The sequence below is a fragment of the Pinus tabuliformis genome, chromosome 1_2 (genome assembly GCF_031772625.1).
Source record: "Pinus tabuliformis cultivar Carrire ecotype Pingquan chromosome 1_2, CPIR1, whole genome shotgun sequence".
Classification (NCBI taxonomy): Eukaryota; Viridiplantae; Streptophyta; class Pinopsida; order Pinales; family Pinaceae; genus Pinus; species Pinus tabuliformis.
Window position 1 is genome coordinate 1,008,394,871 of NC_142298.1, and position 144,179 is coordinate 1,008,539,049.

At 37.5% G+C, this 144,179-nt stretch overlaps 1 protein-coding gene across 1 annotated transcript; it reads left to right on the forward strand.

The window, feature by feature from the left end:
• The first annotated feature begins 48,852 nt into the window (after positions 1 to 48,852).
• Positions 48,853 to 98,373, forward strand: LOC149209507 (tubby-like F-box protein 6). Its single transcript, XM_089398649.1, has 4 exons — positions 48,853 to 49,074; positions 93,681 to 93,705; positions 96,983 to 97,112; positions 97,234 to 98,373. The coding sequence occupies exons 1-4, from the start codon at positions 48,853 to 48,855 to the stop codon at positions 97,901 to 97,903; spliced, it is 1,047 nt and encodes a 348-aa protein (XP_089254775.1). The 3' UTR covers positions 97,904 to 98,373.
• Positions 98,374 to 144,179: the final 45,806 nt, after the last annotated feature.

Here is a 144,179-nt window from a genome sequence, read left to right on the forward strand (position 1 = left end):
TTACTTTTATTGATGATGCAACTAGAAAAACTTGGATTTATTGTATTAAGAATAAATCTGATGTATTTGATATTTTCAAGAAATGGAAAGCTTTGGTTGAGATTGAGACAGGAAAGAAATTGAAGTGTCTTAGATCAGACAATGGAGGTGAATATTGCAGCAAAGAGTTTGATAGGTACTGTTCAGAGCATGGAATTCGCAGAGAGAAGACAGTTCCAAGAACACCACAAGAAAATGGTGTGTCAGAAAGGATGAACAGAACAATCATGGAGCGTGCAAGGTGCATGAGATTGCATGCAGGATTGCCTTTACAGTTTTGGGCAGATGCTGTAGATACTGCTGTTTATCTAATAAACAGAGGGCCTTCAAGTTCCTTGGATGGTGGTGTTCCAGAGGAAGCATGGACAGGTAAAAAGGTAAACTACTCTATTTTAAAGCCTTTTGGTTGTGAGGCCTTTGTCCATATTGATAAAGAAAATAGAACAAAGCTTGAGGCAAAGTCAAAGAAATGTACCTTTATTGGATATGGTGTTAATGATTTTGGTTATCGCTTATATGATTACGAAAATCACAAAATCATTAGGAGCAGAGATGTAATATTCAATGAAAAGGTCTTGTATAAGAATCAGCTGCAGGAAAAGAAACAGGAAAAGGAAAACAAGGAATACGCAGTCCTTGATGAAATCACTAAAAAAGTAAAGGTGCCTGAAAATAATAATAATCAACAACCACAACAACAACAACCACCACAACAGCAACAGGCACCCCAAACACCTAAAAGTGGTGTTAGAAGATCTACCAGGATAGGTAGACCTCCTGAACGATACTCTCCTTCATTATATTATTTATTGTTGACTGATTCCGGTGAACCTGAATGTTATGAAGAAGCAATGCAGGTTGAAAACAAGAGGAAGTGGGAGGTAGCCATGGAAGAAGAGATGGAATCCTTAATGCATAACCAGACTTGGGATTTAGTCAGGTTTCCTGCAGGAAAAACTACATTGAAGAATAAATGGGTTTACAGGCTGAAGGAAGAAGATGGAGGAAAGCAAAGGTACAAAGCTAGACTTGTGGTGAAGGGGTTTGCACAAAAGAAAGGTATTGATTTTGATGAAATATTTTCTCCTGTTGTTAAAATGACTTCAATCAGAACTATTTTAAGTCTTGTAGCAGCTGAAGATTTGCATCTTGAGCAGTTAGATGTAAAGACAGCCTTTCTCCATGGGGATTTGGAGGAAGAGATATATATGCAGCAACCACAAGGATATGAGGTGAAAGGGAAGGAGAAACTTGTGTGCAGGTTGAAGAAGAGCTTGTATGGTTTAAAACAGGCTCCAAGGCAGTGGTATCTAAAATTTGACAAGTTTATGTCTGAACAAGGTTATACTAGATGTCACTCTGATCATTGTGTTTATCTTAAAAAGCAAAATGATGGCAGCTATATTATATTGTTATTGTATGTAGATGACATGCTTGTTGCAGGATCTAACATGCAGGAAATAAATGTGCTCAAAAGAAAATTGGCAAATTCATTTGCAATGAAGGATTTGGGTGCTGCAAAACAAATCCTTGGTATGAGAATAACTAGAGACAGGAAAAATAGAAAATTAACATTGTCTCAGAATGAGTACATACAAAAGGTGTTGAAAATATTTAACATGCAAAATGCAAAACCAGTTAGTACACCTTTTGCTAGCCATTTCAAACTTAGCAAAGAAATGTGCCCAAAGACCCAAGAAGACATGGATTATATGTCTAAAGTTCCATATGCATTAGCAGTTGGAAGTTTAATGTATGCAATGGTCTGCACAAGGCCTGATATTGCACATGCAGTGGGAGTTGTAAGCAGGTACATGAACAATCCAGGAAAGGAACATTGAATGGCAGTGAAATGGATTCTCAGATATTTGAGAGGTACCACAAATCAGGCATTATGCTTTGGTGGTTCAAACATATCCCTACAAGGATATGTTGATGCAGATATGGCAGGTGACAGAGATAATAGGAGGAACACTACAGGATATGTATTTACTGTCGGAGGAACAGCTGTCAGTTGGGTTTCAAAAATCCAAAGTGTTGTTGCACTCTCAACAACAGAAGCAGAGTATGTTGCTGCTACAGAGGCTAGTAAAGAAATGATTTGGTTACAAAGGTTTATGGGTGAATTGGGTAAGGAGCATGATATGGGCACGTTATACAGCGATAGTCAAAGTGCCATTCATCTTGCAAAGAACTCAACATTTCATTCCAGGACAAAACACATACAGCTCAAGTACCATTTCATACGATCAGTGTTGGAAGATGGAGAGTTGAAGCTGGAAAAGATACACACTAGCCAGAACCCTGCAGATATGCTAACAAAAGTTGTAACCAGGGAGAAACTGAGAATATGCTCAGTTTCAGTTGGTATTCAAGGATGACGATGAAGATGAGAAACAACCAGGTCCAAAGAGGAGTCATTGTCCAGCAAATGGAGCAGCGGTGGAGTTGCTACAATCAGTCTCCAAGTGGGAGATTGTTGGGTGTGGAGCCTGATTATCTTCTATAGTACCGGCATTTTGGACCCCAGTTCAAAATGGGGCGGCAACGCCGCCCGTAAAATGATCGCTGCTCAAAAACTCTATTTTTCGCCTAGTTTTCTTCTAGTTTGACTTTTCCTCTCTTATGGTAAAATTAATGATGTGAAATGATGTAAATTGATGTACTATGATGTAAAAATGATAAAAGTTGACTTGATAAGGTAGATACATCAGTTGTAGGTGGTTTAGAGTTGAATGAATTAGTTTCCTAGGTTTTAGAGGCAAGCTGTTCCATTGCCTATTTTTGCGTTCTTAGTTTAGATATGGTTGAAACCACCCCTGTTCTCATGGATTCGACCCCTGATGGATAGCATATGTGGTTTGGAGGTCTATATCATGTGTTTTTTCAGTCATTTGTAAAGGTTGGACTCTTGTGGATGCATTGAGCATTATTGTACATCACTTCTGCAGTTTGCCAAGGAAATAAACCAGGGTTTTGCAGCATTTTGTGGGATTCTTGTGGTAATGTGAATTAGCATAGTTTCCTTCTCAATTATTTAGTGATCTTATGTTTATGTGTGCCATCATCTCTTTTATTTCTTCATAGCTAAATGAATCAAGTGTAAAAGGTAGAATCCATTGATGTTTCAATACTCTACCTGTTGGGTGTGGAGCCTGATTATCTTCTATAGTACCGGCATTTTGGACCCCAGTTCAAAATGGGGCGGCAACGCCGCCCGTAAAATGATCGCTGTCGTGGGGGGTCCAGGAGGGGGCGGCAGCGACTTTATGGAGCCCCCCCCCTGGCGGGGGGTTTCGGGGGCAGCGCCCCCGAAGCTAAAAACAACTGTAAAATTGCCTTGTAAAAGTATAGTAATTTCTAGTCAATCTGGGCCGTTCATTAGGCGGATGATCTGACGGTAGAACTTATGTTTAGTTTAGGGTTTTTTGCCCTAGAAGGAAACCCCTCTCTTTATATGAGGGCATTGTATTTGAGGCTGATAGATGTGTATTCGGTGAGCGAGAAACATAGAGGTGAGACTGTGAGAGAAAACAGAGGATATTACAGCGGTTTTGCTGTAGGTTGTATCTCTTCATTTCGCTGGATAATAGAAAGGAAGGACTGGCTGTTCGGGGTGGACGTAGCCCAAACTGGGTGAACCACGTATATCTGTGTCTCTCTTGTTTTGTGCGTTTTCTGTGTTTATATTTCTGCAATATTTTATGTGTTCCATTGCTCCGTAATATATAATTTTCTAACACTACCTTGGGGTGTATTTAGTTCTACATGTTTTCTACTATTTGAAGAGGACTCATGACACTTGAATGCCCTCTCCAGCTCCTCACCAGTCTTTAGACTCACCATTACATGCATTTCAAAGTGCTAAAACACTTTCCTACCTCACCCCACAAAAACCTCTGCAAATCTGTGTTCATTTCCTGGACTCAAAGCTGCCTCCCCCATCTGATCCAACAACTAATCAATAAAATCAAACAAATTCCTTTGAGCAAGAATACCTAGCCTAAAATTAGTTTTTATATCAGTCATCTCAAGCCTTATTTGCTAAATTTTCATTGAGATTGACAAGGAGAGAGCCCTCTCCCGACCTGGTAGAGCTAGCTACCAGGTTAAGGATGGTTTGATATTACCCTAGACCTACCTTTCTCAGCCTCAGGTAGATTTAGGCACTAGCACACCCTTTGATTTTTCTTTTAGGGTATACCCTTTTTACATTTTTTAAATTTTTTGACTTTTTACAAATATGGAAAACCTTTGCAACAAGTATAGGTGTGAACATATTTCAAAGCTAAACAAGTCAATCATGATATATGACACCTATTGGTATAGGGGCATAATAGTGGCTCCACTTGGGGATGGCTTTCCCTGGTCAAAAGTCGAGAATAGTAGATCAGTGGCCTATTAATGATTTTGACTGTGCTCCGTAATCTTATTTTGCTTACTGCTTTATTGTATGTATGACAATGATACTTCTGAAGCTTAGGGCCTTCTCTTCGGGCTTCAACTCCAAAATCTTACTGTCCAATCAACACTATGACATTACAAAGGATATAATATGTACTATGAAGAACATGGTAACATTAGTAAGTAGGATCAAAGTAATGCTTTAACATCTGACCATTGATTGGTCCTTCTTCAGCTTCTGTACCATCTAACTCTTTAAGAAAATATGCATTGTTTCCTTTGAAAGCATAGATGATGTATGGTCCTTTCCATAGGAAGTCAAACTTCCCATGTTTCCCCTTATCCTCTCTTCTGGAATCCCATCTTAACACTTTATCTCCAAGGTAGAAATCTTCTGCCTTGGTTCTTCTATCAAATATCTTCTTAAGTTTCTCCTGCAACACTTGGGATCTTTGGTACACCTCCTCCCGGGTCTGCTGTAAATTGATAGTCTGGTTTATCCTTCTTTGAATATCATTAGGTTCCACTTGAGCTTCTTGGAGTATTTTCATGATAGGAACTCCTAATGTTGAAGGAAAGACAACCTCCATGCCATATACTAACTCATAAGGACCGGTTCCATTGGATTTTTTGGTTGTAATCCTGTCTGCCCACAAATCATTTATCAGTTTTTTGTTCCAAGTTTTCTTGTCTTCTTCCAAGAGTTTTTTGGTGATATTAATCAGACTCTTGTTGTAAGATTCAGCTAGTCCATTCCCTTGAGGGTAGTAGGCTGTGGAATGGCCCAGTGTAATGTGATACTTGTTACAGAAACTAATCATTTTCTTTGACTTGAAAACTGCAGCATTATTAGAAATAATTTTAGTGGGGCAACCAAACGTGGACAATATATTGGTCTCTAGGAAACCTATGTTCACAGTGTCATTAGCTTGTCTGGAAGGAATGGCCTCTATCCATTTAGTAAAATAGTCAGTGGCAGTGAGTATCCATTTGTGTTGGCTTGAAGAGGGAGGATGGATTTCTCCAATGAAGTCAAGACCCCATTGTTGAAAAGGTTTCTTGGTGGAAATGGGTTTTTGGGGTAAAGGTAACAACTTTCTTTGCCTTCCAAGATTTGACATTTATGGCAAGAAGTTACAAATCTTTTCACATCTACAAACAAGGTTGGCCAATAGAATCCAGCCCTTGGGATCTTATCTGCAATTTACTTCCAATAGAGATGTCCACCACAACCTCCTGCATGAAATTCTTGGAGAGCCTTGTCATCTTCATCTTTTAATAAACAATTTAATAAAATCCCTTCATGATTTTTCCGAAAAAGAGTATTATCTAAGATACAAAACTTTGAAGCTTTCCTTTTTAAAAACCTATTCTTGGTTTTGAATAACCTTGGAGGAGCCTGCAGGTTTTGTAAAACATAAATTACATCAGCATACCAAGGTGAGTCTGAAAAGGCCTGGCTGATTTGTGGAGTTCCCATCTCCTACTCATTATCTAGTTCATTTATGTCTAGGCCTTGACAATTAGTTTCTGCCATAAGTTTAGCTAATCCCTGACATTTTATTAGTTTTGTAGGTTTTATCTCTATATCATATTCTAAGATGGTAGCTATCCATTTACCTCTTTTACCATCAATTCCATCCTGAGTTAGGATGTCTTTGAAAACTGCATTAGGAACATAAGCTATCACATGAGAGTATAATATGCAGACTCTAAATTCTTTAATGGCTTTTACTAGTGCAAAAGCTTGTTTGTCCATTATTTTGTATTTTAATGATGCATCTCTGAGTGCTTTACTCAAAAAGGCTATAGGTTTTTTACATCCTTGATCATCCTTTTGTAATAAAACTGCAGCTACGGTGTGTTCTGATGCAAAAGAAAAAATGATGAAGTCTCTATCAAATTGTGGACTTGTGAGGACTGGTGTTCTGGTTGAGGCCATTTTAATTTCTTCAAATTATTTCTTGGCCTCTACTATCCATTTGATACTTGAATCCTTTTTTAGCATGTTATTTAGTAATCTAATGAGTTTAGCTAAGTTAGAAATGAATCTTCTTACAAAATTTATCTTCCATAGGAAAGCTTGAAGTTCTTTAATACTTCTTGGATGAAGAATCTGTAGAATGGCTTCGATCCTGGAAGGGTCAATTCGAATACCATTTTTGGAAATGATGTGACCTAGAGGTTTACCCTCCTCCAGACTGAACAAGGACTTCTTTGGATTTAAAGAAATGCCATATTTTCTGCATTTTAAAAAGACTTGCCTGAGATGGTCCAAGTGCTGTTGATCTAATTTAGAAAAAATAGTTAGATCATCCAGATATATAACAAGAAAATCATGAATTTCTTTGGCAAAGGTAATGTCCATTGCCCTTTGGAAGGTTGCTCTACGTTTTTTAGTCCAAATGGCATTTTGATGTACATAAAAGTGCCCCATGGTGTTGTAAAAGTAGTTTTCTCTTGGTCATCACGATGAACCAAGATTTGGTTATATCCTAAAAACCCATCTAAAAGTGAAATTCTAGAAGAACCCACTATCCTTTGCAAAATATGATCCATTTTGGGTAAATGATAGTTACCTTTAAGAGAGACCTTATTTACATTTCTCAGATCAACACTAGTGATCTGATCTATTAGGTCCCTATAATACTAGTGATTACCCCATTACTATTGTAGTTGTATCCCTTATTAATATTGTTGTGCCCCTATTGTCCCCATATTGTTATTACTGTGCTCCATAGAATTCGTCTATTGTTATTTTTGTGCCTTTATATTATTATTGTTAGGTCAGCTAGGTTATATTGTGACTCCTTAGACTCCTATATATAGAAAGAAGGTTTTTTCATTTGAATCATCAAAGAATCATTCATTTGTGTAATGTAAAGGAGGTTGCCCCCTCGAAGAGGCTGAATTCTAAGGCATTGATCTATCTTTTCTATCTTTTTGTGAGCTGGCTTCATAACATTTGGTATCAGAGCTTTGGATTCTAGGGTTTTGCTGCTCCAAATAGGTCATCGTGGCATTTTTGCTATAAATTTCTTTCTGCAACATTTCAGATGCGAAAAAAAAATCCATTTTAGATGAAATCGCACTGAACCTTGGGTCCGAATTTCAGAGCTTTTTGCGCTATATTTGCAGAGATATGCTCTGAGGAAGTTGGTCTTTTTGCAGACTCCTGAATTACATTCCAAACAGGTGACCTGGGGAAAATCATAATAACTTTCTCTATGAGCATCGGATTGAAATTTCATAAGAAGGTACAGAAAAAGGTTGGACCGTAGTTTCCTGTATATATTTTTCGGAGCCAAAGGTCAAAACTGGGACACGTGGCACTTTGTACAAGTTCGCTCTACTGAACTAGTCTATAATCATGTCACTGTGGGAGATTTGGCATAACTCTTCCTTGGAGAATCCAATTGGGATTAGATTGGTGGCATTGGAAAGAGGACATAGAGGGATACTATAGGTCACAATTTCAGAACTAGATGATTCCAAATTACAGAGATACATCAGAGGCAATATCGAGCTCCTACAAAGTAAAAAAAGGTGTGTAGATTTTTTAAAACTTTTGCTTAAGCTTGGTTTGAAAAATTATTTGGAAGGAATTCAAAGGGCATAGTAGAGCATTATTATTGGTAATCGATGCCCCGAGGAATGAAAATACAAACACCTAGTAAGCAACCTGAAAGCTCTAGCATGACTCATGAAGAAGAGGAAGAAATGCTACATGATATATCAAAATTACAAGACCAAGTGCAACAAATTTCACTTTCATAAAATCTAACAGAAGCTAAGATAAATGGCATGGAATCTAAGATAAAGGGCATGGAAGCTAAGATGAATGGTGTGGAAGCTAAGATTGATGATTTGAAAATAGATTTGAAAAAATTTCTACAAGAAATACTTACTAATGGTGAAAGAGTAGTAAAGGAAACTTAGGATGCGAACAAAAGAAATGTTAATCATGATTTTATAGACTCTAATGTTGGATGGAAGACCCACCATATTCCAAAAATCAATATGAGGAAGTTTGATGGCAAGGATCCCGCAACATGGATATTACAGATGGAGCAATTTTTCGATCTCAACAATGTGCAAAACACACAAAAGGTATGTATTGCAACTTTATATTTGGAACCAAATCAGTTTGTATAGTATCAATGGATTTTCTCTTGTAAACAAATTATCACTTGGGAAATTTTTACGGAAGAATTGACAGCACATTATGAGGATACCAAAAGCGACACTTTTTTTAGCCAATTGATAAGTCTCAAACAAAAGGTTTCAATAATGGAGCACATTGAGGAGTTCCAAAAATTGAACATAAGGGTAAAAAATATTCTAGAGGAGCATAGGATTGTTGGCATTATAACACAGGTTTGGCACTATGGCATAGGTGTTGTCCTTAATGGCAACTCACTTAATTGGAAGATCTCACTTCAGGCTCTCAGAATGAAAGAAAATGAGGTATACGCAGGGTCCTCTTAACAAAGTCGCGTATACACGCGGGATCTCCGATCAAAAGGCGCATATGCGTATGCACGCACCTTCATGCAAAGAAAAGCGTGTACATGTGGGAAACGTTATGTTTGGTCCATGGTATTTAGTCCGACATATTTGAACCTATGGTTTTGGTCCTTGGTATTGCATCCAAAAGTATTGAACCCAGGTATTGAGTCCCTAGTATTGGTTCTCGATGGTTTTGGACCATGGTTTGGACCATGATATATGTACTAGTTTTTTTAGTTTAATAAAAAGTATCAATTTTTTTTTTTTTTTTTTAAATGCATTACATTTTAGAGCAATAAGATTGAGAAGATTCTCACTTCTTGTTTTGTGATTTTTGATGCTGTATTAGTGTGAAGTTTGAACAAATTATTATCTAGTATTTACGGTTTTGATTAGAAAAAATTGGAAAAAAAATTTCTCGCACCATTAAAAAAAACCGTGTTAAGAATTGATATCTCTTTTAATTATCAGATTCCAAAATATTTTCAAAATTCCGTATAAATATTTTCATTTTCATTTTCAGGAACAAAAATATCAATTTTCTTTGTTCCGTGGCTGGTGGTACGTTTGTCTTGAGTTGGCTGGACTTCAAATAACGTAATGTTGCGGACCACATATAAGGGAACTACTTAGAGAAGGAACATGTGGAGCCTCGTGCTAGAAGAAGAGTCGAGTTACCAAATTTTCATGTAAGTTTGGAATTTAAAAGAAATTGGTATTTTGTAAAATTTGATCTAAGAAATTCGTATTTTGGAAGATTTGATTTTTTTTGGGTGGTGTTTAATAAATTTTAATTTTTAATTAGTTTAAAAAGATTTAATTTCTTTATATAATGAATTGAATGGTTTACTTTATTGAATATAGATGTAATTATTTAAATTATTATTAATATTGAATATTTTATTTTTTCTACTAATGGTTAATTGATTAATTATTATTGTTTAACATTAATTATCTATAACTAATTTGCATTTATTTTATCATTACTCAATAATTATTTTTTTCTATGTTCAATAACTATTTCCTATTCTACTACAACATTAAGATGTGCGACAAGTTTATTCCAACATTCTCTCACTTGTAATATATATTGTAAGAGTACAAGGGAGACTAAATCAAACAACAAGCTAATTTCTATATGTCATAAGGCCCATAAACCCATAACACAACTTACATTTATTTACATTTAGTGATTCCATCAATGCATCTACAACATTTAAAGAAATCTTAACTTTCTTTGATACTACTTCCTTCTTTACAAAATTATATCAATATTAACACAATTCATAATCATCATGACATTGACATACAAAAAAATATTTATCACATCACAAAGAGACTATGAAAGAAAAAATAAAATAATATGACACGCAAACTATATTGCTAAAAGGACCTCCGTTTTGACATTAATATTGTAATGCTAATATTCTAATATTCAATCCTTATTATTAATAATTATTTATTTTTACGCCGTAAAGCTTTCCCATTTGAGAATAACTTCCCTCCTTCCCACCGGTCATCATTCTACCCTTTTTGATCATATGTTAGATCATTGGAGGATGTTTAACCATTTTATCATCCCAAGTGTAGGCATATGGTTTATTAAAAATTTTCTTTTCCTTTTTGTTATTTGTTCTTTCAGAAAGTCAGACCTTTATAGGAATTTTGCTTGTAGTTTAATGCATTGTTGGTTGTATTCATTGAACAATAAACCTGTCAGAGGCACAAGCAAAGTTTTTCTCTTCTCTGCTGTAAATTTGTTTCTTGAAATTATTGATCATATGTTAGATGATTGGAGGATGTTTAACCACTTGATCATCCCAAGTGTAGGCATATGGTTTATTAAAATTTTTGTTTTCGTTTTTATTATTTGTTGGATGAAAGAAAAGTTGAGGTTCTTGAAGCTGTTTTCTTTCAGAAAGTTAGACCTTTATAGGAATTTTGCTTGTAGTTTAATGCATTGTTGGTTGTTTTCATTGAATAATATACCTGCTGGAGCCATAATCAAAGTTTTTCTCTTCTCTTCTGTAAATTTGTTTCTTGAAATTCAAATATGCTATCTTTTTGTTGCTGAAATTGACATACTTATACTATTTTTTAAAAAGAAGGAAAGATGTGTAGTCAATTTTGTTGAATGTAGCATATTATGTTCCATATTGGATGAGTGAAGAGTTGAGGTTGTTGAAGTGTAAATTGATGGGCCGGAAGTGATTGGATCTGCAAGTAATTTTAGAGGTTGGGTAGGCATGACACCTGCGAGCAAGGTAGACATGAAGGCGACCCTTGATGTGGAAACATAGATGTTCAATGTCAACATATTTATACAAAGGTCTCATGGATTGATATGGTTTCACTTTTGGTTAGTCACTATTTAATTTGATCAAATTGAAGCATTTCTAATTTCAGAGTTTATTGCTATTTATTCTATGGTTAGATGATTGTTTGGTTTTTTACCTGTTTTTTGTACAAAGAATTAGGCTCAAAACCTTTTATTTTATGCTAAATTTTGATACTTATACATATATGTGCCAAAGAGAGGGACTTTTAGTGATTTGCATTTATTTCTATTCTAGGTCACAACACTACTCATAATTTGGGGGAGTGGGAAGAATATGTGTTAGATGGGTGAATTCTCTGATCTATGAAGTGGAGTTCTTGTTTTCTTTCTATGCAACTACTACGTCGACATGCTTACATTTTGGAATGACCATACTGATGAGAGTTATTCTTCGTTGTATGGGTTATATTCAACCCTTCCCATTTACTTTTTTTGAGCTTGCAAAATTTGTGATCTCTGCCAATTTCTCCATTGTTGGCATGAATGTCAGTCTCATGTGAAATTCTGTTGGTTTTTACTGTGAGATTGATACATTTTTTTTCTCTATTTTGCAAACAAGTATCCAATTCCTTTGTAGGATTTCAATCAATACACTCACTTTCTCACATTTTTCTATTCATTTGTATTTAAATAAACAAGTTAGTTGTTAGTTACTGAGAATTGTTGTATTTTTTTATATGGAACCTAATACATCCTAAAAATATCACATCCAATAAAAGTGCTAAAAGTATGGAAAATTGTAGGAATATAGATGCATTGATGAAATCAATAAATGTAAATAAATTTAATTTGTGTTATGGGTCTATGGGCCTTATCACATATAGTGATTAGATTGATGTTTGATTTACTCTCCCTTATATTCTTGCAAGATATATTACAAGTGAGAGAATGTTGGGATAAAATTGTCACACATGTTAAGATGTTGTAGTAGAATAAGAAATAATTTTTGAACATGGCACGAAATAATGATTGAGTAATGATGGAATAAATGAAAATTAGTTGTAGATAATTAATGTTAAACAATAATAGTTGATCAAGTAATTATTAGTGGAAGAAATAAAGTATTTAATATTAATAATAATTTAAATAATTACGTCTATATTCAGTAAACCATTCAATTTAATTAGATTACCACTAAACTTGATGTCGAAAGAATTATATGGCTGACATCTCACTCATACGAGAATGATACCCTCACCACAATAATACATAAAAATTTAATGAAGAATATGTGTTAGACAATTGAATTCTCTGATCTCGGAAGTGGAGTTCTTGTTTTCTTTCTATGAAACTACTACATTGATATGCTTACATTTTGGAATAATCATACCGATGACAATTATTCTTCGATGAGGCTAGTGGTGATGACCATGCCACACAATATTGTCAATTATACCACTTGACCACTTAGGAACTTGACAAATGAAACTTGGTTACTGGATTGACCAAGACAAGATCTAAACAATTTTTTCTTTAATATGGCAATGATACTTAGATTCCTCTTCTTGCATGGATGTATTAGTAAAGGGATAAAGCATATTGACGACCCTGCTTTGTATATAATTGGCCTCTGAGTATGGATGAGGACCCTGTAATTTTGTACACAATAGATATGGCATTTTAATTTTCTTGTTTAGTTGTTTCTGAGTCATAGGTGGCATCTTCTAGATTCTGCAACATTATTCAACGTTTTTCACCTTAGATCTCCTCTCTTCTCTTTGTTATTTTCCTTTTCTCTTTAATATTGGGCATTTTCCTCTTTGTGTCCTCTTCTTATCTTGGTTTTATGAAGGCAATTAGATTGTAATGCAGTCAGAGTTTCATGGTATTCTTCATATTAAGGAATACTTATTCATTTTATGTATTGCCATATATTTCTATTTTGTTCGGATTTGAGTTGTTAAGACTGCCACTGGTTTTTATTTGAAAAATATATTAATTCATTAGGGGTTATGCCAAAAGAAGCAATCTTATAGTACAATACAAACACATGGCTAGGCTTAGCAGAAGTGTGAAGTTGGTATGCTAAAACAATAGAAATATCCATGATGGTTTCTTTTCAAGTTGTTTTTTATGTGGTATTGATAATTGAATAAATATGAAAAACTAGTAAAGAAAATATCCTCAGTAAATGATTTTACATGGACTTTATCTTTCAAAATTGTAGAATTCCACCTATGAGTATGATGTATAATTGGGTTTCACATACTCTTGTTCTAAATGATCATGCATGCTCATGTTAAATTTTGACAACTATGCCAAATAATTCTTGGCCTTATCATAGGTAACCAAGCCTACTCATTAAAGGAAAATTACACAAAACTCACATGAGCAATATTATGTGCCTGAGCTATCAATCAACATTCCTTGTCACAAGAAAGAGTTTCACATTTGATTAACTAAGTACAAGTGTAATCACATCACATAAAATGGAATAAGCTTTTTAATTTTTTCCTTTTAATTAAAATGAAATAGAAAACTAATAGTTCTTTAGTTGGTTTTGTACTATGGCAGGAGGAAATATAAAGGAAGTTGAAAATAAACGTAGTTTAACTAAACTCAACAAGATATAGATTTGGAATAGTTATCAGTCTCATTTCTCTTATAACTAGGATGAGGGACACACAACTTCATATTTTTTATTTTTTTAGTTGCACTTATGCATAGAGAAGAAGTAACTAGTGCACTCACAACAACCTGTAAACTAGGCATAATGTTCTCTCATGGAATTGACTCGAAGGCTCTAGAAGATATACTAACTGAGAGACAAAGATACTAATTTTTATGATACACAACTCATATTATCACCGGTGACTGTCTTTTTATACTAATATCACACAAAATTGGATCAAGTAAGCATGATCTCATTCTTTTAAGAATAGTTTAGATGTGCCTATAAAAGAAACCATACTATTATTTCCACCTACATGGGCAGTGGGGGTATTTAATTTTTGCCACTAAAGCTCCCAAATATTCTTTGGGCTCAACCCTTAATAAAATTTCCTGTAACTTCCTGTTAGGTTTAACGCAAGTTTTCTTCAATTCTTCCATGTCCATCTTGATGGTTGTTTGCTATTGAATATGGTGAAGCATTACACTGTCTAGATTTGTCCCCAGCCCATGATGGGATGCTTGCCTGATCTCATATTGTCATAATTTGGGGCTAGAAGTTGAAATTGGCATAGAAAACATGGGTTTGTTAACAAATCAAGAATGAAATAACATTTTATGCATGGTATTGATTTTTACCTGTTGGCTTTTCACCCATGCCAGATGTGATATTATGATGTATTATTTGTAGATGGATATGTGGCCTCATTCACATCAAGGTCTTGTTTAAGGATCTATCCATATCCATGAAGTGTTTGAATCAATTCATCAATCTTGTCTCCATGAATCTGGAAATTGTGCTCTCTTAATATTTCCTATAAATAGATCTTAGATGGTCCACCCATCTGTAAATTATGCTTTGTAATTGCAGACTGGAAAATTGTTTATTTTCCATTGGTTGTTTTATTTTCCATTAGTTGTTTGGGGATATACAGGGACAAGGAAGAGGGAATCGTCTGGTTCCAGGTCACTTGAATTGTCTCTTTCTTCTTTTCCCAATGACCCCAATTTGAGAGACAAATTTCTGAATCCTAGGACACTGTTGTTCAACATATGTTTTAGTCAATTCTTGTATTCTGCCATAGTATTGTAAACCTACAGAGTTGGAATTCTGAGTAATTTAACACTTAATTTTGAATCTAGGGATATGCCAATAGTATTTATGTTCTATGGAATAATGGCGCAGAAAAGAATAGGTTTGTCTCTCCTTTCCACATGTGGAAGGCATGTGACAACATTTGGATGATCATTATTAGGGTCACTGGAGTTCTTCAATTTTACAGATCACACTGTTTTTTTTTAGGTTGACTAGACATGATGAATTGAATGAGAAATGAGAGGCTTAGTAAAAATTTATTACCTGATTGGGTTCTGAATTTTTTCTCTTATGGAGCTAATCCTGATGATGAACCATAGAGGTTGGTTTGAAACTTCGATTACAACAATTATGAATGCAATGACTCCGGAAGATAACACCTCACAAAATATAAAACTAAAGACTAAATAAACCTAACAAGATAATATCATCAATAATAATTTGATGATATACCTATATTAATGATGAATTTGATGATGTCATTATTAATATTAATTATTATTATATTGTATATTTATTGTATGTTATTTTTAATATTACAAGTGAATAACTAAATGAGTATAAGTTAGGGTTATAGAATTATCTGAGATGTTGACCCTAAGAGGAGTCTATGTAGGTTTTAACCCCGTACATAAATTACCTACATACGAATTCTAAAACACAGAAAATAAAGAATGCGAGAGCATAACACATAAAACACATATACACAGAGATTTCCCCTGGATCGCAAAACCGGGACTACCAGCGTGATTTTTCATTATGTTCCTTTCAATGTTATAATACATATTTATACATGTCGAAGCATCCAATACCATGGACCGAAAACCATTGCGTCCAAAAAAGACATGTGCGAAAATCATGCACAAAACCATAGGTGGGTCTACCCAACCTAACATAGGGTCCAAAACCAAAATTTTCTGGGGCGTTGCCCCAGACCCCATAAAGGGGCGTTACTGGTATGCCTCAAACCCCGTGTGACCCCTCCCCACTACACAATCGGTGCAACGAAGGGGGGGGCTCCGCCCCCCCTCTAACCCCCCGGTTAACTATGTGGGCTAGTCATGAAAAGAATATAACACAACCCAACAGTATACAGAACTAATATGTCTGATTAGTGGAAACCAACTTTTGTTGATCTCAATGCTACCATCTTGTTGACATTCTGCGAATGCTTCATTATTTCCAACACCTCCCTGATCTTCCTTCCCTGATAGTGATCCTCCCTTGCAATCATCCTGGCATCTTCCAAGAAAATATGGTGCTTAGTTTTCAAGGAGTGTTCAACAAGGGATGAAGTGCGTGATATTTCATTTTTAATGTCATCTTTGTGTTCTTTCAGTCTTCTTTGCAAAGAACCACCCATTTCTCCAATATAACTTTTTCCACAAGAATCACAAGAACAATCAATTTTGAAAACAACTATGGATATATAAATATTTAAAAACCTTTAATTGAATGACTCATATTGGTTTCTCTATGCATTTTTCTTGGCAGATATATTATTTTTTATTTTGGTAAAAAAAACAGATTTTATGAAGTTTATTAAAATTTTGAAAAAAATAAAATATTAAACTCAATATTTTGAAAATTTAAAATAAATTTTAATTTTTTAAATTGTAAATTCTTTTTTTTTTAATGGTTGATGGCTATTTTATGTGGTTTCAAATTGAATTATGGGATAAAAAAAATAAAAAATCTAAAAGAAAATTCTCCATATCATTTTTTATGCATAAAACATTTGCAAGATTAGAAATTTCAAGTAGAAAAAACAATTGAAACTTTCAGTGGAAAAAAACAATTGATTTTTTATTAATTGAAAATTTCAAGTAGAAAAAACAATTGATTTTTTTTTTTTAATTGAAATTTTCAAGTAGAGAAAAACAATTGGTTTATTTTTTCTTTCTCCTTAGTCATAAGTCTTTTCTCTTGCTTTTTCTATTTCAATTTATTGTCTTCTCATTTTAAATTATCTAATTTTGAAAGAATTCTAATTATGTCGTAACGCATTTCCCTTTGAAAAGAACTCCCTCTCAATACCACCTGTCTCATTGTACATTGTCGATATTATATGTTAGACGATTAAAAAAAATTCCACAGTTCGCGATAAAATTCTGAAAACTATTTGTAACTACCCAAACATGAATATTTATTGTTCAAAACATTAGTGCTACTCGGCTCTATGCAATTTTGTGGTTACGCCATTGGTTTTTCTGCCAGCTAAAAAAATTTCTACCGTTCGGTCTTGATAAGCCATAGAAATCCAAAACTATTTGTAGCTACCCAAACGTGAATATTTATTGTTCAAAACATTAGCGCTACTCAGCTCCATGCCACTGTGTGGTTACGCCATTGGTTTTTCTCGCAGTAAAGAAAATTTCTACCATTTGATCTTTATAGGAAATAGAAATCCGAAAACTGTTTGTAACTACCAAAACATGAACATTTATTGTTCAAAACAGTAGCGCTACTCGGCTCCGTGCCACTATGTGGTTATGCCATTGGTTTTTCTGGTAGCTAGGTTACGCTACTTCACTCTGTGTCACTATGTATGGTTGTGCATCATCCGATCATTTTGTTAGATGATCAGGTTAATATGATCCATTGGATTATTATATGAATGGCCAAGTGACATATCTATATTCTTCATTTTTTATGTTCTAATAAGTGAATGGTTTGCGAAAAATTCAGAGTTGCAGCCATATCGTCAAAAAGGATTTTGAAGGAGCTCAAGAATTTGCAGTGGTATCCCCAAACATCTTGTAGCGCAGTTATTTTTACACCCATTTTAGATTTTCCCCTTAAATTGATTTTTGGGTTTTCAAGCAAATGTGTGTTTAGCTTTATGCAACTTTCTGGCACAAAGAATATGTAACTGTTCCAACCTTTCGTATGTATGATGTTCTAGCTTTTTGTTTGTGTGTTGTGTTTTTTTAAGGGTTCGAAAGTTACCTGCATCTATAGGTTGGATGCTTCTCCCTATTTAACCAAAATTTCAGTTTATGCGTTTTATTTTTGTGCTTCTTTCTTTTTTATGGGTGTCAAAAAAAGATTCCGAAGGAGCTCAAGGATTCGCAAAAGTATCCCCTGACATCTTGCAGTGCTAGTATTTTTATACTGATTTTAGATTTTCCCCTTCAAATGATTCCTAGATTTTCAAGCTAATGTGTGTTTTGTTTTATGCAATTTTTTGGCACAAAGAATCTGTAAGTGTTCCAACTATGTATGTTGTTCTAGCTTTTCTATAGAAAGTGTGGTTGGATAAACTTTCATAGCTACGTCTATGATGTCTTTGTATTTGTATTTAAACAGACTTAGGCTTTTGCTGGTTTTGGTTGCCCACTTCTAACCATGAAATTCCGGATGCCATATTATTTTCTCTATGTCACAATATAGGCCACCATAATCCATGTAGTTTTTGTAATTCTTGTCGAAGAGGTGAATGCAGTATCGATCCTCACACCTTCTGACCACCAACCCTTCTGGATGTCTCCCACTGGGTTCCTACCATGCTCGACGTTGATTTGCGCATTCCCTTCAGCCTGCAAGTTGACCCTTCCCACCCTGCAACTTACAACAGGAAAAATGCGGCTACAACATCCAGGGTTCTGATAGTAGGCACTCTTCTTTTATCTTTAATTTTTGCATAATTTTCTATTTTCTCTTAATTTTCTATTTGGATTTATTAAAAAAATATGTATTTGAACCATGGATATCTAATGGCAGTTATTTTTCCTCGAGAACTCACTATCGTTGCAGGGTGGGCCAAGAAGAGATTGCATGTCTGGACCAAGAAGAGATTGCATGTCTACGTGATTTTATTTTTTATTATGTACAAGAAGAGATTACATGTCTAAGTGATTTTATTTTTTATTATGTACAATCAGCTTAGACTATTCATTGAAGTAATTAGTGTAATTCTTGCCATAAGGAATATTACAGATCAAAAATGAAGTCACTACACACAACTCAAATGGTGGACCAAGAAGAGATTGCATGGTTGGACCAAGAAGAGATTGCATGTCTAAGTGATTTTATTTTTTATTATGTACAATCAACTTAAACTATTCATCAAAGTAATTAGTGTAGTTCTTGCCATAAAGAATATTACAGATAAAAAATGAAGTCACTACACACAACTCAAATGGTGGACCAAGAAGAGATTGCATGGTTGGACCAAGAAGAGATTGCATGTCTAAGTGATTTTATTTTTTATTATGTACAATCAGCTTAGAATATTCATCGAAGTAATTAGTGTAGTTCTTGCCATAAGGAATATTACAGATAAAAAATGAAATCACTACACACAACTCAAATGTAAGTTGGATTTACGGAAAAACTGGAGTAATTCTAAAATTGGTAATATATATATATATATATATATATATATATATATATATATATATATATATATATATATATATATCTATCTATATCTATCTATCTATCTATATATATATATATATATATATATATATAGATATATATATATATCTATATATATATCTATATATATATATATATATATATATCTATCTATATATATATATATATATCTATATATATATATATATATATATATATATATATATCTATATATAATTTTATTCATGCATATTATTTTTTATTAAATTTTTAATACAAAATTGGTAAAATATATATATTTTTTTGTTCATGTACATTAACTTTTATTAAATATTTAATACAATGCTAGATGGATAAATTTCTCACTAATTTTTTTTGACAGTGATATGTGAATACAATTGAATTATTCCTATCATAATTTTTATTTTTAAATATTTATACAATGATTTTTAATTCAAAACTATATCCAGTCCGGGTGGAACTACCCATCAAAATGCCACAGGGTCTCCACCAAAACCGCACCCTAACTACCTTTACTCTGTCGACCACTAACCAGTTAATCAAGCAAAATTAATGAAGCTAGTTGGTGAAAGAGAGAACAGAGACTAGGATCAATCGTCTTCTTTTTTTTGCCAATTGAAGAAATCACTCGTAAAGCAGTTATTAGAATAAAAATGGACCGTGGAACTTGTAGAACCAAATTTCCAGAAGTATCAAAATTAAGATCGGGTAATCTGTTGTAACACCTCATTTGAAAGTATTGGGAAATTTCTCTCTAGTTTTTTTTTTTTTATAATTAAAAATATCACACCTAAAACAATTATGAAAAGCACATAATCTCACTTAAAAATAAACCGTGAAACCTGTGAGAACCAAATCTCCAGAAGTATCAAAACTAAGACCAGCTAATCCGTTGTAACACCCTGTTTGAGAGCATTGAAAAGTTTCCCTCCAGCTTTTCTTGACAATGCTAGAGTCACTTTTAAGGTTCCAACTTTTCCTGACAATGCCAGAGTCACTTCTAAGGTTTCCAACGGCAAATTACAGTGGAACTTTTATCCAAGGTTTTGGGGCTATCCTTAAGTCGACTGCAGATTCTCTGAATATTTGGGAATTTGATGGACATGGGCATAGTCAATTTTTTTACTGTGCCCATGTCCATCAGATTCTTGAATATTCCAAAAATCTATAATCGAATTAAGCTCACCGGGATTTTGGAAGGTGCTTTAGGGATACCGTACTTTAGTCTAGTCAAAGATACACGAAAGATAAAAGTTCTGTGGAACCTTCACTTTTTCATCCTGCTTGTTTTTCATTTTTTCATTGTCAATTAACCATCAATTCATCCACATGCACGAGTACAAAGACTTTCAATACCATTCCTAGGGAAAATGTTTTTTGAGCCAAGAGTGTCGATAATGCCGCACTTTCGCAGCCATTATAATGTTTTCACGCCAGTTTCTTGTTTTCCCTTGTTTCTCTGGAGCTTGGAGTCCCCGATACTTGGGGTCCCCGATGAAGGATACCGCCAATGACTCGAACAATAATGGCATTTCTGGAACTAAGCTGCCATGCAACATTTATCCTTGTAAAGTTGGCACAATTAATAACACTTCAATATCCCATTTCATAATATATAATCCTATAGTTGTGCTAAGTCCAGCGTGAATTCCTACTTAAATTATTTGTGATTTTAACAGATTTTCTTTTTACACTTAAATTAAAATTTTATCATTAAAAAATATTGTGAAAGTTGTTTTGTTACACAGGGGCCGTTGCACAATGAAAGTCAAGTTCATAGAGTAAGAATAGGATATGATTGGCACAACGATCAGTTATTGATTCCTCTTAGACCAAAGCATACATAACACACAGCGGTTTTATACTCAGAGACTTAAATGGCAATACAAATGGAGAAACAACAAGATTACTTAGTCAAAAACAATGGAATAGATAAAACAATCACTGGAGAATAGAAATCACTTTGCATTACATAACAGGCTTGGGCCTTGGCTTGCTTTCCTTGGCCAGAGAAATTACAAATTTATAGAGGCAGAAGAAGGATCTAGAATCCTGTGTGTGATTCAGATGGAGATCTGGAATGATCTAGAAACCACTGGCGGTGTAGGAGGATCTAGAATCCTGGAGATCTAGAAAAATCTAATCTAGAAGGATCTAGAATACTGCGTGAATTTGGCTTCACACTTAACATTCTCCCACTTGAAGCCAAATAAGAGTCATCAAGTCACACTGAGTCCTACCATGCCTCTACATAACTCATGTTTATTTCATGGTAGAATCTTAGTGAGCATATCAGCAGGGTTCCTATCTGTATGGATCTTTTCCAAGGATAACTATTCTTCCTCCAACACATGCCGGATATAATGGTACCTTAAGTCAATGTGCTTGGTTCTTGAATGAAATGTTGGGTTTTTCGCCAAGTGAATGGCACTCTGACTATCACAATATAACACATACTTGTCCTGCTTTATTCCTATCTCTCCTAGGAATCGCTACATCCACAACATCTCTTTACAAGCTTATGTTGTAGCTATGTACTCTGCTTCTATTGTAGAGAGGGCTACTATTCTTTGTAGCCTTAACACCCAAGATACTACTGCACCTGCAAATGTATACAAATGACTTGTAGTGGACTTTCTGGTATCCATATCTCTAGTGATATCCGCATCTGTAAATCCTTCAAGCACAGTCTCATCATGACCAAAACATAAACAATAATGACTAGTACCCTTGAGATACCTTAAAATCCATTTTACTGCTTGCCAATGTTGTTTGCCTAGATTGGTAAGGAACCTGCTCACTACTCCCACTGAATATGCAATGTCTGGTCGTGTGCATACCATGGCATACATTAAGCTGCCAACTACTGAAGCATAAGGAATCTTGCTCATCTCTTCTTTCTCCTTGTCATTACTAGGACATAATTCAGTACTCAGCCTGAAGTGGGCTGCAAGTGGTGTACCAACTAGCTTGGAATCCTTCATATTAAACCTGTCAAGCACCTTCTTGATATATTTTTCTTGTGACATCCACAACCTTTTGTTTTTCCTGTCACGCATAATCCGCATGCCCAATATTTGTTGTGCTGGTCCTAAATCCTTCATTGCGAATTTGCTACCCAAATCTTTCTTCAACCTATTGATCTTATTCTTATCATGCCCAACAATCAACATGTCATCCACATATAACAATAATATGATATAATTTCCTTGATCATACCTCTTGATATAGACACAATGGTCAGCTTCCAACCTTTGAAAACCATGTTCCAACATGAATGAATCAAATTTCTTGTACCATTGTCGAGGTGCTTGTTTCAACCCAAAGAGACTCTTCTTCAACCTACAAACAAGGCCTTCTTTGCCTTCTTCTATGAAGCCTTCTGGATGCTCCATATAAATTTCTTCCACCAATTCACCATGAAGGAAAGCAATTTTTACATTTAACTATTCACATTCTAGGTCTAAAGCAACAACTAGACCAAGAATGACTCTAATGGATGACATTTTAACAACAGGTGAAAACATTTCAGTGAAGTCAATACCTTCTTTTTGGGCAAAACCTTTCACCACTAGTCTTGCTTTATACCTCTCTTTCTTTTCGTCACCTTCATGCTTAATCTTGTACACCCATTTGTTTTGTAGAGCCTTTCTACCTTTTGGGAGGTTTACCAACTCCCAAGTTTTATTTTCTAGCAAAGAGTTCATTCTTCTTCCATTGTTTTCTTCCATTCTTTATTGTGCTCAACTTTACAAGCTTCTTGAAAACAATTAGGTTCACCTTCATCAGTCAAGAAAATATAGTTTGAAGGAGGATTCCTTTGTGACAGCTTATGAGGCCTAGAAGATCTGCGAACCAACTGTGGTGGTGCATTATCAGGTTGAATCTCTTGTAAAGGTTCCTGCAAGATTCCTTCTTCTTGTTGTTCATTATTTTCCAGTTGTTGTTCTTCATGCTCTTGAATTTACTGTTCATTTTCTTGTATTGGTGGTATGTTTTCCTGCTGCTCTTTAAACCTGTCAATAACCTTCTTAACCTCCAACTCACCTACAGTCCTCTTGAACATTTCTAACTCATTAAATATAACATCCCTGCTTCTAATAATTTTATGTTTGACTGGATCCCATAAACGATAACCAAGATCTTCATCCGCATATCCTAAAAAAATGCATTTCATAGATTTATCATCTAGCTTAGTTCTATTTTCTTTGGGAATATGTACGAATGCTTCACATCCAAATACTTTCAAATGAGAATAATTTAAATTCTTACCAGTCCAAACTTCTTCAGGGATACCGCAATCCAAGGCTGTAGTTGGAGATCTATTTATGAGGTAGCAAGCGGTCATGACTGCTTCAGCCCAAAAATTCTTCTCCAAACTGGAATTGGACATCATACTTCACACCGTTTCCATAATGGTGTGATTCATCCTTTCTGTGACACCATTTTGTTGAGGAGTACCAGGCACAGTCTTCTCATGCTTTATGCCAAACCTATTACAATATTCCTTAAATGCATTTAAGTAATATTCTCCACCATTATCTGTTCTTAAACACTTAAGCAATTTGTTAGTCTCTCTTTCAATAGCTACATGGAATTTTTGAAATATTCCAAACACTTCACTTTTATTTTTCATAGGATATGCCCAAACTTTCTTGGATGCATCATCTATAAATATTACAAAATATGATGCTCCTCCTAATGATTTGATGTTAACAGGCCCAAACGCATCCGAGTGTACCAATTCTAACACATTTTTCTTTCTGCCATGGCCACCTATAAGGAATGAAACCCTTCTTTGTCTACCATATATACAATGCTCACAAAGATCAAGATTGTAGGATTTCAAACTTGGCAATAAATTTTTACCAGCAAGGATTTTTAGGCCCTTCTCGCTCATGTGACCCAAACGCTTATGCCACAGATCTATTGAATTTCCTTCTTTTGTGATAGCAACCAAATCTGATTTTCCTATCAGTGCCTTCAATGTGTATAGTGTTCTTGTCTTGGGTCCTTTGGCCACGACCAGTGCACCTTTGCTAATTTTCCAGCCTCCTTTTCCAAAGCTTGTCGAATAGCCTTCATCATCCAGTCGTCCCATAGAGATTAAACTCATGGGCATTTCTGGTACATGCCTAACCTGTTTCAACAATATATCTTTTCCATCTTTCATCTTGATCTGGACATCTCCCACTCCAACAATACTGCAAAAATTATTATTCCCCAAATGCACTCTACCATAATCACCGGGATTATATGAAACAAAACTATCTTTGCATGGGTTACATGGTGACATGCCCCAGAGTCAAGGATCTAATCAAAGCTACTGCTATATGTATATACACATGCATCCTCTACTAAAACTGTAAACAACACATCACCATTTGTGGCTACAGCAGTAGTCTCACCTTCATTTGTGCTAGATGACTTGTGATTTGTACTAGACGGTCTTTGATCCTTTTGTCCTTTCTTCCAGAATCAAAATTCTTTCTTCATGTGCTCGGGTTTGCCACAGTGAAAGCAGATGATCCTTCCTCTCCTTGATTTTGATCGGCCTGTCAATCTTGGTCACCCTTGCCAGCCTCGATCCATTCTCCTACCACGATCAGCTAGAGCTAGAGCCTCTCCTCCCCGGTTTTCCGCAATTGAATTGTGTCGCAGCTCCTCGTTCATTAAACTACTACTGACATCATCAAACTTTAGGGTCCCTATAGTTTTTGATGTGCTCATAGTTACAATTAAATTTTCCCAGCTGTCTGGCATAGAACACATTAGAAAAATAGCTCTAATTTCATCATCTAAAATGATTTTAACAAAGACAAGTTGATTAGTAATAATATTAAATGCATTCAAGTGCTCAACAACTGAAGCACCCTCCTTCACTTTGAAATTATAAAGCTTCTTTATCAAGAACACTTTGTTTGATGCTGTGTTCTTCTCATATAGATCATGGAGCTTCTTCCATAATCCTTCAGCCGTCTTTTCTTCGAACACATTGAATTAAACATTTTTTGCTAAATATTGGTGGATTGTTGCAATCACCTTTCTATCTAGCTTATTCCACTCTTCATTTTTCATCGATGAGGGTTTCTTTGTTTTGCCCTCAATCGACAAATACTGATCTTTTAAAATCAGCATATCCTCCATCTGTGATTTCCATAGGGCAAAATTAGCCCTACTCAACTTCTCCATATCTGTAACTGTTGTCTCCATTTTCAATCAAATTCACGCCCCAAAATACAAAAAACTCCACTTAAAAATAAAACTTTAATTATTACTCTTTAAGATTTAGTAATAATGACCTTCCTCCTTTTAAAATACCCTTTTCAAAATTCCTTCTCCTTTTTAAAATACACTTTAAAAATTCCAACATATAATTATGTATGTTTCATAATAAATATAAAAACATATATAATGTTTTAACCTTTTTACATTTCACACATACATATATTGGTTTGAGAAAAAAAACTTGACGTATAGGTGCAAGCTTGATGTAAAGAAAAACTTACAAACACCAAGTTTCAAGTCCAATCTCCACGGATCTACACTTTCCAAACTCCAGCAACACATTTCAACATAGATCCATGACCTTGATTTTCTTGCAGCAACTGTCTTTTAGTTCCAGTGTTCCAAAGCTATTTCCTTGACAGATCCTTCAACAGCTCTAGGGGTAACAACCAATGTACGCTGCAAGAGCAAGGCGATGGCACTAAGCAGCTTGCATGGTGGATATTCGAACCTAACTTTGATACTAGTTGTTAGATCAGAGCATACATAACACACAATGGATTTATACTCAGAGACTTAGACGACAATACAAATGGAGAAACAACAAGATTACTTAGTCAAAAACAACGGAATCCAATCACTAGAGAATAGAAATCACTTTGCATTACATAACAGGCTTGGGCCTTGGCTTGCTTTTCTTGGCCAGAGAAATTACAAATTTATAGAGGCAGAAGAAGGATCTAGAATCCTGTGTGTGATTCAGATGGAGATCTGGAATGATCTAGAAACCATTGGCGGTGTAGGAGGATCTAGAATCCTGGAGATCTAGAAAAATTTAATCTAGAAGGATCTAGAATACTTCGTAAATTTGGCTTCACACTTAACAATTCCAAAGATCTGCATGACCCTCCATTCGAAAGCATAAAAATGAAATGCATGATGACACCAATGTTTGGCCAGCTATATACATTTGATATTTATGACATACGATACACGTGTATATATATGATATATAAATTAATTAATGTGTATGTTTTAGTTTTTATTAAGACATTATATGTGCAAGTGGTATAAATGTATATATACGATATATAAATTAATTAATTCATGTGCTTTAGGTTTTTTAAGACATTATATGTGGAAGTAGTATAGATTAATTAATTCGTGTGTTTTAGTTTTTATTAAGATATTATATGTGGAATAATTGTTGGAGATTAAAACTATTTTAAAGAATATCTTGATTTGATTTGATTTATTTTGACACAATTTTAATGATAATATGTTATAATTTCGTAGATCATTTTTCTATCCAACATTACACATCATGAAACATGAAAGAAACTAGGACTACAAATTATAAGCTGATCCTTCATTCTTGGAAGAAGCTACTCCTATGTGAGTACGTTTTGACAGAAAGTTATAGTAGAATGATGTTTAATATTCTGTAGATCTGGCAAGTTCCTTTTGATTCACTCATTTTTTCTGGAGTCTGAAACTTGCCTTTAATAAGATTTTGTAGCTATTAAGTGGTGAAGGTTTCTGAAGAGGTGAAATATATGGAGAGCCTCCTCACTTATTTTGATCACAGTTTCGATAATCTCTCTCAAACTTGACCGGTTAGATGAGTAAAGAAATCGCGCACGCAGTTAGTTATTTCTTTTACGTTAAAGATATTATAGCCTTTAATTAAGGCCTGGTTATTTATTTTAGGTTGAAGATAGATAATCTGTAAAGAAATGATGCATGCAGTTAGTTATTTCTTTTACGTTGAAGATATTATAGCCTTTAATTAAGGCCTTTACGTCATCAGTCAAAGCCGACACAATTTAAATGTAGTTCACGCTTAAGGATTTCTTGAATTCACTAAAATACCATGGATATCTTCTCTTATTGGAGGAGACGAAAAAGCATGAAGAATTGATTGTGGAGAATCATTTCTCAAAGCTTAAACAATTGATTGCGCTTCTTTTACCCATGGGCTTGGAATTGTTCAGACAATTAAAAAGAAAGAGAATAAAAAGGTGCTTACACTATTTTTGTTTTGTGAGTGTATGCAGTTTCTTTATTTTTTTATTTGCATATAAATAGTCTTATTTGTAGCCTTTCCATTAAAATTCATATGGAAGCACATAACTATTTATTATTTATATCTTCTTTTTTATTTTGAATTTTCTCTTACTTTTGATGTCATAGTTTTTCATCTTTTATGTAGAAAACATTGTCTATATTTATCCCTTGCTAATATAATAAAAATATAATTGGATTTCATTTTCACACTCAATCAAGCAAGCAAAGATAGACTAGTGGAACTTTTCATATTTTAAATGATTTAATAATAGCTACATTTGGTTCCTCCCCTAGCCACACAATTTCTCAATGGCCCCATAGATTCATGTTCAATAATGCATTAGGGTTATTTGTGCATTTAAGGAGAAGAGAAAGTAGGCACAATTCGCCACCCCAACCTATACAACTATAGGATAAGTTTCTAAATTTTGCTCCTACCCATTGAGTCTAATAGTGATGATGGAGACTTAATTTTCATTGAGATGTAGCCTCTTAACATTGGATATGGACCAATCTCTAATAATGAGATGATCCATTCCTTGATGGCGTTCTGTTGGAAATAATACTGAGAGGGGGGGGGGGGTGAATCAGTGTTATCACATCAATAAAACTTTTTCATTTCCATATTCAGATTCATATATGCTACTTCCACAACTTCTTATGATTCAGTTAGTTGATCCTTAATGGGTGCATTAGAACATTATCAACCATATTAACAGTAAACAGGTGCAGTAAAATAGAACAGATCATCACACATAAGCCACACACATGAACACCATGATATAAGGTGGAAACCCAATGTGGGAGAAAACCACTTGCTTCAAGTCATCTCAATCTTCTTCTTAATAAGAAAATCCTTTTACAATATTTTTGTACTGGTGCAGTGTTATACCAGTATGCAGGCTTCTACCTACAGAGAGCTACAACCCCCATAGTTCTTGTACTAGCTGATCCATTTACTAGTACGCAGGCTGCTACCTGCTACAATGCTCCAAAGTTTTCCCTTAGCTCTTGTACTAGCTTAGATACTAGTACGTAGGCGCTGACCTACAATCATCTCTCCTCTAGATACCACGTTTCATACATTTTCATACTGGATACTCCTGAAGCACAACACATAATGTGAAAGGCCACGTTTCATCCAATTTTCATACTGGACCCATTAATATCATTGAAGCACATAATCAATCAATCTTCTAAATCACCCAAACCCTAGATCAATACATATACAAGGATAATATGTGAGTTATCAACCAGATCTAGTCCATCAGATCACATTAAGAACTTGATCCATTCAATACTGAAGCTAAACATAATCATGCTACAATCAGAACTCAATACCAGTAACCAGACATCACTTCAAACCCAGAACAATGCAAAAACATATTTAATGACAGGTACGCAACTTAACCTTTCTGCAGGTATCCGCATCTGTTCTTTCTGCAGATCTACGGGTATCCGCACCTGCACGCTCTGTTGATCTGCAGGTGTCCGCAACTTCTGAGTATCCTGATATGCGGGTATCTGCACTGCTCCTGTGGCTCAATTGCGAACCTCCGCACTGTGCCTATCTCTGGCGTGCACACCTCCACAACTGGGTCTGCGGCTTTTCTGCGTGCCTCTGCACCTGCGGCGCTTTTGGGCTTGCGCACCTCCGCGCTTTCTCCTTCACTGGCCTGCGGATCTCCGCGTTTTCTCCTTCACTGGCCTGCGGATCTCCGCACCTGAGATATGTCGCACCTGCGTTCCAGACTTCAAATATGCGACAGTCTTTCAGATCTACAGATTTGATCATGCGCAAAGGAGATCTCGACCCATCAGTAGGTTTTCCTTATAAAGCTCAGGTTTCTCCTTGATGTAAATCTAGACATCACTCACCAACCAGAATTTCAGATTTTTCTCTCCTTAAGATATTCAACCCATAAGCATTCTTTAGCCAAATGATCTCCTTCCTCTTTTATAGCCTTAGGCCTTTCACAATACCACGGTCCAAAACCATAATAACACAATACCACGGACCCAACAATCATAAGATTCCCACACGTGCGCTTTTCTCTGCATGAAAGTGTGTGAACTTTTAGGAACGCACCTTTTGTTCTGTGATCATGCGAAGATGTCTGCACCTTCTGAATGGAGTACTTGCAGACCCAGCCTATGACCGCACCTATTGCACGGTGCAGCTGCGAACTTCTTATTTTCTTCATTCTTTGTGGGCTGATCATCAATCTCTGCTACTGACTTGTTGTACTGTGATTTATCACCTGTATGAGTTGCCATCAAGGACAACACTTTAGCCATAATGCCAACAATCTCCCCCTTTGGACTTGATGGCAAAGCTTACTTGTCATACTAAGGACTTGTCATTTGATTCCTTTGAGCTGTCCTGCATCCCATGTATTATGTCACATCTGATATCTCTTCTGTGGATTCACTTGATTGTATATAAGTGAGATGTTCTTCTATGAGTGGGTTGCCATCAAGTACAACACATGCATCATAATGCCAACAATCTCCCCCTTTGGACTTGATGGCAACAACACCAAATCACTCTCCCCCTTTGACATCAAGGGCAAAGGGCGGACCAAGATATTCTCTTCCTTTGCTGACCATACTCCCCCTGAGAACTAGTTGAAGCCTCTGAATGAGCTCCCCCTTTGTATATGCCATGGTGCACCAATCTGTCCATGCTCTTTCTGAGAACATGCTGAAATCTCTGCTCTGCTGAAATATGCTTGTTCATGCTCCCCCTGACTGTAAGCAAGGTCTGCAAAAAGATGTTCTATAAGAAGAACTTGACTTTATACATCATAAATGACCTTCCTATCACCAAAGACACATACATACATCTATCTCCCATCACAATGGTGATATACCAAAAGTTTACATATGATAACATAAGAGAATAACATCATTCATCCCAGGCATAGTGGGGAAACCAACATAGGCCATTACATGACCTGAAGAGATCTCATCAAATGACTACAATAGATAGAGACACACTATTACATCATGAGTCTTGATATGACCTTTACATTGAATGATATACATGACATTTATAACAAAAATCATGATAAACATCAGCAACAACATTGAATGATCTGCTCCATAGCTGATCTAGGTGGATGTTGGTGGCCACCCACCTATCCCATTTGGACCCCCACATCTGTCTCTTTCAGTCTTTTCAGTTTCCTAAATTGTAGCACAATTTACTATTTTTAGTAGTTTTTTGGGTCCTGAACTTCCGGAGCCGTTTTGAGGCCCTAAACGATGTTTTTTTTGGGAATCTGGGGCAACATGGGTCCATGGACTGATGTTGCCTCCCAAAGTGGTAGTGCTCGGATAGATCTTTCTAACGAGCTATTGTACGCGTCAAATGAAGATCGTATGCCAAAGTTACGACCCCGGGAAATTGATGTACCAATTTACCCAAACGGGGCCCACAATTTGGCGTTTCATCTTCTAGGGTTAGATTTCAGAATGTTAAGGGTTTTCGATTGTTTATCAAAAATAAATAGGCCTTCGAGCCTCATTGTAACACAATTCAGAACAGTTCAGAGGCATGTAGCCGCACATCTCTTCTCAGAGATAAGCTACCATCGCCCCAGCTGGTTTATTTCCATTTCTAGTTGTAAGCATATTTCAATATTTTAGAGTAATGGAATGAAGTATTATTTCCGCTGCATCTTTGTGTTTATGGTTATCTCTGTATTTTATTGTGTTCCTGTTTAAATCCGGATCAGTGGTATCAGAGAGGTCTGCTTTTTCTCTGTTTTTTCTTTGCATGTCCCCAACGAGGTCGGGATATAAGGAGTTAGGGCTTGAACTGGTCGAACCTTTGCAAGACCAGCCTCGCAAATCCCGACGTCCTCCCATGGCGGATGAGAAGAAAGACGAGGGAGCACGATATCTTATCAAAATCTTGCTCGAAGAAGCCCTCGAGCGGCAAAGGAACGCGATGATGGATAGCTTTGCGCAGATCCTTCAGTGGCTACCCAGAGGCGACGCATCAGCTTCCAACAACGACTCTGGAAACACCACATCGTTTAAGGTACAAGTTAATTTTGAAATCCCCATCTTTGAGGGTCAAATAGACGCAGATGCTGTAGATAAATGGTTAAATATGCTAGATGGGTATTTTTCTGTTCACGAATTTTCAAGTCGGGAAAAGATTGTTTTCGCTCTTCTCAAAGCAGCCCCCCACGTCAAGGACTGGTGGGAAACCTACTGTGAGCACAAGGATAAAATTACAGGCTCACTATTTTCAGCCGCACCCACTTGGAATAACTTCCGGGATGCCATCAAGGAGCAGTACTACCCTGTCGGAAGCTATGAGGACAAATACATCAAATGGACCACACTGCGGCAGGGACAAGACCAAGATGTGCCAGAGTTCACAAACATTTTTCATACCCTTCGCACACAGTTGGGTATCAAAGATTCTGAGCTGCATCTAGTACTCAAATACTGCGGTTGCCTACACAGATACATCCAGGAAGAGATGGGGTTCTTGAACATCTCCTCACTCGGCACAGCATACCGATACGCTGTCAAAATCGAGCAAAAGTTCAAACAGAAGAAGCGAGAGTTTGGATCTACAAATCCGAAACCCAAGGGACAAAGCCAAGGCGGGGTGACCCAAGACAACCCATCGAAGCCGTAGGAAAAGAACAATACCACGAAGCCAAAGAAGGACATAGGAAAGTGGTGTGAGTTCCACAAGAGGCCCACTCATAACACAAGTGAGTGTCGGACCAAGCAGTCGCTGGTGGCTGAGTTGAAGGCTTTCGAATCAGATGCATGTTCCGACCCTGAGCCAGAACCCAACAAGGGTAATGGCAAAGGGAAGCAGATCATTGATGCAGATCCCAGTGCCACTGTTGCCACTGCCAAGATCCAAAAGAATGAACCTACAGATCCAGAAGAGGGGGAGCGTCTTTTCCACTCACAGATGTGGGTGAAGGGTTCGCCGCTACAATTCATTGTCGACAGTGGAAGCCAAAAGAACCTCATTTCAGCAGAGGTCGTGAAGTGGTTGGGCCTACCGACTACACCGCACCCGCAGCCATACAATAGGGTGGCTTCACGAAGGACGAGATCTGAAAGTTCGCCAGCAGTGTCGCCTTCCCTACAACATCAAACCCTTCACAGACGAGGTATTGTGTGATGTTACACCTCTGGATGTTTGCGATGTATTATTAGGTCAGCCATACTTGTGGAGGCGACATGTTGTGTATGAGTCCAGGCCTTGTGTTGTCATTATTTCTTTGAATAATTCATTATACAGGATACCAGAGGTAGCCCCACCTACCGGCACATCTTTGATCACTACTAAGAAAGGCAACAAGCTCATCTCCCAAACTAGGAAATTCATCTGTCTGGTTCACTCCCAAAGTAAGGGGAAGATCGTTGCTACATCCATGACCCCCGCAAAGGGTTCCTCCATGCAACAGCAACAACAAAGGGATACGGTCATGGCAGAACACAGGAACAACTTCTCCTCACCCACAGGGGTACCACATAAGTTGCAGGTGGGCAACAAAGTCTGGTTGCATCGACAGAGAGAACGCCTTACCAGACCCCATTAGAAACTCAGACCACTCCGACATGGTCCTTACACCAGTACCAAGGCTATGGGAAACAATGCTTTGAAGCACAACATTCCTCCATTCCTTCACCTGCACCAAGTGTTCAATATGGACCATCGTCGCCCATGCTTCTCACCAGTACTAGACACATCAGAGATTGCACGACAACTTCAACAGATGGAGGAACTCAACACAATGGGGACCATTTCTTCCTAAGGGGGGAGGAATGATCCAGGTGGATGTTGGTGGCCACCCACCTATCCCGTTTGGACCCCCACATCTGTCTCTTTCATTCTTTTCAGTTTCCTAAATTGTAGCATAGTTTACTATTTCTAGCAGTTTTTCGGGTCTTGAACTTCCAGAGCCGTTTTGAGGCCCTAAACGACGTTTTTTTGGGAATCTGGGGCAACATGGGTCCATGGAACGATGTTGCCTCCCAAAGTGGTAGTGCTCGGATAGATATTTCTAACGAGCTATTGTACGCGTCAAATGGAGATCGTATGCCAAAGTTACGACCCCGGGAAATTGATGTACCAATTTACCCAAACGGGGCCCACAATTTGGCGTTTCATCTTCTAGGGTTAGATTTCGGAATGTTAAGGGTTTTTGATTGTTTATCAACAATAAATAGGCCTTCGAGCCTCATTGTAACACAGTTCAGAGGCATGTAGCCGCACATCTCTTCTCAGAGATAAGCTACCATCGCCCCAGCTGGTTTATTTCCATTTCTGGTTGTAAGCATATTTCAGTATTTTACAGTAATGAAATGAAGTATTATTTCCGCTGCATCTTTGTGTTTATGGTTATCTCTGTATTTTATTGTGTTCCTGTTTAAATCCGGATCAATAGCATTTGTCAACAGCAACTAGACCAGCAGCTTGTATTAGTGCAAGAATCATCAAGGTATGTCTGCATCAATTCATCCTTTTGAATAAAATTTTGTATATACAGAATCATTCTATCATATGTGAGCAACACCATAGCCATCCAGATCTGCATGGACCAAGTATCATCAATTTGGAATATCTGCATCAATCAACATATGTATGAAACAACCTATCATCATATAGGTAAGACTCATCATCATCATGTATCTAACAATGTAACTTTGAATAATCATCCATGTATCCAGCCAACAATCCTCATCCATATATGTGCCAAGAACAATAGGAATCCTGCATCATAATTCTTCTTATCCTTATGAAGATCACCATATAAGCACCATTAGAGAATCTACCACAAATCTGATCTATGTAACCCCAAGAATCATCTGAACAACTCATAACCATATCATAGCAAGATGAATCATTTATCCATATAAGCATCATCACCAAGGACTATTAACCATAATGCCAACAATGCATTAAAAGCATATGCTCCCCCTAAACCTGTGCCATCTTGGTTACTGTTAGATCTGATCATGCATATCAGCAAGGAGTATCAAGACATCATCATTATCAAGTTAGAAACAAAACACTTCTAACCATCAGGTCATTTCCACACATCATCAAAAAATCAACCAGAGCAAATAATAAACTGAATCATATCAGACCCTGCTAACATATACGCGACTGTGCAGTGACTAACCTGCGTATATACGCGACTTCCCTTTATGAAACTTGCATATGCGATTTAGGACACTGAAGTTTTACACTTCCAGCTCCCTCTGATTCTGTTATGTCTGTATGCTGTGTTGTGCTGCCTCTTTTGACTGTACTTCTTTCTTCTTCCACATCTTCAAGTGTGATGATGATGTTTTCTCCTTTTGGTATGGTGCCCATACTTTGTTCTTGCATTCCTTAGCTATATGTCCAAGCTTGTTACATGTGTAACATCTTACATGTCTCATATTTCTTCTATAGCAATCAACAACTCTGTGACCAAACATATTGCAAGCAAAGTAATATCCATTAAAGTACCTTGAATGTGATGATCTTTCTGCATGATGGTCTTGAACACTTCTTCTTCTACATCTGGCTGCAACATGTCCAAGATTATGACATACATGACATTCAACTTTATTCATAGGAGGAGTAAAAGATTTTCTTTGAAGAATTTCTTTCCTTAGTTGATGATGAGATTTACCTTTCATCTCTTTATCGAACATTTCGGATTTTGCAGTAGAGTCCCTTGTCTTACTTTGTGAACTAGATTCACCTTCAATAGATTCATGAAAACCAAGACCAGTTTTGATAGCAGGAGACCTTTGACTATTAATAATATCATCCAAGACTTTATTATTATCTTGAAATCGTAAAAGCTTATCCTTTTCTTCTAATTTACCTTTCAAGATATTTACCTCAACCTGAAGTTGTTCTTCCTTTTCCAGACATTTCTTCTTCAATTTTTTTTCAGATTTTCTTCCTTCTTCCATTTGGCGTTTTAGTTCAAGAACTTCATTTTCATGAGCTTGGAGTAGTTCTTTATTCTGCTTCTTTGATTCTTCAAGATCTTCTTTTAGCGAGCGGATTGTGGCTTCAAGACTTTCATAGTATCTGGATCTATCTCTGAGTTTCTTGATGGTTGTGCTTCTTTCATTGACTTCATCTCTTAGTGATGTTACTTCATCCTGCAACTTTTGATATTTGTCCTTGAATAACTTCCTTACCTTGTTTCCTTCCTCTAGTTGAGCTTTTAGTTTGGCAGCTTCTTCTTTGAAGGCACATTCCCTTTTGTTCAATAGATCTTGTTGATCTCTGATTTTGTCTGAAAGCCTTTTAAATTCTGCCTCTATTTGATATCTTTCTTGTTCACCCATAAGAGAAAATTCAGTTGTTTCACTATCACTTTCATCTTTTCCAAATGGATAGATAGCTGGAACATCAGAGGATAGCAAATTCATACCTGATAGTTCATATTCATTCTGAAATGATTCTGAATCTGATTCTGAATCTGAAGAGCTTCTTACACCTAATCCCCAATCGATTCTCCCACTATCATAGTTCTTCTGAGATGTCTTCTTCTGCTTATGTGCTTTCTTCTTAAGCTTATTTCCCATTGTTCCACGGATCTCCTTTAAGCGATCAAGCCTCTATCAAAGGACCTGCTCTGATACCAATTGTAGAAAATAATACTGAGAGGGGGGGGGGGGGTGAATCAGTATTATCACATCAATAAAACTTTTTCATTTCCATATTCAGATTCATATATGCTACTTCCACAACTTCTTATGATTCAGTTAGTTGATCCTTAATGAGTGCATTAGAAAATTATCAACCATATTAACAGTAAACAGGTGCAGTAAAATAGAACAGATCGTCACACATAAGCCACACACATGAACACCATGATATAAGGTGGAAACCCAATGTGGGAGAAAACCACCTACTGCAAGTCATCTCAATCTTCTTCTTAATAAGAAAATCCTTTTAAAATATTTTTGTACCGGTGCATTCTTATACCAGTACGCAGGCTTCTACCTACAGAGAGCTACAACCCCCATAGTTCTTGTACTAGCCGATCCATTTACTAGTACGCAGGATGCTACCTGCTACAATGATCCAAATTTTTCCCTTAGCTCTTGTACTAGCTTAGATACTAGTACGTAGGCGCCGACCTACATTCATCTCTCCTCTAGGTACCACATTTCATACATTTTCATACTGGATACTCCTAAAGCACAACACATAATCTGAAAAGGCCACGTTTCATCCAATTTTCATACTGGACCTATTAATATCATTGAATCACATAATTAATCAATCTTCTAAATCACCCAAACACCAGATCAATACATATACAAGGATAATATGTGAGTTATCAAACAGATCTAGTCCATCAGATCACCTTAAGGACTTGATCCATTCAATACTGAAGCTAAACATAATCATGCTACAATCAGAACTCAATACCAGTAACCAGACATCACTTCAAACCCAGAACAATGCACAAACATATTTAATGACAAGTACGCAAATTAACCAACAGAAAGCTGCGAGTATCCGCGTCTGTTCTTTCTGCAGATCTGCAGGTATCCGCACCTGCACGCTCTATTGATCTGCGGGTGTCCGCAACTTCTTAGTCTCCTGATATGCGGGTATCCGCACTGCTCCTGTGGCTCAACTGCGAACCTCTGCACTGCGCCTATCTCTGGCCTGCACACCTCCGCAACTGGGTCTGTGGCTTTTTTGCGCGCCTCCGCACCTGCGGCGCTTCTGGGCCTGCGCACCTCCGCACTTTCTCCTTCACTGGCCTGGGGATCTCCGCGTTTTCTCCTTCATTGGCCTGCGGATCTCCGCACCTGAGACGTGTCGCACCTGCGGTCCAGAATTCAAATATGCCACAGACTTTCAGATCTACAGATCTGATCATGTGCAAAGGAGATCTCGACCCATCAATAGGTTTTCCTTATAAAGCTCAGGTTTCTCCTTGATGTAAATCTAGACATCACTCACCAACCAGAATTTCAGATCTTGCTCTCCTTAAGATATTCAACCCATAATAATGCTTTAGCCAAATGATATCCTTCATCTTTTATAGCCTTAGGCCTTTCACAATACCATGGTCCAAAACCATAATAACACAATACCACGGACCCGACAATCATAAGATTCCCACACGTGCGCTTTTCTCTGCATGAAAGTGTGTTAACTTTTAGGAACGCACCTTTTGTTCTGTGACCCTGCGAAGGTGTCCACACCTTCTGAAAGGAGTACCTGCGGACCCAGCCTATGACCACACCTATTGCACGGCGCACCTGCGAACTTCTTATTTTCTTCATTCTTTGTGGGCTGATCATCAATCTCTGCTACTGACCTGTTGTACTATGATTTGTTACCTGTATGAGTTGCCATCAAGGACAACACTTTAGCCATAATGCCAACATGTTCTCCTACTCAAAGCCATGATGTTTATGTGTCATTGTTAAGCATAAGTGATGTATTTATGCCTATTTATGTAATGTATTATATGTTAAGGTATTTAAGATCTTTGACTTTTCCTACAAGGAACAAGAATCTTTATATTGAACTTTTCCCTTACTTTTGATGTGTTTTCTATCTTTTTGATGCAACATTGTCCATATTTATACCTTTCTAATTAATAAAAATATAATTTGGTTTCATTTTCACACTCAATCAAGCAAGAAAAGATAGACTAATAGAATTTTGTCATTATTACTCTTTTGAGAAATGAACTTTACCATTTTATTTTAGGTTTGATAGAGGGTCCAAATTATAAAAAGTTTTGAGAAGGGATAAATATCATGCACTGAGAAATAAATTAATAATGTTATATAGTACATAAATCTAATGGAATATATCTCAACCTATATAGCATATATTACTTTATGGTTAGATGCACATTGATAATTGTGGTGAAAATATACACCCTCCTTGTAAACACGAGACTCACTTAGTAATTTAGAAACCTTAATGTCATAAATGGGAGCAACTTAGTAATGTAGAAACCTTAGTGTCATAAATGGGAGCAACTGTGAGTACTCAATAGTTTTCTAATTGTTCCCCTTGTCAAGTTTACTTCTAGATAGGATAAATCCCTTTTTAGTGAACATGTCCTTACATCCACATCCTAGAGAGTTCTCTTGAGAGATAATATTAAGATTCCAAGGATTGTATAATTTTGGATCAATGTTAATTTATTCATGTATATCTTTTTTTTTTATGGAACAAGTGGAATGAGGTGTTATTTGATATTATGGAACTTTTCATATTTTTCATGATTTAATAATAGCTTGATTCTTGTTAACTTTTCCCTACAACTATGAATGATAGAGATGCAAATGACACAATTCTCCTTAACCTCAACTTCGGTGCATCAGACAACTTCAACTCAATATCCTTGACATTGGACAATTCTTTCTTCAACAATTGAACCTCTTCATTAGCCTAACTTGTCATGGCAGATACTTATTTGGCTTCAGATTCCCATTTTGTAGCGATAGCAACCTTTTCATCCTCAACCACTGAACGTAATACATATGCCAAATCAAGAGCCTCTTTTAGAGAACATATCTCTACAGACAATTCCTTTGATTTTTTTGCATTGATCTTTGAAGCATTGACTGCATCCATGCCCTGTTTAGTTGCTGTGTCCTTAGAATCCATCGCAATGGAGAGGTTTTTCTTGACCCTTTGAATCTCTTGATGTGTAGATTACAAGGAAATTGCATCAAAAACATGTCGTATCTACACAACTTCAAGTTAATAATGTCAACCTTGATCCCTCTTGTGAGTACCCTCAATGGTGTCCTGCTCAAGTTCATTAGTCGACAACTCACTGTTGAAGATTGATCTGTAATTTTCCTACTCTTCTAGAGATCTGAATTCAACGCATTTAACTTCTGAATGGCTTCCTTTTCTTTGATATTAGCATGCTCCACCTGGGAAAGGACCTTCTCTATTATTTTCTTGGATTTTCTTCAACCTCTTGTTCTTTCTTGTATAGAAAATCATACTCTTCTTTTGCAATTGACACAAAATTGTCATCTGATTTCTTAGATTAAGCTCATTTTCTTTGTCTAGAAGAGGATCTTTGATAATAGAAATTTCTATATTAGCACTTTGTGCATCTTCTTTTGCTACAACGATCTCAGCTTCAGGTTCTTCAAAGGAATCTAATAATTTAGTTTCATTTTCTTTGGATATGTTAACCTCAACTTCAGTGCATCAGACAACTTCAAATCAATATCCTTAGCATTTGTCAATTCTTTCTTCAACAATTAAACCTCTTCATTAGCCTTACTTTCCAGTGTAGATGCTTATTTGGATTCAGATTCCGATTTTGCAGCAATAGCAACCTTTTCATCCTCAACCATTGAACGTGATGCATATGCTGAATCGGAAGCCTATTTCAGAGAACATATCTCTCCACACAATTCCTGTGCCTTTTTGGCATTGGTCTTTGAAGCATTGATTGCATCCAAACCTTGTTTAGCTAAGATGTCCTTAGAATCCATCACAATGGAGAGGTTTTTCTTGATCCGTTGAAGATCTTGATATGTAGATTTCAGTGAAACCACATCAAAAGCATGTTGTCTCTACACATCTTCATGTTCAAACTGTCAACCTTGATCCCTCTTGTGAGCAGCCTCAATGGTGTCCTCCTCAATCTCATCAATTGACAAATTCTCACTCTTATATTTCTCTAGTTCTCTCTTCTTATGAACCACACGAGACTCACCCAATATCACATTGGATTCATCTAATGCCCTCTTATAAAGAAGTCGATCAGAATTATTTTGAATTTTATGAGATTTAGATGCAATATTAATTCAATAATTAATAAAAAAATATAGTCTTAGGCACCCTAAATCAACTTCAGTTTATACAACGTTAGATTGTTCCTCAATTTATATGTGTTTCCTTTGCAACATTTGGTGCAAATACTAGTTAAATAATTACGGCATAAGGCATTCCCTCTGAAACAAACCCTCCTCCCATCCCACCTTGCCACCTGTGACTTTGTCAACCTTTGATTCAAAAGTTAGATGATGGAAAGAGAGACTTTTTCAGCATTTGATTCACAAGTTAGATGATGGAAAGGGTGACTGCCATCAGATTGAAAAAACCCATCCCACTTTGCCACCTATAAATTTGTCAACCTTTGATTCACAAGTTAGATGATGTAAAGAGCAACTTTGTCCGCCTTTGATTCACAAGTTAGATGATGAAAGAGCGACTGCCATCAAATTGAAAAAATCGGTATGAATTGGTTACAATTCGTTGAAAGAGTGACTGCCATCAAATTGAAAATACTGGAATGAATCCGTTACCATTTGTTAATGGTCTGTTGTCCACACTATTTCATGCTGGAATATCCCCTTTTCGGCTACTTTTCTTCCTCGAATACTTGTGGATGCCATGGGCTCGCCATGGAGCATTGAAAAACAGGGATTCAAAGGCCTTACCCCACGATTTATGATCGGCAATTGGATATTATGAGCAAGATACAAAAGGAGCTGCGCACAGACACCTTTGTACATCAAGATTTCAGAAATAGAGCTTTCCCTTATATGGTTGAGTGGTCCAGGAAATGTGGTACTATCACAATTCAGCGGCTGATTCTTCTGTATCTGTTATATTTTCTCGCGATTTGGTATGGGCTGGGGTGGTGATGGTGACGGATTAATATGTGCAACTTATCATGAAATGATTTACATTGGACAGTATGCAAAAAAATTGCCATGTAAACTATACTACTTAATGGTTTTATCATCAATTCTCATGCCCATACCCGCTTTGCAGATAACAATGTCGGTAACCACAGTTAGATGTATTGGCATTATCGCATATAAATGGCTTCATAATAGCAAAATTTACTGTGTTAATAAGACTTTATTTAGGCATCTATGATTTCAATTGTCATTGAGATGTTCACTATATGGAACCTGCAACAAATAGAAAGTCTCACTAATTGGTCCCATCTCTCAATACAATGTTTATTTTAAATCTCTCCATTCGTGCATAAATGCCCAAACATCCATGCAACCTTACATAAAATGGGTCATTTAAGGTTTTCCATATCTCGATTGTGTAATCAAGTTGTAAATCTTGTTAACAATGTCCTTTTTGTTGGGCAAAATAAAGTTTTACACTAAAACTCTATCTTCACGCTCATCCGCATCCATTTACACAAAAGCTCTATGTTGCTAATGATGAATGGAATGTGCATCCAAAACGTTGAACGAAATCTCGATCAACGATAATATCCCTATCAAAATATTAATTAATATTTTTTTATTTTTCACTTTTTAAAATTCCAAAAAAATATAATAATAATAATAATAATAATAATCTCCATTTTTAAGGTCATAGCCAAGCCAGCCACCAAATTGGTGTATGACACCCCCTTGTTTGTGGGACAAAGGACCCACCTCCACGCAGCGATTTGATTGTTAAGTCTACTAATTGGTCCCATCTCTCAATACAACGTTTATTTTAAATCTCTCCATCCATGCATAAATGCCCAAATATCCATGAAACCTTACATAAAACGAGTCATTTAATGTTTTCCATATCTCAATTGTGTAATCAAGCTGTAAATCTTGTTAAAAATGTCCTTTTTGTTGGGAAAAATAAAGTTTTACACTAAAACTCTATGTTCACGCTCATCCACATCCATTTACACAAAAGCTTCATGTTGTTAATGATGAATGGAATGTGCATCCAAAACGTTGAACGAAATCTCGATCAACGATAATATCCCTATCAAAATATTAATTAATATTTTTTATTTTTTACTTTTAAAATTCAAAAAAAATATAATAATAATAATAATAATAATAATAATCTCCATTTTTAAGGTCACAGCTAAGCCAAACACCAAATTGGTGTATGAGACCCCCTTATTTTTGGGACAAGGGACCCACCTCTGCGTAGCGATTTGACTTCCAAGTCTACGAAGCCATACATACTCTAACCCCCTTTGGTTTTGAACCTGTGACATTTTAGGAAGAAACACATGCTCTTAACCATTAGGCCCACTCTTAACCATTATATTTATATCATTTTAAATATTTTATCTATATAAAATATATTATTAATATTAAAATATATTCCATAATAATATATTAAATTTACTTTAATAAAATTTCTTATAACAACGAATGTTTAACTTTATGATTCCTTTAAAATAACCAGAATATTTTTTCCTTTACCTTGTGAGCAAGAATTTTAGTATTTACTATCTTTATCTTTTTGCATTTTATCACAAGATGCTCTCATATTTGAGGATCAAAGTTTTATCTTAATTTTACTTTTATATGTGAAGTGTTTTTTTTTTTTTGTTTTGTTTTTTTTTAAATTAAGGTTTTTAATAAGGTTGTTATTCTTATTTTTGCATTTTTAGAAGAAGCTCACAACCCAAAGTGAATATAGAAAGTAAAGATGGTAAAAATAACTTCAGATTAATTTTATTGAAGAAATTTAATGGTTATGAGTATTTCTCTTCTATTTTATATATTTTTCTATCATCATGTTTGTTTTTTTCAATAGCCACACATAAATAGCTTTTTATTCTCACGATTTATTTTCCTCCTATTTTATTCGACGAATCTCAATGATACCATAACATCGATGCCCTTATAACAATCTACAAGTTAATAATTTGAGTGAAGGTTTTTATATTTGTAAACCTCCACAGGCTAACAATCTATAGTTTGAGTGAAGGTTTTTATATTTCCAAACCTCCACAGGCATCTGTTGCAAATGTCTAAATGTATCAAAGAATTGGTAGATGAATGGGGCGAGATTATAGCTTGTTCAAGGGGGCCCTTGTGAAATTGAGATCACCAAATATATGGACAAAATGACTGCCAAAGTTATTCCGAGGGCCGAGTTTGAAATGAGCCATGGAAAACTGGGAAAAAACTTACTATTTGAAGATCTGATCATACCAATTATTGTCTCTGATCATACCAATTATCATCGAGCGGGTTGATTCAAGCTGAAAAGTTGATTGCTTACTTTACATGGAAGAGATAAGCTGTTGTTGAAAATCTTGTCATATGACTTAGTCAGAGAGTTACACTGGTCTTAGATTTATAAATTCATATCATTACAAATAGCAAAAAAATATTTTGAGAGTTACAATTATTCAACAATTTGGATGTGCCTATAAAAATTCAATAATTTGAAAAATGCATAATATGTGTGCTTTGAGTGGCTTATTTTCATCCATTGGAATGAATTTTGTTACTAGAATAGGATTGCAAGGATGTGTAAAATATTTTCATTTCTAGATGCTATAATTCTCTCTCACAATGTGGAAACTTACACAATCAAATCTTTTATGGTAAAAACATTGCCTAAAGTTATAGACATATAGCTTTATAGTGACAACCAAATATCTACTATCTCTCTTGAAGATTCTTGAAGAAAGATACCATAATCAAATCTTTTATGGTAAAAGCATTGCCTAAAGTTATAAAAAGATATTTTTATAGTGACAACCAAATCTCTACTGTGTGTCTCTTGAAGACTCTTGAAGAAAGATACTTGGTAAGCTTACTAAGAACCACACTTCATTTTCTTAAAAAACCCTAGCATACAAAATAGGTGTCTTCTAATAAATGTTGGGTAAACCATGATGCATATAGGTAATCCCATTCTTAATAATATATGCATAATAATTGCATAGATGGAAAGAGCCTCAAAGCTTCATCAAAATTCCCCCTTGTATACTCTGCAATCATTGAATTCCATTTGCAATCATTAAATTCCATGATATCACCTTTCGTTCAGGAATTTCATCAAAGAGCTTCCTAAGATTAAATTGCACTCTTAATAATATATGCATCAACCTTATCACCATGTTGTGAAAGTGGAAAATGGCAACAAGTTGGTAGAATATTCATGAAGGTGATGGGGTTTGGCTTCACTGCTCGTAATTGCATAGATTGTAAGAGCCTCAAAGCTTCATCAAAATGCCCCCTGTGTATATTCTGCAATCATTGAATTCCATGATATCACCTTTTGTTCAAGAATTTCATCAAAGAGCTTATGGTCTTCTCTAAAATGTCGATGTTGAGCATACCTTGCAATCAATGAATTCTATGAATGTGGGATTTTTTTAGGCATATGCAAAAATATTTCCATAGCCTTATCAAGATACCCCTTATGCGCATATCCATCAAGTATTGCAGTCCATTAAACTATTTGAAGAAAAACTTTCATGGCCTCGTCTACGTTCGCATCCTCTACATACCCTAATATCGTAACATTCCAAGATACTACATTTCGTTCATCCATTTTGTGAAATACTTGTGCATTCTCTATGTAACCACATTTAGTATACATATTTACAAGAGAACTCCCCACAATGGCATTACACTATAGTCCACCAGAAATTATGTCATGGTGGACTCCTTCGCCATGTTCTTGATCTACCAAATTAGCACATGTGGAGAGAACAATGGTGAATGTGAAATGGTTAGGTACATGTGGAGAGAACAATGGTGAATGTGAATGGTTAGGTTTGGTACCTGTTTTTTTGCAGATGATGACACCACATTTGGTTTAGAAACTTACTTAGGTAGGTAGGATGCCCCTATCTCCCATCTCCTTATAAAGTACTCTCGTTGCATCTTCTATAATACTATGCAATTTCCTTACGGCGTTTCCTTTGCAACATCTGGTGCAATTGCTAGTTACTTTTATTTTCACCATATATTTACTAGTTGCAAAGAAATTTCAAAATATGTTAAAACTATCACATAGTAAAATGTTAATAACTATAAACTTGCTATATTTATATAATTTTAAAAAAATCCATTCATTGCTTTATTGCTTTAGAGCTAGTAGTTTTAATTTTCTTTTTTATTATATATATATATATATATATATATACATATAACTATGCAAATATTTAGATAGATAAGCACTATACTTTCATGGCTGAATAATTAGAGCAACTAATATGGATAACTTCTACTATCAATAATTGTAGTTGTTAATTACTTTTTACTTTTTGCATAGATACTCAACAAAAATATACATATTAAACTTATTTTAATAATATTTTTATGATTATAATACATAAAGTAAAAAAAAATCATGATAATAATCTGTACTGATGATAATAATTATGAAATATGATTAAACATAGTAGAAAAATCAATTCTGATAATTTTAAATAATTAAAAATTATATTTAATGAAATGACTCACTCCAATATTACATTTGTCCATTAAATTTAACACTCCCCCTTAATGTAGAAATGGTTCACTAGCACTCCTAACATCTCCCTAAATAACTCAAACTTAATTCTTCCAAGAGGCTTAGTAAAACTATCTACAGCATTGTCAAAAGTATTACAATATTCAATATGGATTTCCTTTGACTGAACCTTATCCCTAACAAAGTGAAACTTTGTATCAATATGCTTTGTGTTTTTATGAAACACTGTATTATTTGCAAGTTTGATTGAGCTCTGATTATCACATCCGATAACAATTGCATCTTTTTGTTCTTCTCTGACATCCCAGAGAAGTCTCGTCAACCAAACTGCCTCACATGTTGCTCCCCACATTGCTTGCTACTCTGCTTCTACTAAAGACAAGGATACAATATTCTTCTTCTTGTTGCTACATGCAATGACCCCATACCCAATGCTGAATGCATAACCTGTTTTGGATCGTCGATCATCTAGATTTCCAGCCCAATCTGATTTTAAGAAACCTGTCAATCTAACATCAAACGAATCAATATATTTAATACCAAAGTCTAAGGTTTGTTGAAGATATCTTAAGACGCCTTTCGCTACAACCCAATCATTCTCAAGACGATTTTACATGAATTGGCTCAATACACTAACTGCAAAAGCCAAATCTAACCTAGTTGTAGTCAAGTAAATTAGACTTCCAACCAACTATCTATACAATGTTTCATCAACCTCCTTTGAACCATCATTATTATGAAGTTTGGTATTCTACTATAAAGGCATTGATGCTACTTTGCAATGATCCATTTTGAACTTATTCAATAGGCTCCTGACATACTTTACCTATGACAGAAAATTCTGATCAGAATCCCTCCACATTTCTAGACCCAAACAATAGTGTGACTCTCTGAGACTTTTCATCTCAAAAACCTGTGACATCTGTTCTTCGATTTATTTAATGAGTTCATCAACATTTCCTATAATCATAAGATCATCTACATATATAGAAATCAAAACAATTTTCCCCTTTTCATCAAACACAATATACAAATTAGGGTTATCCTTGCTTCTTATATAACTATGTTGTAGGAAAAATGAATTATTTTTATCATACCATGACCTGGGTGCCTATTTTAGTCTATGCAATGATTTATTCAATCTACATGCTAAATGTTCCTCCCCCTCTTTAACAAACCCTTCAGGTTGCATTAAATACTATTCTTCTTTTAGTTCTCCATTTAAGAATGCAGATTTCATGTCTAGTTGGTGTATCATGCAATGATGTTTGGTAGCTAAGGCAATTGACATTATGATTGTGTTTAATTTAGCTACAGGGGCAAAGGTTCCCTCATAGTTTATGCCTTATTTTTGCAAGAATCCCTTTGCAACTAGCCTAGCTTTATATTTGTATATGCTCCCATCTGCATTAAATTTAGGATTGTATAACCATTTGCAACCTATGTTTTGTTTGCCTTTAGGTAGCTCAACTAGATCCCATGCTTTTTTTTTTGAAGTATTGGCTCATATTCCTCTTCCATGAATACCCTCCATTCACTATATTGACTTGATTCTTTATAATTATAGGGTTCAATAACATTTAACATACTAGTTATAAGAGCATGATCCCTATATCTTGTTGGCAACTGAATTTTCCTACTTGATCTCGGAGTTGTGGACTAGTTTCAAATCTGTTCTGATCATCCCTTGGTAGACTTGGCCTACTACCTGCATCTGTACCATCCACATCATCATTTTTCTACTACTGTTATTGTTGCTCATGGTTGTCCCTATCATCACTTCCATCTTCCATTAGCAAAGGTATGTGAAAATATTCATTTCTTTTTTCATGTTTTCCATCATCAACCTACTCATGGAATACCACATCTTTACTTGCAAACACTTTATGAGTAGATGGATTAAACAATTTATAAGTTTTAAACTCTGTGTAGTACCCAACAAAGATGCATTTAATGGCCTTTGAATCTAGTTTCTTCCTGTTATCACCCCAAGAAACTCCACTAGGTTGTATCTCGGAGATGCTCGGGAACATTACAAACTCAACAAAAAGTTGGATAAATGGTGGATGAATGAAAGAAATGTTGCATATTCAAGCCAGATAACCACTTCTACTATGCTTAACCCCATACATGGGTGAACACCCTCAGACTACAAGGCTTTAGACCACCAATTACTCATAGTTTGAGATAAAATGTGATGATGGAGAATACTGACCACACCAGCAGATGCACAGGACCCTGTGATGGCCGGCTACAAACAATTAAAAGGTCTGTAAATCTATTTTTAATACACACACAGGATGACAGCTCTATGGAATTAAAACAACAAAAACCTGCATACATTCAATAATACTAACTAGATTCTAACACAGAGGTGGGATGACAGCCCCTCTAATGCTAAACATCAAAGCAGATTAAAAATGCATAACAGGCATAGCCTGGAACAAAGAAGCAGAAGTGAAAGTGAGAAATTGACAGCAAAAGAAGCTTGCATTAGCTAAAAGTGAAGACCAAAAGCTGCAGGTGTCACAGTAGTTACAGTCTCTAGAAGTTGAAGCTTACAACAAAATAACACTCATCAACCTCATTACATCTTTTTCCTAAGTATATATGGAGGTTGACTACAAAATTTCTCTGCAAACTCATGCGTGGAGAGGTCACAATTGACCACCAACCGCATTTACAATTAGATATGGTCTTTGATACATATTGATTATTTTTAATGAACAAAATGGATCTTTGTGTACTTTGATGTCCTTCCTGAACAGGTGAAATATTAACTGAATAAATTTCCATAACTGCTGTAGTCATTGAGTTGCTCGAGGATCGTCCTTCTCATCCTTGACCATGCTGTTCTTTAAATGTGGTAGCTGAGGAATTCATGTGTATATTTCTGGATCATATCTTCCTTCTTTGTGTGCATGGGACAAGCCAAAAACTTTGAAGAATGCATTGAAAATGGTTGAAGAGCTGAGAAAGAACGCTGGCCGTTGGATGGCTCAAATGGACGACAGAGATCGGACTACGCGGGCCATCGGAAGACATATGTGGATGGAGGAGTCTGGGCCATTGGATGATGTGAATGAACGGTGGAGATTCGATCTGAGAGGCTATCATGATCGGGGAGATCCGACGGCTGATGGGCAGCCAAGATGCGAGAACGTAATGAGCGGGGAAAGGGTACATTGGTGGTAAGCGGTTTCTCCTCACCGCTTTTCGGGAGAGGTGGTTTACGTACGTGGAGGAGCGATCCTGTTAAATTATGACACGTGGCTGGCAGGAAACCACTTTCCTCCAAGTTATCAGTTGTGTAGGTTCGCGGAGTGGGGGAAGCGTCAATCGTTGGATCTTCACGGGATGATCGGACGGTGGAGAATTAACATGCGTTTTGGTTCATATGAGAGGTGATGTGATAGGTAAGGGGCCTGCCTATAGGTTATGTTTTAATTATATGCATGCGTTATATGATTAAGACTTTATAGCCAGGGTTAAAATAAAAATAGGTTAATGCGGGGTTTTAAAGGGTTATCGGGATTTATAAAGGTTTTCGGGGGTTTATAGGTTTTAAACGAAAAGAAGCTCGGGAGCTCGAAAAAGGGTTTAGGCAGGGTTTACAAAAGACTATAGAGAGACATGAAAATAATGGGTTAGGGGCGAAATAGGAGAATGGAAGAGGAGGTGGAAACGGAGGTGTGGGAGTTATAAGGAGAAAAGGGAAAATGAAGGAGAAAGCATGAAAAACTGCTGCCAACCTTATACAACCAAACCAGCACTGCTCAACACCTATTTTGATCCATCAAGTATAAAAAAACATAGCAAAGCTAACACTAGCTCCTTCTGGGGATGAGATCCTCCCTATGAGGTCTCAAGAACCTGCAAATCAATGCCTTCCTAGGTGAAAACCAATTAACAAAATTCCTAGTGTTCCATTGGGCATGGAGTCTACTGCATCTATACTAAAATTGATAAAAACACAATATTTACAATGTTTAAGTCCAAAGGCCTTAAATCACATAAACTTTCAAAAACCCTCCATTAACTGGGTCATCAAAAACTGCTTCTCCCCCCATACTTTTCAGTATGAAGGTGTTGTTCCCTTGAACCTGTGAAATGATGAAAGGCCCTATCCAGAAAGCATCAAATTTCCCATGGTTGCCTTTCTTTTCCTTCAATGCATCCCACTTCACAACCAAGTCACCAATCTGAAAATTATTTGTTTTTGCCTTTTTGTCAAAGGCTTCCTTGATCTTTTTCTGATGTGTTGTAGCCTGTTCAACCAGCTGTTCTCTAATCTGATGTACCTCTGCTAAATCAATGATCCTTTCTGCCATGTCTTCTTCCTCATCCTGTTCTTCTTGAAGGAATTTTGCCACAGGGAGAGTTAACTGAATTGGGAATACAACATCAGTGCCATATACTAGCTTGAAAGGAGAATTGCCTGTGGATTTTTAATGGTCACTCTGTCAGCCCACAGTGCATACTTGAGCTTTGAATCCCAATTCTTTTTATTGTCCTCTAACAACTTTTTAATTATCCTGATCAGACTTTTATTAGAGGATTCTGGTAGACCATTTCCCTGTGGATAATATGAGGTGGAATGAACAAGCTTGATACCCATTGAATCATACATTTACACCAATTCTTTTGCTCTGAAGGCTACTGCATTATCTGTTATTAATTTATGTGGACAACCAAATCTGCTGAAGATATTTTCTGTCAAAAATTTCATGAACACATTATGATCAGCTTTCCTAGTAGGGACTGCCTCAATCCACTTGGTAAAATAGTCAGTGGCTACTAATATCCATCTGTGCTAGCCATTAGAATGTGGATTGATTTCTCCAATGAAATCCAAACCCCACTGTTGAAAAGGTCATTTTGCCTGAATTGGTTTCAAGGGCAGGGATTTCAACTACTGTTTTCCTTCAAATATTTAGCACCTTTCGCAAGATTTAACAAAAACAAATACATCAGAAAATAAAGTGGGCCAATAGTACCCAGCTCTGAGAATTTTATGGGCTGTAGTTTTCCAATAATGGTGCCCTCCACACATGCTGTTATGAAACTGCTGCATAACTTCTCTTGACTGTTCTTTGTCCAGACACCTTAAAAATATTCCAGATGGATCCCTCCAGTAGAGTAGATTTTCATTGATGCAATATTTTGCTGCTCTAAGTTTTAAAGTTCTGGCCTGACTTTGAGTAAATCCTGAAGGGATCTCTAGCTTCAGCAAGAAATTAATTATTTCAGCATACCAGTTACATGAAGCTAGATTTTTGGCCACTGACTGCTTTCTCTCTGTTTCAGCTGCTTCCTCTTCTTTATCTGTCTGACCATTTTCTGCAATAGCGCACATGAAATCAATATCTAAAGACCTGCAATTTTCTTCAGCTAATAATTTGGCAAGACCCTGACCTCTGACTAGTTTAGTGGGCTTCATCTCTATGTTAAATTCTATCATCTTTTCAATCCATTTTTCCCTTCTTCCATCAGCATCAGTTTGAGTAAAGACATCTTTTATTGCAACAGAAGGCACATATGCAATTATTTTTGAATGCAAGATATAAACTCTGAAAGCCTTTAAGAATTTAATAAGAGCATATGCCTGTTTTTGTATAATATCATACCTTATTTCAGCATCCCTCAAGTTTTTGCTAAAAAATGCTACTGGATGTTCTAAACCTTTTTCATCTTGCTGCAATAAAACTGCTACAATGGTGTCTTCAGAGGAAAATGAGAAAATATGGAACTCCTTGCTGTAATATGGGTTGCTTAGTGTGGGAGCTTCCATAATGGATTTCTTGATGGAATCAAATGATTTTCTTGCTATATCAGTCCACTTTATTTCTGCCCCTTTCTTCAACATGGAGGTGACATGCTTTACTAATTCTGCAAAATTTGGAATAAACCTCCTGACAAAATTAATTTTTCCCAGAAAAGACTGAATATCCTTCTTTGATCTAAGGACAAAGAAAGTCTGTATGGCTTTGACTCTTTCTGGGTCAATTCGGACACCTGCAGCAGACACAACATGTCCTAACAGCTTGCCTTCTTCTAAAGCAAATTGAGATTTTTTGGGATTGACTGAAATTCCAAACCTTCTGCACTTCAAAAACACTTTTTTCAAATGTTTTAAATGATTTTGATGGCTGCCGGAGTAAACTGTTATATCATCAAGGTAGATGAGGACAAATTTATCCTTCTCCCTCGCAAATGCTATATCCATAGCTCTCTGAAAGGTTGCTCCAGCATTCATCAACCCAAAAGGCATTTTGGCATACATAAAAGTGCCCCAAGGAGTGGTGAATGCAGTGTTCTCTTAGTCATCTGGGTGCACAACAATCTGATTGAAACCTGAAAAACCATCCAAGAAAGACATAACTTTGGCTCCTGAGACCTTTTGCAGCAAATGCTCCATATTTGGCAGAGGATAGTTGTCTTTCTTTGAGCGTTTTTTTAAATTTCTAAAATCAACACACAGTCTGATTTCTCCACTCTTCTTCCTTACCACCACCAAATTGGCTACCCATTTTGAATACTTGAGAGGGACTATGATCTTGGCAGCCAACAATTTTTTAATTTCTTTTTCAATTAGTGGAAGAAGCATAGGATTTATTGGTCTCAACTTCTGTTTGAAAGGAACAATGTCTTTTTCCAGAGGGATTTTATGTTGAATTATATTCTTATCATACTTTTTCAGATCACTATACTCCCAGGCAAACACATTAGCAAATTTCCTCATTAAATTGCAATATTTAGCACTTTGATCAACATACAAATGAGTGGACAAATTTATATATTTAGGCTGACCTGGACTTCCTCTATCATGCTTACAGACTGCAGATTGGTCTTCTTTTTGGGCAGCTTTGTAAGGCACATTGTGGTCAAACAATCTTTCAAGAGGAATTAGACCCTTAGGAATATGGTTACTAGGAAGCTGGACAATGCTGTCTTTATCAATTTTATTTCTAAGCTGGGATTGGGGGATTTTTTGCAAGGCATCATTCTCTTGGTCAATTTGCAATTCAGAAAACTCTTCAATGACTTGAAGGAACCTTTTTATCTCATCATCATCTTCAAAAACTTTCCAATGGTGAACATTATCAGGTAAGGAAGGTCTGTATTTCATTTGCACTTCATCAATTAGTCTGGGAGGCAAAGGAGGTATAAATAGACTAGCAGACACAACAAGGGAATCAACAAGATGATTTTGGGCTCTAGGAATATATGAAATACAAATATAATCAAAAGAATCTCTGATTCTCCATACCTCATTTCTGTATGCTTTTAGCCTTGGGTGCTTTGCTTGAAAGGCTTTATTTACTTGCTGAATGATCAAATCAGAATCTCCAAACACTTTCATATTCTTGATTCCTCTGTCTTTTGCTACATTAAGGCCCAACAACAAAGCCTCATACTCTGCTATATTGTTCGTGACTTGAAAAACCAGCTTAAAAAAACAGCTGAATACTTTCTTTCTTTGGAGATACTAACACCACCCTTGCTCCTGTAGTTTCCCTGGAACATGCTCCATCAAAAAACATATCCCAGACTTGACTTCCTTGATCTTCTTCGGCTTGAACTGTCGGTTTCCTGATCTGCATTGAGGCCTTTTGAGATTCTTGTATTTGGAGAATACATGCTCCAAAATCAATGTCCACTGCATATATTGGATGATTTGTAGGATTATTCTCATCACTGATGATATATGCCAGTTGTGCCTCTCTATACAATCTCCTACTTTCCTCTCCAAAAACTGGGACAGTTGCATAAGATAGATCATTCTGTAAGGTCCCACCTAGTCTCTTAATCCACCCTCTGGACAACAACATGCCAAACTGAGGAGGGACATCTGCTACCACAATATCCATCATCATACTCTTCATGGGCAGCTGAGTTAAAGTAATGGCCAGATCTTTAATCAATCCAAGACATTTCACCTTCCTTGAATCAAAAGAAAATAAATCATGATAGTGTATAGTGATCTCAACGCCTAACTCTTCCATGACAGCTTTAGGCATTAAATTGTGGCTGGCCCCTGTGTCTAGCAGGAAATTGTGGAGGATTTTGTCATGAATGGTCAATGAGACATAAAAATATGGAGAATTATTATCAGTAGGTTCAATCATAGGGCTAAGCACAATGGCAGGCTTATCATCTTGCAAATTGACAGAGTCAGTGGAGGTTTGTTTGGTTTCTAGCTCAAGGGCTTCAAGGACAAGCTTTCTAAATACTTCACTCTTCACCAACTCTACCAAAGGCACAGATATTTTCAATTTCTGAACTTCTGACTCAAAGCTGAAAGAAGAAGATGATTTATCAGAACCTTTTACCTCTTGAACTGGAGCTTTGAGGATGACTGGATCAACTGTTGGTCTTCTCTGCGTGATATTTTGTGGTTCTGTTTGGACAGCAGCTCTTTGGGTAGGATTTTCTTTAACATTTTTTGCATTTGATCTCAAGTTATACCTCAGCTTGTAGGAAAACTTCTCTATCCCATTCTTGACTGTCTTGTTCCTGCAACAAAGACTCTTCATAAGCGGCCAAAGTCAAAAATGCAGCGCTGCCTTTATCTTCCATGCAGTGAATTTCATCCTCATTCTCTTCAAATTGTTCCTCCTCCATGAATACGTTTTGGAAGGGAGATTTAACTTTTTGTTCTTCCTTTGTTTCTTCACCCCTCTGAATTATTTGTAACTGCTCATTTGCTCTTCTGAAAGGATTTGGATTTCTTTGAGCAAATGCGTTTTGCTGCCTTTTTTTCCCTGAATTCTATTCAACTTTCAGCTTAGAAATTTCAGAAGATAATGATTCTATCATCTTAGTCATCTTGTCTAATTTAGGCTCTGAAGATGATGCTGAAGAAGTAGAAGCCTGCTTTATCTGTCTTCTCCTGTTAGCTTGACTTTTGAGCTTTTATTCTGCCATGATATTAGACTCTACTTCTAGGGCTGCATCCTGCATGTCTGCCAGTGTAGCACATCTTCTTTCTCTCAACAACAGGCAAAAATTAGAGTCAAAAGCATTGGCATAAGTTAGTTTGGTAGAGGTAGGAGTAGGCTTTACCTCAGCTGGTATCTTACTATACATTCGATTGAATCTTTTATTAAAATCAGCTAAATATTCACCATTTTCCCTCCTCATATTACCAAACTCAGTATGATAATACAAGTAGTCTTTTTTATCTCCCCATTGCTTCAAAAACGCATCATCTAATGCTTCAATATGAGTTATAGATCTCTGGGGTAATTCTCTAAACCACTTCCTAGCCTCTCCATCAAGGCTCTAGACAAAAACTCTCATCCACACATCATTTTCACTTATATCTAAATTATCAGCATAACTGTAAAAAGCTTCAAGATGTTCTTCTGCTATCACTCCCTCTGTTCCAGTGAATTTAGGCATATATTTCTGATATTCTCCCACAGACATAGGGTTTAAAGGAACAGACAAGACTAAAGGTACATATCTTGCAGCAACAATTCTCTCAATCTTCGTAGGTGCTTGCTGTCCTGCCAAGATTGGAATATGTGAAAGAATACTAGCAGTTTGAATGGTAGGGAGTAATGTGATGGATGGCGGAGACAAATGGATGATTTGGACTGAATTGGAAGTTTTCTTTGGACTGAGATTCAAAGGGGAACTAACTGTACAAGGGACTGAATTAATCTCTGAAGGAATTTCCTTATTAACAATACTGGGCTCTAAGTCTTCAAACTGTAATTCTTCAGCTATAAATTTATCTTTCAGAGATGAATGACCTTTATTGGGCTTACCTGATCCTGATGCCCCTTTCTGTGATGCTTTCTTCTATTTGACAATCCTCTCAAGGTTAGGCAATGGTTCAGCTGGAGATTTTTGAGGATTTCTTCGAGTATGTCTCACAAACTGAGCCAGAACTTCAATGTGGAGTCACCAAAGGATGGTCTTCTTCCAGTGGAGTCACCAAATAGATTATTGCAACCAGATCATGTGTCCAAACCTTGTCTATCATCAAAGCTTGGAACTGTGTCATTCTCCTAGGGAAGTTGAGCTTCAATTCTCCTCTCCCCGGCAACAGCGCCAATTAATGTTATCACCCCAAGAAACTCTCCTAGTTTGTATCTCGGAGATGTTCGGGAACATTACAAATTCAACAAAAAATTGGATAAATGGTGGATGAATGAAAGAAATGCTGCATATTCAAGACAGATAACCACTTCTACTATGCTTAACCCGAGACATGGGTGAACACCCCCAGACTACAAGGCTTTAGACCACCAATTACTCACAGTTTGAGATAAAATGTGATGATGGAGAATACTGACCACACCAGCAGATGCACAGGACCCTGTGATGGCCGGCTGCAACCAGTTAAAAGGTCTGTAAATCTATTTCTTAATACAAAGACAGGATGACAACTCTCTGGCATTAAAACAACAGAAACCTGCATACATTCAATAATACTAACTAGATTATAACACAGAGGTGGGATGACAGCCCCTCTAATGCTAAACATCAAAGCAGATTAAAAATGCATAACAGGCATAGCATGGAACAAAGAAGCAGAAGTGAAAGTGATCAATTGACAGCAAAAGAAGCTTGCATTAGTTGAAAGTGAAGACCAGAAGCTGCAGGTGTCACAGTAGTTACAGTCTCCAGAAGTTGAAGCTTACAAAAAAATAACACTCGTCAACCTGATTACATCTTTTTCCTGAGTATATATGGAGGTTGACTACAAAATTGCTCGGCAAACTCATGCGTGGAGAGGTCATAATTGACCACCAACTGCATTTACAAATAGATATGGTCTTTGATACATATTGATTGTTTTTAATGAACAAAATGGCTCTTTCTGTACTTTGATGTCCTTCCTGAACAAGTGAAATATTAACTGAATAATTTTCCATAACTGCTGCAATCATTGAGCTGCTCGAGGATCGTCCTTCTCGTCCTTGACCATGTTGTTCTTTAAATGTTGTAGCTGAGGAATTCATGTGCAGATTTCCGGATCATCTCTTCCTTCTTTGTGTGCATGGGACAAGCCAAAAACTTTGAAAAATGCATTGAAAATGGTCGAAAAGCCGAGAAAGAACGCTGGCCGTTGGATGGCTCAAATGGATGGTGGAGATCGGACTGCGCGGGCCATCGGAAGACATATGTGGATGGAGGAGTCTGGGTCGTCAAATGATGTGAAAGAACAATGGAGATTCGATCTGAGAGGCTATCGGGCGGGTAGGCGAAAAGGAGGATCATGGACCGTCGGATCGTGATCGGGGAGATCCGACGGCTCACGGGTGGCCAAGATGCGAGAGCGTTAATGAGTGGGGAAAGGGTACGTTGGCAGTAAGCGGTTTCCCCGCACCGCTTTTCGAGAGAGGTGGTTTACGTACGGGGAGGAGCGATCCTATTAAATTATGACACGTGGCTGGCGAGAAACCTCTTTCCCGTGGGTTATCAGTCGTGCAGGTTCGTGGAGCGGGGGAAGCGCCAATCGTTGGATCTCCGCGAGATGATCAGATGGTGGAGAATTAACATGCATTTTGGTTGATATGATAGGTGATATGATAGGTAAGGGGCCCACCGATAGGTTATGTTTTTAATTATATGCGCGCGTTATATGATTAAGACTTTATAGCCAGGGTTAAAATAAAAATAGGTTAATGCGGGGTTTTAAAGGGTTATCGGGATTTATAAAGGTTTTCGGGGGTTTATAGGTTTTAAACCAAAAGAAGCCTGGGAGCCCGAAAAAGGGTTTAGGCGGGGTTTACAAAAGACTATAGAGAGACATGAAAATAATGGGTTAGGGGAGAAATAGGAGAATGGAAGAGGAGGTGGAAACGAAGGTGTGGGAGTTATAAGGAGAAAAGGGAAAATGAAGGAGAAAGCATGAAAAACCGCTGCCAGCCTTATACAACCAAACCAGCACTGCTCAACACCTATTTTGATCCATCAAGTATCAAAGAACATAGCAGAGCTAACACTTCCTACCCTGTTTTGAAACATGAGAAAAATCTTTGGAGCCAAAAAATCTTAAATAATTAACTACAGGCTTAAAACTCAATAAAGCTTTGACTAGAGTTTTAAAATCAAGGCTCTTTGTTGGACTCCTATTCTTCAAATATATTGCAATATTTATTGCTCTTGCCCAAAAGCCATTACACAGATTCTTACCTTTTAACATGCTTCGAGCGCACTCCACAAGGGTTCTCTTCTTCCTCTCTACAACCCTGTTATGTTGAGGAGTGTGGGGTACTATGAACTGCTAAACTATCCCATGGTCCTTGCAATATTTTATGAAACCACCCTTCTTGTATTCTCCCCCTTGATCCGATTGGAGAATTTTGATGAATTTTGCTGTCTGTTTTTTAATCATGCTTCTAAACTCTTTAAAATATTCAAAAGTATGAATCTTCCTTATGAGAAAATATACCTAAGTAAATATTGTGCAATCATCAACAAACAATAGAAAATAATAGGCACCTCCTAATGACCTCGTTTGGATCAGACCACACAAATCAGTGTGCACAAGCTCTAGTATATTTATCTTCTTTCTATCTACATTTGTAGGAAACTCATCCCTATGCATCTTCCCAGGAGCACATGCTTCACAATCAACATGAACATTCTTTAAAATAGGAAAACCATTGACCATACCTTGTTTTTGAAGTAGCAGCAGGTCATTGAAGTTGATAGGACCAAATATTTGATGCCATAAGTCTTCCGCAGTCATAACCGATGAGGTCAAGGCTTGGTGTGGTGCGCTTCTTACATTTATCTTATAAAATCCTCCCACTCGAATACATGTGGCAGTTGGCTTCATACGATCTAATAGATCTTTAATAACACAATAAGACTTAAAAAACTCTACCTTAAGTTTTTGATCTGTTAGCATAGAAACATAGATCACGTTCTTTTTTGTTCCTGGTACATACCTTATATTTTGAATATGTCTAATATTTCCATTAGGCAAAATGATAGAAAGATTACCATACCCTTTGATTTGGTACCCTCTATCATCACCAAGGTAGATATTTGCACCACTACTACTTTCTTTAAAATTCTCAAACCAATGTCTGTTACCTGTCATGTGAGTGGAAGCTCTTGAGTCCACAAACAAAGTTTCTAGTTCATCATCCTTAACAGAGAACGCAAAATCATATATAAACAATCTGAGATTCTGATTCTGAGCTTCATCAGAAAAATGTCCAGCATGCTTCTTATGTCTATGGTGACCTTCATCAAACTTCTTCTTCTGACAATTTTTAGCTATGTGACCAACTCTACCACAATAAAAACATTTGGGTCCTGAATCACTTATGTTTGAGGACATACCTTGAGGTGGTTTTCTCTGTGGTGTACTTCCGCCTTTCTGTCCTACATTTACTTTCCCTATGATGGGATTCTTCTTTGCCATTAGAGAAAGATCTGAACTCTTGGGTTTTAGAGTCATCCGCTTATCGTCCTCTTGCATCAGGATTCTTGTCAATCTGGCTACTTACTTTTGTCATCTCCTATCATGATACTACTTCGTAGAATTATGTTTACATTCGGCTCCTCTTTGCGTGGCTCAGACCTCCTCATTCGCAGGTTCTGAGTTGGGGGAGGCTGGAGTATTCCTTTATCGCGCAACCTCACTATTAGTGTGGCGCAATCCTCCATCTCATGATCAAATTGGGTACAATATAAACATGATGTTCTCATCAGATTTGTACAATCACAGGCATAATGCCCTGGCCCTCCGCAATTGTAACAAATCAACTGTCCACGACTCCTTCTTGGTCCCATTCCACCTCGACCTCATCCACGTCCCTGAAATCCAGTGTGCACCATACCCGCATTTTGATCAAGGGTTCGTGCTTTGGTATGAACTCTGTAAGTAGGAGTCTGATCCATCATTAGTTCATAAATTCTACAGGTATGCTCATCATGGCCTACTGACCTACAGAAATTATAGAACAGTTGCTGGGATGTCTGCATATACTTCTGTAATAGGTGGCAGTTATTTGTAGCATGCTTCCCTCCTATCTGACAAATCACGCACCATAATGCAGGCACTACGCTCGGCCCTGCTTATGCCTTTGGTCTCAATGGCATTGGCCCTCTTCCCGCTAGGTATTTCACGAAGACTGGACAATGGTCCTTGTCATGTCCCTGGCCTTTGAACTTTATGCACCATACCTACTCATGTGCTTCTCGGTGAGCTGTCCTGTCTTGTTTCAGGCTCTGCATCTTAAGACACAAGTTTTTCAACTGCGCGTGGAATTTTTGCAATCCTATGCTAGGATATTGTATTGGGGTGCAGCCTCATTACAAACTCCAAGGTTTCGACCTGAGTAGATAGCTTTTGCTATGACAACGTGGTCCTTGGACGCAGCGTTAGTGACGCTACAAAACATGTGCGGTGTTGCCCATCCGTCAAGGTCATGTTGGCTTCACGACTCATACCCTTTAGTCTCTGATCCAGCTCCTAGGGGGTCTCGCCTAGAAGCATCATGATTTCCTTAAACCTGATAATCAACTGTGTCTCTGATTTTGGCCTACTAAATTCCTTGTTTGGCGCATCTTGGATATCTGCGATCCTTGTATTTGGATTGTCATTAGAATGCTTAATGTACCACATCAGTGCGCGATCCTGCAACGTGCTTACCAGCGTCACCTTCTTTATGTTGTCATCCGTGACTCCTTGTGCTTCCCATATAGCCTTTACCATGAACCAAAATTGGTCTGGATCTTCATTCCCTACTCCTTTGAATACTAGTAACTTTATTGCACTCGCCATATTGAACTATGGTGGTGGTGGAGGTGGTGTGGGTGAAGATGGGGGTGAAGATGGTGAAACTAGTGGTGGTGTAGGTGGAGGTGGTATGCGCAGAATTCGCTGTCTACCAGACTAATCGTACTCCTTGGTGAAACCTTTGCAAGCTCTTCCTCACTTTCTCGTCAAGGTGAAATCAAGGGGCTAGTTTCTATCTCTGCGCTACCTTCATTTTTATAGATCCTCCAAATTTGTGTAGCCCCAAACATCAATTTATTCACATAACCCGCTTTTCACACAGTAGCATTTTAATCCAAGTCTTCAAATATTTAATGTACTTACCTCGCAGTCCTTTGAGGAAGCGTCGTTCCACCTCGCTGTAGCTGACTGACATATCTACCACAAATTCGGTGATAAACCCTCCTATAATTCGATCAAGCCAATGGTCCACAACATGCGTGATCTTATCTTCCGATGCTTCTATTCTGTGCACCAACTCTAGAGTCCACACAATAGGTTTGTCGAGCCTACACCTTCACTGACTGTCTGCTAGGTTCACAATCCACTCATACAACTCAGAAGGGAAGGATGCAAAGAAATTTTTGTGGATTTTCGTATATCAATAGCACTCTAACCACTTTTCCTTTGATACTCGTGGATTTCTTGTTGGGTATACGACCAAAGTCCCACATTGACTAGAGGTGGGGAGGATCATGGGTATATAAGGATGGACAAATATCTCCATTGGTATGAGGCCTTTTGGGTAAGTCCAAAAACAAATCCATGAGGGCTTAGGCCCAAAGTGGACAATATCATACCATTGTGGAGATATGTGGTATCCAGAGAATCCTTACAAGTGGTATCGGAGCCATGCCCCGAAGTTAGCCAAGTGGACGAGTCCTTGGAATATTGAACAAAGGTGGTGGGCCCCTGTAATATCATGATGGGATCCGTGGATGAGCTCGGTTAGACAGGCGGCGTGCTCCGGATTCTTCATGGACGTGTCCTGGTCCCAACACGGTGAAGAGGAGTTGACCCGGGATAGAGCAAGCTAAGGTGCGTGCTTCCAATGCATTGGAGCGGAGAATCCTAGGTGGTAGAGAGTGGACGGATGGATAATCGTTTGAGGGGAGGCTCGATGGTCCTTTGTTCGAGGGGAGGATTGTTGGGTATACGACCAAAGTCCCAAATTAACTAGAGGTGGGGAGGATCATGGGTATATAAGGATGGGCAAATATCTCTAGACACCACATATCTCCACAATGGTATGATATTGTCCACTTTGGGCCTAAGCCCTCATGGATTTGTTTTTGGACTTACCCCAAAAGGCCTCATACCAATGGAGATATTTGTCCATCGTTATATACCCATGATCCTCCCCACCTCTAGTCAATGTGGGACTTTGGTCGTATACCCAACAATCCTCCCCTCGAACAAAGGACCATCGAGCCTCCCTTCAAACAATTATCCATCCGTCCACTCTCTACCACCGAGGATTCTCCGCTCCAATGCATTGGAAGCACGTGCCTTAGCTTTCTCTATCCCAGGTCAACTCCTCTTCACCGTGTTGGGACCAGGACACGTCCATGAAGAATCTGGAGCACACTGCCTGTCTAACCGAGCTCATCCACGGATCCCATTGTGATATTACAGGGGCCCACCACCTTTGTTCGGTATTCCAAGGACTCGTCCACTTGGCTAACTTCGAGGATTCATCCACTTGGCTAACTTCGGGGCATGACTATGATACCACTTGTAAGGATTCTCTGGACACCACATATCTCTATAATGGTATGATATTGTCCACTTTGGGCCTAAGCCCTCATGGATTTGTTTTTGGGCTTTACCCAAAAAGGCCTCATACCAATGGAGATATTTGTCCAGCCTTATATACCCATTATCTTCCCCACTTCTAGTCAATGTGGGACTTTGGTCGTATACCCAACAATCCTCCCCTCGAACAAAGGACCATCGAGCCTCCCCTCAAATGATTATCCATCTGTCCACTCTCTACCAACCAGGATTCTCCACTCCAATGCGTTGGAAGCACACACCTTACATGGAAGCACCACCTGCCTCGAGAGCTTTCTCTAACCGAGCTCATCCACGGATCCCATTGTGATATTACCAGGGCTCACCACCTTCGTTCGGCATTCCGAGGATTCATCCACTTGGCTAACTTTGAATCTGGCTCTGATACCACTTGTAAGGATTCTCTGGACACCACATATCTCCACAATGGTATGATATTGTCCACTTTGGGCCTAAGCCCTCATGGATTTGTTTTTGGGATTTACCCCAAAAGGCCTCATACCAATGGAGATATTTGTCCATCCTTATATACCCATGATCTTCCCCACTTCTAGTCAATGTGGGACTTTGGTCGTATACCCAACATTCCTATTTTCCTGTGCCACAAACTCGTGAATCTTTCTATCCAATCACCTTTCAATTTCTTCCTTTGTCGGATTCCAGTGACACGACATTAGACATCTCTTATGCAGATCCCAGTCTTGGCAAAGGAACCATTTGTTGGCTTATTGGGGCCTGACCCAGGTTCGAAGGTGATTTAGCCAAACAAATCCCAGTACTATTGGCCCTTTCGGAAACAGTCTGTGGAGCGCGGACTGAGGTCTCACCCGAAGTAGTATGGGAGGGTTCTAGAACTAGGTTTCCACACCTTGGAGATGCCTGATCAGTTCAAGTGGTCCGCGGTTAAAACCTGCGTGCACATCACTATGCGCACTATCCTGTAACTCGCAACCAAAACTAATTATTTTGCGGAGCTCTACTCAGGGGTCGAGCGCTGTTGGTACCCAAGTCCTTACTAGTATTCCACTGTTAGTTGATTAAGTTAGCTTATTTGTATGCATTAAGTTACATTTAGCAATATAAATCATTCATACATGTGTGCCCAATAAACAAACAATATATTTGCAATTTACATCAACCATGCATTAATCCAAGAATAGATACACAAATTGGTAACAAAACCTTTCTTTAATAACCTCTTCTTTGGTTACAAGCTTGACTCTACCCTGCACACTCAGCGACAGGGGTCCGCACACTCAGCTACAGGCTACTAGGCCTTTGCGCACTTAGTTGTAGAGCCTTTTCCTATCTTACGACCCAAGACACACTTAGTCACTTAGACTTTCCTTCTATTCCTCTCTTCTTACTTTGTTACCTTTTACACTTAGAGCCTTGCTCTATTTATACACTCCCATGGTCCGTGGACCATGGGTAGGCTGACATTACATCCAAACCTAGGGCAGACAACCTTGTGACTCTAACATACTTTCGCGCCTGCAATTCACGGGGCTTTACAACATCATTCGGTCAAAACATGGGCTTTGAACCGCAAAACATGCCTCGGATGGATTCCATGCCCAACAGGCACTGAAATGCCACCCTGATGTCATGCACACTGCCAAGGCTGCAACATCCCCATTCTCATTGGGGCATTGGAGAGGAAGGAATTGGGAAATAGATCAATGCTAGTGTTGAGGGGGAATTGTGACCATGTTCTTATTTCTAATAGTGCGTGGATTTTGGTTATGTATTAAAGATGAATAAGGCTTTTCAAGATCGTACCTTCTAGAGAAGGCAAAGGACCAAGATCCATGGTGAAAATTTTCTTGAACATTTGTGTGGATTACTGAACATATAGATATGTGAGCATTCACTCTGTGCATTTGGTTAGATCATCTATTTCGTATACCTCATTTACATTCTTTGGGTATTTGAAATCACTATTGTCCTTATAATGGCCTTCTCCACCAATGAGCATAATTGTCTCTCCTAGAAGCAGAGTTATTCCCTGTACAGAAAACTGGATTTCAGCCATGTATTTGGAGTGGTAGTGATCTGATTTTATGTCAAACTGATTAATATTTGAAATATCATAGGAATGATATAGAAAAGGGTCGAAATTTGTAAAGAGGTTCAATAATAGGGTTTTAAACTATTTAAACAACCTCAAACTCGAGACCCCATATACTAATTGTATTAAGAGAAGTGGGTGCTATATCTTGGGGAGGGAAAGTAAATTAAGTGTAACATAGATGATAAAGTGGGAGAGGCTAGAAGTGTAATTACTGTGTCTCCTCTTGCTGCGAGGAGGTCAGGTTGTGATTTCCAGTTTGCAGAAGTGGGGTTGTAGGACTCCATTTTCTTTGAAAATGAATTATTCACATTAAATCCACCCTGCCGATGCTTGTTACATAAGTCACCATTGGCACAAGACTGGCAAAGACTTTTGTTCAAACCTAATTGTTAATAACTAATGACAATCCATTTTATGAAATTTAGGAGTTTAAACAACTAAACATTGATGTAGAAATGTATGAAGAAAATCAGTTGTCATTGTTTTTATATAGGAATATTAATGATTATATAGCATTTTAAAAGAAAACTAGATCAAGCTGTCTGGAAGTTTACTCACATCATAATATCCTCCAAGTACATATATCTCCCCTGCAACTGTGACTCACAAGAGATCCCCTCTGGTAGTTGGCATATTAGGAAGTTGACTCCACTGGTCTCTTACAGGGTCATAAACTTCAACTATGTCCAAGTACGAGTAATTTGCACCATACACTCCCACCATGTAAATATATTGATAAGATAAAGACAAGTTTTTATCCAATAATATAAACACTAAGGGTGAATGAAATCATAGCTACACATGCATAATATATCGTTTTCTTGTAAGACCAAGCATCAAATAGTTTTGAGGGATCGGGGATTGTCACATGGAATATAAATTGGTCAACAGAGAACCAAAGTGATCCAGAGGATTAATCAACCTCCAAATTGTTCCGGTTTATTCCATTATCTGTTCTTACTAGTGGAATCATAAACTGAAGTGTCAGGGTGTACTGATGGCAGTTTCCTGATAGGAAGCAAAGAACACAACCAACTTTGAGATGCAACCCTCTCACTTTTAAGAGATCTTTCTCTCCCAAATATAGTAAGGCTATTCGATTATAGAAAAATTTCAGGATCATTGGTAAAGATGGGTAGCTAAAAATACTAATACGCAATAAATCATTTCCAAAATATATCAACTTCATTTTTGAAAGAATTTTTGTATGGTATTTACACGATTGGAAATGTTAATATATTTTCATGTGGGTGTAATGGTGCATTGGGTCCACTAAATATGGATTTCAGTAAGAGTTGTTCCAAATACTAATATGCAATAAATCATTTCCAAAATATATCAACTTAATTTTTGAAAGAACTTTTGTATGATATTTACACTACAGGAAATTTTAATACATTGTCATGTGGGTGGAATGGTCCATTGGATCCAATGAATATGGATTTCAGTAAGAGTTGTTCCAAATACTAATATGCAATAAATCATTTACAAAATATAACAACTTAATTTTTGAAAGAACTTTTGTATGGTATTTACACTATAGGAAATTTTAATATATTGGCATGTGGGTGGAATGGTGTATTGGATCCAATGAATATGGATTTCAGTAAGAGTTGTTCCAAATACTAATATGCAATAAATCATTTCCAAAATATATCAACTTCATTTTTGAAAGAATTTTTGTATGGTATTTACACTACATGAAATGTTAATATACTGTCATGTGGGTGTAATGGTGCGTTGGATCCACTAAATGTGGATTTCAGTAAGAGTTGTTCCAAATACTACCATGTGAGTGTAGCATTGGATGCTTAGTAGACTTATTTCAAACCTAGTCTCAGGTTTACCTCTAGGTTGGAAAGTTGAATACTGCATATCTATATTTGATACTATTTGTGTCAATGAGATATGCAATTTCAGTTTGGCAACCTATAAGAACTTTGAAGAGTAAAAGGTTACATATCTATATTTGATATTATATTGTCAACCATATATTCAATTTCAGTTTGGTAACCTGTAATAAGTTTGAAGAGTAAGAGGTTACATATCTGTATTTGATAATATTTGTGTCAATCAGATTTGCAATTTCAGTTTGGCAACTTAGAAGAACTTTGAAAAGTAAGGGTTTAGATGATGGACTCGACGCATTTAATATGGATGTTAGCACATACCAATCCATCGCAAGGTTGAGCGTACCTCAAAATTCTAAGCTCTGAGTTTCACATTTATAATTGATACCCAACAATTTGTGTAAACTCAAGATTTCATTTTGCAACTTTGTAGTTTGGAAACCTTTAAGTGACAAGGTTTATATGATGGGTTGAATGCATTGAATATGAACATTAGCAACCATACAAACACTTATTCAATTTACACCTTGAAATTGGGAATTGCAAACTCCAGGTTGCATATCTATAATTAATACCTTGCAATTTGTATAAACTCATATAGATTCTACAACTTTTTAGTTTAGCAGCCTCGAAGTGTGAAGGTTCATCTCTGCACCATCAAGGTGAATTATCAAACCAGGTTTAGATGGGTCTGAGCCCGTGTACAGTTTCTTTAACCAGTGCATGTTGGAGAAAGGGACTTAAATTCACATTTTAAAACAACGACATCTCTGCCAAATGACATAATTATGAAGTAATATGGACTTTACAAAGAAGATACAAATTTCATTGATCCCTAGACATGGAGATTAGCTAGCATACCTTTCCATTCGGGGAAGTTGCACATGTATTACTGCGATACTTAAGTGAACTTTTTCCTTTTGACCATCTATCTTTCTGGATATCGTAGATGAATGTAGATTTCACCATAGCTTCATTTGGTTGTCGTCTATTAGATAAAGTCAAAAAAGTGACAGTAATATTACCTCCACTTTTGAGCTAGAGGATCCTCATAAAACTTTAGTGAACTGCAGAATACTACTGGTGGATTTTTGTCACAATTATGTTGTTGTGAAGGGAATTAGTAAGAAAGGTTGACTTATTCAAAATAGGGGAATAGGGGATGGATCACTAAGACAATTTATTGCTATAGATTTGAGAATGCAGGCATGTTGGAGAAAGCTCACCATATTCAATAGGCATGCCATGTGAGAAGAATTTTCTTTCCATCATATTTATTTTATTAATTAGATAATCAAAATCTTTATTTTATTAACTAGACAATCTCTATTGCTAATAATATAAAAGATAGTCAATCCTCTCATTCTAAAATCAAAAAAGTTTAGATATCAGAGCATACATACAATTAGCCTTGTTTTCCAAAATAGAAATTAATCTTGAAGATTTCCACACTTGGGTCTCTCACAATCAAATTCTCACTCTCATCTCCCAGAGGCAAATCCCCTCTGATTATGGGGGAATTGATATTCCCAACAAGTACCACAATCAGCCCAATTTCAAGTAATCAGCTAAGTCTTGGTAATGTGGTATTAAGGGCTTGTCACAACTTCAATGGCAGAACCATTAGTGCCATTTTTGCAACAGAAGAAAAGATGGATATTGCTTTCAAGAGGAAAAATGATCACTATGCTCTTTTGGGTGTCTCTTGTCATGCCTCCTACAATGATATCAGGGTTTCATATAGAAGACTGGCACTGAAATACCACTGTTGAACCTCAAAATTACCCTCTCCTTGACAACTTTTCTCACCTCTTTCCCTTGCTTTTCCATAAGATTACAGATCCCAATCGATGATAAATCATAGGTTTTGTATTAAGGAAGGCATTAAATGATTGACATGTTATATTTTTATATTTTTGCTATTTGAATAAATTTTTTCAAATTAGTTACAGAACGCAACCTATTCTACAGCTAACTGTGTATTCCATAGCTACTTCCATGGTCTGGCAGGTTCCAAATGTCAAATGAAGAATCCAGCCACATGGGCATCTCTAGAATCGTCTCCACATGGATTCTATCCTATTCACTCAGCCCAGATCAACAAGAAAGCAAGCTCAAGATCGTATTCAAAGGTGGAGTCAAACATATGATACCTGGAAGCAATAGGACTCTTCATCTACTCTTTCGTGGTTAATCAATAAATCTAACAATTTTGTTGCTAGAATTAACTCGGATCAGCCACCTGTGTTAATGGTTCTGTTGCAAACATCTCGCTCGAATTTAAGTCACATGTAGTGTTGGTCGCTTTAATTGTTTTCACAATTCAAGCTCCACATAAATTGTCAACCCGAGGAGGTCTTTTTATTTCAAAGATAATCACGCACTGGATATGCTCAATTTCAAAAGCAGAAACAATGTTGTAGTAAAAGAAGGACAGACAATTATTAATCTCACCAATCTACTGATTCACACTCTACTTAATCAAAGCTGAAGTCAATTAAGTTATAGCAGAAATGATTTCTCTGTTGCAGTTACAATCCAAACAAAGGAAGATCAATCTGTTGGCATTATGATGCATGTGTTGTACTTGATGGCAACCCTCTCATAGAAGATCATCTCACTTATATACATTCAGATGAATCTAGAGAAGAGATATCAAATGTGACATAATACAGGATAGCTCAAAGGAATCAAATGGCAAGTTCTTAGTAAGCAGAGGTTCAAATATTGAAGAAAATAAGGGGTACGTAGGTACACCTTACAGAAAGTGCGTACCCGCAGGTAAACCAAGCAGCAACCGCGTCCAGGGACGCAGCCCAGCTGTTCAGGAGGTGCGTCCACCCAGTGCACACTTTTCAAGGCAGAGAAAAGCCCACGTGGGGGTTTCTTATGTTTTAATCTTGGTATTTAGCCGACGGTTTTGGGTTATTATGGTGTCGGCTCGTGGTATTGTCCCATGATTTTAGGAGGAGCTTGCCTATATAAAGCAAAGGAGATCATTTGGCTTGAGCATGGTTTTGGGTTGAAGATCTTATGAGGGCTAGATCTGGTCTAGATCTAATCAAGGCGAATCTATTAATGGACCGAGATCTCTTGGCGCATGTTCAGATCTGTGGATCTGATTATCTGGGTTACTTCTGAAGTCTTGAAATCATCTATGCCCAGAGGGACGCAGGTGCAGTAAGGGTTCAGGTGCGTTCGGGACGCAGGAGCGAAGCGTTTCAGGTGCGCCGGGACGCAGGCGCAGAAGGGTTCAGGTGCGCCGGGACGCAGGCAGTTCAATAGACTCAGTGCGAGGGACGCAGGCTAGCAGTTGAGCAGGGTGCATCCGGGACGCAGGCTAGCAGTTGAGCAGGGTGCGTCCAGGGACTCAGGCCAGCAGTTGAGCAGGGTGAGTCCGGGACTCAGGCTAGCAGTTGAGCAGGGTGAGTCCGGACTCAGGCTAGCAGTTGAGCAGGGTGCTTCCTTCTCTTAAAATCTTTGTTTATCACTGTTGTGTTCTGGGTTTGGTCCTATTATTGTTGATCTGGTTACTACAGTTGATTGGATTATGGGTTGTGCTTCAGTGTATCCAGTATGAAAATAGATGAAACGTGGTACTTGGAGGAGAGAAGATTGTAGGCCGGCGCCTACGTACTAGTATCTAAGCTAGTACAAGAGCTAAAGGAAATCTTTGGAGCATTGTAGCAGGTAGTAGCCTGCGTACTAGTAAATGGATCGGCTAGTACAAGAGAAAAGGGGGTTGTAGCTCCCGTACTGGTATGAGGCTGCACCAGTACAAATATTGTAAAAGGATTTTCTTATTAAGAAGAAGATTGAGATGACTTGCAGCAGGTGGTTTTCTCCCGCATTGGGTTTCCACCTTATATCATTGTGTTCATGTGTGTGCCTTATGTGTGATGATCTACTTTATGTTACTGCATCTGTTAACTGATAATATGGTTGATAATGTCCTAATGCACTCATTGAAGATCGATTAACTTAATCTTAAGAAGTTGTGGAAGTAGCATATATGAATCTGATTATGGAATTGAAAAAGTTTTATTAATGTGATAATACTGATTCACCCCCCCCCCCCCCTCTCAGTATTATTTCCAACACAATCTACAAGGAAAGAAATCAATCAACCACAGCAGGAACAGGACCCTATTCCTTAGTGAGGAACTTCAGCACCTGATGCCTGACACTTAATCACACTGTAGGAAAGGTAACTTCAAGAGATCAAGACCCTATTCCCATGAACAGGAACCTTCAACACTTGTTCTCTTGTTCCTAATCACACTGCAGGCAAAGGAAAACAATCAATGGGAGCAAGACCCTATTCCTTTATGCAGGAATCTTTAGCACCTGCTTCCCAACATCATTCATTCATACCATCAAGAGTGAATGCATTCAATACATGTAGTGCTAAAGAAACAGAGTATTACTAAACTGTGTAACTAGTGTCCAACAACAGAATTAAGGTGAAGTGCAAACACACAAAGAATTAAACAAATTACAGGAACCAAAAGGGTGAATCTTGTGAGGAAGGCGGGCCCTTTCCTTCTCACAAGATTCCCCAGGAGAAAGAATTAAATTGGAACGCTCAAAGGAAGAATTTATTCATCTGTCAAAGTAATTGATACATTACAGATGGAGACTAGCTCCAGTTCTCACACAATACTCTCCTGTAGCTTACAATAACTGACCCCTTCTAATGATGATGTCTCCTCTTTTTAAAGAGGAGACATCTTTTTACAATTTACATGAGAGTGAATCTACATTATCTCAATTCTGTTCTCTTTCCCAAAACAAGACTATTCTGTTCTTCCAAAAAAAAGATATTGTTACAACAGAGACAATAAGAATGCTATCTTCAGGATAATCCAGGTAACCGTGTCTTCATGCTGCTGCTACTATTCCACAAAAAGTTCTTCCAGAATCGCAAATTACGCATGACGGGATTTGCGTGCTTGACGGCTGTTTCAGCAACTGAGTCAGCTGTTTCAGCAACTGAGTCAGCTGTTTCAGCAACGGCCGCTTGTTCCTAACAACGCATATAACTTATCTGCGATCTTTGGACTTGTGTTAGCAACAATACACTTCAATTAATGATAAAATATAAGAGTATTATGGAATTAAATGTAAAACAGATTAAACATATAATAAAGAAGAGGTTTTTATATACCTTGGGATAAAGTAGATGAAAATGATAATGGAGTTCATGGTTATAAGAGTAGAATGGTGTCAAAGTATATAGCAAAAATGATACATAGTGGAGTCCTAACATCCCCCCCAGCTAAAAATGTTGCATGTCCTCAGGCAACCCCTAGTCTGAATCAGAGTCTGAGTACTGGGACTGAGCATGCAAATTACTCAAGCAGTAGCTGGAGAAGGTGGCATCTGTAGGAAGTCTGAATCCTCTGTTGTTCTGCAAATGTTGCCATGCCAAGGCTTCATCTCTGTCAGTCAACTGGTAATGACATTGATATTTGTCTGAAGGCAGCCATAAAATTGGAAAACGGAAATGATACCCGATCCAGTTTACTCCACAATGTTGAATGCAACCAATGTAATTAGGGACCCTGGATAATGCAGCTTGAAGATTGTGAGGGTTAAAAGGGTGATAATCCTGTCTTTCTTTACATGACTGCTGCCAAAACATATCATTGGCCTTCAATGCAGCAGTACCCTTTACTCTAATGTGTTGTTGACACTTAGAAAGTGTTGAAGCCTGTAATTGCTGCATATACTTGTGCATTCCTGGCTTCTGTAAGAATTCATGATATTGTGCTATGAACATGGCTGGGCCTAAAGGCTCTGGTCTAATCCACAGGAGTTTATTCTCCTCATTATGACTGCTTGCAGTGAACGTAGTTTGCCAAGTGAGCTGGTTAGACAAAAATGAAACAAATGCCCTTATTTGTATATCTCCTGCAATTGGAATAAGATTAACTCTTCTATTGTCGGGAATAGCCTCATTATGAAGATAGAGTTCGCACAGCAGATGCTGGTCACTCTCGGGGGCCTCATTAAAGGTCTCAACAAATTTCTCTGAAGTCATTAATTCATATGGTCTGCCATTTTTTATTGCTTTTAATTGAAAATAAACTAATCGTTCAGAAAGAAAGAGAGAGTAGTTTACAGAGGGTTTGCGCGTAGCCATCAACTTCTGGACTAATGAAAACATCAAGGCTATCTTTGCCTTAGATTCCTTGGCTTCCTTTTTGGAGTCCTTGTGCTGTTGCATCATTTGATCCCAACTATCCCAGTTGGCATATACATGGTTCTGCCATTGTAACTTATGTTGGCGTAATATTATATCTTGTTCTTCAGCATATTGCTTCTTCCATTTGTTTATCTGTTCCAATTGATTCCATGGCAAGGTCTGTGTTGTGGCATCAGAAGTAGTGGGTTGGGACGTTGTTTCCTCTGTCTGAATGGATGCATTAACCTGCAAAGGACAAGATATCTGAGGTTCGACTTCTTTTTCTTGCTTTATAGAGAGCCCTACTGGTTCTTGTGGAGCAGTAGGGCATTCCTTTTTTATTCCAGCTGACGTAGATGCCTCAGATAATTGAATTTTAACTAGTTTGTAGCCTGCATCCTGGTAAATGCTGCCACACTCCTGGCACATGTATTCCTTGCATGGCTCCTTATTTTGCATTGAGGCTGCGTGTGCTAACGTATGGAGATTCAGTTCTCTTTCAAAAGCCTCTCGAGCCATGGTTAGTTCATTCTTGTAAGCTTCTAATTCAGACTTCAGGAATTCATTCTCCTCCAATAGAGATGTCATAGTATGTAAACCTTGTGCGCTGGTTGACTCTGTTGGGGTAGTTTGTTGATGCACAGTCGTAGCTGGTTCTTGTGGGACAGCTACTGCTGATTTCCCACTATCGTCATGCTTGGTGTATTCTTGTACCACAGTGGCTGGTTCTTGTGTTTCAGCCACTAGGTAAGTGACTGGTTCTTGTGTGACAGTCACTTCTTGAGCCCTAAACAATGTCGTATTATCCCGGGGCACTGGTTCTTGTGTGGCAGTGCCTCCGGACGAGACGGGTTGGGGGGTTTGGGATGGGGATAAAGGTTTTAATAGAACAGTGGCAGGGTCAGGGGAAATGGAGGTGAGTCCTGTCTCAACAGTCATTTTCATTTTTCTTTTTGGTAGGAAGGCAGCAAAATCACTGCCTTTCCTTTTCTTTGAAGGGGAGGGTTCTTTTCTGGGGAAAGGGCTTTCCGAAGAAGTAAGAATTCGGGATGTAGACCTTGTCCGTCGTCTGGAGACTGAGACTGTTGGGGTTCTCTTCTTTTTATAAGTGGGTGGGGAAGGGGGTGTTAGAGAGTCGTCACTAGGGACAGAAATAGTGGGGACAGTTGACTCTGCTAAATGGGGCGATCTCGGGGTTGGGTCAACTGGGGAATGTGGAATATCGTCCTGCTGTCCTTCATAAGGAATTTCCGGAGTATCATGAGAACTTTCGGGTTGTTGGGACGTTTGAGCCTGCTGAGGAATTTCAGGCAGCTGGGGAACAGGGAGTGGGACATGCAGAGGGGGATTTTGCTGAGCAGAACCCCTCTGTATCAACAACTGGCATAAACGGTGGTGGGTAAGGGATAACATTGGGAATTTATCACGTCTACAATAATAAGACATGTTTCTAATACAGCCAAGCAGATAATAGGGGATATTAATCAGTCGTCCATTTCTCAAATGATTCATCAAGACAAAGTCATGATTGTACACTACCTGGTAACGCCCTTCACACGTTAAGTAGTGTTTGATGAACTCTGCCACCGATGGCCATGGTTGAGGAAGTGAGTGCAGACTAACCCCGCGGCCTCTGGGTTCCACTTGCTCATCTGGGTGAAGAAATTCTTGCTGCGCATTGAGAACAACCTGCTTTCTGCTGAACCAGCGAGTACCAATAGCTGGCAACCCTGATACCTGAACTATGTCCTCCTCTGTTACTGAAATGTGAACCCCTTGGACCACTGAAAAATCGCCTTGAAGGTTTTTTGCAAACTCTAAGACTTGTTCCTGGTCAAATTCACCCAATCTTTCAAAATATACTGTCCATCCCGCTTGTTGGAAAATCTGATAGACTTCGGGAAACAATTGAAGAAGATTTATGGAGTCGGGCTCATGTCTAACGGCCGACCCTCCCATGGCTGTAGCTTTGAGTTATACGCAAAGGCACAGACACAGTAAACACAGACCCTGATCGCGCTAGTTGTTGCAACAGAGGCTGCATGGTCTAAATGACGGCGGAAATAGATATGACAAGGGACGAAAGCTTGGTTAATGCGAAGTGATTGTTCAATTTTTGGAATTCCCCCCCCTACGTATGGTGTAATAATGATTGGGCGTGTGAAGATCTGTAATCATTATGAATGAAATCCTCTCTTTAATATAATTTAACTGAATTACATTAAAACCTCATACCTTACATTTTTACCTTTGGTCTAATAATTCGAAGTGTCGATTGCTTCAAAATAGCTTAATGTACATGGAAGAATCTGTAGATTTCTCTGAAGTTTAGAACAGGAGTGTAATTGGATCTGGTCAGTGCTGAATAATTTTTCACCAAAAGGATCTGAAGTATAATCGTGGAGAACCAAAAAGCTTATATAACAGCGAAGAGAAATACTGTTTTGATGATAACAAGTTGCTGACACTGGTGTTTCAGCAACGGAAAAATGAACGATACGTTGCTGAAACAGGTGTTTCAGCAACGGAAAAAAAATCAACGATACGTTGCTGAAACAGGTGTTTCAGCAACAGGAAAAATCAGAGAAATGGGGTAAATGACTTAGCTCTGTAAATGGGGAAAATATTTGATAGGGGATAATTTCAGCAGTAAGGGGTGGGAAATACTGACTGAAAGAGGATATTTCAGGGATGGTAGGAGTGGGAATAATGGAAAAAATGGAAATAATGTGGGTATGGAGGGATATTGCTAGGAAAAAGGGGTAAAATGATGGGAACAAGCTTATGTGATTAAAGCTTCAGATCTTCTCATGATGAATCTGTCCTCCTTACTGAGCTTTTTCCAGAATCTGCAAAATTCAATTGTAATATGCCAATTCTTGACAGGGATTATTAGTGCTAAATCTAATCTAATACTAAAAATATAGTGAAGAAAATTAAATGCTGTGAGGAGCAGAAGACTCCCCTAGAAAAAGATAATGAATATCAGTCATGCAAGCAGTCTTGAAATCCTCTTTAGAAACAGGGCACCGATATAGACGGAGCCTATGGCCATTGACTAGTAGAGGTGTTTTAGCATCATCAATTGTTACAAGTCTTACCGTTCCATTTGGAAAAACAACATCCACTTCATATGGTCCAAGCCAGCGTGTACGTAACTTACCCTGAAAATTTTCAAACCGAGAGTCATACAACAAGGCCCAATTACCTTTTTGAAACTGCTTGTGTTTGATAATTTTGTCATGCCACTTCATCCTTTGTTGCTGTATCATGGTTGTTTGATGGATGGCATCTAATCTCTTTTCATCCAACTCCAGAAGCTGCTGCAACCTAACTGTCTACACATCAGTCAAATCAAGATGAACAACTAAAGCAGTTCTTAAAGTTTTAATCTCAAATTCCACAGGAAAAACAGCATTTTTACCGTAAACCAATTCATAGGGAGAAAAACCTGTAGTGTTTCTCCAAGTAGTTCTGTAAGCCCATAATGCTTCAGGGAGCCTTTGGGACCAATCCTTCCGGTTGTCCTTCACTGTTTTAGTTAGAATGGCTTCTAAAACTTTGTTTGTGCTTTCCACCTGCCCATTGGCCTGGGGGTGGTATGGTGTAGTCATTCTATGTTGAATATGATATTTGTGAAGGGTAGATTTAAAACCATGAGAATTGAATGGAGGTCCTCCATCAGTAACTAGCTCTCTAGGAATTCCAAATCTAGTGAAGATTTCTTCAAATAAGAAAGCTAGGACAACCTCTTCATTGGCTCTAATAAGTGCTTTGGCCTCCACCCACTTAGTCATATAGTCTGCACAGACTAATATATAGGTTCTTTGATTGGATGGAGGGTTAATGGGTCCTATGAAGTCCAAGGCCCATCTTTCAAATGGTTCAGAAACTACCTGGGGGTTTAATGGCATTTGGTCTCTATGATTGGGTTGACCCATTCTTTGGCAGCTGTCACAAGCCCTTACATATTTCTTTGCATCCTTGAATAATGAGGGCCAATAGTAACCCATCCTCAGAATTTTGTGTGTTGTTCTCTTATCAGCGAAATGCCCTCCACAAGGGCCATCATGACAAGCTTTCAATATGTCATACACTTCATCTTCTCTAATGCATCTTCGGATCTCCTGATCAAGCCCAGTATAGAAAAGACACCCGCTTATCCAGCTATACCTGGCACTTTGTTGAACAATTCTTCTCTTTTCTCTATATGACAGGTGTGCTGGTAGTTTTCCTGCAACCAAATAATTAGCAATATCTGCATACCATGGAGAGTGAACAGAAACTGCAAACAAATACTCATCAGGAAAAGAATCATCTACTGGAATATGATTGTCAGTTTTTAACCGTGAAAGGAAATCAGCCACCACATTTTCTTTACCAGGCCGATCTACAATTGTGATATCAAATTCCTGCAATAATAATAGCCATCTGGTAACTCTAGCATTTGTGACAGATTTGTTCATTAAATATTTAATAGCTGAATGATCAGTGTGCACAAAAGTAGAATAACCAGTGATATAGTGTCGGAATTTATTAATGGCATAGACTACTGCAAGAAATTCTTTCTCGGTAACTGTATAGTTAAGCTCAGCCGGGGTCATATTCTTGCTGATAAAGTATATAGCATAGGGAAGATGATTTTCCTCTTGTCCCAAAACAGCTCCAATTGCAATGTCTGAAGCATCAGAAGGTATGTGAAAAGGAAGATTCCAATCAGGCCCCCTCAAAATAGGAGTAGTAGACAACTGATGCTTGAGTTCTTCAAAAGCTTTCTGACAAGAATTAGTCCACTTAAATTCAACATTTTTCATAAGCAACACAAATAATGGAGAAGCTATTTTAGAGAAATCTTTAATAAATCTGCTGTAATATCCAGCATGTCCTAGAAAACTTCTCACATCAGTTTGAGTTTTAGGAACAGAAAGATTCTGAATGACCAATATTTTAGATGGATCTACCTGAATACCTTGAGATGAAATAAAATGTCCAAGCACTATTCCTTCACTCATCATCATATGGCATTTTTCAGTACTTAAGGAGAGGTGAGCTTGTATACATCTTTTAAGTACTTTCTCAAGGTTTTGTAATGCCTCTTCGAAAGACACACCATAAGGGGTAAAATCATCCATAAATATTTCCATAGAATCATTCAGCATATCAGAACAAATTCCTATAACGGCTCTTTGAAAAGTTGCTGGTGCATTACATAACCCGAATGGAAGAACTCTATAGGCAAAAGTTCCCCAGGGGCTGGTGAAAGTGGTCTTGTCTTGGTCTTGGGGTGAAATTCTTATCTGATTATACCCACTGAATCCATCCAGAAAAGAAAAGAATTTCTTCCCTGCCAGACTGTCCAACACCTGATCAATGAAGGGTAAAGGAAAGTGATCCTTTTGAGTAGCTTTGTTTAAAGCTCTGTAGTCAACACATACTCTCCATTTCCCGTTTTTCTTAGGGACAATTACTAATGGGGAAACCCATTCACTGTCAGATATGGGGTATATAAATCCTGCATTAAGAAATTTTTGAAGTTCTTCCTTAACAATTTCTCGTAAATTAGGATTCATTCGTCTTTGGGGTTGACAAACAGGTCGGCATCCCTCTTTAATGTAAATTCGATGAGTACATAATTCAGAAGAAATACCTTTCATATCTGTGTAATCCCATGCAAATGCCTCCTTATATTCATGCAATAACTTCATTAATTGTTGTGTTTCCACATCTGTTAGATCAGGATTTATGTTTAATGTCTTGCCGGGTTCAATTTCAACTGTTATGCTTTTGGATGAGATCGTGGTTAAAGTCTGAGATGAATCTTCAGATTCAATCTTTTCTTGTGCATCAGTTTCAAAAATTGCAGTTAATTGATTGTGTGTTTCAGCAATGACAGAAGAAGGTTCACAAATAAAATTATTGATTATCTCATCCTCTGTATTGTCTTTAAGAGTTAAAGCTTGTCCTATAGTTAGAATAGGCTGAACAGCATTATCATCATAATCCATCCATATAGAATCTTCATTATTAACTACCAGTGTAGCATGAGGATAAAGAGTAAGCTGTTTTGTTTCATAACCATTAGAAATTGTCATTGAACCAGATCTGCAACTAATAAAAGCATCGGCTGTGGCCAGCCATGGCCTTCCTAGAATTAAGGGATGTCCCCCCAGATTTGTTTTAGTCTGCAATACAACAAAATCAGCTGGGTATTTCCAGGATTCAACTGAAATAAGTAGATCTTCAACAATTCCTTCAGGTTTAATTGTAGAACGGTCAGCCAACTCTAAAATGGTGGGTGTATCTCTGATTGTGTTATTCAGCTGTAACAATTGTGAAGTTTCAAGAGTCATTATATTAATTGCAGCACCTAAATCTACCAGAACTCGGGGAATCATTGTTTTACCAATCTGAACTGTGACTGTAGGATGGCCGGGATCACCATATTTTACAAGAGGGGCTTTTCCGGACATTAATGCAGACAAGTCTCCCATCACATGTACTGTAAGGGGGTCCTTGGTTTTCCTACCAGGTTTCTTAACACAAATATCCCTTAATGTTCTGGCATAAATTGGTACATATCTTAATGCTTGTAAAAGTGGAATTTTAATATACAAATTTTGCAATTCCCCTAGAAAATTAAAAGCAGGTGTTTCAGCTGTTCTGGTTAAAACCAAACGCTCGGGGAATGGTGGTTCTGTTATTTCAACATTCTTGTTAGGAGGTGGTTGTGCTTCTTTATGTTTCTCGGTTTCGTTTTTATCTAAATCAGAAGAAGTTATGTCATCAATAATAGGCTCTACTATTTTTTCCAGATCTCAAACGAATATCATTACATTGCATAGTAGGAAATATAGACTGATTCTGAATATCAATGACTTGCACAACTTTATTATTGGGGTTAGGATTTGGTTGCACAGGTAGCTGGGGTCTCATTTGGTTATTTGGCGGAGCATTTGATGGCAGAGGGAGTGGTTGTTGGAATTGAGGCAATTGATTTGGATACGGGAGTGGTTGACTATTCCAATTTGGATTCCAAGGATTGAAAGGAGATGGCTGCTGTGGAGGCCAAGGAGTCCACATTGAAGGATCGACAAAGGGAGGGTTTTGCATTTGCATGGGTGGGAAATTCATTTGATTGAAGGGTGGGTATTGCATTTGGTTGAAGGGAGGGTAATTTTTTTGGCCAAAAGCAGAATAATTGTTCCAATGATTAAATGGCATACTAGAGTTCATACCTTGTCCTTTTGGTTGCCATTGTCTTCTTTGAGTTAGCAGGTAAACTGCTTCAGCTTCTTCTTCCGTTGGCTGCAATGTTGCTTTTATTCCTGGTAGAGATGGACATTGTTCCGTCTCATGATCTTTCTCACAAAGGGTGCAAATTGGTATTTTGTCCCTTGGGCATTCCCTTAGTGGATGTTTGTCTCTGCACTTCGGGCAAAAGACAGCCAGAGTTGCTTCTGCTTCGGCCTGCTTCTTTTTAACCTGCAAAGTGTCAATTTGTGAAGCAAAAGAACTTAACATCTCAGTTTTAAATTCTTCAAGTAAATTACCTATTTCAGCTCTTGTTGCTCCTCCATTGGCTAATTTCTGCACTCTTGAATAGGTGGAATCTCTTATTCTGTTTCTTGCAGCTCCCCTAGAGCACCTCTTAGCAAGTTCACAAATCTCATCATATGATTCCTTAGATATATCTCCCTTAGCAAGCATATTTAACATATTTAAACAATCATCCCTTAAACCTCTAAGTAATATTTTTTTACGAATTTCCTTACTTATATCCGGATGATCAAATCTCTGTATGTTGTACTGCAGCCTTTCTATGTAGTCCTCCAGACTCTCATCCGGCTTTTGTGCCATATTGAATAGTTCATCCTTCTTTTCTTTCGTCCGACAGTAGTCTTGATATTTAAGCAGAAATTTTTGTTTCATCTACTCCCATGTTGTGATTACCTGACTTCCAAGGCTCATGAACCATCTTAAGGCATTCCCTTTTAAGGTGGCTGGAAACAGTTTCAACTTTTGAGCATTAGTAACATAATCGTAACTTCTGCATAATATATCAAATTCAAAAAGAAATTCATCCGGATCCTCAGAGGATAAACCATGAAAGTTAGGTAAAGCAGACAATGGAATATTTTTCATTGTTCCTGCAGGGAGATCATTGATAGGAAATCCCAAGGTAGAGAGGGAATTTTCATCCCTTCTTTCTTCTTCAGGACCTGCACGTCCTCCACCAAAGAAAGCATCATTGTTATCTTCCATTGTTGGCCCTCCTACTGCACTTCCTTGATCGTCAAGATCTTCTATTGGCTCTTCAATGTTCTCTACCGGTCGTCCAACGCTTTCTATTATTTCCTCAATGTGCTCTGCTGATCTACTAACACTTTCCTCTGACTCTTCAGTACTGACTGCTGGTTCTTCTATATTTTCAGGACCCACAACTTCCTCTGTTTTGTAATCTGACTGAGGGGAGTGCTAAAGTTCTGATTTTCGAGAACTCAATCTCTGTGATGATTCAGCCTTTGATACAATCTCGTCAATAAAAGTTTTTCGTCCTCCCCAGCCTTTGCCACCTGTGCGGTTAGTTTTCTTCTGGTTTCCGCGTCCTCTCATACAATCTACACATTAAAAAAAAAAAAAAAAAAAAAAAAAAAAAAAAAAAAAGATGAATGCTTTTGAAATCTATAATTACCTTCCCCGGAAAGGGCGCCAAAATGTTGGTCGCTTTAATTGTTTTCACAATTCAAGCTCCACATAAATTGTCAACCCGAGGAGGTCTTTTTATTTCAAAGATAATCACGCACTGGATATGCTCAATTTCAAAAGCAGAAACAATGTTGTAGTAAAAGAATGACACACAATTATTAATCTCACCAATCTACTGATTCACACTCTACTTAATCAAAGCTGAAGTCAATTAAGTTATAGTAGAAATGATTTCTCTGTTGCAGTTACAATCCAAACAAAGGAAGATCAATCTACAAGGAAAGAAATCAATCAACCAAAGCAGGAACAGGACCCTATTCCTTAGTGAGGAACTTCAACACCTGATGCCTGACACTTAATCACACTGTAGGAAAGGTAACTTCAAGAGATCAAGACCCTATTCCCATGAACAGGAACCTTCCGCACTTGTTCTCTTGTTCCTAATCACACTGCAGGCAAAGGAAAACAATCAATGGGAGCAAGACCCTATTCCTTTATGCAGGAATCTTCAGCACCTGCTTCCCAACATCATTCATTCATACCATCAAGAGTGAATGCATTCAATACATGTAGTGCTAAAGAAACAGAGTATTACTAAACTGTGTAACTAGTGTCCAACAACAGAATTAAGGTGAAGTGCAAACACACAAAGAATTAAACAAATTACAGGAACCAAAAGGGTGAATCTTGTGAGGAAGGCGGGCCCTTTCCTTCTCACAAGATTCCCCAGGAGAAAGAATTAAATTGGAATGCTCAAAGGAAGAATTTATTCATCTGTCAAAGTAATTGATACATTACAAATGGAGACTAGCTCCAGTTCTCACACAATACTCTCCTGTAGCTTACAATAACTGACCCCTTCTAATGATGATGTCTCCTATTTTTAAAGAGGAGACATCTTTTTACAATTTACATGAGAGCGAATCTACATTATCTCAATTCTGTTCTCTTTCCCAAAACAGGACTATTCTGTTCTTCCAAAAAAAAGATACTGTTACAACAGAGACAATAAGAATGCTATCTTCAGGATAATCCAGGTAACCGTGTCTTCATGCTGCTGCTACTATTCCACAAAAAGTTCTTCCAGAATTGCAAATTACGCATGACGGGATTTGCGTGCTTGACGGTTGTTTCAGCAACTGAGTCAGCTGTTTCAGCAACGGCCGCTTGTTCCTAACAACGCATATAACTTATCTGCGATCTTTGGACTTGTGTTAGCAACAATACACTTCAATTAATGATAAAATATAAGAGTATTATGGAATTAAATGTAAAACAGATTAAACATATAATAAAGAAGAGGTTTTTATATACCTTGGGATAAAGTAGATGAAAATGATAATGGAGTTCATGGTTATAAGAGTAGAATGGTGTCAAAGTATATAGAAAAAATGATACATAGTGGAGTCCTAACATGTAGTTGATTAGATGTTTACACAGTTCTGTTGTAATACATATGAGCCACCTGTAGCTAGTTTTCCTCAAAGACAGCTATGATTATTTCCTTTTAAATATTGGTTGTATAGAACCGAAGGGGGTTTGGAAAATTTTATGTATTAAGTTCAGACTTCCAACTCTGTATTTTGGGACTTTGTTCTTTTCTATAATATAAGTCATGTGTTGACCAATGATCGTTTAAGAGAGCATTTTCAATTAGTTAGCAGCTCAACTCAGTGAGTTTCAGAGGGCCCCTGCACTAAAGGAGGTTTTCTTTCCATTCGTTTTTTGTTTAGTTCTAATTTCATTATTTTGTTTTTGCAGTATTTCTAACTTAGGTTGATTTATTTTAGTTTTGATCAATAACATAATGTTAAAACTCAATTGTGCATTCTTTTTCTTCCAACACATTTCATGAAAGGAAACGATTTTTTCTCTAAGCAGAGTAAGGTCGAAGTAATGAGAATGCACTATTGTCTAGCTTACTCACTATTTTGTTATTTATTTTCTAGGAAAAATTTGTCAATCCACTACGTTAATGAATGTTTTTGATCACCATTTCAAGTTGATACTCATCCTAAACTAAATGATTAAACATTCACTTCACACAATGGTTGAAATCAATCAATTACCTTTTGCATGTTTCATTTAGTTCTCTAGATCATAAAGTACAGAAAGTTGCTTGTATCCCGTCTCAAGAAGGTTATCTTTCAAAATTGAAGGTTAGAGTAACTAGAAGTACTTCAGTTGATTTCATTCTCTGTATTTATTTCAATATTCATTACAACTTCACCCTTAATTTTAAGAATTAGATTCATGACTTAGGATTAATGATGAGATAGGACAGATGCTTTGTTTTTCCTTTCTTTAAATTAGATTTTGACTAGTTTCAGCTCTTGGTTCACCTTTAGGAAGTTTAGATTCAGTTTCTCATAGTTTAGATTGTGCATCATTAGGAATCAAAGAACAAAAACCCCAAAAACAATATAAAAATACAAAACAACGAAGTAAGAAGGGTTAACTAAGCACATATAGTGCACTACACTTCATCAACTTACAAACCTCGGTTGATAATTTATGCAAGAAATTTAGGACTCTAGGGGTAGATTTATAGTTAGGGGTAGGAGTTCCATTCCTGCAACACCACCTACTCCACCAAGACTAAGAAGAGATACACCTCCATCTCAAGCTCATACTCCTAGCCATAGAACTCCTGAAGTTCTAAGGTCAGAAATTCAATCAAGAGGATCTCCTACTTCATCTACTGAGGCAGTCCTAGAGGAGGAAAATCTTGGATCTCCAACAGAAGGAGTAGCCTTTTTCACCTCCACAGGGGAGCATATTTTAGTTGAAGAATTAAGAATACCTAGTGAGGAAGAAGAAGTAGAACCTCTCTCCCACATACCATTAATAGAGGAACTAGAAGAAGAGAAATTAACCTTGCAGGTTGAATCTTATACTGATTGTGAAGAAACTATAATGGCAGAAGAAGGAGAGGATGGAGAATTCACACTGTTTGGAGGAGGAAGAGGCAGAGGAAATAATGGAGAAGGTAGAGGAAATAACGGAGGAGGTAGAGGAAATAGGCAAATTGATAATTCTTTTGGATTCCCTATAGTTGATGAAGAAACAATTGCCACAGTGAAAAATATCTCACCTTCTGTCCTCCCAAATTTCCATGGGTTAAAGAGTGAAGATCTCGAAACATTTTTATTCGAATTTGAAGTCTTGTACAGAACCCATGATTATTTAGAAGACTCTAAAAAACTTAAGCTGTTTCCTTCAACGTTGAAAGGAGCTTCTTTGAAGTGGTTCATGGGGTTGGTCACTCAGTCCATTAGAACATGGAATGACATGAAGAAAGTGGTTTTGGATAGGTATTTGGATTATTGAATGCCTACCAATCACAAGGATGAATTGTTCAAAATGATGCAAAGAGAGGATGAAAATTTAGAGGATTTAATTGAAAGATTCAACTATAACTTGAAAAGAGCAAAGATGGATAACTTAGATGAAGATACCTTAAAATCTCTTCTATTAAAATCCATTAGAGATGAGTGGATAGATATCCTTAACATGATGGGGAAGGGAGATATTTGTCAACTCCCATTAAGTGACATAGAAGAATTATGTGTTTATCTCTCAAGAGGAAAATCCAAAACTGGGAAAGGTCTAAGAGATCCTTCTCTTGTTAGAGTGAATAAATCTACAACTGGATCAGTGAGTAGGGAAAAAATTGGGAATATGCTTGATGAATTCAAAATAGATATTCTAGGGAGCCTTAGTGAGCAAATAGACACCCTTAAGTTACAAAACAAGTAGAAAACCGAGGCTGATGCTTTAACTATTTTTTGTCCCAAATGCAGAAAAAACACGCTTTAAGAGAATGCCCTTTGGATGCAAAAATCATAGATACTTGTGTGATTTGTTCAGAAAACCATGAGACCAAGTGTTGTTCTTCAATTCCAGGTCTTAAGGTTGTTTTTCAAGAAGAAACAATTCCAAATTCAGCATAATATCTTTGCTTTGTCTCTAGAAGACCTTGGCAAGGGCCACAAATCAAGGATTTAACAATCAAATGTATCTTCAACCCCCACCAAATTGGAATTCTTGGCAGCAACCTTGGCCTCAACCTCAACCTCAATCTCAATCTCAATCTCAATCTCAACCTTGGGCTCAAGGAATACAAAATCCTTATGGAATATTTTCTCAATATTATCAATATCCTCCATCATATCAGAATTATCCTCCCCCACAAATTCCACAACAAAATCAACAACCACAACTTCAAAATCAGAATCCTCAACTTTCACTACCATTCCCACAACAAATTCCACAACAAAACCAACAATCTCAACTTCAAAATCAAAATCCTCAACTCTTAGTACCATTTTAGCAGAGACCATATTAGCTACTTGCCCAACCATTACCAAAACCCAAAAATAAAAATCCTCAGAATACATACATGGTGGAAGGACGAAATTTCCAACTTACATGATTACTCATCTTGATCTTAATGATGTTCAACTAAGATCTGGTAGGACATTAGAAAAGGAAAAGTCTTATGTAGTTATTCAGGAACAAGACCATTCTGAGGATGATTCTCTATAGCCCAATAAAAGTTTTGAAAGAACATCTCTCCAAAACCAAAATGATAAAAATGAAAAATAGAAAGAACCAATGAACTCAAATCCTATCATTGAGCAACCACTATCTACTTTTGCACCTCCTTTTCCTGAAAGATCACAAGTTGATAGAGGGGTAGAAAAGCAAATTATGTTGCCTAATTATGATTTTCTAGATGAATTGAAAAATATATGTATCAAAATCCTTTTGTCACAAGCCATTAAGAAGATTCCAATCCTAGCTAATACAATAAAGGAGTTAAGCATAAAGAAACGAGGATGAAAAGCAAAAGAAACAAAAAGAATTCATCTGGTAGGAAAAATAGTAGACATAATGATGGGAAAATTTGCCATACAAAAAGATGTAGATCCAAGAAGTCCAATTGTGAAAACACATATCAATGGAGTTAAAATTCCAAATACATTGATTGATTTACGAGCAGCAATAAACATCATGAGTAAACAAACCATGGAACAACTCAAGCTTCCTAATCTTTTTTACACACCTACGTTACCGCAATTAGTAGATAGATCTATAATCAAACTAGATGGTGTGTTAGAAGATATTTCAGTGTCAGATTCTTGGGAATACCTTGTTGATTTTATGATATTAACCCCCAAGAACAATCTAGGAGGACGTCCACTTATATTAGGAAGACCTTGGCTGGCCACAGCTGATCCTTTCATTCGTTGTAGATCTGGTAACATGTATATTTCTGATGGGAATTCAACTAAGAAATTCACTCTATATCCTCCAGCAAGAACAATCATAGAAACAGATGACAAAGAATGGATTGATGATGAAAATGACATTCAACCTCTCTTTGCTATTTCAGACATTAGTGAAGATAGTCAAATCTTGAATACAATGGAAAATTTTGAATCATCTCTAGAATATGAACATGATCAATTCTAAGAAAAATCCAATATTGAATATTCTTCATCTAGGCAGATGTCTCTTTATTCTATGGAAGAAATTGGTAGCTATACAATTGAAATCTTTCCAGGGAGAACATTGAACATAAACAATAACTTGGAGAAATTACAACGGGAGAAGCTAATCAAAACATTACAACAACATTCTGCTACATATGCATGGGAATATACTGACATGAAAGGAAGTAGTCCTAAGACTTGTATACATCACATCTATATTGAGGAAAATTGTAAACCTATCAGACAACCTCAAAGAAGGATGAATCCAAATCTTAGGGAAATTGTGAAAGAAGAGCTGCAAAATTTGCTAAATGTAAACTTCATTTACCCAATTTCAGACATCCAATGGGTTTCCCCTTTAGTGATTGTGCCTAAAAAGAATGGTAAATGGAGGGCATGCATTGATTACCAAGAATTGAATAAATCTATCCTTAAAGATCATTTTCTTTTGCCCTTTACAGATAAAGTGTTAGATTCATTATCAGGTAAGAAGTATTTCTCATTCTTGTATGGTTTTAGTGGTTATAATCAAATTCGGGTGGCACCTGAAGATCAAGATAAAACCACATTTACTTGTCCATGGGGAACCTATGCCTACCGAGTACTTCCTTTTGGATTATGTAATGCACCTGCAACATTCCAAAGAGCAGTATTAGGAATTTTTTCTGATCTAATACATGATTGTGTAGAGGTATGTATGGATGAATTTACAGTCTATGGGGATACATTTGAAGAAGCTTTAGAAAATTTAGAAAAAGTTCTTAAAATATGTAAGGAAGCAAACATTTCACTAAGGCATGAAAAATGTTTTATGATGTTTATAGAAGGGATTGTTTTAGGACATCACATTTCAGGAGATGGAATTAAAGTTGATAAATCTAAAGTTGAAGTCATCTCTAAATTATCAATTCCAAATTGTCAAAAGGATGTTAGAAGTTTTCTAGGATTTACAAGATACTATAGAAGATTTATAGAAGATTTATAGAAAATTTCACTAAAATAGCATCCCCACTCTTCAAATTACTCACCAAGGATTGTGAATTCAATTGGAATCATGATTGACAGTTAGCATTTGAGACTTTAAAAGCAATAATTTCTAAAGCACCCACCTTGAGAGGTCCAAATTGGAAACCACATTTTCACATTTCAACAGATGCTTCAGATACAGCTCTGGGAATTGTATTAGGACAAAAATATTTGGTTCCCTATGCCATCTTCTATACAAGTAAGAATTTGACTCCCACTGAGTTAAATTATACTATAACTGAAAAGGAATTTTTAGCTGTTGTTCATGCTATCAATAAGTTCAGACATTATATAATAGGCTATGAAACCTTTGTTCATACAGACCACTATGCAATTAGATACTTAATGAATAAACCTATTACTAATGGCAGAGTTACAAGATGGCTATTACTCTTGCAAGAGTTCAATATTACTGTGCTAGATAGACCTGGAAAACAAAACACAGTTGTTGTTTTTTTGTCCAGAATTCAAAATATCAAAGATGACACTCTGATTGAAGATAAGTTTCCTGATGAATATATTTTTACAGTGACTACTCAGACCCCTTGGTTTGCATATGTTGGCAATTACTTAGTCACAGGGAAATTGCCTTCACATTTGTTTCCTAGAGAGAAAAGAAAAATCATTCAAATAAGTGAAAGATAATCATGGATCACTAATGAATTGTATAAAACAGGTCTAGATCTCATGATCAGAAGATGTGTTAGGGAAGATGAAATGCCTGAGATTCTTAAGGCATGTCATGATAAATCGTGTGGTGGACACTTTGCTGACAAGAGGACAACTTATAAAATCCTTTCTTTAGGATATTATTGGCCATCCATCTTCAAAGATGCCAAAGAATATGTCAAGAGGTGTGACAACTACCAAAGGGTAGGAAAACCTGCTTCTTCAAATGAAATGCCACTACAAATTCAGGTACTCATTGAACCTTTTGAAAAATGGGCCTTGGATTTTGTTGGACCAATTAATCCCCCATCTAAGCAAAAGAAGTATATATTGGTGTGCATTGATTATGTCACTAAATGGGTAGAGGCTAAAGCATTACCTTTTGCTAATGAAAAATCTGTAGTTAATTTTCTTTTTGAGGACATCTTCACTCGTTTTGGTGTTCCAAGAGAAATTGTGACAGATTAGGGATCTCAATTTACATCTAAAATGATGAAGAGTCTCGTGGAAGATTACAAGATCAAACATAGGAAATCTACCCCCTATCATCCATAAACAAATGGTCAAGTTGAATCTATAAATAACTTGATTGTAGGAATTCTCACTAAGACTGTGCATCTACATAGAAGAGATTGGGCAGAAAGGCTTCCTGAAGCCTTATAGATTTATAGAACTACATGGAGGAACATAACGAGACATACACCCTATGAACTTTTTTATGGGAAACAAGTCCTATTCCCGATAGAGTTTCAAATCAAAACCTTAAAGATGGAAGTCCAATTGGGACTGGATTTATCAAAGGCACAAAAACATATATTGGAGAAACTCAATGAGCTTGATGAAATTAGGCAAGATGCAGTTCAAAGAACCAGTATAGTCCAATAAAAAAGGGCTAAATGGCATGATAAATATATCAAGGAGAAGAAGTTTCAAGCAGGAGATTGGGCACTTTTGTTTGATTCAAAATTCAAATATTTTCAAGGGAAGTTTCAAACTCATTGGCTTGGGCCATATGAGATTGAAGAAGTCTTTAATATCGGAGTAGTAAGGATAAGGATAATAGATGAAAGTAAAATACCTCTTGTTGTGAATGGCCATCGGTTGAAGATATATCAGAAGCTAATTTCAAGAGACGAGTTCATTAAGATTGTTTAGAATAACTTTGAAATGAAGCTAGTGAAGAAGAATTCTTCTTCTCCACTAACTTAGCCTTTATTTTTCCTAATATATATATATATAATAATAATAATAATAAATTGTATGAGTTTGAAACCAATCATTGATTGGCATACTTATACATAAAATACAGGGTGAAAATCAGAGATTTTTGACATCCTATATCTTCCATTTCCTTTTTGTAATAAGTAGTGACAAAAAGCTACATACATTTGCAGTTCAGAGTCTGCAAATTCATAGTCTCATTCCATCTCACTGTCATAACCCATTTCCATTTCATTTTTATACTCATATTCCATAGCCATACTTCAGTTTTCCTTCTTTTCACATTTTGTAGCTGATTCCATTCTGTAGATAATTTGATTTTGCAGCTACAACTTACTTATCAGCTCTGGCATAATTGTACAACTCACAAATAAATCATGAATGCGGGAAATTGAAGAATCCAGTTTTGAAGACCAAACATGCTAAAAGGTACCTAGGGATCAACACCAATTGCCTGAATTGTTAAGAATATTTCAAGTGCCTACCGAGTACGATGCAGGCTCCTGCATTGCTACACACCATGCAATCGTCACCCTCTGGATAAAAATCACAACAACAATCTACCATTCATTTTCACTGTAACAGTTGATATAACACTCTAGATGGTCTGAGTTGAATTGTTTTCTGTCAAGTAGAAAGTTCTAGTGTCCTAGAAAATAGCTCATGTATGTAACTCAAAAACCAAGAACACTTACGCGATAATCCCTTATTTCTTGTCCTTGTTATCATCACAGAAATCAATTCTACATGCGACAAAATAGAAACAATAGAGTTTTTGAAGATATCCACTTGAATCATTGATTTGATTCCAAATAGTTAGACACACAACTAGATCTATAGTTATAAAATGGCAATTTATGAACACAAAATCAGAAAATTTAAGCAACGTAACACATAACGGATGTGACATGAATAATAATCTCATGAAGAGTTAAAGGTAAAAACCATACCACTCAAAGCATAATTGTCAAGAATCATATCATGAACATAGTCGTAGTACGACACTTGTCCACTAAGACCACATAAATTAAATTCATCATGTGTATAATCTTCATCAATTTCACAGAAGAACTCATCTCCTTTTAATCCACAAAACCAGGAAATGCAAGATGTGTCATCTTCCTTGGAACAACTAAGATCTGTCATGCTCACGGGTTTCATTTTTGGGGATTCGAATCCCAAAATCTGGACATGTTGTGTCCTAACGGGACACATATGGGATTCATATGTGTCCTGTTAGGACACGACGTGTCCCCTTTTGGGATTCGACTCCCCAACGAATTGTGTCCGATTCACGGGATTCAGACACGTGGCCCCTTTTCAGTGAATCTAGTTTCTTAGATGGCAACTGATATTTTTCTTGGATCTCTCTATTGAGAGGTGTAGGATTGATATAAATATCATCCGATTCCGATAAATATTCATGGAGTTAGGAATTTATTTCTGTTATAAGACAATTCGTCAAAGTCGGCCAACATCCAAATAACCCACACATGTGCTCAACGTTTTAGTATAAAAGGAGGTGACTTGATAGTCATTTATACACACACTTCACTCTTGATTTCTCTCCACTTGTTCTGGGTTTTAGTGGCAAGAGAAATCTAGATGATGAATCCCTAGATGCAGGAGGAAAGGAGACTAAGGGAGCTGCCCTAGAGATGATGCCCTAGCAAGGAAAACACCCTAGGATGCAGCCACAGTCCTAAGGAGGATGCCCTAGCTGCGGTCCTAAGGAGGATGACCTAGCCACAATCCTAAGGATGTGATGTCTAGCTGCAGTTTGCCCTAATCCAAGAAGACACAGTAATGTTGTTAAGGAGATAGCCCTAAGTTGGAGGCAAGGAAACTCTGTCTTAGCCGTAGTAAAGGAGAGCTGAACAACATGGTTATAGAGGCCTGTTTCATGATCTTTTGGAGGGCCAAGTTTGTTGTAAGGGAGGCCGAGATTACTCCCTAAAGGGCCGAGACAAGGAAAGGTTGTTGCAGCCTACGTGGAGGAGTTCTTAGGTGTCTAATTCATGGTGGCGAGTTGTTTAGGTTGCTGTGGGTAAGCTGCAAGTACTATGAACAGTTTAGAGGGCAACGTAAGGTGCATTGAATGGGCTATATGTGGCAGCAGAGGTCTGTGGTAGGCCACAGGCCTAGTCACTGCAAAACAGGCCAGCGTGGAAGTGTTAGGGGCTGCCATATACCCAGAACATCACCATGTGAAGGCAACAATCTACCTTGACTAGGCCGCAATCATTTGTAGGCTGTTTGTATGAGTTGATAAGGATTGTTGCTACGTATACATGCCCTAACCAGGGACATTGGAACCACAGACTTGGAGCAGAAAGTGTGGTGTGTTTGGGTCAATGTTGTGACTAGATTTAGATGAATTCATGGTGCAACAATATTCATGTGCAGCAACGGTACTTGGTGTAGTGAGTGCAAGTGTGGCAACAAGGTACATCAGTGCTAAACATTGGGGCAACATGTTTGGAAGCAAGGTACAACAGTGCTAAACATTGGGACAACGTGTGTGGCAGCAAAGTACAACAATGCTAAACATTAGGACCGCACGTGTGGCAGTAGGGTACAACAATGCTAAACATTGGGACAAGCAGTGTGACATCATAGTGTTGCAATGGCACATGGGGCAACAATGTTACTTGGTGCAGCAAGTACATGGTGCAACATGGTGTAGCACATTGAGGTGCAACATGATGATGAGGAGAAACACAATGAGAAGTGCAACAAGGCGATGGAGTCACCTTGGAAATTCAATTGAAGCAATATGTCTTCAACTGAGTTTAGCTACCTCATATATCATCTTCTTAGAGATGATCTATGCTCTTATTTAGATAAGTCAAAGTGTTGACTTCTATTGTATATGTACTATCTCTCTCTCTCTCTCTGCTGAACTATTAAAGAACATCTAAGAATAATTGATCAAGGGTTTCCCCACATTGGGGCTTGTCCCTGGTTAGCGCCACATCTTGTGTCCTCTTGTCTTGGCTTGTCCTTTGCAATATATGATTATGTTCTACCTGCAATTTAATTTAATGTTGATGTGATTGCTAATATGGAAAAGAAATTGAGCTAACTGTGAAAATTGAAATAAATTGCTCTAAGCATAGAACATACCTAAAATTAACATGGTATGAGAGCTGAGGTGAAGACAAATCCCAAGCAAGAGTGAAAGAGAAATCATCGAAGACAATGGGGAAAGGACAAAAGGCTCAATGGGTTTCTCATCCCTCTTCAAATTCTCCAAGGGTGAAGTTGAAGTAGAGAATATTATCAGAGTGGCGCAATGGAAGCTTTTGATGGCCTACCTAAGGATCACTTCAATGGGAAGTCTAGATCAAGGGTTGAAGGAAAGGAGATGCCTTGTTTGTAATAAGTTTGGCCATTATGCTGAGGAGTGCCCGAATGGTAGGGACACATCACTTGACGATGATAACAATCATTCAAGGGACATCTTCAATGATCGAAGGAATGTAGGTCATCAAGGAAATCGCTGACTCTTCAAAGAAAGCAAGGAACCCTAGGTATGAACAATCAAATGGTAAGATAAAGTGGCATTATCTTATATTGGCCCTCTCCTCCAGACTCTTTGGAAATCTGGCTTATTGATTGTAGTTCTTCAAGGCACTTCAATGGATAGAAGGGTGATCTCTCTAATTTGGTAGAGATGGAAATAATCGTGGGATTATACTTGGAGTCAATGCCACCTATCCCGGAAAGGGTGTAGGGAATGTTACCCCTCAATTGAATGAGGGTAACTCGATTCATTTATGAGAATCTCTTTATGTACTTGATTGCAAGAAGAACTTGGTGTCCATTTCAGCAATGGAAATCAAAGGTTTCAAGGTGGCATTCATTGATGGAAAGGTACATGTTTGAAAATAGAATTTTCAATGATGCTTTTACTCATGGATTCAGGGTTGGCAATTTGTATCAAGTTGCAGGATAGTCCATTGGGGACCATGTCAGTTGACACATCTCATCTATATCACCGAAGGTCTACTTATGGGGCCTTACTCAATGTGAGTTAGATGATGACAGGGATGCTTGAATTCAAGAAGAGCATGAAGGTACATGTCTGAGATGTACCGAAGGAAAATCTTACAAGGGGACCATTCCCCTCATGTAGTAGGTCCACAGGTTTGGAACAACCCAAGGGGTTTGAGATTCATGATCGAGAATCTCATGTATGCAGGTGGAAGAAATCCCTCTATGGCTTGAAGTTAAACACCCTAGGCTCAATATGAGAGGATTGATAATTGTCTGATGAAGATGAGATTCACTAGGAGTGAAGCCGATCCAAACCATTACTTGAAGGTTGTGGATGATAGACCTCTCATATCGACACCTTCTGAAGACAACCTCTTTCTGACAGGTGTAGACCCTCTCATTTTCATATGTAAGAGGGAGTTGGATTCCGGATTTGGAATGGTGAACTGCAAGCCTGCGACTACCTCGATGCATCTTAACTTTAATAAGTTATGTGGCAGGGAGACCAGACCTGATTTGGGAAATGCCTTGGAGTTTCATGAACTCGTTCTAGCATGGATGTTCTTGGTGATATCTCGTTTGGATATATATGTTTTGCAGTTAGCATGTTGGGATCATATTTGGTTGAGCCTCACTGGATTGATGCCAAGAATCATTTGAGATATCTTTAGGACACAATCTCTCATGGATTGAGATACACTACCGGAAATTTGAAGCTGCATGATTATTCGGATGTTGACTGGGCAGGCAATGTGGAGGATCGCAAGAGCACTTTTGGGTGCTGACTCTCTTTAGGTTCTGCTTGATATCCTGGATGAGTAGGAAGAAAAAGACAGTTTCTTTGAGCACTGCTGAGACCGAATACATAGCTACGAGTATGATCTCGTGTGAAGCTACCTGGTTGTGGAAGCTCTTCAGTGAGTTGTGTGTACACATGATGGATACCACCGTGATCTTCTCTATCAACCAGGAGGGGATTCGATTGTTGAGGAATCCCGTATTCTATGATTGCTCCAGCATATAGACATCAGATACTACCTTATCTAGGATATGGTACATTGATGAGCGAGAAGGATCCATCGCATTGAGACTGATGTACAAGTCGCAGATATTCTGTCAAAGCCCTAGGGGATGGTCAAATTTGTGACTTTCCTGAATGACTTGGAGTTGTTGAGAGACCCTCTTATGAGGGCCTTGCATGATGCATGCATTGAGCTCTGGGAGCTTCGGGGGGCTTGGGGTACTTCTTGGAGCAATTCTTCTTCTTCATGGTTCAACAAAGCAAGAGCAGAGTAGAGAAGTGCAGGGCACCGTTGGCAGAGATAGTATAGTCTGGCAGATGGATTAGCAGATGGAGTTCGCGCTAGTTGAGAGGGAGAGTTAAAATTGGAAACTAGGGACAAACTCCATGTGGGTCATCTTATTTATGGTAGCTGATATTTTTTTTGGATCCCTCTCATCAAGAGGTGTAGGATTGATCTAAAGATCATCTGATTCCGATAAGTATTCATGGAGTTATGAATTTGTTTGTGTTATAATACAATTCGTCAAGGTCGGCTAGCAACCAAATAACCCACACATGTGCTCAACATTTTAGTATAAAAGGAGGTGACTTGATAGTCATTTCTACACACACTTCACTCTTGATTTCTCTCCACTTGTTTTGGGTTTTAGTGGCAAGAGAAATCTAGATGATGAAGCCCTAGATGCAGGAGTAAAGGAGACTAAGGGAGCTGCCCTAGAGATGATGCCTTACCAAGGAAAACACCCTAGAATGCAGCCACAGTCCTAAGGAGGATGCCCTAGCCACAGTCTTAAGGAGGATGACCTAGCAACAGTCCTAAGGATGTGATGTCTAGCCGCAGTTTGCCCTAATCCAAGAAGACGCAATAATGTTGTTAAGGAGATAGGCCTAAGTTGGAGGCAAGGAAACTCTGTTTTAGACGTAGCAAAGGAGAGCTGAACAACATGGTTATAGAGGCCTGTTTCATGATCTTTTGGAGGCAAAGTTTGTTGTAAGGAAGGCCGAGATTACTCCCTAAAGGGCCGAGACAAGGAAAGGCTGTTGCAACCTGTGTAGAGGAGTTCTCAAGTGTCTAACTCTTGGTGATGAGCTGCCTAGGTTGCTGTGGGTAATCCGCAAGCACCACGAGCAGTTTAGAGGGCAACGTAAGGTGCGTTGAATGGTAGGCCACAGGCCTAGCCACTCCAAAACAGGCCAGCATGGAAGTGTTAGGGGCTGCCATATGCCCATAACATCAGCATGTGAAGGAAACAATCTACCTTGACTAGGCCGCAGTCATTTGGAGGATGTTTGTATGAATTGATAAGGATTGTTGTTGCGTATACATGCCCTAACCAGGGACCATTGAACAACAGACTTGTAGTAGCAAGTGTGGTGTGTTTGGGTCAATGTTGTGACTAGATTTATATCAGTTCATGATGCAACAATATTCATGTGCAACAATGGTACTTGGTGCAGCAAGTGCAAGTGTGGCAGCGAGGTACAACAGTGCTAAACATTGGGACAGCATGTGTGGCAGTGAGGTACAGCAGTGCTAAACATTGGGACAAGTGGTGTGACAACATGGTGCAAGTTGCAACAATGGCACATGGGGCAGCAATGATACTTGGTGCAGCATGGTGCAGCGCATTGAGGTGCAGCATGATGATGAGCAGCACAATGACAGGTGCAGCAAGGTGATGGAGTCACCTTGGAAATTCAGTTGAAGCAGCATGTTTTCGATTGAGTTCAGCTACCTCATGTATCATCTTCTTAGAGATGGTCTATGCTCTTATTTAGATAAGTCAAAGTGTTGACTTCTATTGTATATGTACTATCTCGCTCTCTCTTTCTCTGCTGAACTATTGAAGAACATATAAGAAGAATTGATCAAGGGTTTCCCACATTGGGGTTTGTACCTAGCTAGCGCCACATCTTGTCTCCTCTTGTCTTGGCTTGTCTTCTGCGATCTATATGGTTATGTTCTCTCTGCAATTTACTTTAATGCTAATGTGATTGCTAACCTGGAAAAGAAATTGAGCTAACTGTGAAAATTGAAATAAATTACTTTAAGCATAGAACATACCTAAAATTAACAAGGGATGTTAAGTCTGTGACATACTATTTTTATTTGATTTACTTGTAGGAAATGAGTAGTCAATTTCTCTCCCCTTAAATTTTTGTCGCGGAAGTGTTGGGTGAAATGGATAGTAGCCTCGTGTATACAACTTTTAAAAATAAATATGCAAATTCTGAAGATGCAGGATAAACAATGGAGACTTGACCTTTGAGAACTATCTTTGCAGCACTTTCTGAAAATGGAAAATTTCTTCTTGCGGCTCGGAAATTCAGGCGGGCTACAACTACAGAGTATATTATTTCTCTTAATGCAGACGATATGTCATGGAGGAGCAATACATATGTTGGAAAATTGAGGTCAGATGCTTCTAATTTCTGTTGTAATCGCAATGGTTCCGTGGTGATATATCTTGGAAGCTTCTAAAAGTGCAATGGTTCCAGGTTATATGATATTTTTCAACCTCCCCTGTTTTTGCAGGTCAAACTTTCTTGGTACTAAGTTTACAATATATGATATCCAACCTCCTCACAGTGGGGCAATTGCATCAACAAGCCGTGCAGGTCGACGGGTAGGAGCAAAGCAAGTTTCTCCAAGAGTTCCGGCTGGTAGCTATAATATTGCTCACATTGGCTATGAATTGAATGTCTTGGGAACTAGGGGTCCAAGACGGATGCAATGCATCATGCATTCTATTCCAGCTTCTGCTGTGCAGCCAGGAGGCAGTGCTCCAACTCCTGTTGAACCTTCGGTCACCAGTCTAGACCAGTCTCTTGCATCTTGTCCTACTTTTGGCTCCAAGTCGTGCATTTTAGAAAGTTCATCTATCTCTGAGCCACTTACCGGTAGCAACTTGAAAGACGAACCATTGGTTTTAAAAAATAAAGCGCCAAGGTGGCATGAGCAACTTCAATGTTGGTGTTTGAATTTCAAGGGGCGTGTGACTGTGGCTGCTGTTAAGAATTTTCAGCTTGTTGCAGCACCTGAGCCTAATCCATCGGTTTCTCAGAATGATTGTGATAAGGTCATACTCCAATTTGGAAAGGTTGGAAAGGACATGTTCACAATGGATTATCGCTACCCGCTCTCAGCTTTTCAAGCTTTTGCCATATGCCTTAGTAGTTTTGACACAAAACTTGCTTGTGAATAGGGGAAGATCAGTCAGTTTGTTGACAGATAGGCTCAGGTTGATGCAATATAGTTACTTCAAAGTCTGAAGGTTGGGTCGTATTTTGTATAATCATCAGTGTTTCATGGTGTTTAGCTACTAGTTACCACAATATATAACGCTCATGAGCTTGGTGATTTAGAAATAAGGTAGGCAGGCATCTGCTACCCCTAGTTGATGCCTTTATGCTACCAGTAGCAACTGAAGGTAGCATATACTGTTGATGTATGAGGAGCCACCAGTCAGTTTCATGTGGAGGTGTTTGGCATATTCTGTATTATTGTACATAGTTGGTTTTGTACATTTCCAGGAATGCAAGGTCTATTTATTTATTGAAAGATACATCGTTGGTTCAAGCTCAGAAGATATTATGATTAATGCTGGCATCTCTAGAATATGTTTTATGCTGGCTTTTCTAATAATATGTTTTATTAGATTACAGATTTGGCATCTCTAGAACGTGTTTTATTATAATTTCAGATTGCAGATAGCACTGTCAGGCAAAACGTTTGTAACCTTTCATACTTTTAAATTTGTGGGTGAGGGTGGTGGAGGGGTCATTTTGGGATGACAGAAAATATCAAAATTTACCAGGGGATCAAGTTTGGGGCTAAACCATTTTATTTTCTGCAGTGGCTGAAAAGGGGGACTCTGTGTTTCTAGCACAACTGGAAACCTCGTCACACAACCAACATATTGATTTTAATTTGAAGGTGATTTGCAAAGTCACCCAGGAGCACCATTGTATGGTTTGAAGTTCGTTCTTTAGTTAATGAATTCCTTCCCAACTACCATGGCATTCTTAATGAATTTGAAGTTCGTTCTTAATGAATTCTTGAGTTAAATATTCGCCATCGCACTCATGGCCAAGGTTAGGACATATTGGTTTGGATCATACTCCCAGGCACTGGGAACTGTTGTTACCGATGTGGACTTCTCCTTGATGTGAACAACTCAAACCATGGAGAAGATGTAGGTATAGGATAAACTAGTTTTACATTTTTTTTTTCAAGGTGAAATGGGAAAATAAATAAATAGAAATGGAAAAAATATTTAACAAATATAAGTTAAAAAAATTGAAATGGAAATATAAAACAAAAACACTCTTAAGATACAAGACAGATTCAACAAATATGCAAGTCTTTTCATTGGAAAAATTTATTGGGATTTCTTAGACTTCATTCTAAACGTCTTGGAAAATTTCATTGGGATTGGTCAGACTTTATTCTAAACCTATGAGATTAGGAATTGGTTAATTTATAAGTAATTTCATGGAATTGGTTAATTTAAAAGTAATTATCATATAATTTTTTGATACAGATTTAGGATGGTCATATGTATGAGAAAATATTTTTTTAATATATGTTTAAGTTGGCCATAAGAAGACATTTTTTTAATATATGTTTCAGAATTTTGATACAGATTTAGGTTGGTCATATATATATTTACGAAAATATTTTTTTATATTTTTTTAACACATGTTTATGTTTAGGTTTAGGTATGTACGAAAATATTTTTTTATATTTTTTTAACACATGTTTATGTTTAGGTTTAGGTTGGGTTGGCGATAAGAAAACATTTTTTTAATATATGTTTAGGTTGGTTATATATATAAAAGAAGACTATTTTTTTAATACATGTTTATGTTTAGGTTTAGGTTGGCCATAAGAAGACTTTTTTTTTAATATATGTTATTTATGTTTGAGAAGATAGGAAGTTTTCTTAATTAATAATTTAGTTTCTATCATTTATATATATATATTTATATATATATTTATTTATTTGTATTTTTTACTTTAAGATTTACAAAATTTTAATTATTAATTTAAGAATTTTTTATTATTATATTATGTTGGTTTGTTTATTTTTTTTAAGTTTGGTAGGATTACATTTCTATTATATCTAACTTCTCATTTTGATCGGGGGATAGTACAAGATTTGAACCCAAGGCTTCTGGTTTGGTGAGACTTCATTTCCACCACAGTTGCCAATTGAGCTACTCCAAGTGGACATTATTTTAAAAAAAAAGCTTGGCAGGACAATATATCTTCATCATGTCTAATATATCACCGTGATCGGGGCATGGAATTAAACTGATGACTTCACATCAAGGGTGCCTTAACAGAGCACCAATCAGGGTCTATCCAAGACCTTGTAAATTATTTCTTATTTTTATTAATTGAAAATTTTCAATATGATTTCCGTACAGCTATTATAAGATTGTTAACAAACTTTCTAATATAGTATTAGACTTTGATTTGCGTAAAGCTATTTCACGATTGTGAACAAACATTCTAATATAGTATTTGAGACTTTTTGATTTGCACAGTTATTTAGTTTAAAGCAATTTAATAAGTTGAACTTTTTTATAATAATTGTGAACTTTGTTAGATTTTAATATTTTAAGTAAAAGTATATAAACTTTTTTAAAACTTGATTATAGGATATTGAAAATAGTTTTCCTTTATTACCAAAATTATAAAAAAACATTCCAAACTTTTTTAGAATTTGACACAAATCGATGAACTATTGGTGCCTCTTACTATGAGAAAAATGATTTGTTATAAAATTTTAAATTTGAAAAATTGTTATAACTATTAATAAATTTTAAAGAGTTTACAGAATAAGATTATTAAGTATTTGTTAATTTGGTTTTAACTTGCTTTCCAACTCAAGAAGATTGCTTTGACAGGGGATTGTTGGTAAGGGCTTAATCATTAAGGGTTGTGGTTCATGAAGAGTGATGAGGCTGAAATGGATTTATATTATATAATTTATTATTATAATTTATGTAAAGGTAATGATATTGAATGTTTTATTTTAGTTTCAAAATACGAAAGTTGTTTATTACAAAGATTCTGTAATTATATTTTTTCCTATTTAGTGACAATTTTTATTTTTAATCAAAACAAGGTGTAATTTCTTTAAAGGTATCATTTCTCCATTGATAATTTCATGGTGGTAGGGGATTAAGCTATGTTACACTTGGTTTTGGTATATGAGGATCCATGCCTAATGTGTTTAGAGAGGCTCCCCAAAACTTCAAGGATATAGTGCAACTTTATGGTTTGTTGGCGGTAGGCGATGGAAACCCTCTTGTGAAAGAGGTATGGGCTATCGATTCCACCCTTGTTATTTTCAAGTTTTGGACACCACTATTCAATCCTAGCGGGGAACACCTCGATGTGGTGCTGGTTTGGGTTCAATTTCCTAGCTTGCCATCCCATATGTGGAACCCTCAAAGCTTTGAAAATCTAGGGAAATAGCTTGGGGAGTTTCTTGGATGCAGATTACTCCTTTAAAGAAACAAAATACATGTCAGTGGCTCAGGTTTGTAGGAATTTACAGGGTAAGTTCCTCAGAAAGAACACCAAAAGGACACCGCTCACAACCAGATCTCAAAACAATACACCAGTATTTTTGACGTGGTTAAAACCCTCAAAGTGCAAGGAGGGAAACAGTCCACGGCCTGTCCCAATGTGGGTACTACAGGGAATTTATTAATCAAAGAATGAAAATTTACATAAGCTTCTCTCATGCACGGATTGCCCGAACAATGACCCTCCATGCGCTTTAAATAGAACTCATGGACCAATCGGGTGTCAAGCCACGGATCAAGTGTCGGTAATACCGAGGTGAGAGTGAACCGTCGGATCACTACATATCGTGACCGTCGGATTGTAAGTTACAAAATGTACAACGGTAAAGAAAGACACTTTACCTAACTCTATACCTAACTCTATACTAGACCAAGTTGAACTTAACTATATCCTATGTGTCGGAATATCCTAACATCCCCCCTTAAGAACAACTTGGGATAGGATTGAAGGATTTACAAATATGACACAATAGGAGAAGGAAGGAGGCACTAGAGCCTATCCCCCCTTAGTGACAACTTCCTGAACTCCAAGCATATATCGAAGTTTAGTGAACTTCGCCTCTGTGAGAGCCTTTGTGAAGATGTCTGCAACCTGATCATCTGTTGGACAATATTGCACTTCAAGAACATGGTCATGAATGAGCTTTCTGATGAAGTGCATGTGTAGTTCGATGTGTTTGCTGCGCTGATGCTGGACTGGATCTTTGCATAGCTGAATGGCACTTTGATTATCACACCAAAGTGTGGTTGGATGCTGCTGCTCAAAGCCAAACTCTGATAGGATCTGACGAAGCCACAAGGCTTCCTTACTAGCTTCCACGACACCACGATACTCTGCTTCTGCTGACGAAAGAGAAATGGCAGCCTGTTTCTTACAAGCCCATGTAATAGGTCCTGAACCAAGAGTGAAGACATAACCGGCAGTAGACTTCCGATCATCAGGGTCACCAGCCCAATCAGAATCAGTGAAACCAACTAACAGAGGAGCTTCTTTGGCACTGTAATGAATCCCAAACTGTTCTGTACCTCGAACATAACGAAGTATTCTTTTAGCTGCTTTCCAATGACTTTCACGGGGGTTTTGCATGAAACGAGCAACAAGGCCAACAACAAAGGAAAGATCAGGACGAGTATGGGTTAAATACAAGAGTTTTCCTACAAGTTGACGGTATAAGGTAGCATCAACTTCAGGAGAAGTACAAGAGACTGAAAGTTTGACTCCAGACTGAAAGGGAGAAGGGGCTGGATTACAGTCTTCCATGTGAAAATGACGAAGAATATCACAAGCATACTTGGACTGGGAAAGGAAAATACCCTCCTTGGATTGCAAGACTTGAAGACCGAGAAAATAATGTAAGTGTCCTAAGTCTGTCATTTCAAATTTCTTTTTAAGGCTGGACTTCACATGGTTTATAAGGTTGGGATCACTACCAGTAAGAATAAGATCATCAACATAAAGAACAAGGATGATAAGGGAGTTGCCCACTTTCTTGGTGTAGACAGTATTGTCAGAATGACACCTAGAAAAGCCAGATTCTAAAAGAAAGCTATCCATTTTGGCATACCAAGCCCGAGGAGCTTGCTTGAGGCCATAAAGGGATTTCTTAAGTCGACAAACAAGGCTGGAGTCTGTTTGTATGAAGCCAATGGGTTGTTCCATATAGATTTCTTCCTGCAAGTCCCCATGCAAGAAGGCAGATTTAACATCCATCTGATGGACTTCCGATTTTAAAGAGGCAGCAAGGGAAAGAACAAGGCGGATAGAGTTCATTTTGGCAACAGGGGAGAAGGTTTCAGTGTAGTCAATGCCTTCAACCTGTGAAAAGCCCTTAGCAACAAGACGAGCTTTATGTTTATCAACTTTCCCATCTGGTCCATACTTGGTTCTGTAAACCCATTTACATCTAACAATTTTGCGTCCCTTTGGTAGAGGAACAAGATCCCATGTATCATTTGTCATCAATGAATGATATTCTTCATTCATAGCTGCTTCCCAATGTGGATGGCCTGAAGCTTCTGCAAAAGTGTCAGGATCATGATTTACTGGAGCTTGAGCCAGTAAAGAAGAGGCTCTTTCAAACTGAGAACGTGTACGTCGCTGATCTGTAGGATCACCGGCAAGATCACTTGCTGCATCCCGAGTAGCACGGACCCATCTTGGAAGTTGAGGATCCTGAGAAGGTGGGGGAGGATTATCATCCTCGCTTTCATCATCTGAAGAAGAAATGTTTTCAAAAGTAGAAGAGATAGGAAGAGGTGGCACATCCGCCGGACTAGGCTCGCAGGCCGATTTATTTTCATCAAATTTTACATCTCTTCTAATGATAACATTTTTGGACTTAAATGGAATAAGTCTATAACCTTTTACATCTTCAGAATATCCAACAAAAGTACATTTCTCACTCTTAGGTTCTAAAGCTTTATGCTTTTCATCTGGAATATGGGCCCATGCTTCACTTCCAAACACACGAAAGTGACTTACATCTGGTTTAATGGAACTCCAAGCTTCTTCTGGAGTGATATTCTCTAGAACCTTAGTAGGAGTGCGATTGATTATATAATTTGCACAATTAATTGCTTCGGCCCAAAAACTAAGACTGAGTCCTTTAGATTGCAGCATACAATTAGCCATTTCCTTTAAGGTGCGATTTTTCCTTTCAGCTACACCATTTTGTTGTGGAGTGTATGGAACAGTATGTTGCATTTGAATTCCATTTTCGGTGCAAAAGTTGATGAATGTGTTTTTAACATATTCTCCACCATTATCAGTTCTTAGCTTAAGAATTTGATGTCCAGATTGTTTTTCAACAAAGGCTTTGAAGGCCAAAAATGTGTTAAATACTTCGCTCTTGAGTTTTAAGAAGTATACCCAAGTGCGTCTGGAGAAATCATCAATGAAAGTTAAGAAGTACTTGCAGCCAGAGAATGAAGCAACAGGAAGAGGACCACATAAATCACTGTGCACAAGCTGTAAAGGGGCTGAGGCGTGCCAAGAGGCACGTTTGTCAAAACTGTCCCGATGATGTTTTCCGAGTACACATCCGGAACAAACACCATCTCTGCAAGATACCATAGGAAGACCTGTCACCATATTTTCTTTACATAGATGCTGAAGGGAGCGATAGTTTAAGTGACCAAATCGCTCATGCCAAAGTTTGCTCACTTCATCATTATGAGCAACAAATACTGAGGGAAGATTTGATGACCCAAAGTTGTGAAACTTATACAACCTTGTGGAATCATCAGCAAGACCAGTAGCTAGAATCTGTTTAGGATCTTTTAGATCCTTGATTACAACATCATGAGGTGAAAATTCAACAATTTTACCTTCACCTGAATGAGTTATCTGATAGACAGATAGAAGGTTGCAGGATAAGGTTGGAACACATAATACATCATTAAACTAACCATTGTCTAGATGAACAGTTCCAGTCCCTACAACATTAAGAGATCTATCATCACCAACATATATATTTTTGGTGTTACAATCATTTAAAGAAGAAAACATGGCTTGGTTTTTGGCCATGTGATAAGAGGCTCCAGAATCAATGAGCCACTCATGAGAATGAGAAGAAGAAGAAGATACATTTAATGCATAACCAGACTGAGATGATTGACAACGACATGCAGAAAGTGCCATTCCGGAAGTTGAAGTTGAAGTAGGCTCCACATGGATGTTATGTTTCTTCATTGCGGCTTCCAAGGCTTCCATCTTCTTAAAGCATTTAGATTCTAAGTGGCCATCTCGATTACAAAAGTTACAATGTCTATCAGTCTTCTTCCATTTGTTTTTATTGGTCTTATCATTTTGCTGAAATGATCTTTCATTTTGAGGCTGAGTTGGTTTAGGACCATTCTTTTGAGGATATGACTTCTTAGGATTCTTTGAGTTTGGTTGCTGCTGGGCGGCTAACTCTTTCGTGGAAGAGTTTCCAAGATTAAGAAGACCAAGGTGTAAGAGTTTTTCTTGTTCTCTTATTAAGGAATCACAAAAGGAGTCAAAGGAAGGGGCCTTGTAGTCTTTTCCTTGACAAATGAAAGCTTCCCTTGTAGAATGGAAAGTGGAAACAAATACAGAGTAGGCTGGTCCCAACTTAGTAAGGATGGAATAAATAAGGTTACCATCTTCTTTCTTAACTTTAACACCTTCCAAGAGATATCTAAGGGTCTTGAATTTTGACATGAAATCTTCAATGCAAGAAAAATTATTAGGATCCAAAGTAGGCAACTCATTTTCAAGTTGATGGGCTCTAATTTCATTTTTAATCCCAAAAACTTTAGCGAGTTTTTCTAATGCTTCATGAGGAGTCTCAAGTTCTGCAATGTGGAATCTAAGATCAGGAGAAATAGACATCCCTATCAAACCACGTGCTTGATCTTGTCTATTTTCCCATTTTGCAACCTTGTCTTCATCTTTTGGTTTCTTCTCTTGGTCTGTGGCTATTCTGAAGAGACCTTTACTTCTAAGTAAATCTTCCATGTAGGCTACCCATTGGAAGTAGTTAGCTTTAGCCGAAAAACTAAATATTTTTCTCAATGTTTCTGATTTTCCGAGATCACACTAAGGTGCAGGGAAAAGAGCATACGCATGAGAAAAATCCTTCCTTTCTGTTTCTGATTTGCCCAGATCGCACAGAGTCGTAGGGCAAAGAGCATACGCAGAAATGAAAGGTATATATCCGGTTTAAAAAAAAGGCTAAATAAACCGAAACCGAAATAAGCAGAGAGAAAATAACAGTAAACTGCAAAAAACACTGTATACCTCCCGATCTGAAAAATGACGCAGCTAGGGCTACCGGAAACCTTTTCGCGTGAAACGAAAGGGGTTCCTCACTGGAACAGATGCTCCGAACGCAACAGAGCAGTCCTCTCGGCCCGAAAGCTGTCAGAAACAGCAGATCTAGGAAACGACAGCCGCATGCAGTTCTACTGGCTTCAGATTTGGATCACCAACGAACGCGGCCCTCAAATAGCTCTGATACCATGTAGGAATTTACAGGGTAAGTTCCTCAGAAAGAACACCAAAAGGACACCGCTCACAACCAGATCTCAAATCAATACACCAGTGTTTTTGACGTGGTTAAAACCCTCAAAGTGCAAGGAGGGAAACAGTCCACGACCTGTCCCAACGTGGGTACTACAGGCAATTTATTAATCAAAGAATGAAAATTTACATAAGCTTCTCTCATGCACAGATTTCCCGAACAATGACTCTCCATGCGCTTTAAATAGAACTCATGGACCAATCGGGTGTTAAGCCACGGATCAAGTGTCGGTAATACCGAGGTGAGAGTGAACCATCGGATCACTACATATCGTGACCGTCGGATTGTAAGTTACAAAATGTACAACGGTAAAGAAAGACACTTTACCTAACTCTATACCTAACTCTATACTAGACCAAGTTGAACTTAACTATATCCTATGTGTCGGAATATCCTAACAAGGTTTTGGTAAGTTTAGGCCTCTAGAAGAAGCTTCATGAAACTATGAATATTGGGAAGGGCACTATCAGATTACATATTTTCGACAATGAAGGTCTTCCATTCAAGTGTAGGAGGTGTTGAATTTTTATAACTATGGTTGGTAGTCAAGTTGAGTCGAAAAACAATGAAAAGAAGAATATTTGAAATTTAAAATTGAATTTATTTTATCCTGAAAAGTCAAGTTAGCTTCTCCAAAGGTCAAGTTGTCCTAGCATGGAGTCACACTCATTCAGAACTATTTCATTGCACAATCAATTCAAATCACATATACACATATTCTTTTCACTTGTGGGAGTTTAGAAGAATGAATAATGAGGCAACATACTTATTATTTTCGTTGGGAAACATATTGGAGTTTTTGAGGAAAGTGTAGGAGGCCGAAATTTCTCAGTTTGACTAGGTTTGACCTAAGTTTGGTTACTAATCAATTTGACTTTATTTTGACTGGAAATTTTAGAGTGTATCTCTTATTGAATTGGATAATTTCTCTAAGAAAAGGTTGCTCGCTTTTTCCCTAGAAGAGCGTTTTTCCCAAGGTACAATTTGTCTCTCTTGTTTGGCTGTCTTCATGATCCTATTCTCATTATTGGTTTTAATATCAAAAAATTTCTATGTATACTCGCTTAATGATGATTGTGACATAAGATAAATTAGTAAAGAAATCATTGGAAGTAATTACCAGTATAGAAAATCATCAAAAATCAACATGGTATCAGAGCTATGGTGAAGGAGTAGCCTTGAAGAAGCTAGCTTGTTGCCACAAATTTGAAGATCATCCCTAGAGGAAGCCCTAGTCCAAACTCTGATTGTTATTACTCCAGTTCAAATCACCATCTATCCGTTCACAAGTGCGAGTAAGGAAACCATATGGGGTAGAATTTGAAGGAAGATTCATGCTTGTTTTCAAGTTAAATTTGAAGCACAGAGTTATTTCTTTTTAGGAGCCTGAAAGACCTCACGTTTTCTACCTCTTTTATCTTTTGTGATAGGGTAGAAGTATTGAAATATGTAACTAGGCCTGATCGATTTATAATGACATATGTAATCATGATTTTATGTATTTAATGAAAACAGAAAAATAAATTTATTAATGTTGTTCTTGAGGTATGGGTTTCATGCTCAAGAAAATTTATTTTATAGGTCAAGCTCCCATTTAGAGCTTCTAGGGATTGTCATTGAGTCATTAAGTCATTGTCATGTATGAAAGACCCATCTGGGGCATGTTACATATTGTAAAAGAAATTTTATCTGAGTCAAATAGAGTCAAAGGACCCTCCAAGACCTTGTCAAGATTTAAGCAACAAGTCGGCCTACCAAACAGTGACAAGTCAACCCACAAGCAATGGCATGAAGCCTAATTGACCTCATTTGTTAGGGCGTCAATCAAGTTCATTTTGAAGCTAAAGAAGTTCGAGAAAATCCAACAAAACAGAGAAAATTAAAGGTTAGAAGGGATTGTTTTTGGTTCATTTATCTCACACGTGCAAGACAATTAGGGATACTTATGCAATTGCGAAGATCAAAGTTGCAGTCACTTCAGGGGGTCGAAAAATCAGGGGTCTAAGATCAGTTTTCCAAGTCAAATTGTGAAGGAAGGTAGAGAAGCTCCAACGAAGAAGAGAAACCCTGCAAATCTACCCTAATCGGTGCACAAGTGGAATCTCATAAATTACAAGTAGGCCAAAAATTGCAGGCCTGTGTTAAGAGGCTAAAAATTGAAGAGAAGCCGAAATCAATAGCGTTGCAGTCAGTTTGAATAATGTTGACTTGGAGGAAGAAAAGTTCATCAAGGGAATAGTTTATGTCTTGGAATTTGTTAATTGAAGGTTTATAAGAAGAGAAAAATTCTTGTGGCTTTTCCTCTTGGAGGGTTTTTGGCCCTAGCTGATTGCCTATATCTTGTGTCCTTTGTCTTATTGTTCTTTATGGTTTGGTAACTATTTGATGAAGAAAACACTAATAATAAATAAGTGGAAGAAGAAGTTTATCAATTTAAGTAAAAAAATATCACAAATAATTATCAAAAGAAAGAGAATCATCTAAGGTTGTTGCCCCTAGATTCTTCAACATGGTATCAGAGCTAAGGTGACAAGACAAGGAAATACATCTTAAAGAAGGACACTCAAGGGTCGAAGCACTAGACTATCATCAAGAGCCTCAATCATCAAGGACTACTCATCTCAAAGGCTCCACAAGGACAAAGATTATATCATCACATCGAAGGAAGTTACTAAAGAAGACCTCAAAGCCCCAGTTTGTTCAAAGAAGGATTCTACACTTGAAACATTCTTGGGAACCTCACACAATGATCACCTCGAGAAGGAGGAGACCTCAGACCCTACCTCTACTCAAAGAAAGGATGACGACATAATGGAGCATCTTGAAGGATATACATTAAATAAAATTTAGGAGAAAGGCGTTGTCATCATCATCATCAAGGAACCAAGGTGATATCCCTCTCTTTAAAGGATCACTTTTGAAGGAAGACATTGTTGAGAAATCTAAGGAGCAACAAGTGTAAGTGTTTTCTCTTACTTTGATAACTTCTTGTGATGTATTTTTACTTTACTTGATTAACTGATTTCCTTTATTATTATTAGTGTTCTATATCATCAAACAACTACCAAATCATAAAGAACAATGAGACAATAGGACGAGATATAAGCGATGAGGCAGGGCCAAAACCTCTCCAACTGAGAGGAAAACCCACCATAACCCTTCTCTTCTTATAGGTCTTCAATTGACGAATTTCAAGATCTATGATCCTTGCCCAAGACCCTCCAAGGCCAAGTCATCCTTCCTTCTTTATGAGCTTTCCTTACACAACTTTCAACAACAAACTTTGACCTTCCAACAACTTCTCCAACAACTTCGACCCCATCAACAATTCCTGCAACTTTGACCTAGAAGCTTGAGCAACTTCGACCTAGCAACTTCACAACCTCGACCTTGATATATTTAGAATTTTCAACCTAACAACTTCACAAGTTTGATCTAGAGGCAACTTCACAACTTCGCTCTTCTAGCTTCATAGTTTCGAACTTGCAACTTCACAACTTCGATCTTGCAGCTTCACAACTTCGACCTAGAGGCAACTTCACAACTTCGACATAAAGGAAGATTCACAACTTCAACCTAGAGGCAACTTCACAACTTCGACCTTTAAACTTCACAATGATGCAGCTTCAAAATTTCATTTAGCCCATAAATTGTAGAGACCCTAACAGAAGAGAGAGAGAGGCCCAAAAACTTCGATCTTAATCTTCTTCTTCATCCTTTTCCAACTTCTATCTTGAGGAGATCAAACTTGCTTGAGTGAGTGTGCAAATGAGGTTGAATTCCTTCTTATTTATAGGCTTGTAAGGGATACGAATAACTATCTTGAGGCTAACTTGTCTCTTCATGTAGGACGACTTGATCTTTGTGCCATGATGAGGTCTTGGAGAGTCTTTTGACTCTATTTTGGCTCAATACATTTTTCTTTACAATATGTAACATGCCCAAATGGTTCTTGAATACATGACAATGTATCAATTGAATTTATGACAAACCTAGAAGCACTCAATGGGTGCTTGACCTAAAAATAAATTTCCCTTGAGCATGAAACCCATGCGTCAAGAAAAAATTAATAAATTTATTTTTCTCTTTTCATTAAATACAAAAAATCTTGATTACATATGCCATTATGAAGACCGAACCTAGTTACATATTTCAACAAACATCTTCATCAAAATCAAGAAGGCATAAAATTGAAGATATTGTCATAAAAAGTTCAAGACATATTCTATTATCAACATCATCATCAAAATCAAGAAGACATAAAGTTGAGTATCTTCACAAGTAAGTATCTTTATGTCCACATATGAATCTATCAAAATGAATTCATTTTGCAAGGAAAGAAACAAATTGGTTGGGTCATCAAACTTTATTTCAGGGAAGAAGAGGACATATTTGATCCTCATAGAAAACGAAATCATTGATCATGTTAAGGTTTCAATCACTAAACCTCCAAAGGAAGAAGTGTAGGTTTTAACCCTGTACAGAAATTACTTGCATACAAATTCTTAAACAAAGAAAATAAACAATGCGAGAGCATAACCCATAAAACACATATGCACAGAGATTTTTCCCTGGATCCCAAAACCGGGACTACCAGCTTGATTTTTCATTATGTTCCTTTCAATGTTACAATACATATTTATACATGTCGAAGCATCCAATACCATGGACCGAAAACCATCGCGTCCAATGCCATGGACCTAAAACCATCGCGTCCAAAAAACATGTGCGGAAATCATGCACAAAACCATAGGTGGGTCCGCCCAACCTAACATATGGTCCAAAACCAAAATTTTCCGTGGCGCTGCCTCGGACCCCATAAAGTGGGGTTACGGGTGCCCTTCAAACCCCCTATTAACTATGTGGAAAGAATATAACACAACCCAACAATCTCCCACTTGTTGTTTTCTTTCTACAGGGGGCCACAGGAGAGCTTAGTCATTTTTTCAGCCCTGAGATTCCCATTGCTTCTCTACACCAAGAGAACTTCTCAGAGCTCATAGATTTTGTCAATGCATCTGCAGTATTCTTCAAAGTGTCCACCTTTACCAGCAACACCTTTCTGTCTTATATCATATCCCTCACAAAGTGATACTGAACATCAATGTGCTTTGTCTTTGAATGATAAGCAGGGTTCTTTGCCAAGAAAATTGCACTTTGGTTGTCACAGTCTATTCTTATAGCTCCCTGTACTAACCCCATACTTGAACACAATCTCTGCAACCAAACTGCTTCCTTGCTTGCATGAGTGGCTGCGATGTATTCTGCCTCTGTAGTTGATAGTGCCACTACAGATTGTTTCTTACTCATCCAACTGACTGCACCTCCAAATAGGTTAAACACATACCCACTTGTAGATCTTCTCTGATCCAGATCTCCAGCCCAGTCTGCATCAACAAAGCCATGAATATCCAACACTCTATCCAATCCTGGTCTTCCTTGGTAGCACAAACCATAATCACTAGTGCCACGCAAATACCTGAAAACCCGCTTCACTGTTGTCCAGTGCTCCTTCCCAGGTTTTGACATAAACCTGCTCAATACTCCCACTGCATGTGCAATGTCTGGTCTAGTACAAACCATTGAATACATCAGGCTACCCACTGCACTTGCATATGGAACACGGGACATGTCCTCTTCCTCTTCTTGTGTCTTGGGACACTGTTCAGCAGATAACCTCACACCTACAGGAATAGGAACCTTCACCGGTTTACTATCCTGCATATTAAACCTCTGGAGTATTGTCTCGACATACTTCCTCCGGTTTAACCAGAGCTTCCTCTTTGACCGATCTCTTTTAATTTCCATGCCCAAAATATAGTTTGCAGCACCAAGATCTTTCATGTCGAATTTGGAGGACAATTAGGTCTTCAAATCCTGGATAATTTCTTTGTCATTTCCAACCAGCAACATATCATCCACATACAAGACCAGATAAATAATACGGTCACCAATTAATTTAAAATACACACAATGATTTGCTTTGCTTCTGGTGAAGCCAAGTCCCCGTATAAATGTATCAAATTTCTGATACCACATCCTTGGTGACTGTTTTAACCCATACAAATACTTCTTTAACTTGCATACCAGTTCTTTCTTACCCTTCACCACAAAGCCTTCAGGTTGCTTCATGTAGATTTCCTCTTCCAAATCCCCGTGAAGAAATGTCGTCTTCACATCCATCTGTTCTACCTCAAAATCAAAAGCAGCAGCAACAGATAAAAGTAATCTAATAGAAGTTACCTTGGCAACAGGAGAAAAAATATCACCAAAATCAATTCCCGGCACCTAGGAATAACCTTTTGCTACCAACCGAGCTTTGTATTTCTCCACCTTTCCTTCTGCATTTGTCTTCTTCTTGAACACCCATTTGCTGCCAATGGGTTTCCTTCCAGCCGGCAACTCCACCAGATCCCAAGCCTCATTTTTGTGCAAAGATGCCATTTCATCGACCATGGCCTCTTTCCAGAGTTTTCCATCCTCTGAATCCACTGCTTCCTTCACAGTTCTGGGATCATTATCAGTAACAAACAAAGCAAAATTTGAACTGAAAGTAGATGGACTATACCTTTCTGGCTGCCTTCTTTCTCGAACTGATCTTCTCACAGCCAGAGTTTGTGGCTCTTCATCTTCTGATTCCTCCTCTGCTGCAGAGTTTGATTCTTCCTCCTTTGGCTCAAACTCTATCTTCTCAGGTTCCTTTGGTTGGACTTCATGTTGAATAACATCTTTTACCTCTCTGAACAACACATCTCGGCTGTACACAACCTTCCGTGTGACTGGGTTCCAAAGCTTATAACCCTTTAAACCATCCTTATACCCAATAAAGATGCACTTTTCAGATTTACTATCCAACTTGGTTCGTTTCTCCTTTGGAACATGTACATATGCATCACATCCAAATACCCTTAGATGTGAAAGAGAGGGTTTCTTACCAGTCCATACTTCTTGTGGAGTCTTATCCTCCAACGCTGATGAAGGTGATCTGTTGATCAGGTAACATGCAGTATCCACCGCCTCTGCCCAGAATTCCTGTCCTAACCCGACACCACTGAGCATGCTTCTTGCCCTTTCCATCAACGTCTTATTCATTCTTTCTGCGACTCCATTTTGTTGAGGTGTATATGGAGTAGTCTTCTGTCGTGCTATACCACACTTCTTAAAAAATTCTTCAAATTCATTGCTGCAAAATTATCCACCATTATCTGTCCTCAACACCTTTATCTTCTTCTCTGTCTGATTTTCCACCAGAGCCTTAAATTCTTTAAACTTGTCAAAGACTTCAGATTTCTTCTTAAGAAAATATATCCATGTATTCCTTGAGAAGTCATCTATGAATGATGCATAGTACAAAGACTTACCCAGTGATGGAACCTTCACAGGTCCAAACACATCACTGTGCACAAGCTCTAATATCTGTTTCGTCCTCTTACCACCAGAGGGGAAACTCACCCGATTATGCTTCCCATATACACAATTTTCACAGAAATCAAAATCCAAAGAGCTATTATTCATACCTTCTACCATACCTTTACCATGAAGTATCGAAGGCCCTTCTCTCCAATATGTCCAAGCCTTTGATGCCACAACATGGTCTTCTCTCCAGAGACCACTAGATTCTCTACTCCATTTTCAGGAACCATAGAACTATTGCACCCATCAACAACAGTGCTACCTTGCAGCTTGTACAGAGTTCTAATCCGAACTCCCCGCATTAATATCAGTGCTCCTCAAACCATCTTGCAGGTATCTTTCTCGAACACCGTCTTTACACCTGCATCATCCAACTTGCTTACAGAAATCAGATTTCTGGCCAATGCAGGAATATGTAGAACACCCAGAAGTGTTCTAACCCTTCCACCTTGCAACTTCAACTTTACTTTTCCCCGACAATGATTCTAGCCTTCCTATCATCTCCTAAGAAGACATCACCACCATTGTATTTCTCATACTCTCATAACCACTCTCTATGGGGAGTGAAGTGAAAGGATGCACCTGAGTCAATCAACCATGCCTCATGATCTACATGTGTACTTGAAGAAGCCAAGTACACATCCCCACCTTCATCTGAGGTGGTTTTCGCCTCTGCAGAAGGAGCATCATCAGATCCCTTTCCTTTATCAGGAGCTTTAGATTTACAATCCCTTCTGAAGTGCCCTTCCTTTCCGCATTTCCAGCACACCACCTTTGTAGATTTTCCTGGAGATTTAGATCTCCCTCTAGATTTAGATCTCCCACTCGATGAATTATTTTTGTTTCTGTTCTGGGACCATCCTCGTACAGATAAGGCATCACCATTCTGGTTGTCCATATTTTTCTGTCTCATCTCCTCCGTCAGCAAGGCTGAGACTATTTCATCAAACTGCAAAGCAGTTGCATTGCTACCTATTGCAATAACCAGACTATCCCACGAATCTGGTAGAGTACACAACAGACTGATGCACTTATCTTCATCTGAAATTTTAATATCAACAGATAATAACTGACTTACCACAGTATTAAACGCATTCAGATGCTCTGTCACCGAGTCTCCATCTTTCATCCTCAGGTTATACAACTTTTTCCACAGGAACAGTTTATTCACCAGACACTTAGATTGGTACAAAGTCCCTAAATTGACCCACAAAGCCTTTGACGTAGCTTCCCCTAATACATTCAGCAATTCTGACCATTGAAATTCTCAATCTCTATCTGTAAAATTGAAGAAACTAGGTTGAAGGAAAAAAGTGATTTAGGATCAAACGAACAAGTTCAAGCATTCGCTGCCATGGCTAGGAGGAAAGTAAAGTTTGGAAGATTTGGTCCTCAGAAAAAGAACAAGAAGGATATGTCAAAAATCCAATGCTATGGTTGTCATGAATATGGGAACTACAAGGGAAATTGTCCTAAACCTAAGAAGGACAATAAAAAAATAGGAAGGGAAGAAGCCCATATCACCTAAGAAGTGGAAGAAGTTGAAAAGAAGAAATCAAAGGAGGAAGTAAAAGATCTATACTATGATTGAGATAATCTCTTCCACCAATTTCTTTTAAGTTTTTGTAAAATATAGCTATCATGGTAGGAAACATTATAAACATCATAGGATGCATCATCTTAGGGGATGACATACGATTGAAGCAAGAGATCATGACATCATTATAGATGCTTGAAAGATAGATGAAGTAGAAAGCAGTCATCATAGATAAGAAGTAGCTCTTGGTAACATCATTGAAAACATAAGGAGTAATTATGGGTAGAAGAAAGTCATCTAGCATAGAGTTAATCATACATCATCATCATTAGAAAGGAGCATTTGCAGGATGAGGATAACTAGGATCCTCCGTTTGAATATTCATTAGAAGGTTCACCACTCTTGGGATAAGCAAGTGTCTCGCTAATAATTCCATATTGTATGGGATCCATGGTTTAAGAAGGATGATGGTTTGATGACATAATAATGCAGCGTCATTGAAGGAATTTCAAGCAAGGAAAGGGAGTTTCTGAAGGAAGCCTAGATGACTAAAAGAAGAAAAGAGGTATGTATGCATGTATTTGGTTGAGTCATGTCATATGGTTGCATGGGTAAATGCTCTATCTCATGAGCATGATAAAAGAAAAGGGGTCTCCTCCTTTGGAAATATGCATAAAGGCATGGTTCACATATTGACTAGATGAAATCAACATAATATGTCCTCATATGGAATATGAGGTGGTTGACATAGATGAAGTAACTATGAATGAAAGTTATTGGGAAGCAATATGTGAAGAAATAAAGAAGAGATTGTGAAAGGTGCAACTATGGTCACGTGGAAAAAGGAAACCAACATCCAATGAATAGAAAAATTGTCCATGACATATCCATAAAGAAGGCACGAAGACCCTGATAAGGTCTGTGTTAAAATTTCACTGCTTAGGGATACATTTCTCTTAGAATAAATAATATATTTCAGTTCTGTTTGAACAACCTATAATAAAATTTCATTTCTAACAATTCTAATTTGACTTTCCAAAAACACTGAGTCACATCTAGATTTGGAAGTGCCTTTCAAAAACAAAAAGTAGTGTCTAAATGATAAATGATGATCTCGACATATGGAATCCACTTTAGAATCAAATCAGTCATGATTATGCAAGTCAAGAATTAATATTTTTATCCTTATTAGTATTATTATTATTACGATACTATTATTTATAAAATAGTCTAAAGTCATTCACCTTTAATGGATTAATAAAAACAAATTCTCTAATGGAATAAGTAAAATAAATTTAGAATCTCTTAATTGGAAAATCGAACCTCTCTCTTGGAATAAAATAGTAACTCCACACTTAAGAGAATGTAACTCTCCCTCTGTAATTCAATGTATGGCAAAAGTGTAACTCCTCATTAAATGCACTTGTAACTTCCTCATTCAATTCAGTTTGTAACTCTCACCAAATATTCTCTCATGTTTAAGTGTAACTCTGTCTCTCTCTAATTCAAATTGTAACTCCTCAAGACAAATGTACCTCTTTGTCTATTCTTGGTATGAGTTACACTTATCCTCAAGTAAATCTTCCCTCATGGAATTTGATTCTCCTATTATTGGCTCAAGGCATGAATTCATTTTGTAACTCCTCTCCTTTCTCATCTATTTAAGCAAGAGTAAGTGAGAGTTGAGTGAAGCATGTTCATTGTGAAGGAGTATAGCTAATGTTGAGTGTGTGCAAGAGAAGCATGAGAGCAATTGAAGAGTAAGAACAAGCGAAGAGATAGAGCAAGTTTGAAGGACAATATCTGATAAAGAGGAGATCTTCAAGAAAATAGAAAGAGAACTTCAACTTCAAGTTGATTAGGCATTGGTGACTTTATTCATCCTCATTTTCTCCCTCTCTCTTTGTACTCTGTTGAACAATTGAAGAAATCTAATAGAAGAAGAATCGTTTGGATTTTCCCCCTGTGCTTTTTCCCCTGGTCGTTGGATCTAGCTCTTTGTGTCTTATATTTGTGCTTGGCTATCTTCATATGATCCTTAAGTTCATGTTATATCTAAAATTGCTGATCTGAAAAGTTTTTAAGAAGAAATCTGCATTCTAAGTAATTGCAACAACATAGAAAATTCAGTTTTCTGCAAATTACATTTAAATTTTTGCAAAGTAAATTCAGTTCCATTCAAATTTATGTAAAGTACATTTAGTTTTATGCAAAGTACATTCAATTTTATGCATAAAACTTTCAAGTTTCTGCAAATAATTTTTAAATTTCTGCATAGAAATTTCAGGTTTTAACATGGTATTAGAGCCTTAGTGAAGATAAGTCCAAGGACACTGGAGATCACCTGAAGAGACCCCACTTGCTGCCTAAATTTTTTTGATCAAGATGACTTCATCTTACTTCAAGGTAGAGGATAAACTGAATGATACTTTAATATTTGGTCTATGGAAAGCAAAGCTAGATATCACTTTTGAAGAACATGAAGTTTTGGAGTATGTTGAAGACACATTATCTAATCCACCAAAGAATTCAAGTGCTGTTGTCAAATCCAAACATAAAAACGATGAAATCAAAGCTAGGAATATCATCCTTGATTCTCTTAGTGACCATCTCATTACTTATGTTTTTAGTTTGAAGAAAGCTAAAGAAATGTATGACAAACTAATTGACATGTTTGCAATTAGTAACTTGAACCAGATTATTGCCTGGAAGAATCAACTGAAGGACATCAAGATGAATAGAGGAGAGACAGTTGAAACATGCTTCTCGAGAATGACTAAAATCAGGAATCAACTGCCAATAGTTGTTGAAGTTGTACTCGACAAAGAAATGGTGTTGATTGCGTTTGGAGGCCTTTCTCCTATTTGTGAGACTTGTAACACCACCATCAACACTATTCCCACGTTTGATGAGCTCTTGGGAAAGTGTATCCAAGAGGAGGCCAACATGATATCGAGAGGAAGAATTTCACATCATGAAGAAGGAGAACCTACTTCTTTTACAATCTATGACAAGAGAAAGAAAGGTAATAAAAATAAATTTACTTTCAAATCAAATAAAGGGAATATAGACATGTGAAAAGTTAGATTCTTTGATTGTGAAAAACATGGTCACTTTGGTCGTGTATGTAAAGAAAGAAGAGCACCTAGATTAAAAAACAAACCTGATTATATAAAAGATTCTTCTGGAAAAAAAAAATGGCATCCTAAGAAAAAAAATCCAAGATATAGAAATAATGTAGCAGAAACACAATCAGAATATTTTCTTTTTATTTTCTCTTTCAATTTCTTCTTCTGCAGATTCAATTGATAGCTGTTTAGTTGATAATGGTGCTTCAAATTTTTTCACTGGTTACAAAGAAGCACTCTATAATCTAGTTGAGAGGGAGACTAATTTAAATGTTATCCTCAGAGATAATTCTACTCACCGAGTTAAAGGTTATGATTTAGTTTCATTTTAATTAGATGATGAAAAATCTATTTTTTTGCAAGACGTTTTGTATGTACTTGGTTTGAAAAATAATCTTGTATCCATATTTTCTCCAGAAGATAAAGGAATGGAATTTTTTTTTATTAATGGAAAGGTTCTAACTAGGCCTTTGAACTCAAGTATCAGAGAATCCTTCACTCTTGGATCAATGTCTGAAGGGATTTACAAAGTCAATGGTAAACCCATTCATGCATTGGTCCATGATACCAATCTTTGATGTGAGCTATGGCAAATAAGATTTTCTCACCTACACTACAAAACCTTACCTCACGTAAGGAATATGGTTTCTGGAATTCTTGATATTAGAATGGATCATGAAGGAGTTTTACAAGGATGTACAAGTGGAAAGCATATAAAGGGACCATTCCCTTTAAGCAGAACAAAAACTAGTTAGGTACTTTAGCTACTTGTATTTCATGCTTTTTGTTGATGATTTTTCTCACAAGACATGAACATTGCTTTTGAAAAAGAAAGGGGAAGCATTTGACATGTTCAGAGATTTCAAGGCTTTGATTGAAAGTCAAACTGGAAAGTTGATCAAAGCTCTCAAATATGATAATGGGGGAGAGTTCACCTCTAATGATTTTAGTGATCTTTGCAAAGACACTAGAATAAAGAAAGAAACCACTGTGCCATACAATTCACAACAAAATGGTGTGGTTGAGAGGAAGAATAGAACTATTATGGAAGCGGTCAAAGCGATGCGACATGATCAAAAGTTACCAAAGTTTATGTGGGGCGAGGCTTCAAATACTATTGTTTATATGCAAAACATAAATCCTCATCAGGCCTTAAACAATAAGGCTCTTGACAAAATATTCACTGGAAAAAGGCCTAAGATGAGTCATTTGAGAATATTTGGTTGTCCTATATACTTCCATGTGCCAAAAAAGAAGAGGAACAAGCTGAAAACTTGAGGTAAGAAAGGTACATTTGTTTGTTATTGTGATAATTTAAAAGCTTATAGAATTTATGTACTTGGTCAAAGAAATATAAAGTTTAACAAATAGATAAAATTTGATGAAGATGCAACTTTTAGAAAAGAAAGAGACTCTCCTCCTCCTACCATTGTTGAAATACAAGCTATTAATGAAAAAGGGGTTGCATCTGAGTCTGAACAGGAACTTGAGAATGAGCTTTCTGATAATCCAATGGGTTCCATGGATCCTTTAGATGTTCCGCCACATGATCCTCATACTAGAAAGAGACCACTATGGCTGCAAGATACCTTGCAAGATGCTGAAGAGCATGTTGCCCCAAGAAGAACGTTAAGAGAAGGTAAGAAGCCAAGTCAGTTTCAAGGGTATGTTATTTCCATGAGAAACATCATTCAAGCATAACGATGCACCTTTGAAGAAGTTGCAAAAGAAAAAGTCTGGAAAGATGCTATGACTGAAGAATATGAATCCATCATCTAGAATGATGTCTGGGAAGTGGTTCCTAGACCTCAAGGTAAATTTGTTGTAACTTCCAAATGGTTGTTTAAGATTAAACATGGTGCATATTGTAGTATTGAAAAATATAAGGCTATATGTTTCTCTCAGAAAGAGGGAATAGATTATGATAATATTTTTGCACCTGTAGCTCAATATACTACTATTCGATCTGTTGTTGCCTTAGCAGTAAGCCAAGGATGGAATCTTCACGAATTGGATGTGAAAACTGATTTCTTGCATGGATTCCTCAAGGAAGAGGTATTTTTGGAACAACCACAAGGCTTTGAAGAGAATGACATGGAAACTTATATATGAAGAATGAAGAAATCCTTATATGGGCTGAAGAAAGCTTTAAGAGCTTAGTATGCTCACATTGATAACTACCTGATAAAGCTTGGCTTCACAAGAAGCAGTGCAGACCCAAACCTCTACTTCAAGACAGTCCAAGGTATACCTTTTATTTTGGTATTGTATGTTGATGATTTATTCTTGACAAGAGGAGACCCTCTTATACTCTAGTGTAAGAGGGAGTTGGCTTCTGAATTTGAAATGAAAGACCTTGGTTTGATGTACTACTTTCTGGGTTTAGAGGTCTGGCAAAGACTTGGTAAAATTTATCTTTCTCAAGGAAAATATGTTTTTAATATTCTTGGAATATTTTCTATGGTAGAATGTAAGTCTATGCATACTCCTATGGAAATGAACTTTAAGAAATTATGTGGAAAAGCTGCAGGACCTAGTCTAGAAAATCCACTGAGTATAAACAACTCATTGGTGCTTTTATGTTTTTGGTAAACACTAGGCCTAACATATGCTTTGTTGTAAACACTTTAAGTAAGCATATGATTGATCCCTTTCATGCCCACTAGATTGCTGCAAAACATGTACTCATATAATTGCATGGAACTATCAATCTAGGATTGAAATATACTGCTAATAATGTAAGATTTCATGGATATACTGATGTTGATTTGGAAGGTAACTCTATTGATAGAAAGAGCACTTCCGGGTGTTGCTTCATCTTGTGATCTGGCATGATCTCTTGAATGAGTAGAAAGAAGAAGTCTGTTGCATTGAGTATAACTGAAACTGAGTACATTGCTGTTAGCATGGCTAGTTGTGAGATAGTTTGGCTGAGAAATATTTTTGGGGAACAATTTGAAAAAGTTCCAGACATACCAATTATATATTGTGACAATAAGAGCGGGATTCATCTTACAAAAAATCATGTGTTTCGTGAAAAGACCAATCATATTGAGATCAAGTATCACTATATATGGGATATAGTGCAGAGAGGAGCAGTGAGGCTCCATCACATCTCCACTGATGATAAGATAGATGACATTCTTACCAAGCCTTTACTGAAAGGAAAGTTCTTGCTTTTTAGAGAGCAACTTGGACTTATGGACGTGACCCTTTTGGGAAGTGGTCATAACTAATCGAGAACATTGAACTGCCCTTTCCCCCTGTCAGAGCTCACATGATTAGGGAATGATGCCAAAAATAAATTAAGGATGAGGGACCTCTTGTGTAGTGTGTGCCACAAGAGTAGGCCTCAGTATACACCCGACCCACGATATGGGATGTGGGAAAAACCACCTATCTGTCCAATGAGTATAAGGAGACTTGTTTGTGTGAATTGTCTAGGATGCAGGTGTACACCACTTGACACTTGGTTTTGTTTGATTCTTGTCTATGTGACTTGTTTGAGTCTTTTTTATGTGATGCATGTGTTCTATCAACTAATTTTTTGATATAAAAATTGTTTGAGTGTAATCTTTATCTATGTGACATGTGATGATCCTTTCATTTCCAAATTGTTTCAAGTGGATAATTCTTCTTTAGATTGTGACGTCATGGTTACAGATGTTACAAAACAAATTTGAACTGAGATGAATGAAAGAGATCAAAGGAAGCAAAGATCTTTGATGCGGAAAGAAATCCCCTCCTAATTGGGAGGGAATGTTAAAATTTGACAGCCCAGGGATGAATTTCTCCTAGAAGAAATCATATCTTTTAGTTATGTTTGAACCGCCTATAATAAAATTAAATTTCTAATAATTCTAATATGACTTTCCAAAAATAGTAAGTCACATCTCAATTTGGAAGTGACTTTCCAAAAATATAAGTTCATGTCTAAATGATCAAGGATGATCTCGACATATGGAATCCACATTAGAATCAAATCAATCATGATTATACAAGTCAATAATTAACATTTTTTATCCTTACTAGTATTATTATTATTATGACACTGTTATTTATAAATAGTCTAAAGTCATTCACCTATAATGGATTAATAAAAACATTTTCTCTCATCGAATAAGTAAATTAAATTGATATTCTCTTACTCGGAAAATCAAACCTCTCTCTTGGAATAAAATAGTAACTCCACACTTAAGAGAATGTAACTGTCCCTCTCTAATTCAATTTATGTCAAAAGTGTAACTCCTCATTAAATTCACTTGTAACTCCATTATTCAATTCAATTTGTAACTCTCACCAAATATTCTATCATGTTTAAGTGTAACTCTCTTTCTCCCTAATTGAAATTGTAACTCCTCAAGACAAGTGTACCTTTCTCTCTATTCTTGGGGTGAGTTACACTTCTCCTCAAGTAACTCCTCTCGCATGGAATTCTATTCTCCTATTATTGGCTCAAGGCATGAATTCATTTTGTAACTCCTCTCCTTTCTCACCTATTTAAACAAGAGCAAGTGAGAGTTGAGTGAATCATGTTAATTGTGAAGAAGTAGATCTAGTGTTGAGTTTGTGCAAGAGAATTGTGAGATAAAGTGAAGAGCAAGAGCAAGGGAATAGCTAGAGCAAGTGTGAAGGAAAAGATATGTTCAAGAGAAGGAGATACTCAAGCAAATAACGAGAGAACTTTAGCTACAAGTGTTAGGATATTCCGACACATAGGAAATAGTTAAGTACAACTTGGTCTAGTATAGAGTTAGGTATAGAGTTAGGTAAAGTGTGTTTCTTTACCGTTGTATATTTTGTAACTTACAATCCGACGGTCACGATATGTAGTGATCCGATGGTTCATTCTCTCCTCGGTATTACCGACACTTGATCCGTGGCTTGACACCCGATTGGTCCATGAATTTTATTTAAAGCGCATGGAGGGTCGTTTGTAGGGTAATCCGTGCATGAGAGAAACATATGTAAATTTTCATTCTTTTATTAATAAATTGCCTGAAGTGGCCACGTTGGCTCAGGCCGTGGACTGTTTCCCTCTTTGAGGGTTTTAACCACGTCAAAAATACTGGTGTATTGATCTGCGATCTGGTTGTGAGTGGTGTCCTTTGGTGTTCTGTCTGAGGAACTTACCCTGTAAATTCCTACATGGTATCAGAGCTATTTGAGGGCCGCGTCCGTTGGTGATCCAAATCTGAAGCCGGTAGAACTGCATCCGACTGTCGTTTCCTAGATCTGTTGTTTCTGACTGCTTTCGGGTCGAGAGGAATGCTCTGTTGTGTTGGGAGCATCTGTTCCAGTGAGGAACCCCTTTTGTTTAATGCGAAAAGGTTTCCGGTAGCCCTAGCTGCGTCATTTTTAAGATCTGGAGGTATACAATGTTTATTTGCAGTTTACTGTTATTTTCTCTCTGTTTATTTCGGTTTCGGTTTATTTAACCTTTTTATTACCGGATCTATACCTTTCATTTCTGCGTATGCTCTTTTCCCTGCGACTCTGTGCGATCTGGGCAAATCAGAAACAGAAAGGAAGGATTTTTCTCATGTGTATGCTCTTTTCCCTGCGCCTTAGGGTGATCTCGGAAAATCAGAAACATTGAGGAAAATATTTAGTTTCCGGCCAAAGCTAACTTTGAGCCGCAAGGTTCATTTTTGAAAATATTTAATTTTTCGGCTAAAGCTAACTTCGAGCCATAAGGTTCGTTTTCTTTGCATGTCCGTGTTGGGTTTTATGTTTTTTGTTTTGTAGGGAAAATGAGCTTTCTCAAAGCAAGCACACAACCCAAAGCACCCCCCCCTCTCTCTCTCTCTGAAATTTTTTGTATAGATCAATTGGTTCAAATCTATTTTAAGAGAGTAGAGGTCTTGGGTTCAAGTCTCCATTTTGTGGGGGCGGACTTTTTCATTTCCGCACATTCCCGCACTTCGTCGGCAACTTCAACAATTTTTTTCAAAAAGTCATAACTTCTTCATCTGGAAGCCGTTTTCAGAGCCGTTTTTTTTAAACCAGCCTAATTTTTCGAGATCTATCCATTGGAACACTTATTTTCAGCATCTTTAGCTTCAGTTTCCATTGAAATGGAAAGTCAATACCAAGTTACCCTTGACAGCACCAACTACTTCCAATGGTTGGCTTACATTGAGGATTTACTTAGAAGTAAAGGTCTCTACAGAATAGCCTCAGGCCAAGAAAAGAAACCGAAGGATGAAGATAAGGCTGCTAAATTGGAAAATAGGCAAGATCAAGCACGTGGACTGATAGGGATGTCTATTTCTCCAGATCTTAGATTCCATATTGCAGAAATTGATACTCCTGATGAAGCAATGAAACAAATCAATAAAGTTTTTGGGATTAAAAATGAAATTAGAGCCCATCAACTTGAAAATGAGTTGCTTACATTGGACCCTAATAATTTTTCTTGCATTGAAGATTTCTTGTCCAAGTTCAAGACCCTTAGATATCTTTTGGAAGGTGTTAAAGTTAAGAAAGAAGATAGTAACCTTATCTATTCCATTCTTACAAAGTTTGGACCAGCCTACTCTGTGTTTGTTTCCACCTTCCATTCTACAAGAGAAGCCTTCATTTCTCAAGGAACAGACTACAAGCCCCCTTCCTTTGACTCTTTTTGTGATTCTTTAATAAGAGAACAAGAAAAACTCTTACACCTTGGTCTTCTTAATCTTGGAAACTCTTCCAAGAAAGCGTTAGCCGCCCAACAGCAACCAAATTCAAAGAATCCTAAGAAGTCATATCCTAAAAAGAATGGTCCTAAACCAAACAAGGGTCCTAAGCAATTTCAGCCCCAAAATGAAAAATCATTTTAACAAAATGATAAGACAAATAAAAACAAAGGGAAGAAGACTGATAGACATTGCAATTTTTGTAATCGAGATGGCCACTTAGAATCAAAATGCTTTAAGAAGATGGAAGCCTTGGAAGCAGTAATGAAGAAGCATAACATCCATTTGGGGCAATCTTCAACTTCAACTTCATCTTCAGGAATGGCACTTTCTGCATGTGGTTGTCAAGCATCTCGGTCTGGCTATGCATTAAATGTATCTTCTTCTTCTGATTCTCATGAGTGGCTCATTGATTCTAGAGCTTCTTATCACATGGCCAAAAACAAAGCCATGTTTTCTTCTTTAAATGATTGTAACACCAAAAATATCTATGTTGGTGATGATAGATCTCTTAGTGTTGTAGGGACTCGAACTTTTCATCTAGACAATGGTCAGTTTAATGATGTATTTTGTGTTCCAACCTTATCCTGCAACCTTCTATCTGTATATCAGATAACTCATTCAGGTGAAGGTAAAATCGTTGAATTTTCACCTCATGATGTTGTAATCAAGGACTTAAGAGATCCTAAATAGATTTTGGCTACTGGCATTGTTGATGATTCTACAAGGTTGTATAAGTTTCACAACTTTGGGTCATCAAATCTTCCCTCAGTATTTGTTGCTCATAACGATGAAGTGAGCAAACTTTGGCATGAGCGATTTGGTCACTTAAACTATCGCTCCCTTCAGCATCTATGTAAAGAAAATATGGTGACAGGTCTTCCTATGGTATCTTGCAGAGATGGTGTTTGTTTCGGATGTGTACTCGGAAAACATCATCGGGACAGTTTTGAAAAACGTGCCTCTTGGCACGCCTCAGCCCCTTTACAGCTTGTGCATAGTGATTTATGTGGTCCACTTCTAGTTGTGTCATTCTCTGGCTGCAAGTATTTCTTAACTTTCATTGATGATTTCTCCAGACGCACTTGGGTATACTTCTTAAAACTCAAGAGTGAAGTATTTAACACTTTTTGGCCTTCAAGGCCTTTGTTGAAAAACAATCTGGACATCAAATTCTTAAGTTAAGATCTGATAATGGCGGAGAATATGTTAAAAACACATTCATCAACTATTGCACTGAGAATGGAATTCAAATGCAACATACTGTTCCATATACTCCACAACAAAATGGTGTAGCTGAAAGGAAGAATCGCACCTTAAAGGAAATGGCTAATTGTATGCTACAATCTAAAGGACTTGGTCTTAGTTTTTGGGCAGAAGCAATTAACTGTGCAAATTACATAATAAATCGCACTCCTACTAAGGCTTTAAAGAATATCACTCCAGAAGAAGCATGGAGCTCAATCAAACCAGATGTAAGTCACTTTCGTGTTTTTGGAAGTGAAGCGTGGGCCCATATTCCAGATGAAAAGCATAAAGCTTTAGAACCTAAGAGTGAAAAATGTACTTTTGTTGGATATTCTGAAGATGTCAAAGGCTATAGACTTATTCCATTTAAGTCCAAAAATGTTATCATTAGAAGAGATGTAAAATTTGATGAAAATATATCGGCCTGCGAGCCTAGTCCGGCGGATGTGCCACCTCTCCCTATCTCTTCTACTTTTGAAAACATTTCTTCTTCAGATGATGAAAGTGAGGATGACAATCCTCCCCCACCATCTCAGGATCTTCCTTCAGCTCCTCAGCTTCCAAAATGGGTTCGTGCTACTCGAGATGCAGCAGGTGATCTTGTCGGTGATCCTACAGATCAGCGACGCACACGTTCTCAGTTCGAGAGAGCCTCTTCTTTACTGGCTCAAGCTCCAGTAAATTATGATCCTGACACCTTTGCAGAAGCTTCAGGCCATCCATATTGGGAAGCAGCTATGAATGAAGAATATCATTCATTGTTGGCAAATGATACATGGGATCTTGTTCCTCTACCAAAGGGAAGAAAACTTGTTAGATGCAAATGGGTTTACAGAACCAAGTATGGACCAGATGGGAAAGTTGATAAACATAAAGCTCGTCTTGTTGCTAAGGGTTTTTCACAAGTTGAAGGCATTGACTACACTGAAACCTTCTCCCCTGTTGCCAAAATGAACTCTATCCGCCTTGTTCTTTCCCTTGCTGCCTCTTTCAAATGGGAATTCCATCAGATGGATGTTAAATCTGCCTTCTTGCATGGGGACTTGCATGAAGAAATCTATATGGAACAACCCATTGGCTTCATACAAACAGACTCCAGCCTTGTATGTCGACTTAAGAAATCCCTTTATGGTCTCAAGCAAGCTCCTCGGGCTTGGTATGCCAAAATGGATAGCTTTCTTTTAGAATCTGGCTTTTCTAGGTTTCATTCTGACAATACTGTCTACACCAAGAAAGTGGGCAACTCCCTTATCATCCTTGTTCTTTATGTTGATGATCTTATCCTTACTGGTAGTGATCCCAACCTTATAAACCATGTGAAGTCTAGCCTTAAAAGGAAATTTGAAATGACAGACTTAGGACACTTACACTATTTTCTCGGTCTTCAAGTCTTGCAATCCAAGGAGGGTATTTCCCTTTCCCAGTCCAAGTATGCTTGTGATATTCTACGTCATTTTCACATGGAAGACTGTAAGCCAGCCCCTTCTCCCTTTCAGTCTGGATTCAAACTTTCAGTCACTTGTACTTCTCCTGAAGTTGATGCTACCTTATACCGTCAACTTGTAGGAAAACTTTTGTATCTAACCCATACTCGTCCTGACCTTTCCTTTGTTGTTGGCCTTGTTTCTCGGTTCATGCAAAACCCCCGTGAAAGTCATTGGAAAGCAGCTAAAAGAATACTTCGTTATGTTCGAGGTACAATTCAGTTTGGGATTCATTACAGTGTCGAAGCATCTCCTCTATTGGTTGGTTTCACTGATTCCGATTGGGCTGGTGACCCTGATGATCGGAAGTCTACTGCCGGTTATGTGGTCACTCTTGGTTCAGGACCTATTACATGGGCTTGCAATAAACAAGGTGCCATTTCTCTTTCATCAGTAGAAGCAGAGTATCGTGGTGCCGTAGAAGCTAGTAAGGAAGCCTTGTGGCTTCGTCAAATCCTATTAGAGTTTGGCTTTGAGCAATAGCATCCGACTACACTTTGGTGTGATAATCAAAGTGCCATTCAGCTATGCAAAGATCCAGTCCAACATCAGCGTAGAAAACACATTGAACTGCACATGCACTTCATCATAAAGCTCATTCACGAACATGTTCTTGAAGTGCAATATTGTTCAACAGATGATCAAGTTGCAGACATCTTCACAAAGGCTCTCACAGAGGCGAAGTTCACTAAACTTCGATTTATGGTTGGAGTTCAGGAAGTTGTCACTAAGGGGGGATAGGCTCTAGTGCCTCCTTCCTTCTCCTATTGTGTCATATTTGTAAATCCTTCAATCCTATCCCAAGTTGTTCTTAAGGGGGGATGTTAGGATATTCCGACACATAGGAAATAGTTAAGTACAACTTGGTCTAGTATAGAGTTAGGTAAAGTGTGTTTCTTTACCGTTGTACATTTTGTAACTTACAATCTGACGGTCACGATATGTAGTGATCCGACGGTTCATTCTCTCCTCGGTACTACCGACACTTGATCCGTGGCTTGACACCCGATTGGTCCATGAATTCTATTTAAAGCGCATGGAGGGTCATTTGTAGGGTAATCCGTGCATGAGAGAAACATATGTAAATTTTCATTCTTTTATTAATAAATTGGTTAGGCATTGATGAATTTATTCATTCTTATTCTCTCGCTCTCTATAATCTACTGAAGAATTGAAGAAATCTAATAGAAGAAGAAACATTTGGGTTTTCCCCTTGTAGGTTTTGCCCTAGTCATTGGACCTAACTCTCTATTTCTTACATTTGTGCTTGAATATCTTCACATGATCCTTAAATTTAGGTTCTATCTACAATTGCTGATCTGAAAAGTTTTGAAGAAGAAACATGCATTCTAAGTAATTGAAACAACATAGAAAATTCAATTTTCTGTAAAGTACATTCGGTTTTTTGCATAGAACTTTCAAGTTTCTGCAAAGTATTTTTAAATTTCTGCATAGAACTTTTAGTTTTTAACTGTTTTTAAAGAAAGGAGACCCAATGGTAGATTTGATCCTCTTAGAAAATGAATTCATTGATCATGTTAAGGGTTCAATCACTAAACCTTCAAAGGAATAAACTCAAGCTCGTTCAAAGTACGTGAAAGGGGAAGTAAGGGCTCAAAGGATCCTTATAGAATTCATCAAAGATCCCCTCATACCCTATGTATCAAAGTTGGATACATCAAAATAAATATACAAGAAGCTAGTAGAATTATTCTCTGTAAGTATTGCTAGAGAAGTGATATCATTAAGACAAGAACTCTACAAAATGAAGATATAAAAGGAAGATGGAATAGCCTCATACTTTATGAGGATATCAGAAACAAGAGACCAACTACAAGAAATGGGAGAAATAATGTCCAATAAATAAATGACCACCATAGATCTCAATGTACTATCATAGGAATGGGGCAACTTCCCATCAAGCATCTATGGAAAGAAGGAAGCTACCCAATTCAACGAACTTTGGTCATTACGTAAAATTGAAGAAATCGGGTTTAAGGAAAAAAGCGATGTCAGATCAAACAAACAAGTTCAAGCATTTTCTACCATGGCTAGGAGGAGAAGAAAGTTTGGAAGATTTGGTCCTCAGAAAGAGAATAAGAAGGATATGTCAAAAATCTAATGCTATGGCTGTCATGAATATTGGAACTACAAGAGAAATTGTCCTAAACTCAAAAAGAACAATAACAAAAGAGGAAGGGAAGACGCCCATATCACCTAAGAAGTGGAAGAAGTTGTAAAGAAGAAATCAAAGGAGGAAGTAAAAGATATCTACTATGATTGAGATAATCTCTTTCACCAAGTTATTTTTAGTCTTTATAAAATATAGATATCATGGTAGGAAACATTATAAGCATGATAGGATGCATCATCTTAGGGGATGGAATATGATGGAAGCAAGAGCTCATGACATCATTATAGAAGCTTGAAAGATAGTTGAAGTAGAGAGAAATCATCATAGAAAAGAAGTAGCTCTTGGTAACCTCATTGAAAGAATAAGGAGTAATAATGGGTAGAAGAAAGTCATATAACATAGAGTTCATCATACATCATCATCATTAGAAAGGAGCATTTGCAGGATGAGGATAATCAGGATCCTCCATCGGAATATTCATTAGAAGGCTCACCACTCTTGGGATAAGGAAGTGTCTCGTTAAGAATTCCATCTCGTATGGGTCCATGATTTAATAAGGATGATGGCATGATGACAAAAGAATACAACATAATTGAAGGAATTTCAAGCAAGGAATGGAAGATGCTGAAGGAAGCCTAGATGACTAAAAGAAGAAAAGAGGTATGTATGCATGCATTTGGTTGAGTCATGTCATATGATTACACAGGTAAATGTTCTATCTCATGAACATGATCAAAGAAAATGGATCTCATCCTTTGGAAAGATGCATAAAGGCATGGCTCACATATTGACTAGATGAAATCAACATAATATGTCCTCATATGGAATATGAGGTGATTGACAAAGATGAAGGAACTATAAATGAATGTTCCTAGGAAGCAATATGTGAAGAAAGAAATAAGATATCGCGAAAGGTGCAACTATGGTCATGTGGAAAAGGAAATCAACATCTAATGACTAGAAAAATTGTCCATGACATCTCCATAAAGAAGGCATGAATACCCTGATAAGATCTATAAAGAAAGGAGACCCGAGGACAAATTTGATCCTCATAGAAAATGAAGTCATTGATCATCATGTTAAGGGTTAAATCACTAAACCTCCAAAGGAAGAAGCTCAAGCTCTTGGAAAGTACTTGAAAGGGGAAGTAAGGGATCAAAGGATCCCTATAGAATCCATCAAATATCCCCTCATATCTTATGTATCAAAGTTGGAGACATCAAAAGAAATATAAGAGAAGCTAGTAGAATTATTCTCCGTAAGTACTGCTGGAGAAGTGATATCATTAAGATAAAAAGTATACAAGATGAAGATATCAAAGGAAGATGGAATAACCTCATACTTTATGAGGGTATCAGAAATAAGAGACAACTATAAGAATTTGGAGAAATAATGTCCGATAAAGAGATAACCACCATAGTTTTCAATGCACTACCAGAGGAATGGAGAAATTTTACCTCAAGCATCTATGGAAAGAAGGAAGCTACCCAATTCAATGAAATTTGGTCATTATGTAAAATTTAAGAAACTAGGTTGAAAGAAAAAAGCGATGTAGGACCAAATGAACAAGTTTAAGAATTTGCGCGATGGCTAGGAGGAAAGGAAAGTTTGGAAGGTTTGGTCTTCAGAAAAAGAACAAGAAGGATATGTTGAAAATCCAATGCTATGGTTGTCATGAATATGGGCACTACAAGAGAAATCATCCTAAAATCAAGAAGGAAAATAACAAAAGAGGAAGGGAAGAAACCCATATCACCTAAGAAGTGGAAGAAGCTAAAAAGAAGAAATCAAAGGAGGAAGTAAAATATCTCTACTATGATTGAGATAATCTCTTCCACCAAGTTCTTTTTAGTTTTTGTAAAATATAGCTATCGTGGTGATATGCCTCCAAATTAGACATAAATTAAGGCCCATATGACCATCCTTCAACATATTGAACCTCTCTTTTTGCATTAGATGACATATTTTTAACTTTAATATATTCATTAGGAAGGTTTAGAGATAATTACATATTTGTGCCTAATATTATTTATTTTTGTAGAATATTGTGAGAATATTTGGCAAATTATGAAGATTTGGAGGAGGAGATAATCTAGGGACTTGCTCCCTGCTATAGGAGGATAAATATTTGATAATAAATGAACAAAATATCATTAAATTATTGATAAATTTTGGAGCTTGAGTGATTGAGAAAATCTAGGAATGCGATCCCTGTCATTTAATACAAATTCTTAGTGTTGGGAACTAGATCCCCTATTTGAGGGATTTTCGAGGGGAAATATTCCTCTTTGCAAGGAGAATGATTCCCCATTAATTTGTATAAGTACCAGATCATATTTTCCTCTAGGGGAAGGTATTTATTAGTCTCCTTGTGGAGAAAAAGTGCTAGTTAGAAAATCCACTTTCATTTCTATCACGGATGTACTTGGATTGATTTAAATAATGAAGTTTGGTGCAATTTTTAACTTCCAAAGCTTGGTTTCCTTCATACGACTCTTAGTTTCCATGGGATTGGCCATTCAAGGAGCCTTAGACCCCTCTTGTACAATTTATTTATTTCCTTTGAATGTCTTTTTCACTTGCATGTCTTATCTCTGAATTTACTATTCATACTTATTTTGTTGCAGGTTACATTGGTTAAATGATTGAAATGAGTTGTTTTGCATGTTATTTACAAATTAAAAATCATGATTCATCCTTAGAACAACTTTTAAAATTCATATTCATCATTGATCTACTTGGATTGGTCTACTAGTTCATAAATCTAAAATTTCTGGAAATCCCTTGTATCAAAATAGTAGTAATTTTCTACTATTTTTTAGAACATGTTAATGAGCTCCATTTGAGTTGATTATACATGTATTAGGTCATAAAAAAATTCAAATTAATAATTTTTTTCACCCCATATCATTTTCACTTGATTAGGTTAGTAATTTTGTAGGTTAACTAGTTCACTAGTTCTTGAATTTCTGGTTTTTATAGTAGCAATTTTCTGCTATTTTTTAGCACGTGTTAATAGGGGTATTTTGGAGTGATTCCTCTTGGAATGGAGTCTTAAGACATCCTAATTAATAAAAAAAACTTTTCCCATCCCATTTACATTTGGTTTACTTGGGAATTCAACAATTTATCTCACTCTTGTAGCAAAACAAGGTTTCCTTTAGTACTCATGTAGCACATGTAAACTTGACCAGATTTGCTCCAAAAACTTGGTTTTTGTCCCTTAGGCTTAAATAATTACCTATAGGATTTGGAACATGATTGATTAAGACCAACATTTGCTTCTTATCCATTTCAATTCACCTTTGCAGTTATGTTTAGTGGACAAATTCATTACTTGAAGAGCATAATGATGATTTTCATGAGTACTTCATGAAGTAACTTATGAAATCTATTGAAAATATATATTTTGCATGCCGTGATCAAAGAAATATTTTATTATTAGGTTTTGTTTCATACATATTAAGCTAGGGTTTCCATTTCCAACATTGTTATTTCTATTGCATAGACTAGGTTTCCTTTTTAGTTCAACTTTTACATTTTGCAATTAGGCTAGTGTTTGATTTCATGATATTCACTTCATTGCATCAGACCAATGAAAGAAGGACACATTGCATGCTCCACATATATTTCCAACACCTCTTAAGTTTGTACAAACCTCGAGTTGATAATTTAATTTGATAGCCTTGGGAGTTGCAACATTTTTGTTGCAATACTTAAGCTCATCACATGGTAGGAAATATTATAAGCATGACAGGATGCATAATCTTAGGGGATGGAATACAATTCAAGCAAGAGATCATGACAGCATTATAGAATCTTGAAATATAGCTGAAGGAGAAGTTAGTCATCATAGACAGGAAGTAGCTCTGGTAACCTCATTGAAAGCATAATGAATACATATGGGTAGAACAAATTCATCTAGTATAGATTTCATCATACATCTTCATCCTTAGAAATGAGCATTTGCAGGATGAGGATAATCGGGATCCTCCATTGGAATATTCATTAGAAGATTCACCACACTTGGGATAATCATTTGTTTCACTAAGAATTCCATCTCGTATGGGTTCCATGGCTTAAGAAGGATGATGGTATGATGATAGAAGAATGCAACATAATTGAAGGAATTTCGAGCAATGAAAGAAAGATGTTGAAGGAAGCCTAGATGACTAAAAGAATAAAAGAGGTATGCATGCATGTATTTGTTTGAGTCATGTCATATGATTGCATGGGTAAATGCTCTATCTCATGAAAATTATCAAAGAAAAGGGATCTCCTCCTTTGGAAAGATGCATACAGGCATGGTTCACATATTGACTAGATGAAATCAAAACAATATGTCCTCATATGGAATACGAGGTGGTTGAAAAATATGAAAGAACTATGAATGAAATTTCCTCGGAAGCAATATGTGAATAAAGAAAGAAGAGATTGTGAAAGGTTCAACTATGGTCACATGGAAAAGGAAATCAACATCCGATGACTAAAAAAATTGTCCATGACATCTCCATAATGAAGGCATGGAGACCCTGATAAGGTCTGTAAAGAAATGAGACCCTTGACATTGAAATTATTGGAGATGTGGTTATTAATGTGTAGGATGGTGATGTTGCAAGCAAGATGTCATGATGAAAGGCCATCAAAAAAGGTAACTTTGATATTTTTTGAACAATATCTGGTTGGATTGATATAGGGATACCGAAATAGAGTTGTACATGTCACCCACAACTAGAACTTATGTGGTTGGTTGAAATATTGTAGAGGAAATATGACTTGGAAGAGGTTGTTGTATGAAGAAAACCTAGATGTGGATTATAATATCACTTTCCGATGAAGAAAAAAGATGACATGACTAACATGGTTCGTGAAGGAAAGTGATGGATGGACGATGCCCTACAAAGAAAATATGAAGGATTCATAATGATTAAGAATAAATTAATGACACTGAAAGGAGAAGCTCTATAAGCAGCTAAAGGTCCCATGATCTCCACCAAAGGTAGAAAGATGTTATTGAAAACAAGTCCCTAGTTAAGAGGGATCTGGGAAGAAAGTCCCTAGTTAAGTGGGAGCTTGGAAACAAGTCCATGGTTAAGAGGGAGCTTGGAAAAATACCTAGTTAAGAGGGAGCTTGGGTACATTCATTTTATAGGAATGGAGATATCTTCCCTGAGGAAGGGATTGAAACATCATTATTTTCTTCATATTATGTAAGAAAGAATCGAGGATTGGGTAAGTATATGAAATATGATACTCTTTGAGGATGAGGTAGGGAATCCAAGATAAGAGTAGTCATAGAGGATCAATATTCTTTGAGGGTTGGGAATTCAAGATAAGAATAGCCTTGGGAGGACATACCCAGTGAACATCTTGGTGGGGTATGTGCCTTGAGAGATAATGATGATGGCGTTTTTCAGTCATTGGTCTCTACAACATTGTGATATGATCTTATGGAGAGATATAGATGTTAGTCAAGGCCTTGCTATGTGACAATGTTGGTTGATATAATGCTAAATAGATGTGTTACCAATCTGACCCTTCTTATGAGAATTATTCAGATTGAGAATGTCTAAGTACCTTGTATGGATTATGAATGCCTCCCTAGTTAAGAGGGAGTGTTGAAATATGTAAGTAGGTTTTGTCTTCATAATGACATATGTAATCATGATTTTGTGTATTTGATGAAAAGAGAAAAATAAATTTATTATTTTTGTTCTCGAGGCATGGGTTTCATGCTTAAGAAATTTTATTTTATAGGTCAAGTTCCCATTAAGAGCTTCTAGGGCTTGTCATTGAGTCTACAAGTCATTAAGTCATTTTCATGTATGAAATACCCATTTGGGGCATGTTACATATTGTAAAATAAATTTTATTTGAGTCAAAGGACCCTCGAAGACGTTGTTAAGATTTAAGCAACAAGTCGGCCTACCAAATAGTGAAAAATCGGCCCAGGGACAGTGACAATTCAACCCACAAGCAGTGTCATGAAGCCTATAAATAGAGATCTTGACCTCATTTGTTAGGGCATCAATCATGTTCATTCTGAAGCTTAAGAATTCTAAGAAAATCCAACAAAAAGGAGAAAATTAAAGGTTAAAAGGGATTGTTTTTGGGTCATTTGTCCCACACGTGCAAGATAGTTAGGGCTACTTTCTGTAGCTGCGAAGATCAAAGTTGCAGTCACTTCAGGAGGCCAAAAAATTAGGTGTCTAAGATCAATTTTCCAAGCCAAGTTGTCAAGGAAGGAATAGAAACTCCAATGAAGAATAAAATCCCTGAAAATCTGCCCTAATCATTCCACACGTGTGGAATCTAAAAAATTGCAGGCAGTTTGAAAATCGAAGGCCTGTGAAAAGAGGCTGAAAATTGAAGAGAAGCCAAAATCAGTAGTGTTGCAGTCAGGTTGACTAACGTTGACTTGGAGGAAGAAAAGATCATAAAGGGAAGAATTTTGACTTGGTCTTGGAGCGGTCTTGGTTAAGGGTCTAGGTCTTGGATTCATGAATTGAAGGTCTATAAGAAGAGAATAATTCTTGTGGGTTTTCCTCTCAGTTGGAGAGGTTTAGGCCCTGGATGATCACCTATATCTTGTGTTCTTTGTCTTATTGTTTTTTTTATGGTTTGGTAATTGTTTGATGAAGAAAACACTAATAATAAACAGGTAGAATAAGAAGCAAATCAAGTTAAGTAAAAATATATCACAAACAATTATCAAAAGAAAGAGAAATCATCTGAGGTTGCTACACCTATATTTCTCATCAAGAAGCCCTAGAAAGTCTGAGACCTTGCTCTTATCTTTTGTGGCAGGGAAGAAGCCATAAAGGAACCTGAATATTGTTGTATGAAGAGTTGAAGTGCCTAAGATCTGTATGTTTAAGGATATATCTACTAAAATGAAGTTCAAGATATGCTTTGAAGTTTTGAGCCAGAAATGGCCTCAGCTTGAAAGGCCTCAAAGGTTTAAGTGAAATTTTGAAGTTTCTAGCCGAGATTTTGTTGATAGCCTCAACCCTAGTTGTAAGAGGGTTGAAGATAAAGGTAACCTCAATTCAGAGGGAAAAATAAGAGAAAATACTTCAGACCTATGAAGATGTAGCAGAAAAGAGAAATTAAATGATACTTTGAAAATAAGTTGTACCAATAATGTGTCATTAATTATTTCCATAATGGATTGGAAGTTTGTTTGATTCAATATTCTAGAGGGAGCTAATGCTTAGTTCCTAATTCTCAGATTAACACCTATCTTTATTTGAAGAAGGAGAAGCTTGGAGCATTGGCTATATTCATTGTTGTCTCATGTTTTGATGTTGATCATGCACATATCATAATAGTGTAAAGGACATTCTTAGAGCAGAGGTCGAGTTCCTCATTAAGTTTGGAGACCAAAGTTACCTTATAAAGATTGAGTTATTTTCAAAACTAGAAGTTGTCCTATCACTATTGTATCTTTGAGAAAGACAAGGATATTCATAAGTATAAGCTCATAATGGTTTTGAAGGTCATACCTTGTAAGGGTCAGATAGTTCTCCATGGATATAAAATCAATGATCCCTCAAATGTGATGTTGATCCAGTGGCATGGGACTCTATAACACATTCTTGTCCTCTTATGGTTTTCACATGACAAATTTGATGACTTAGGGTTTGTATACCCTAGAAGATATGAAAGGTATGTCTTGAATAAGGATATTGCATAATGCTATTTAAGAATATGTTGTAAGATCACTTCCTCACAACTAATGTATGTACAACCATTGTTCTATAGTCTTGTAGTAATGACATCATCTCAGTTTTTTGAATTTGGATTATGGTTCAAATTTTGATAAGGCCTAAATGTAGAATAAGTCTTGCTAAGGAGGATAGACCAAATGCGTTCCATACACTTGTGATGGGATAGTCTGGCATCTTGAAGTGTGATATGCTGATTGAATTTTTGTACAGACCTGTAGTAAGATGTTGTTGTAGAGATCTAAGCATCTAGAATACTAATTCCATATACCTTGTACTTTTATGTAAGTATCTTAAATGAATGAATAAAGTCTCTTGTCAAGTGTGCATAATATTCCTTGTAGTGTACTGATGTAATCATGATTGTACTAGATGAGTTATGTTGCTGGTACTAGCATGCCATTTCTCGATTTTGGCTATTGCTGAGCATATGAGATATGATGAATTTGATTTGATTCAAGAAAGAACTGAGAAATAAGGCTCTCACACATAGAGAAAAATAAGTCATAACACTATTGTTATGAGACCTTCTTGGAAAGCCCCAAGGGTTTGTGAAAAAAAACCTAGATATGGACCTAGATCAATAATTTCACTGTATACAGAAACTCTTGCTCATGCTCTCGAAAATGGAAACAAGAAAATCCTAATTCAATTTTCCCTTGAATTAAATTAGGATAAAATTGTAATTCCACACCACAAGACAACACAAATGAGTTAACTAAGTTAATTTCACTTAGTTGGCTCATTTAATTCGAGTTGAGGGCCTAAATTGAGTCATGTAGAGTGGTTCTTAAATTTTAGGAGCCTAGGGTGAGTTTAATTTGAGTTGTAATAATTCAATTCAATTAAACTACATTAATGTCAGTTAAAATTGTTCCAACTGTTGGTGGAACTAGTAGGAGGTCTAGTAGTGGGGTGCAACTTTAGTGCTCAACCATTTAACTAATAAACCAACCATAATTAACTCATGCATGCATGAAATTTGAGTTACCCAATTGAGATTAGAGTTCAAGGGTAGCGTACTATTAGTTCTATAATTTTCTTAGTTGTACAAGTGGTACATGTAGTTAGGGAAGGACTTATAGGGATTCCACAATTCAGGATGGGGATTTCCCTAATTAATAGGGGGGTAATTCCTTGAGAAACAATGCAAGAAATTAGGAGCTTGGTAGGAAACATACTTGGCTAAGTATTGGCCATAGTCAACTAGTCAGGTAGAGGGTAGAAAATACTTGTGCAGGTTGAGCTCAAGGTTGAGTAGAGCATATTGTATGCATCCAAATTCTTTGATTAATGCAATACAAATAGTAAGGGGTTTTTAGTAGTTTCTTTCCCCTAGATATATCTCTGCATATGTGTGTTCAATCTTGTCTCATGTTTATGTTGAGATTTTGCGATCGATTATTTGCTTTCCGCTGATGAGTAGAATAGATTCAAGTCTTTTTTTTTAGACAATTACATAAGTAGTTTGAATCTACAAGGGATTTCTACATGGTATAAGAGCAATAATCACAATAGAAGAGAAGAGAATTAAAATTTTGTGCAGGAGGTTCGAATTACAAGGTCAATGTTGTAGGTTTTCTCCAGGACTGAGACGATGACTTCCATTGGACTCAGGCTCGAGTATGATTTTGAAGGAACAAAAAATTTTGTGGTATGGAAGATCCGTATGGAGGCGGTATTAGATGATATAGAGATACTATATTATATCAATACATATGTAGTTAAATCCCCAAAAAATGATGCCCAAAATCTCGCTCAGTGGAAGAAGGATGTAGCTAAAGTGAGGAGAATCATATTGTCTTGAATATCTGCGGGAAAGAAACTCCATTTACAATGTGGAAAAAGTTGACCGACTTTTTTGAGAACAACAATGAACGCAAGAAGCTGGAACTGAAGGAAAAACCTCATAACATCAAGATGAAAAATAATGACACAATTCCACAGTACCTGAACAAGTTTACAGAGTGTCGTTATGAACTTAGCGGGGTCAGTCTGACTATCCTTGAAGAAGATTTGGTAGCTCTAGCTCTGTTGGGTCTTCCCAAGAGATGACACAATTATCAAGATTCCTTGAATGGTAGAGACAAACTACCGAGTTGGGAGCAGTTATGGTCTGATCTAGTGTAGGAAGAAATAAGGCGGGACAATCGAGATGAGACCTCATCCAAAGAAGAGGAAGAGGACCTTGCATTGGTTAGCAAAGGAAAGAAAGCCAAGGGAAAGAAGTCCCAAGGTGAGAAGGGAAAGAAGAAATACTTGTCCAACATTGTTAAACAGGTAAATCCCCTCTGCGGACAGAGGTGATCCAACTAGCCCAAAGTGGGTCTAGTAACAATCAATTCACGCTGCTACGCAAGTTCCTAGTTGTATACTAAAAGGTAGATTACGAAGACCAACCTGAGATCCAATGCAAATGTAGAAGTAGAGCTGACCCTCTCGTTCCCTCGCTCCAGCAGGTCACAATCCTTGCGATCCTCGCGAACGGACACCTGCACACGCAAAGAACGAGACAACTACAAGCATAAAATCCACCAAGATACAATTATATTTCAGTCAGAAAGGAAATAAATCAAACATCATAATAAGCAATGAGATTGTAACCATAATAGTAGTCGTTTATTAACAAATAATAGGCAGAGTAAGATACAACCAAGGTTCTGACGTTGAACCTTTCCTCTGGCTGGGCGAGCAGCTATATGCCTTGCAGTAGACTTCCTCTCTCTCGGATTTCCGGCAGCATAACCTCTCTATACTTCAAGACTCTTACTATCACTCAAGACAAGCATGAACACAACTAGCATTACTCCAACAACTCAAGAACTAGCTTGTCTAATGCATGAGGACAGACTTTTATAGATGAAGAAGGGAGAAAGATTCAATGCACCAGGACACCCATTGTGGATTGGAAACATCTCCGAAAAGCTACTGTGGATAGATGTCAAGGATAAATGATGACTCTCGACCTCTATCAGATGGATTTTTCCCTCAAAGGACTTCGTGATCTGGGAGGAAAAATCATACAGGCGCGCGTTTGTCAAAAATCATTACCAAACTCGGTTGGCGCGGGTGTTGTTCTAAGACAGAGCGCCAATGGGCGCGCCCCTTTTTGAGGATCTCAGTGATTGGCGCGGGTCAGACATTGTGTACCTGCGCCAATGGAAAAAGGGCACTTTTCAGGGATAATTTGCAGAAGGTGTCTTCAGGGAACATAAAGTGCATACTCAGGGGAACATAGTGCAAGTGTTTTTAGGCTATGTCACTGCTCACAGGTCCCGGAATGCATCCTCCAATGTACTGAAATCGAGGTGATAGGGACGGTGACCAACGGTGACAAATTACTGTGTAACAGATGCCCCCCAAAGCATGAGGCCTGAGTGAGAGAGAGGGGTGAAATGCTTTGCAAGAACACATATATCTGCTGCCGAGAACCTACTCTGAGAGATACCATTGATAGCTCAAATATATTATGTATGTGGTATGGTCGCAGCCATCCATAAGAGAGTACATGATAATTTAGATCCATAGTATGGACGCAGCCATCTGGGTAGGATCAATGAATTGACTCAGGTATGGTCGCGGCCATCCAGTGAATGAGTCATGCATCAAGAATCACGCCTGGATTACAACAGACACAATCCAGGGTCTTGCGCTCCATCTCGACCCGAACAGAAGTACAAGTTCAAGCATGTGAATATGTGAGCTGAAGTCGAACATGCATGAACATCGTCTGATTACCAGTCAATATTTGGAACTGTTAACAGACGCGAGAGGTACCACCAATAATGACAATGGCCCTCAAGGTACTATCGGTACAATCTACGGCGTGCGAATTAGTGATCTGACGTCGAACACCCGTAGAATCATTCGATCGGAGGCCAATGATGAAAACCTCGCGTCGAACACGAAGAACCTGCCATTGAGGCATGCAGGCTCCAAGGCACCGGAAGGGAGTCTCTAGATCAGCTTCCTGGATAATGAGCTGAAGTCGACAGGAAGTGACCTTGATCGAAGGTGGGCCATAATGTTTCCCACATCATCGACACGAGACAGAGAGATAATGTTGTGAATCAAGATTGTATGAGCTATCAGAGGGAGGTTGTTTCTTTACAGAGGTCAACTTCTCTTGAACATACCGGCGGCACGAGAGTGGAGTTGGCAGTATTTGACATCGACGGATCAGAGGTCATGGTGACGAGGCAATGAGCAGATGAGAGGTCAAATAGGATTACCCAAACCCATGGAGGCAAGTGAAAAATGAGATGAGATGTCCCCACCCAGACACGAAAGCAGAGAAGTGCCATGTTCAAGAGCGACATACTGCCGACACGACAATAATTATGGTTCCAAGATTTTCTTTTTCCCCCACCATTTCTGGCGAGTACCCCGATTATTTTTAACAAGCTTGATGGGGACAGCATATGCTTGTGGTGCGTCATTTCAACAAAATCCGATGTCATCAGGTTTTAACGAGTCTGACAAAGGAAGAACTCGGCGTCTTTTCATGTTTAGAGAGTTTGAAAAGACAGCAAAAAAGGAAACTCCAAGGGTGTCCGTTTTCATAAAGTTGTGTCTCTCGGGCCCGAAAAAGTATAAAATAATGCCCGAAAGAACCGCCCGACCATTACGATCGAGGAGTACTTTTCATAAATAGTGATTTCGACCTGAAAAAGTAAAAAAGCGATCAAAACCACGTCGTTTCGTAACCATTAACGAGTTTGAAACGACAAAACCCGGTAATCTTTTTAAGTTTTAACGGTCGATAAAAAGAACTTAAAACGATCGCCCCTTATTAACATTTAACGAGTCAAGGGAAGTAACTCGGCAATCTTTTCCTCTTTAAATGGTCAGAAAAGAGCTGAAAGCAGACCTCCATTTTTATTCTCTTTAACGAGTCAAAAAGGGAAAAATACTCGGCAATCTTTTCACATTTTACGAGTCAGAAAAGAGCGTAAAGGTGACTCGTCCTAGAGGAACGAGTGGTATAAAAGGTAGCAACTGGTTCCGGTACTGGTGGAACTGATCAAAACATGTAATGGTCAAGAGGCTGGCTAATAAAACCACTCATCGCTGCGGTTCCTCAAGAAAGGATAAACATCCAAGTGAAAGCATATGATCGGCCAAAGAGATGGTGGCGATGGAATGAAACAACCAAGGGTCATCTAGTAGAATTTAGCAGATAGGCAGCAGGAGTAAATCAGATATGGGTTCATTTTTACACAAGCTTGAACCATGAAGAACTCTGCTTGGATTCGGTTTCATGTTTACACAAGCTTGAAACGAAAAACTATGTTTGTTATAAGTTCGCATGCCCCCAACATAATAACGCAAATCGAGGTACATGCCCCCCAAGCTTCATTGCATTCAACAAAGTAGATGGAATGAAGGTTCACTCTCGAGATCTAGGAAAGACTCGACTTGTATTTTACGAGATCTTAATCAAAGACTCGATTTGGAAAGGAGGAAATGTTTCATTTTTTAATGAGGTTGACCTAGAAAAAGAACTATCCTCATAACCCTTATTTCATTTTTTAATGAGCTTGACACAAGATCAGGAACTATGCTCGGACACCTAGTTTCATTTTTTAAGGAGCTTGACACAAGAAAACGAACTATGCTCCGACTAGTACCAGTTTCATTTTTTAAGGAGCTTGACACAGGAAAGGAACTATGCTCCGCCCGAACTTCATCATAATGAACAGGAAGTCGGGGCTTCCGAGAGTGTCACTCCCGATGGAAGGGAAACATCTTGGAAGTCAGGACCCAATGCCCCCAGGACACTGTGCACGACGGCGGCATCGCTGGATACAGGCATGGGATAGGTGGCCACGTAGTTGATCTGCAGTGGGGCAGATGCAACTGGTGGATGAAAACCAGGAGGGGATGATGACTGCGCAGGAGGGACTCGTGGATGAACGAACGATAATTGGTCGATAGTCACAATTCTTCCATCGTGTGGAAAGCAAACCACACGAAAAAGTGAAGAGACAAGGGCCCCCATGGCATATACATAGTCACGACCAAGGAGAAGATTGAAATCTAAAGCACCTTGGGTGACCGATACGTCTATATAGACGGTTTTGCCTCCCAAAGTAATAGGGAACTTTGGAAGGATCCCTAATGGATGACTAGTTCCTCCGTCAAAAGCCGTCAGATTCGATGCTACTGGCACAAGCTGTGGGGAACCCAAAGCTTGCCAAGTAGTGGCAGACATAAGACTAACAGATGCACCCTCATCCAAAACAGTACCAGGTATTGCCTTATCATAGGCATGTACCGTGATCCAGAAAGGCACATGGGATGGGAGGTGGAAGGTAGTCAAACGTCTCCAGTCGAAGGAAATGACTGAACTACTTGGTGGGGGAATCGTATGATTGCCCCCCTGCTGTAAAGAGACTGAAGTAGGACTCTCGGAAACAACTGGGATAGGAGAGTCATTTCCGAACTCAGGAGAATCTGAGGAGACGAGAAGAACATGATTCT

Excerpts from the sequence above, each read along its gene's own strand:
- LOC149209507 (XM_089398649.1), top strand. The coding sequence starts at position 48,853 with ATGGTTGAAGAGCTGAGAAAGAACGCTGGCCGTTGGATGGCTCAAATG. Across the intron at positions 49,075-93,680 it reads ACGTAATGAGCGGGGAAAGG|GTCTACTTATGGGGCCTTAC; the intron begins GTACATTGGTGG and ends ATATCACCGAAG. Across the intron at positions 97,113-97,233 it reads ACATATGTTGGAAAATTGAG|GTCAAACTTTCTTGGTACTA; the intron begins GTCAGATGCTTC and ends CTGTTTTTGCAG.